The sequence below is a fragment of the Labeo rohita genome, chromosome 25 (genome assembly GCF_022985175.1).
Source record: "Labeo rohita strain BAU-BD-2019 chromosome 25, IGBB_LRoh.1.0, whole genome shotgun sequence".
Taxonomy (NCBI): domain Eukaryota; kingdom Metazoa; phylum Chordata; class Actinopteri; order Cypriniformes; family Cyprinidae; genus Labeo; species Labeo rohita.
The window spans coordinates 9,932,289-10,035,114 of NC_066893.1; the positions used below are offsets into that span (position 1 = coordinate 9,932,289).

Below are 102,826 nucleotides of genomic sequence, written 5' to 3' on the forward strand. Positions count from 1 at the left end.
ATGAAAAAAAAGCAAGTTTTTAAATTTTTTTATTTGTGATGTTATTGATCCATTCACAGCACAGGGAAATGGAGTGTGTGTGTGATTTTCCTAATGTCAGTGTGTTTGCAGTGTCAGTTTTTTTTTTTTTTGTTTTGTTTTGTTTTGTTTTGTTTTTAGTGAGCTAATAATAGTTACTTTCCCCCAACCTTCAAACAGTCTCTGTACATTTTTCAGTTTTCCTTAAGACATTGACTGTGAATTAAGTGTCCCCAGTTAAGCAAGTTTTAGTTTCTATTTGGAGTGTGAGGAATGACAACTTGGCCCTGGAGAATGATAGATCAGAAAGAGGTTCTTAAAATACTCCAATACTACTGTCTGAAGAATCTGTAAAAGAGTCCAGCAGGTCCATCATTGGTCTGGTGTAACAGTTATATGAAAATGAGACTGTGATTAACAGACCTTTCTCTTCTTCCTTCATTTATATTGGCTGGTTGAAATCATGGTTGAGAAACCCTCCAAAAAAAGCTCATTGTCAGAAGTCTGTTGATAATAAAGTCTTTCTTTGTCTTCCTCTAATGAATCTTCATATTGTGCTCAAGCAGAAATGTGTAGAAACATTTGCCAGAAGCCTGGTTTACTTCACTTATAGCAAGGAAGTTATCTCTTCACCTATACTCAGTTGTGTACAACAATTTCAGTGGCCATACTTCATGTTCAGAACAGGGTTGGCACAACTATTCCGGTGATGGTTACCAATAAGAACTCATAATTCAAAATCACCATCCAGTGTAAGAAAATTAAAACCTAAAATAAATCAATGAGAAATTCACAAGATCTTTAATGGAAGCATTCTACAGGAGACTTCTCCTTGACAAATTCATGCTGAAAACTAATTGTTGAGTGCTGGAGAGTTACAACCCCCCAGGACATGCATGGTGGTCCTGAAGGTGAAGCACAGGCTCAGTCAAACACAGTTTCTCACTCAAAGAAATCTTGTGCTGACTGAATCAGTCCGACGTAGGAGAGACACAGTGCTGGATGTATGACAGGACTGACGAGGCACAGTGTTGTCAAGCTCATCAGGTTTCTGCTTTTACACTCCTCCTCTTGGTCACTTGCTTATGCTGTAAAGGCAGGTGAGTGAATGCCCTCAAGATTAGTCCTGCCGCTCCCTATACACAGAGGAAGCAGTTTGTGTAGCACACCAACTACTGTAGCAACAGGGGCACCATCCGACCCTCCCTTGGGTCATCGATGTAACCCTCAGAAGGCGATCATGAATTTGAACTGGAGTGTTCCTGTGGTGCCAGTGGTTGAGTTTTCAGGCTGTTTTCAGGCAGGTCTCTATCAGGAGCCTCTGTTATTCTTTTGCATTTCTGCTGTGATGGCTGTTGATTGAAGGGGTCAAGCTGATGGGAGGATGACTGAAGTGAAGATGCCTGGTGACCTGGAAGTTAAGTCAAGAAGCAGTCCCCTGTCAGAAGCCCTTGTTTCTTTTAGAAGAGCATTCGTCTCACGCGATTCCACAGCCAGAACAAATGCTGAAACCTTTGGTCAAAGACAAGGGTCATCGATACGCTCAACTCATTTGTGGCAGCCAAGGCAGCAGCTCGCCTGCAAACAATGGTTAATACAAAGACAATGCGGTTTCGCTCATCAAACTGCACGTTCACGGCTAAGGTAACCATGGTCTCTGGCTTTGTGTTCCAGCACATCAAATTTAAGTGAGTTTTTGCTTAGAACAAGCAAAATAATCTGCCAATGGGGTAAGCAAAATAATCTTGTTTCAAGCAGAAAACAATATTATTTTGCTTACCCCACTGGCAGATTATTTTGCTTGTTTCAAGCAAAAACTCACTTAATTTTGACTTGTTTTTTCTGAAAACAAGACAATAATTTTTGCTTGTCTAGAAAATCCTTCTTGATTTTTTCATATTTTGGCTGGAAACAAGAAAAAAAATCTAAGTAAGCAAAGCATTTTTTGCAGTGTAAAAACGAAATACCAGCTGAGCTCGATGAGACTGTGCCTTGAAAGCGCTGTCATACATGCAGCACTGAGCATCTTCTACATCGAACTGATTCAGTCAGCACAAGATTTCTTTGAGCTCCAGGAAAAGAGTGACTGTTGATCTGACACAAGTTGTGACTGAATGAGCCTGTGCTTCACCTTTCAGACCAACAGGCATGTCCTGGGGATTTGTGACTGTCCAGCACTAAATGCTAATTGATTTTTCAGTATGAATTTGTCAAAAATCTTTGAATTCTATGAATTCTTATAAATGCTTATAAATGCAGAAAAAGTGTCCATGGTCTTCTCTGCTCTAGTCCCACTTTCACTTTGGTGTTGATTAGTCCTGGTGGTGTATTGTTTCCACAGGTGCTTTAACACAGTATACATTGTAGATACAGCACCGAGCAATGTAATATTATTTTATTGCATGACATTTAACAGACCATTTTATATTTCCTCTTCCTTCATTTACAGTGGCTCTATGTTTGAAGCTTTCTGCTGCATTACACAAATTACAGGTTTGTCCAATGTCAAGAATATTCACGGTGTTACGTTATGTGTTTTGTTGCTGTTGTATTTTGTAATTGTTTTTATGTTTTTCCGTTCTTCCTGTGTTTTGCGTCATTAGATCGCAGCTGATTTGCCAGTTGCGGTGCCGCCTGTCAGCGGTTATTGGACACTCAGCTGGTGGTCTTTTCTTTAAAACGCCTCTTCCGCTATCCAGAAGGCTGCTGATGCGACTTCGGGCCGGTCGCGCTGCTCCAGCCTCCTCGTCAGCCGCCAGACCAAAGACCTTTTTTTTTGTGTTAAAGTCATTGTTTATACTTAGTATGTGATTATTGTAGGAGAGACCTGCTCTTTTGTTTCAATTCGTTCTCTCTGTTTTTCGTTAAGAGTAGTTTAGGTAAGGTTTTTGTATTTAATTTTTCTTTTATTTTGTTAGGTTAATTATGTTGACTTTTTTTTTTTTCTAGTTTGATTTTGTTTGTTGTTTTGGGCCTTGGGTCTCTCTGAAGTCCAGAATCACCATGTGGCTGTTCTTCTTTATATCTTTAATAAATGTCAACCAATAATTTATGGTACTTTCGTTTGTTTTGTTGTTTTTGTGTGTGTTTGGTCTGACGGCGGATCTGTTTTTTTTCTGCTTTTTTTTTATTGCGTCTTACCCCTAGCGGACGTAATAATGGTTAGTCCTCAAATGTTTTTCTGAAACATGCAGGATTTTAATGATCCTCTAGTTAGTGCCTGGAGAATGGTAGAGGTTAAAATACTCCATTTGTAAGAAAGTTCAATGAGCCCGTCTATGAGTTCATTACCTATATTCCGTATCGAAGTTCATGTGTTTTTCTTTCTCTTCCTCAAATGAATCTTTGTGTCATGTAACCCAACAAGACTTGGCAGTCTTGTTGAAACATGTTAAAAGAGAGACAGCACAAGTCCCCTGTCTTACAATGCAAAAGTGAATATCTCAGGACTCCTGCAATAAGCAAGAAAGAATGTTTCAGCAAGTCTGCTAATTCCTGTTGGGGCATATGATACAAAGATTCAAATAAGGAAGAGAAAGAAAGTCTTCACTAACTACAGGCTTCTGAAAGAGAATACATCAGATGGACTCAATGGACAGCACCTCATCCGTCTAACCAAGCTCATCGATAATCATGGGATTCAATTTTCAATTTTTGCACGATGATGTAAAATTTCTAAGATCTCTAGTGAGGGTACCTAGTGTGCACCCCAAGGCCTCAGTACCTCACCCACCCAACACTCACAAGATTTCTGACATTTGGGTCAGAGAGTTCATCGACTGAGTTGATTGTGTGTCAGGTCCACTTTGCAGAATTCAGTGCCTAGTTTAGTGCCCAGAATCAGGGTGGATAACTGGAGGACAATATCTGGGCTGCCACATCTTTAATTCGTCAACCACTCAATGGGCTTATGGTGAAAGAGCTCTCAAATTGTCCTCTGCCAAAAGTGTCAATAGTTAAATGTTGCTCTTCTGTTGTAGCAGGACATCCACCACATCTGCAGCCATTTGTAAACACCCCAAAGCACTGAGAAAACAGCGCTTAGGTTGAACTGAGTTGGAACACAGTTGAAGAGAGGGCGTATGTCGCACTGTACTTGAGCAGGCTTGTCATTCACCACATTCACATATATGTTTACTGTAGTATTGACATTGAATGTTGCCATGATGTAAAATACAATTTCTTCAGGTGCTGGAGCAAAAGTTGACTTTCAATGATCATCTGTTCCCCTCTGAAGGTAATAGGTTTTATGTACATCAGGCTACTACTGACATTAATAGTCTAATTTTTGCCTGATGATGGACCAAAAAAACGTCTCGTCACCCCCCCCCCCCCTCCGCCTCCCGAGACACCAAAACCCCATTTCTACCCACCCCAGTTCCCCAAAAACCCCACTTCGACCCATCCCCCACCGCACCTCAACCGACATCTCTAACAAGGTGACCACCTCACCACCACCACCCCCGTAATCCCGACCCGAAATTGGTAAGGCCCTCCTAACATCCACCACCCACCGCTGCTTAGGGAAATTGCCCCATATCTCAAAAACTCACAATGAATAACACAAGTAATTAATGCATTAAAATTTTTATTGAAGAAAAATAAATCATCTCAATTATTATCAGCAATCGCCAGTAGGAAGAAGCTGTGAAAGGCCGGAAGATCTGCTTTGGGTCAGAGAGTTCATCGACTGAGTTGATTGTCTGTCAGGTCCACTTTGCAGATTTCAATGCCTAGTTCAGTGCCCAGAATCAGGGTGGATATCTGGAGGAAAATATCTGGGTCGCCACATCTTTGATTCGTCAACCACTCAGTGGGCTTATGGTGAAAGAGCTCTCAAATTGTCCTCTGCCAAAAGTCTCAATAGTTAAATGTTGCTCTTCTTTCGTAGCAGGACATCCACCGCATCCGCAGCCATTCGTAAACAGCCCGAAGCACTGAGAAAACAGCGCTTAGGTTGAACTGAGTTGGAACACAGTTGAAGAGAGGGCGTATGTTGCACTGTACTTGAGAACGCTCGTCATTCACCACATTCACATATATGTTTACTGTAGTATTGACATTGAATGTTGCCATGATATAAAATACAATTTCTTCAAGTCCTGGAGCAAAAGTTGACTTTCGATGATCGTCTGTTCCCCTCTGAAGGTAATAGGTTTTATGTACATCAGGGTACTACCGACATTAATAGTCTAATTTTCACACGATGATTGACCGAAAGTCTAAGATCTAAGAGGGTGCTCCCCACACAGTCAAACCAAGATTTCTGAAGCCTCAGTACCACCCTCCTCTTCATGGTACAGAATTTTTTGAAATTCAAACTCCGAAGACAATGCCCCCACCCCCCCCAACCCCCTATCCCCCCCGGCCCCTTAGACCCCCAAAACCCCATTTCTACCGACCCCAGGTTGGAGTTGTGGGACGTGGTTGGAGAGGGTTTTGGGGGTCCTCCCCCACTGAGAACGAAGTGGGGTTTTTGGGGTCCCTTTTTTGGGGCTTCATTTGAAAGGTAACATCTCAGGTTATGCATGACACTGACAAGACACTGCACCTCGTAGTCATGCTTCAGGTATTCCTGTTCACATCTCCTTCAGACAAGAAGTGGATGAGAAATATATAAAACGTAAAATGTTTCATTGAATGTCCTGGACTTACAAAACCTCTTCCTGGACATGTTTCTTCTGTTCATTTTTTTTGTGATTCTCCTAAAACTGTCAATTGTCTTCTATGTGCTTTAATAAAATATTTTGTTCCTGGCTGTTGCCAAATCATCATTAGATATTAGATTACTAAGTAAATTAATTACTTCATTGCTCCCAATGTTATTGAGATAATGAGGCCTCTTATGACAATTGCTCAGCAGAGGTCGCTTTTTAACTGGGAAATATTTTCAGCCGGCTAATAAATGATGGCTGTGGTGATATAATTACATTTGTACTTAACAGCTGATATAATATAAACATATTTAGTTATTTGTTTGCTTGTTTATTTATTTGTTTGTTTTTATGTATTTTAGTACATGTATTAGCAGACAGTTCATAGAAACAAATGTTTGATGTCAGTAAAGGCCATTATTGAAATGAAACATGCACACATAGTGGGGACTTTCCATTCTACATATTTAGTTGTTTTATATATATATATATATATATATATATATATATATATATCTTAATATAATCTGTGTATATTTTTTGCATTTTCTTAAGATTTTAATAAATATGTTTTTTTTAAGTGTTGTTTTTCCTCATGGGAACTGTTATATACTGATATACTGAGGTTGATTTAATTAATTTATTATATTTATTAAATGACCTTAATGTATTAAATATTATTATTAAATTATATTGTTGGGCTACCATAATCTAAAAAGACGTTTATATTTTATATAAAAATAAATCTCTTAGAAATTGAGAAATGCACAGGATTTTAAAGAAGAATAGATTAAGAAGAATACATAGATCTTTTATTAAAGAATAAACAATACATTTGACAGGTGTTTAAAAAAGGTTACAAGGATTTACAGTTAAAAGTTACAAAAGTTACAAGGTTACAAGTCTAACAAATGAATGCTTCACAGAATAGCAGTGTCCAGAGAGAGGTTATGTAAGTCCAGAAGATCTGCCATGGGATCCTCGTGTTGGTCGAATAACAATGGCTAAAGGCCAGGCGTTGATTGTCTATCAGATCCACTTTGCAGATTTCACTGTCTGGTTCCGTCCTCAGAATCAGGGTGGATAGTTGGAGAAGAATACCTGGGCTTCCACATCTTTGTGGATAGGGTGATGGTGAAAAATGAAAGAGCTTCCAGAAGTGTTAATAGGTAAGTGTTGCTTGTCTGTTGCAGCAGGACATCAAGCGCATCCATAGCCATTCGCAAACACGCCGAAGCACGTTGAAGATAGGGCTTAAGCTGAACTGAGTTGGAACACAGTTGAAGAGAGTGCCTATGTTGCACTGAGCTTGAGCACGCCCACCATTATTTATATTTATCATGCAGTTGTTCAGTGTAATATTGCCATTGAAGGTACGTCTGTCCATGGTGTAAAATATAGATTCTTCAGGTATAGGAGAAAAAGCTGACATTTGATGCTCCTCTGTTCTTCTCGAAAGGTTATAGGTTATATAAATCCAGCTGATACCACGTTGGTTACATCTCAACTGTTCATAAGATTTATAGTCTAATTTTCGGGATAAATTTCGGCTACTGAGGGGAATCCCCGATCGAGGTTTCTGAAGTCCCACCCCCTGAATCCCCACCCTCTACAAGGCCGAAATTTCTTAGGCTCCACCCCCCACAACACAGATTTTCCTAAGCCCCACCCCCCAAAGTCCCACCCTCCACAAGGCCGAAATTTCTGAAGCTCCACCCCTGACAAGATGGATTTTCCAAAGACCCACCCCTCTAAGACCCACCCTCCACAAAACCAAATTTTCTGAAGCCCAACCCTCCACAAAGACAGAAATTTCTGAAGCGCCACCTCCATGTTGTGCTGTGCTCAGATATACCAGGTGAGTCAGTGCACAAAATCAAGTGTTTGCGACAGGTCAGTGACAAAGCTGTTGTCCTGAATTCTGACCCCCCTGCTGGTCCCCGCTATGAACATGAGGGAGCTTCAGCATAGAACTCAACCCGATGTTGTAAGCTGACTCACCTGCTACATTTGAATGCAACACAAGCCTTAACCTGCTGGAGTACTTGGCAAAAAGATTCATAAGAGGAAAAGAAAGAAAGACTTCACTCTCAACAGACTTTTGACAGAGAGCTCAATTACCAGCGTTTCTTGGAGGCTCTCCTCCATCGCTTTCTGGTGGTAACGACGCAATGGACCACTGCTTTGATTGTGAGTGTAAAGACAGCTTCAGCACTGAACTGTTGTTGACACTCAATCAAGTTGTAGGACACTGTTTGAACTTACATTTCAGATATCTTGAAAAATATGCAGATGCAGATCTCTAACACAAAGATGCCTTTCCCTCTGCTCCAACTGGACTTTCTCAGACGATCACAGATTTAAGAAAAAAAGCAAACAAAAACACTTGAGGATCAACCATGATCATGCACATGGAAAGATTCAGTACCAGCCATTGTAAATGAAAGTAGAAGAGAAAGAAAGGCCTGTAAACACAGTCTAATTTCTAATAGGTAAGTGACTGAGTTCAAGTTTAAAGTGTAGTTATGTTCAATAAAACATTAATCTAAAATTGAAAATAAATATGTATTTATTTTTGGTTGATGTCTGTGAACAAACAAAACTCTTGTGAGCTTAAATTTTATGTAATACTTGATATGGTATGAAGAGATGAAGTACCTTTAAAAGCAGCTGTCATTGATCCCGAAAAATTGAAACTTCGGAACTGAAATCCCCGAGTCTCATGTCCGAACATGTCAAGTATAAAGAGCCCTGCAGCAGCATGCTAACTCAGTCGTTTGACTCGAAGAACATAAAAAAAAATCTGTTTATCTGGAGTGGAAATGGACAATGAAACTACACCAGCGATCACGTACTCAACTACTACAGTTTATCAAACCTGTGTCATCAACATGCCTGCCACAAAAGAGTGGAGCCTAAGTGCAATCTTTGGGGATTTGCTTCAGTGTTTTTACCAATGGCTACGGAATCGCATGTAATAAAAATTTTGGAGAGAGAAGAGCTTGAGAACTTAATCACCAGCAGCTCATCCTTCTGTGGCTGTTATCTCATGACTACATGTTTTCAAGGCTGGTCATCACCTGTAAATGCTTTCTCACCCACATCTCCGGGCTGACACGCTTACCATACATGATATGCAACAACTAGATGAAACCAGACTTTGAAGCCATCAAACTGCTTGAGCTCATGCATGACTTTCTACATTCATCACATTAACATAAAGATCCACAGGATGTTTTGTTGCATGCCCTTGACTTTCACAAACTTTTTCTGGACACTTTTCTACTGTTACTTTTATTTGTGATTCTCCTGAAACTGTCAAATTTCTTCTACATGTGCTTTAATAAAAGATTTTCAAATTTGAGAATTTTGTTCCTGTATGTTGCCAAACAATTAAGCAAATTATGATCAGATATCAGAAAAATAAGTAAATCAATTATTTCATTATTACTACTATGTGAAGAAGAATTAATCTTCAATGGTTTCAAAAAAAAGAAGATCTCCCAATGTTATTTAGGAAATTAGGCCTTTTCTGACAATCGCTCAGCAGAGTAACAAGGAAAGATTTTCAGCCAGCTAATAAATAAAGGATCTTGTAATATAATCATGTGTGTACTTAACAGTTGTTCTAATATGAGCGTTCATTCATTTATTTAGTATTACATACATACAGTAAGTGCATAAGTATAGGGCAGAAGCTTTGTGATACACTGCATACAGAAAACACAATTAATTCATGCTCTAAAGAACTTTTATTAAAGAATAGTAAATTTTCATCAAGAGATCATCTCAATCTGATCTCTTTATCTCAGACTGATTTTCCTAAGCCCCACTCTTCACAATGCCGAAATTTCTGAAGCTCCACCCCCTGTGCCGGCCCCTCCACAAAGCCGAAATTTCTAAAGCCCCACCCCCAACGCCGGCCCCTCCACAAAGCCGAAGTTTCTGAAGCTCCACCCCCAATGCCGGCCCCTCCACAAAGCCAAAACTTCTGAAGCCCCACCCCCAATGCCAGCACCTCCACAAAGCTGAAATGTCTGAAGCTCCACCCCCACAAGACTGATTTTCCAAGCCACACACCCCAAAGCCCCACCCTTCACAAGCCCGAAATTTCTGAAGCCCAACCCTCCACCAGACCAAAATTTTGGAAGCCCCACCTTATGCTGTGCTCAGATGTAGCAGGTGAGTCAGTGCACAAAATCGTGTGTGTGCGACAGGTCAGTGCCGAAGCTACTGTGCCAAATTCTTACAAAAAACTCCAATGTCAGTACTCTGTAAATCTTTGTGAGAATCCATTTCTATATGGAATATCCATTTTAATTTAATATATAGCCCATAAAGCACAGCCAATTGAAGTCTAAATGTGGTGATCATTTGATGACAAAAACTCACTCGTGATGATTTAAAACCCATGTTCAATATACACAACAAAATGAATATAACACAAATAATTAATGCTTTAAAGACCTTTTATTAAAGAATAATAAAACATCATCAGTAAATCATCTTAATCATCATCAGCACTGGACAGTTAAAAAATTACCAAAGGAATGGTTTTACAGAAAATCAGTTTCCAGGAAGAAGTTCCAGGAAGAGTCCAGAAGATCTGCCGTGGGTTCCTCATCTTGGTCCAAGGTAACAATAACATGAAGGCTACGTAGATTGTGTGTCAGGTCCACTTTGCAGATTTCACTGTCTGGTTCCATCCTCAGAATCAGGGTGGAGAGTTGGAAGAGAATATCTGGGCTGCCACATCTTTGTTCCAATCAGTTGCTGTCTCGACGCTGGACAGGGTGATGGTGAAAGAGCACTCAAATTGTCCTCTGACAAAAGTCTTAATAGTTAAATGTTGCTCTTCTGTCACAGTAGGATATCTAGTACATCCGCAACCTTTCCCAAACACACTGAGACATGTTCAAGATAGCACTTCGCTGAACTGAGTTGGAACACACTTGAAGAGAGTGCCTATGTTGCACTGTGTTTGAGCACGCCCATCATTTATCACAGTCACCACGCAGTTGTTGATCGCAGCATTGTCAAGTACAACCACGATGTGACTCATTTTTTCAGGTAGCAAAGACAAAGCTGATATTTGATGATCCTCTGTTATAGGTTATGTAAGTCCAGCTGCTACCACGTTGGTTAAATCTCAACTATTTTCAGCATTGATAGCCTAATTTTCGGGTTCCGAGGGGAATCCCCCAGACTGAGATTTCTGAAGCCTCACCCTCCGAACCCCAACACCATCAACACAAACTCCCCCCAGGTGAAACCCCAATATCACCCCCCACTGAACTCAACCTGATTTTGTGCACTGACTCACCTGCTACATCTGAACACAACACAAGCTTCAATGTGCCAGAGCACATGACACAAAAGATTCATGTGAGGTAGAGAAAGAAAGACTTCACTCTCAACAGACTTCTGACAGGGAAATCGAATATCAGCATTTCTTGGAAGTCTAATTTCAAAATGGTAACTTAAATAGGTAATAGTCCCAGTTAAATTCAACAAAACATTAAAATTAAATATGCATGCATTTTTGGCTGACCATTTCCATTTCCACTACAACTGTATAGGCTCACTTAGCTGAGTAAAATGGTAAAAACTGTTAACATAACATACATAACAATATTTATTCCCTGTATAATTGTGAGTTCATGCTATAAAATGCTTGTAAAACAAATGGTTTGTTGTTGTTGTTTTGTATAATTTGCTTTAAGATCTTATATGACAGGATTAGGAAATGCCTGAAGTCCGCAAATGAAAACGTGAACAAATAAAACTCTTGTACAGTCAGATTTTATGTAAAACTTGATATTGTGTGATTAAAGTAAACTTGTAGTTAAACACCCTACAAGAGATAAAGTATTTTTTAGGAGGCGGCTCAATCTCAAATGACGTCAGTGATCCCGAAAAACTCAAAAACTTCGGAACTGAAATTCCCGAGTCTCGTGTCCGAACATGTCAAGTATAAGAGCCCTGAAGCACCATGCGAACTCAGTCATTTGACTTGAAGAACATTAAAAAAAAAAAGAAAAATCTGTTTATCGGGAGTGGAAATGGACACTAAAACTACACCAGCGATGGACACTTCTCTGGACACTGTCAAATGTCTTCTACATACGTGTTTTAATTAAAGATTTTCAATTTGAGAATCAATTTGTGATATAAAAGCAACAACAGCACAACTCACAGCTCAACATTTGTACATTAATAATCCAGATGTAACACCCCTTGGACTGTTTGTGTTGGTTTTGCCCATTTTCACACCCCCATTGGACTGTTTATGTTGGTTGTTCCCTGCTGTGCCCATATTTGGTTCTTCCTGCCCTTGTTGTGTCCTAATTAGTTAACTCACTTCACCTGTTTGTGTATCATTAGCCACCCTTTATAAGTTGTATTCAGTTCTGTGTCTGTGTCTGATCTTAAGGTTGCTTTGCTGTGTGTTCACCTGCCTTCTTGGATTTATCTGTTTGAAGTTATTAAGATACCTGTTGTGTTATTCTCGTTTTCATGCGCTTTCTCTATACACACATACGTGACACCAGAGGACATGATAGCACATCAAGGACGTTATAGCAAAATGGACGAGGCTACACAAGCATTACTAACTATTATTAACTTATACTAAAATTAAATAGCATTATGAACAATTACTTAAACTGAGAACAGATAAACATAGGCTGCTTTTTGTTAGGAATGCAAAATAACTTGCAGTAATCACATGATGAGTAATTTAAGCACAGGTGTACTGGAATAAATCATGTAAAGACATCTAGTGGTGAAACATGAAAAGTGGTGTAATAAAAGCACAAAGACCTTCCTACTGTACGTAGTATGAACTAATAATTAATAATACTTAGATGTTTAGATCATTCATTAATCTTAGATAATGCAATTCTATATCTACTAATAGGAGAAGCCACTGCTCTCCAAAAAAAACATTGCTGACCATCTGCAATTTGCTAAAGACCACGTGGACAAGCCAGAGACATGTTTTGTGGACAGATGAGACCAAAATACAACTTTTTGGTTAAATGAGAAGCATTATGCTTGGAAAAAGAAAAACACTGCATTCCAGCATAAGAACCTAATCCCATCTGTGAAATATGGAGGTGGTAGTATTTTGGTTTCAGTCTATTTTGCTGCATCTGGACCAAGATGGCTTGCCATCAATGATGGAACAATGAATTCTGAATTACACCAGCAAATTTGAAAGGAAAATGTCAGGACATCTGTCTGAGAAATAAATCTCAGTGGGTCATGCAGCAAGACAGCAACCCTAAGCACACAAGTCATTCTACCAAAAAATGGTTAAGGGAGAACAAAGTTAATGTTTTGGAATGGTCAAGTCAAAGTCCAGACCTTAATCCAATTGAAAACGCTGCAGAAGGACCTGAAGCTAGGAGGAAGCCCACCAACATCACAGAGTTGAAGTGGTTCTGTACTGAGGAATGGGCCAAAACCCCTACAAGGCATTGTGCAGGACTGATCAGCAGTTACAAGCCTCAGTTGTTGCTGTAAAAGTGGGTCACACCAGATACTGAAATCAAAGATTCACATACTTTTGCCACTCACAGATATGTAACACTGGATCAAAGTAAATTTTTGGTTGTATAGAGTTTGATTCACACCTTAAGGACTGGGATTTTAAAGTGCTTGACTTCATTTGAAAGGGATGACACTGCACTTTGTAGTAATGCTTCAGGTATTCCTGTTCATGTCTCTTTCAGACAAGTGGATGACACTGTCAGGTCCACTCTGTAGATTTCACTGTCTGATTCCGTCCTCAGAATCAGGGCAGATAGTTGGAAGAAAATACATGGGCTGCTACATCTTTGTTCCGCTCAACTGTTACCTCGAACATTGAATGAGGTGATGGTGAAAGATGAAAGAGCTGCCAAAAAATGTTAATAGGTAAGTGTTGCTCTTCTGTTGCAGCAGGACATCCAGCACATCCGCAGCCATTCATAAACACGCCGAAGCACGTTGAAGATAGCGCTAAGTCTGAACTGAGTTGGAACACAGTTGAAGAGAGTGCCTATGTTGCACCGAGCTTGAGCACGCCCATCATTCATGATATTTATCACACAGTTGTTTAATGTAATATTGCCACTGAAGGTATGTCTTTCCATGGTGAAAAATAGAGTTTCTTTAGGTATGGGACAAAAAGCTGACATTTGATGATCCTTTGTTCTTCTCCGAATGTTATAGGTTATATACATTCAGCTGCTACCGACATTAATAGTTTAATTTTCGGCACAATGAGCAGCAGCTTCAGTTCAAAAGGGGCTCAGATTTTACACACTCCTACATTTGGCGGCATGTTCCTGTTTTGATCCTGAACATGAGTCGGTGACTGAAAGATCGAGTTTCAGGGATTTCAGAGTTTTTCAAATCCAGTATCATTTAGTTATTACATAACATGATAAATGAGTCAGACAGAAGATCTGGGACACTGTTCAATAAACAGCAGAAATTGTGTGTGTGTCCAGTCTGGAAAACAGCTTTTCCATGTAGTTATGCAGTCATTAAATAATGTCAGCTCAAGAGCGGTTTATAGGTGGGTCAACAGCTGGTGATTGAGTTCTCCAGCACTTCTCTGTCAGAAATGTCTTTATTGTGACATTTATAAGAACATTTGTATCACACGGTCCATCAGCGATTTACAAGCGTGTAGAAACACCTGCTCAATGATCACTTGCATGTTCCACTGATTTGTGGCAGAAAGCTCAGCATCTCTCCTGTGATCAGGTGTTGATATTATCACAGTGCAGCTTTGTGCAATAAAATTGCCATTCACAGTAATGGTGTTCATGTCTTAGAAAATGTTTCACTCCCAGTGATCAGTGATCCTTTCAGGTTCTTCGAGTCAAATAGACTAAACTCCTAAACTTTCACAGGCCATTGTATGGTGTCTCTTCATGCATTTTTGAGTGTTTTGCACTTGCAGCACCAAGCAAAGTCTTGCAGCATTTACACTGCGGCACCAAGCCACAAAACTTGAAAGTGAATCCATGGAAAAAAATACTCGTGCCTACTTGTTTCTGCCCCCAGACTGAGCTGCCTCAGTGGCCTGTCTGAAGTCATTTTGTCAACTTTCAGGCTGTACATGTGAACACTAAAATGAAACCACACCGATGCTCAGCTCATGGAGTTAGTGTGAAATAAGTTCTCCATCCAGGGAATTTGTCTATGAAACCCATTAATGCTGCTCAAGTACCCATTCACTTTTGGCTTCACTGCTGTAAACGCAACAGGACTTTGAGTAATTTGTTCTGGTCTGAAGTCTTCATGTATACAGACTGCTGAATGACCGACAGTCCAAGTTCCATCTGCATTTCCATACAGAATTGAATTTTCATTGAGCTTAAGTTTTCCAGGTCCTTTTGTTGGCTGTTTGAGTTAGACACAAACAATACTACTCACACAGACTTATTACTATAAATAAAACACAAAACAACAACCACATCAAATCATTTTATTTGAACTCACAGAAGTCTTATACCAGGACTACTTGTAGTTTATATTCTATAGAGGAAGAGACTTCTAAAACCAACTCCAAGCAGCTGTTATAAAAATTAATACATTAAGAACAAACACCAACCAAAATTTATATATGTGGTGCAAACCTTGATGTTAGACAGATCTGATTGTTTGAGGTTTTAGGAGTGTGTACTTTTGGCGTGTGTGCAAAGTTTAATGAGCTGTCATGCATGTTTAGGCGCTCAAAAATGTGATACATTTTGGAGAAGAAGAAGAAGAAGAAGAAACTGAGCCATTCCAGTTACTGTAAAAAATAAAAAACACAATTTGTTGAGTCAGTTTAAAATAATTTGTTACCCTGCTGCCTTAAAATTTTAAGTTCAGTCAACTAAAATAAGTTTAGTCAACTTGAAACGTTAAGTTGTACTAAGTAAAAACTTAGATATTTGTGTTTGCTAAACTTAACAGATGGGTAAGTAACCCAGCTGCCCTAAAATTTTAAGTTGATTCAACTCAAATATCTAAGTTGTCACTTAGTACAATTTAACATTTCAAGTTGAATAAACTTTTTATGAGTTGACTGAACTTAAAATTTTAAGGCAGCCAGGTTACAAATTATTTTAAGTTGACTCAACAAATTGTTTTTTACAGTGTAGGGTAATCAGAATGGAATGAGTCATGTGAAGACATCTAGTGGTGAAACATCAGAATCAGATTTATGGTAACTATTTGTGTAATACAAGGGCAAAGACCTTCCTATAGTACATAATATAAACTCATAATTAATAATATTTAGATCTTTGGATCATTCATTAATTTTAGATAATGCAATTCTACATCTACTAATAGATTTTTAACATTTAAATTGTGTGTGTTAGCATTAGGTCACATATGAACTGACAATGAAGTATCACTAGTACAGTAGGCCAATTGTAAATGAATAAATTATGCATGATGAGTGTTTGTTAAATTACTCAAATTACTGCATTACATCCTAATTCAAAACTGTGGATTAGATTAGATTACACTCACTGAATCATGGTAAAAGTATCTAATCTATTTCAGATCAGTGGACAGACAACAAATTAATTTACTTTAAATCATTTTCATTTATTTCTATTTATTTATCTTCCATTTTTCATGACATAACAAGGGCGTGATTAAAATACAGAGATTACAGATTTTAATTACGAATTTATGTTTTCATTTGTTGTGTTTTCAGATTTGAAACCAGTGGCTGTTCCTCGTTTTGACCACCAGAGGACCACAATCCACCGTTTAAAAATTTAGAGAAAATTAACTCTTACAATAGAAGTGAAAAGTGCTTTTGTGCTTAGCTTAGCAGAGATATCTCTACCTCTAGACAGAAGTACATAGGTAGCCTATTAATATTTTAAAACAGAGTAGTTATTATTTCAAGTGTTCTTCTCCTTAAGTTTTTCTTCTTCTTTTTCTTCTTCCTCTTTCAAACAACAAAATGGCCCGGTGATTTTAAGCCTAAGAAATGTTCGTTTTAATCATAAAATGTGCAAAAGCCAAATAAAAATAATAATAATAAAAAAAAAAAAAATACAAAAAAATAATAATGGTGGGACTGGTTTCTGTCACTGTAAATCGTTTTCTGTCATGGGATATGAATGTGAATGAATTCTGAATGTGAACCTGAATGAATTAGCCTACTCACTCTTTTGAGTCGGTTCTTTTGTATGAAAATGTCAAATGAGTTCGGACAGCTCACTACCCCACTGAATCATTTGTAGCGGTTTCCCACTACTAATAGGTTACTTTAAAACACAGACAACAAACTGTTTGATGACGTGGATGTTTACCTATAACCTAATAAAAACCCCTCAAGAGCGTCCCAGCGCTTGCCAGCGGTGAAGAGGGTCTTCAAGTTTAACACCTGCGCATGCAGCTTGTGAACCACTTACTACAGGTAAGACTTTTTCCTTCTAAGAGAGAAAAGATTACTTTTCTTATGCTCATTGTACACTTTGCATATTTTTTTATAGTACTGACTTAATTGCAGATTCGCTGAGGTTTGGAAAGTTGAGGACTTTTGGTCAGTTAACACGACCTCGGTGTGTCATCATGCATAATGCAACTAAAATTATAATTTAATATTTTGATTGAGATAAAATAAGTTGATTGTTAAGCAGTTTGACATAATCGCATATTGTTTCGCAAAATTATTTTTGATGGTTTATATTGAAGGCTTATATATATATATATATATATATATATATATATATATATATATATATATATATATATGTATATTATGGCATGCCGTTCAGGAAATAATTATATTTATAGTATGAAGTTTGAGTGTATGGAATGAAAGTCTGAATATATGGAATGAAACTCCGAATATATGGAATGAAAGGCTGAAAAAATATATATAGAATCAAAGTCTGAATATATGGAATGAAATTCTGAATATATGGAATAAAATCTGAATATATGGAATGAAAGTCTAAATATATGGAATGAAAGTCTGAATATATAGAATTAAATTCTGAATATATGGAATGAAAGTCTGAATATATATAGAATCAAAGTCTGAATATATGGAATGAAAGTCTGAATATATATATAGAATCTCAAATTCTGAATATATGGAATGAAAGTCTGAATATATATAGAATCAAAGTCTGAATATATGGAATGAAAGTCTGAATATATGGAATGAAAGTCTGAATATATGGAATGAAATTCTGAATATATAGAATCAAAGTTTGAATATATGGAATGAAAATCTGAATATATAGAATGAAATTCTGAATATATGGAATAAAAGTCTGAATGTATGTAAAAGTGTGAATATATGGAAAGAAAGTGCAAATTAAACAATTCTCACTGAATAATGTATAGCTTGCTTTATCATTATCAGAGCAATAGGCTTTTGAATTGTGATTCATTTAAAATGTCATTCCCAGAAATTTTCCAATATTTTGTTGAACTACAAGACTTTTTTTTTTTGCAGCAGCTGGTCATACTCCAAACAACACAAACACACTGAAAAAAAAAAAAAAAAAAAAAAAAAAAAAAAAAAAAAAAAACTAAGTCAACTAAAATATTCCAGTTGTCACTTAAATACTTTTAACATTTTTTTTTTAATTTTTTTTTTTTTTTTTTTTTTACAGTGCAGTTTGGAGTCTATATCACATCATCTTGAGGATCATATTTCCATTATTGCAACATTCTTAATGCATCAGATTTCCTTCAATAGCTACAAATTTTGCTCCATAAATTCAGACATTCATCTTATATATTCAGACATTTATTCCATATATTCAGACTTTTATTCTATATATATTCTGACTTTCATTTTATATATTCAGACTTTCATTCCAAATATTCTGACTTGCATTCTATATATTCTGACTTTTATTCTATATATTCAGTTTCATTCCATATATACAGACTTTGATTCTATATATATATTCTGACTTTTATTCCATATATTCTGACTTTCATTCTATATATTCTGACTTTCATTCCATATATTCAGACATTCATTTTATATATTCATACTTTCCTTCCATATATTCAGACTTTCATTCCATATATTCAGACTTTCATTTCATATACTCATATAGAGATTTTCATTATATATATATATTCAGAGTTTTGTTCCATATACTCAAACTTCATACTATAAATATAATTATTTCCTGAACGGCATGCCATAGTATATGTATGTATGTATATATATATAAATATATATATATATATATATATATATGGTGCACACAACATACCACATAAAATAAAAAACTATTAATTGCAATGTCTTTAAGTCTCTAAAATTATAAAGTTTAGTTCAGACTAATCCTATGATGTCATGTGATGCAATTCTCCAAAACCTGTGGTATTACTATTAGTGTAATGCCATTACCTTGAAAAATTATGAATAAATGAATGAATGAATGCAGGTCATGCTCATCCCTTGATTTTATTATATATTTAACATCATTGTTAAATACAAATGTTTGGAAATGAATTCCAAGAGTACATTTCTGAGAACTTGACATGTACTTTAAGAGTTTTAATTGACTTTTCTTTATCATGGACATTGTGTTTGATCCATAAATTTAGGCTTGTTTGTTCTGTTGCACTGAACAGCAACGACTTGATTTGGTGTAAAAGACTTTGGAGTTTAGAATGCAACAGCACAAAAATGTAGTTTATGTAAAGATGATAAAACTAAAATAGAAAATGCAAAACAAGTAAACAACATCCCATCAAAAATTTCCAAATAACCTCAAACAAATTCAGCTGAGTGGGATGTATTACACAAATTCAAAGGACTGTAACAAATTTGCATATGAAAGCCCACAAACTCATTAATATGCACTATGTGTTTTCACCCTAAAGACATTTCACACAAACTTTTTGTCAACTTAACTGAAGAAAAGAACTTCACTACAAACATTTCACAGAAACTTAACTTAGAGTATCGTAAAAATAAGCTCATACCTAAAGTTTTTTACTTGGACAATTGTGATGGTGCCTCTTGGAACTATTCATTCCTTCAATCTGTCCTCATTATGCCAAGAACCGGACAATCTTTGAGCAGTTCATACCAGTCCTGCAGTCAACATGAGTACCAGCACTCAAATACACCAGCAAACTGATCCAACCAATAACCAGCCTGGGAAAAGGTATGTGGAGATCTTTATCATATATCATCATGTATCATGTTGAATTTCAATTTTATAAATCAAATATCAATGCATTTTTAAAAGCAAAACTGAGGTGACAGTGAGGTATTTACAATATAAGCAAATTGGTTATTTCTTTGAGGTTTTAAAAGCAGAAATGCGAACAATATGATTTTAAAAAGTATAGTTTATAAAGTTTGTTCTGTCATTTTTCCAGTCATTTTAGGGTTTGTGTTATTTTTAGGTGTTTCATGGCAAAAAGTTGAAAAATTGGAATATTCGTTTAATAATGAGACACTTTTGGTTCTTTAAAATATTGTGAGAATTGATGTTGTTATGTTAAGCTACAGGTTACAACAAATAAGAATAAGATGTTAAATGTCCCGTTTTTCTAAAGAGCTTGGCAGCACTACTTGGAAAAAACGTTGACGTTTGTGCTTTTCACCAAACACACTCTGAATCAAAATAAGTAGCGGAAATGAAATCAACTCTGCTGCCAGTTCTGCCACTCTTGTTTACAAAGAGCATCAAGTCTGTCATTTTGTAGGGATGCCAGTTTTAAAGCAACCTAATGTGCCCTCTCCCTTGTGGCTGTTATGTCAAGAACTGAAGTGAAAGAGCGAATAGAAGTTTCCATGACTGATGGGAACTAAATTCACACATTTTGTGAGCTCGCGAATGTCAACAAAGCTGCTGAGGCCTTAGTTCTTAGTAACCCAAACGTGTCATTGTGTGGGCTTACAATGCTGTTAAGCGGTTGCGGCATGTGATTCATGACTACGGCAGCAAGAGCCGGGTCTGACTGTAGGGAGAGCCAGAGTCCACTGCAATCTAACAGTCCAGCACTCTGTGTTTCAGCTTGGATTGTTCACCCATGACAGAAAATTTGCAGCAGGATGCTGGAGATGGATTGTGTAAATTGAGTAACTATTATTTTGTTTATCATATTTAGAGTTTAGAGATCTGGATTATGGTCAGACCATCTAATCCTGTTGTTCGCATCATCAAATTTTTAGTCATTGAACTGTGATTATCTCTTATTCAATGCAGCAGAGAAAAAGAGCATTGAGGAGGTTCTGGCAGTTGCAGAATTGGCCCCAGCCCAATCCCTGTGGACTACAGAGGCCAGCGGATCAGTTCAGCTGAGAATGGATGAACTTTGTCCAGAACAGCCCATCACTGTGCATCAGATGTTTACCAACTCAGTTCAGAAGTACGGCAAGTTGACCGCTTTGGCAAGCAAAAGAGGAAACAAATGGGACAAAGTGACGTTTTCGGAATATTATCACCTCAGTCGAATGGCAGCCAAAAGCTTTCTAAAGGTGATCTTAGAGCACTAATCTATACATAATTTTCATGTTACAAATTTAATTTGCACAGCTCATTATCATGTAATTTATATATTAGATATAATACAATAATATTTTGAAATTCTCCTAGCTTGGCCTGGAGCGATTCCACAGTGTAGCCATCCTGGGATTTAATTCAGCAGAGTGGTTTATTGCTGCTGTTGGAACTGTCTTTGCAGGGTGAGAAATACCCATAGTGTTAAGTTTAAAATTTCACTCTTGTAATTGTCTTTCTAAACTTGAATTGCACTGCATAATTGAGGTGCAGCTGGTTTTTGCATAGTCAAAGTACAATGTTAATTTCTCTATCCAAATATTCATGACAGAATGCTTAAATCAAACATTTAAAGGATTAAATGCATGCTGTGCTTCACTTTTTGTCTTTCGGATCACATGCACAATGCAGAAACCAACTGTGTTCCAATTAACATGCTGTTTAAACCAGGGGTCTTCAACTCTGGACCTCGAGATCCACTTTCCTACAGAGTTTAGCTCCAACCCTAATCAAACACACCTGAATAAGCTAATCAAGGTTTTCAGGACTGATACAATGTTGCAGGTAGGTGTTTAATCCAGGTTGGAGCTAATCTCTGCTGGGAAGTGGATCTTTAGCTCCACAGAGTTTAGCTCCAACTTGCCTCAACACACCTGCCTGGAAGTTTCTAGTATGCCTAGTAAGAGTTTGATTAGCTGGTTTAGGTGTATCTAATTGGGGTTGAAGCTAAACTCTGCAGGACACTGGCCCTGTTCCGGGGGCCTTTAACATCAAGTGCAACCCTAAATGAAGTGGGAAGGGAGTACTAGGTCTAGGATCACTGCCCTCACATCTATATTTTTGTTTGTACTAGGGGTATAATGGCAGGTGTCTATACCACAAACTCGGCAGATGCCTGCCTCTACGTTGCTAAAGACTCAAAAGCCAATGTCATTGTTGTGGAAAATCAAAAGCAGCTGGACAAGATTTTACAAGTAACATTTGATCTACTTTATTTTCTCAACCTGGACCTCATCATACTCAATGAGCAAGCTGATTAATACTCCTGTTTATCTTGTTAGATAAAGGATAGTCTTCCACACTTGAAAGCCATAGTACAGTATTCTGGATCTTTGAAGGAGAAGTTGCCCAATCTCTATTCAGTGAGTGTCCGATATGCAGAGAACTGTTACCTTGTTATCATGTAGGCCAGGGATGGGCACCTTCGGTCCTGGAGGGCCACTGTCCTGCAGAGTTTAGCTCCAACCCTAATCAAGGATTAGGGTTGGAGCTAAACTCTGCAGGACAGTGGCCCTCCAGGACCGAAGATGGCCTCCAGGATTTAAGCTGCACATCCCTGATGTAGGCCAAAATTACTCAAAGAGTTACCATAACTGTTTGTCTTTGAACAGTGGGAAGAGTTCATAGGACTAGGAATGGAAGTCTCTGATCAAGAACTAGATGAAGTCATCAGTAGCCAGAAAGCCAATCAGTGCTGTGTACTTATTTACACCTCTGGGACGACTGGATCACCAAAAGGAGTGATGCTAAGCCATGACAATGTAAGCTGCTATGGAAAATGACATTCACAATCGAACATCAGTGTTGTGTTGCAAATTATTGATAATTCTGAATTCTGGATTTTAATAGATTACATGGACAGCCCACCATGCAAGCAGGGCTGGAGATATGCAGCCAGCTGAAATCAGGCAAGAGTCTCTTGTCAGCTACCTTCCTCTCAGCCATATTGCTGCTCAAATCTATGATCTCTGGACAGGGATCCAGTGGGGGGAGCAAGTTTCCTTCGCTCAGCCAGATGCTCTAAAGGTAAATGTTCAAGAACAGGACTTTTGTTTAGCATTAGGTAAGAAGTCCCAGTCCTGCTCACGGAGGGCCACCTTGCCAGTGATTAGATCCAATACGCCTCCAAATATGTCTCCATTAGTTTCTATCAATCTTATACATTCTGCTCGAAGGTGGAACCCTTGATTCAGATGCTGTAATTCATGTCATTATCAAATATCAGTGTTGTAGTCAGGACCAGGCCAAAAGCCGAGGAGATCAACTCCAAATCAAGTCAGAGACTTGAAGTTGGTTTAGTCCAAAGACCAGAGATCATGAAAGAGATCAGTACAAGACCAAGATCGTGAAAATACACCAATGAGGGATTTAACAATGACCACCCAGAGCCTAGAGAAATGAGCATGCCTGGCAACCAAATGGTGCCGCAGATAGAGTTCACAGAGCAGTATATGTACCACCAGAGAACTGTCTTTTAGTCAGTGGAGCAGGGGTGCCCAAACTCAGTTCTGGAGGCTCGGTGTCCTGCAGAGTTTAGCTCCAACCCCAGTTAAACACACCTGAACCAGCAAATCAAGCTCTTACTAGACATACTAGAAACTTCTTGGAAGGTGTATTGAGGCAAGTTGGAGTTAAACTCTGCAGGACACCAGCCCTCCAGGACCAAGTGTGGGCAACTCTGCCAGAATGAGAAAAGCTGCCGGTTTATTGGAGTTTGAGAATGGTGCGACACCTTAAAACTATGCATGTATGCAACTATGCTATAACAATGCATGAAATAGGCCAAAGATCACTGAGATTGGACGATGGATGATTGGAAGAAACAGGCCTGATCTGACAAATCAAGATTCCCGGTGCATCACATCGACGGTTGAGCATGGATATGCCGATTAACAACAAAGGCTATGGCACCTGGATGCACCGTTGAGTGGACACAGGCTGGTTATGCTGTGGGTGATGCTGTCTTAAGGACACATTAGGCCCCATTATCCCAATATCACAGTTCTTGACAACAGTTAGGTATCTAAACTATAATCTAGACCAAATGCACCCATTCATGGCAACTGTGTTCCCTGCCAGTGATGGCTGTTACCAACAGGATAATTTGCCATACCACACTGCCACAATTGTCAAGAAATATTTCAAGGAAAATTATAGTAAATTACTGTTAATGCCCTGGCTTCCAAATTCACCCAAGCTCTGAAATGTTGTAAAGGATTAATATCTACACTACACTGGTCTGGTGTTTATATGAAATGTTATGCTCCATTTTAGGGGACTTTAGTAGACACTCTTCGCGAGGTAGCCCCTACAGCCCACATGGGCGTTCCTCGTGTTTGGGAGAAAATTATGGAAAAGATCAAAGAAGGTATTTCACGGTGTGGATACATGAAAAGGAAACTGGTGACATGGGCTATGTCTGTTAGTCTGGAGGCTAATCAAAGATTAACCAAGTAGGTCAATAGTTTTACAATATATAATTGTCCATGTTACATTCAGGTTATTTGAACTTTTTTTGTTTTATGATCATTGTCTTCAAATCAGGGATGATGAGAAGTCATTCCTCTTCACTCTTGCGGACAGCTTGGTCTTGCAAAAGCTTCGTGCTGAGCTGGGCTTCTCCAATTGTGTGAAGTTCTTCTCAGGGGCAGCACCTATTGGAAGTGAAACCCTTCAGTTCTTCCTTGGCCTCAACATTCGGCTGTATGAAGCCTACGGGATGAGTGAAAGCTCAGGACCACACTTTATGTCTGGACCAAAAGCATATCGATTTTCCAGGTGAGCCTTCTTATCTTAACTTACAGGTTGAGTATCTTCAATCTCAATCTCAACTATCAAGTTCACTGTGTAACAATTCCTTAAACTCTTGTAGCTGTGGTAAGGTGGTTCCAGGCTGCAGGTACAAACTATTAAACGTAGATTCTGATGGCATTGGAGAGGTGTGTTTTTGGGGCCGCAATGTCTTTATGGGATTCCTCAACCTGGAGGATAAAACAAAGGAGGCTTTGGATGAAGATGGATGGCTTCGGTCTGGAGATTTAGGAAGAGTAGATGAAGATGGCTTTCTTTACATCACCGGAAGAATAAAAGGTAATGGATAATATTTTGAATCCTACACATTTTTACTAGCTTTGATGCTATAATTGGATTTTAAAAATCGCATCTCTTTCTATTCAGAGCTTATCATCACGGCTGGAGGAGAGAATGTTCCCCCACTTCTCATAGAGGATGCTGTGAAACATGAGTTGCCAATCATCAGCAATGCCATGCTGATTGGAGACAAGAGGAAATATCTGTCCATGCTGCTAACGCTAAAGGTAAACTATGCTTTGACAAAGGTTTTGGCTTCAAGACCTTGAAAACCATTTAGGTCAGGGGTATCCAGTCCTGTTTCTGGAGGGCCGCTGTCCTGCAGAGTTCATCTTCAACCTTAATTTAACACATTTGAACCAGCTAATCAAGGTCTTTCTAGGCAAATTTCGAGGCAGGTATGCTGAGGCAAGTTGGCGCTAAACTCTGCAAGACTGTGGCCCTTTAGTTTTCCACCAGCATGAACCAGGTGCTAGTTCAGAGCCAGTGCAATTGCTGGTTCAGAGTTGGTTTGACTGACTGATGTTCATGGCTTTGCGAGCCTACATAAGCATCCAAACATGGCCAATCCAACGTGTTCATGCTTCAAATGTTTCTGTTTGTTTTGTTGGTCACGGTTACCCCACCCTCAGCCCCTGATGCAAGTGGTTCTTCCTTCTAGACCAGCAATGTATTGGTGCTAGTTAAGAACCACTTTTCCTTGGGTGTCGAAAGAACCGATTTGAAACTAGGCTCTGGCTCTGAACCAGCACTCAAACTGCCTAGGTGGAGAAGGGGTACAGGACTGAGTTTGGACACACCTGATTTAGGTTACTCTGTTCTTCCTTTGCTTGGATAGTGCACAATCAATCCAGAGACTACAGAGCCCACTGACATTCTTAGCTTGGAGGCTGTGGAATTCTGTCAGCGGCTTGGTAGCTTATCGACAAAGGTGTCGGACATCATTGGAGGCAAAGACAAGCTAGTGTACCAGTCCATTGAAGAGGGCATTGCGCGGGTCAACTCAAAAGCAACCTCAAACGCCCAACGCATTCAAAAATGGATCATATTAGGGAAAGACTTCTCAATTGTTGGAGGAGAACTAGGTGAGTGCTGTTAAGATAGTGAACTGAACCGAACAAAATGTGCATATTTTGCTGATTATTGCTGCTGAAAGTCAATTATTATCATGTTTTGGGCTGTACCAATCGGTCAGACTGTGAAAAAAACATTTAGAGTAACTATAGACTGTTAAAAGTTATTACAAATCAAGAAAAGTGCAAAAAACTGAGGAACAAAGGGTGTTTGTGGTTGGCCAAACTGAATCCGATGACCCCTTTAATTAATACTGCTTAACTTTAGTTTGTCAAAATACTATGTCCTTCTCTATTTGATTTAGCCACATGTTTTTTCATGGTGTAGACAGCATCAATTAGCAGAACAACGTATTTAGCAGTACATTAACTGTGCAATCCATGCTGTTTACATCAGAGTATTGCCAATATGGCCGTGCATCTGGGTAACTGACCAAATCAGGTGCAAAAGATGTCTAATGCTTGTATTTGTAGTTCTTTTGAACCTGAAACAATAGCTATCTCCAAGTTATAAGAGAATTATGTTATTTTTCAGGTCCTACAATGAAACTACGTCGCCCAGTGGTGTTGCAGATGTACCACAGTGAAATAGAGAGTTTTTACAGGGAATAGACAACCTCCAGACTGGCTGTATCTCTATTGGCCAATCATATTGTAGAAATTTGCCTCTTAATGATTTATTTTTTTAATCTAACACCACAAATTGACCTAATTTTTAAAAATTTGCTATCACTAAACTTATTAATTGTCTTCTATGTAAATTGGATGTTATATGTTTAATATTCCTGTATGTTTTGACCAGATATTAAAAATAAAAAACTAGTTTGTCTATGGATATGCTTCATATGGTAATGCTCTAATCTAGTTAATGCAGTATTATCATGACCACATAAAAAGTGCTCTGTAAAAATAAAGACATGGGTTGTTTTGTCCATAAAAATAGACATATATATTCCATCCACAGTCATGTCTTGATAGTACAATCATTTCACAATTGACACAGCAAAGGTCAGGAGCTGTTTGAATTATATTAATTGTTAACCATAATGCAAAGTTCATAGCTGATGTAAAAGCTTAAGCATAAAAAATGTGAAACATATTCACTTTTTAACGGACTTAGCACACTTTAAAGCAAAAAGACTAAATAATGCAAAATACCCTTTATGTATTTAAGCCTCTTATATTTGGACAAGATTATTCCTGTCACATGGCAGAATGGCAAAACACATCAAACCAGAGAAAAATCCAGTCAATAAATACAGTTGATCTTGGATTATGTAGTTCCTTTTTGACAGATTAAAACAGCTCACAAATACAGTCACCGAAAGACAGGAATTTAAGACAGTGCTTTGCGGTTCTGGAAAAACAAATGCAGACACTTAGTAGAATTGTGCGCAGATATCAGAATGATACGAAGATTAATTTTTTTGACCATTAGTTCTTCAGACATCAGATCCATAGACACTAGAAAAGCCTCAATCCATGTCCTGCACTCTTCGGCAGATGTCAGCTGTGAACTCTGAGCACTTAGAGTTTCCACCAAGGTCTTTGGTTAGAACCTGAAATATAAGATGGGTAGTACACATAAAAATAAGTTCTGTTTTGATGGCAGAAGCTAAATTCATATTCAAATTCAATGACTGATCCTACCTTCTTGTCACGTATCGTGTCGTAGCAGGCGGTCTCAATCTTTTTAGCATGCCCATGCAGTCCCATGTGGCGCAACATCATGACGGCACTCAACAAAAGGGCGGTGGGGTTCGCCATGTCTTTGCCTGCGATATCAGGGGCAGTTCCATGTACCTAACACATGCAAAACAAGAGTTAGGATATGTGATCCTATTTGATCAAGCAAATGCATCAGCCTAGAGTCCAATACATACAGATTCAAATATAGCAACACCATTGGCTCCGATGTTTCCACTGGGAGTGACTCCAAGACCCCCAATCAATCCAGCACATAAATCACTGAAACCCAAACAGAAGTCTGGTAAGACTTGCACTTCATAAATAATCACATATGCTTTTATTTTATGATGTTGTATACAGACTCACCTCAAGATATCACCATAAAGATTAGGCATTACAAGTACATCAAACTGAGAAGGATCTTGCACCATCTAGTGGATAATCACAACACATAGCAAGAACTGAATGAAAATAAAATGATTTCTGGGTCACTACATTGAATATTCTAATCCAGGGGTGCTCAACCCTGGTCCTGGAGATCGACTTTCCTGCAGAGTTCAGCTCCAACCCTGACCAAACACACCTGAACCAGTTAATCAGAATCTCAAAGAGCACTTGATAATTACAGACAGGTGTGTTTGATTAGGATTGGAACTAAACTCTGCAGAAAAGTCAATCTCCAGGAACAGGGTTGGGCACCCCCGTTCTAATAACTCACATAAATTAAAAAAAAAGTTTAACAAAAAAATATTTAACACAGTTAACACAGGGGCAGGGCGGGGCTAGGTTTGGCCACCCCACCCACCAAAACCCACAACTACTAAAAAATGTAGTTTATTTAGACGCAGAATGTAGTAATGAGCACGTCAAACGGTAGACTTTTCAGTCGGGCGCTCCCACATCATCTCAGCAAGAGGCGCGAGTCAAGCGAACGCAGAAACGGTACCGGTGACGAGGAGCTTCAGAAGAACATCAGTGAACTGTGGTCAGATGAGATGTTGTCAGGTCATGTGTCAGTAAAAACGAATCTTCCTGTCCTGTCAGCCGTTATACTGTGCTCGTAGTGCGCTCTGCAAGCGCGCGCACGCACAAATATGCCGAAGCGTGCTCTATTAGGCTATAACTATTAAAGTGCTGTATCATATTCAAACGCAAATGAAACTACGAGTATGTAGTTAGTCGTAGTTATGTCGCTAGTTAAGTCATGAAGTTACAAAAAAGGCGACTAAAGCTGCCTTTAAACTGTGCATGTAAGTGTTTATTATTTAAGAGTCACATTTAAAGCAGTGTCAGATCCGCTTCATGTTCAGCAGCAGAAGCGTTTAAAGTAACAGCAGCCAAAATATCCTAATAACCATCTGCTGTGATGTCTGTTAATCAAAGAACAAAATTTAAAAAATAGGAAATTAATAACTTCTGTAGTTTTAAGCTTTATCTTTTATTTAATTTAGATTTTAGTGTTTGATAACTATTAAATTTGGCTACATGTTCTTGCACAGGTAGCTATGTGACAGTTATTATAATGGGTTTATGTGAAGATTGTTTTAAGTTCACTTAAATTACAAGTCTAATAGATGTTAAATTAAAAGCTCTCAATTTTACTATAATGTTGAATGGGTAGTCGATCGTTAAATATTAGGAAAAAAATCATAGAGACATCAGGTGGTATTCAGGCATAAAAAAAGATGGCATTAAAGAAATATCAAAAATATACTTCCTTTACGTTGTTTCTACATTTATTTGAAGATTGGTTGTGAAATTCTAGCAATATAAAAGTATAATTAAAAATTGTAATGTTAGGTGGGATTAATCGCAATTAATTTCAGAAAAAATGTGTGATAATTAGTTTATATATAATTTTTTTTTTTTTTTAATTGCCATTTTATATGTTTTACAGATGAAAGATGTGTAGAACAGGCCTAATGAATGAAGTGTCGTAAACATACATTGAGACAGACTGTATCCAGATACATCTCTGTGAATTTCACATCCTTGAAATTCTCAGCAACCTCTCTGCACTTCCGCAGGAACAGACCATCAGACATTCGCCTAGAAGACATCACTGAATTTAGCATCTTTGTATAGTACAATCATTTCGTAATTTGACCTAACAAGACATTCCTTACCAGTAAAACTTCTATAGAAATTCTTAATAACTACAAAGTTGTGATTCGTGACTCTTACATGATGTTGGCTTTGTGAACGGCGGTGACACTGGTTCTTTGGTTATTCCTGGCGTACTCAAATGCATACTCAGCGATGCGTCTGCTGGCCTCCTCTGTGATCAGTTTAATACTCTGCACAACTCCATCTACGATCTGATTAAGAGTGAAAATAGAGCAAATATTAATACTAAAATAAACAGCCAATTTTGTTCAAATCACTTTATCTTGACAAAAACATTTTTAGGTTTTAAAAAACAGGGTCAGGTTAGTTCAAACAAAGGGGCAAGATATGATGACTGCTGGACAAACTCAAATTTAAGTTTTGTATAGGAAGTTTCATATGGTAGACTTGATCTGTAAGCTTATGGTTTTATGTACACAACCACATCATGTACCATTTACTGTTTGGGGTCTGTAAGATTTTTTTGTAACGTCCATGGAAAAATTGAGAAAAGTAAAATTATTTTTGAATTTACAATACAGTTCAAATGTTTAGGGTCAGTATGATTTTTAAAGGGACCCCAAGGTATTAAGACTGTATGGCTTAATGTAAAATAAATGATGTCTCTTATTGAAATATGTAGTAGAAAACCCATGAAAGATTTAAGTTATTTAGAAAAAACACATTGTTTTATACATATTTTGGACTATGGGGGGTGCCCTCATTGCAATGACATCAAATAGTTGCTCTTGGTGAGCTACTGGCGCTACCTGTTGCTATTTTTACAACAACACAACTTGGAAAATAAAATACAGATACGATGACCGCAGCTACTAAAGGAGCTTACAGGTGGCGATGGCTATAAGCATAGGCTCAAACCAAATGCTTGTACCATTGATTTTTCCCCACAAGGAGTCTAAACGGCCCGGATAGAGTGAAATCCATGCTGAGAAACTTCTTCAGTGGCAAGCGTTTACATCCTGTTTACATCCTGCCAGGATGGCATTTCTTGTCTCTGCCATTAGTAAGCTCTTTCAGTAACTGTGGTCGACTAAAAGCCTCAAAAGCATCAGGGCTGAAGTGCAGAGAACAAAGACCACAAGCACCTTCCCATTCTTTTCTCCTCTTCTTATCGCTAGAAAAGCAATGAAGCCTTTCATCACTTCTCTTGTTGCCCTTCAACTAAAAATTACAACCAAAAGCCGCACAAAATGGCAATGTATCAGTATTTTTTTTTTTTCTGAGTTCTGTTTATTTTTGAGAGTTGTATTTTTCTAAGGTAGTGCCGGTAGCTCACCTAGTGCAACCATGACATCACTGAAATAATGGCGCCCCCATAGTCCAAAATATGTATAAAACAATGTGGATTTTTTAAATAATGGGTTTTCTAAGACATATTGTCACATCAATTCCCTTTGATGTTTTTGTCTCTCACAAAGGCTTTTATTTTTGTCAAAAATCACAGTAAATACTGTAATATTTAAAACAACTGTTTTCTATTTTAATATGTAATTTATTCCTGTGATGCAAAGCTGAATTTCATTAATAGCATCGTTACTCCAGTCTTCAGTGTCACATGATCCATCAGAAATCATTCTGATATGCTGATTTGCTACTTATTATCAGTGTTGAAAACAGTTGTGCTCCATGTTTTTGTGGAAACCACAACACATTTTTTCAGCATTCTTTGATGAACAGAAGGTACAAAAAACAATTTATTTGCAACATGTATCTGTTATATTCTAAATGTTTTTACTGTCACTTTTGATCATCTTAATGCATCCTTGCTGAAAAAAAGTATTAATTTAAAAAAAATAATAAAATAAATAAATCTCACTGACCCCAAACTTTTGAACGGTAGAGAACAAGTTCACAACGTGAACAGACAGAACAGGGAAGACTGCATGAATGGACTGTGACGACCCGAAGGTCATTTCACATAATGCTACGACACACTATGGACTGGGACCAGAGACAACTGATTTATAGCAGCCATGTGGCACCTACCTAAAGAATAAACAGCACTGAAATATGAGCTGTGCCACTGAATTCCCGCTAGCGCTGCATGAGAAACTGGTTAAGACAGCATTAGATGACAATAGCACGACCTTTGACATTTATGAAGGGAGCCAATCAGCTGCGGAGGGCTCCAAAAGTCAAACGTCATCCTATTGTGCTACACTGCACCTGAAGGTCTAAATGCAGACACCGTTGCAGGAAAAAGTATGTGAACACCATAATCCGGACGTCAGGATGAAATGCTTTGGCATGAAAACAACGATTCATGTGAATCTGAATCAAAAGAGTTCAAATACCTTTTCCTGCAAATGCAGATCTCTAAAGTATAAATTAAAAGAATAAGAATGACCATCCCTAGTTTGGTTGAGTTAATGGGTAAATAGTTTAAAATGCAGGTAGCCACTCATACTTACCACATGTTCAATCCCACTGTACTCTCCTTCTGTGTTTTCTCTGATGGTGACCAGATCCACATCGGTGTAAGGTGTCTTATAGCCTTCGATTGACACGCAGGGACGCACATTGGCATACAGGTCGAAGGTCTTTCTCAGCAGCAGGTTCATGGATGGGTGTCCAGCAGCAATTGGCGTTTTCAGGGGTCCTGGCATATATGATGACGATATTAGTTTTATATTTAGGGGTTCAAGCACGTAGTGCTGAAACCCTATTATAATTGTTAGAGTGGCCAAGGATCAGCAATCTCCACATAAAACTGCAGACCAAACTGTAAATTGTAGAGACTTTTTGTGAACTAGGTCTAGGTTTTTCGCTTGATCAGAACCAAACCAGTACAGAAAGACACTCAGGATAGTGAATATTAACAGTTATCGAAAAAGTTAAACTTTTGACTCACCATAGAAAAGGGGAGCCAAAACGTTCGAACGTTTTACTTTTAGTAAAATGCCTATAACTCCTGAACAGAATGAGATATCTCCGCCAAACTCAAAACACTTGTTTGTTGTTGTAAGAGCTCAATCTGAGGTCAGTGGTGCAGGCCACTTGGTGGCGCTATAGAAAAACGGCTATACCTACACAACCATTTGTCCTATGGACATGAAAATCACTGTGCATGGTCTTGGTCCAAAGTGCCACAAGAGACTATAAGGACATTTGCGTATCTCAAAAAACATGGCCGCCTTTGGCCGATGAACTCTGAGCACCAATTAGGGGGGCCTGTTTGACTCACGGGCCCAAAGGTCTGTTACAAATTTATAAGAAATCGGCCAATGTAGGGTGATATCGCATTTTTCAAGGGCATAAACGATTTTATATGCATGATATCCCTATAATACGATAGACCTCCTCGTTCTGAACAACTTTGCCTCTTGAACCACTGCTGTCAATCAAACCGTTTGTTAAATGATTGAGAAGATGTGAAAAAACCTACTTTTGCAAACTAGTCCTACATTTTTCACTCAGTCTTGAAAAATGCGGCACAATTCTCTGGACTCTCTTAGGTCAATAATTAACAACAAAAATGTTGAATTTTGTCCTTTGTTTAGCTATATCGGGGTCATTTAGAAAAGGGGAGTGTACAAATATATCTAAAAGCCTATAAATCTTAAACAAAAACTCAAAACTTCACAAAACTAGGTGAGCTCATGTGTCAGATAATTCTAAACATGCATGCAAAGTTTCATGAAGATCGGACCATAGATGGTGCTATAACAATTAAAAATCATCACATTTTTATGGTAAATTACCTGGATTATGGTTTTTGAGGAAAGCATTTCAGGATTTTTCTTCATATAATGGACTTGATTGGTGCCCCGGTTTTGAACTTCCAAAATGTAGTTTGACACCCCTGCTCTAAACGATCCCAGCCGAGGAAGAAGGGTCTTATCTTATCTAGCGAAACGATCAATCTTTATTTTTTTGAAAAATAAAAATTTGTATGCTCAAGCAATACAAATTGCTTGAGCATACAGGCTCTGGGATGTGTAGCACAGGCTCTGGGATGTGCGTCCACAATGCTACGAATTAGTGATGGGTCGTTCTTGAACGATTCGTTCATTTTGAACAAATCTTTAATGTGACTCAGGAAGAATGAGTCATCTCGGGGAATGATTCATTCAGTTGTGGATGCACAACATCCTATTAGGTTCTGTACTGGAATTAGTTCACCTGTTTCGAGTCTTCGGGTTTTTTTGAATCGTTCGTTCATCTTATGGGGCTGTCATGTGATGCTGATTTTGGTAAAATGAACAAAATGAACGGAATGACTCAAAAAGATTTGTTCATTTTGCTGAACGAGATTTAAAGGTCCAAGTCGGTAAAATGATCCGAACTTCCCATCACTACTACGAATCACGTCTAAGTTCATCGTCTGTGTACTCCGGCTCAAAAAGGTAGAGTATGGCGACAAACTCCATCTTATTTTCTCTTACAACTTCAGAATTGTCCTTCATCATTGTAACAGCATTTGACTTACTTGCACTTAGTTTTTGTGCGTTCGCTTTGTAAACACTGGGTCTAGTTTCGCCTACGTTCCGCATGACCTTTCGGTGTTATTCAATAGTACGTAGCAAATTGTTGTTCTGGAAGTGGACTTCTCCTTTAAGCACTTGAACTTTGCAGCTATATTCACTATTAAAATCTGACCCAAGTAAAATGTACCTTTTAGCCCGATTTTGTGTTTGTCCATTGACTCTTTGGCCTCAGGAGGGATCATCCACTTGCCACCGGGTCCTTTGATGGCAGTGACATTTCTCTCTTCCCACTGAATAGGGGCCTGGGTGAAGAAAAAAAAATTCACAACTAGGACTTAAAGCAGGGTACAAAAGGGTTAAAAACACAGCAGCTCAATTTTAAACCTGATGCATGCGGAAAACCTGCATAATGCACTTGTTGCAACTTGCAACCTAGGCTGCATTCCCAAAAAGTAAAACAAAAGATATTACCTTAGCTGCTTCAAATATCTTCATTACTGCAGTGGAGATCTCTGGACCGATTCCATCTCCAGGAATTAACGTTACAGTTTGAATCTGTCAAAATAAAGCACAGAAAACAAGACTTAATCAGAACATTAACCACAAGTATCACAATCTGGCAATATTTTTGCTGTACATAAAACTGTTCAGACAAGCATTTTGAAGGATTCACTACTACAGTACAAAAAGTCATCAAGTTTGAACTGCTAGTTCCTATAACTAATGCTTCCAGAATAGCAAGGACAACTAAAGGCATCCAGTTCAAGTTTTGCTGTTTGTTTTGAGTAGCCCTGACTCGCTGCCAAAAAACCAGCGCCTTCAAATGAACAGTCTTGACTAAAGTAACTATTCAACTGGCACATCTACATAGTTTCTTCAGGCTGCAAAATGAACATTTAAGACTTGTTTTGTGACTGAAGCTTTATACTCAAGGCTGGGTTATTTATACTTTATAATCAAGTCCAAGTAAACACATAAAACTTCTATAAAAAGGATTTGACAGGGGTATCATCTTCCAAAAATACTTTGGTAATACCATCGTTACCTTTTTGTTAGCGTCATCCAAAAAGTTAGTTGAGTAAAGTCCGTTTGTAACTTTGTAGCATCACAAATCATGGTACATGGGTGAGTGTTGATTTGAACTTACCCCTCTGGAGAAGGTTCTGGGCTGTGGGCTTTGAGTCTTTATGGCTCCCATTACACGGGACACCTACAGAGACAATTTCAAAGGTACAAACAGATCAATACCACTGGAAGATGGCCAAACCATCTATTGAAAAGCAAGCAAATTACCCATGTGTTTTTAAAAAGAGTTGCGTTTGATGCAACTGCTACTACGGCTGATCTAAACTGTGGCTCTTTGCAAACAAGCACACAGTAGCTACAGCATTTAATTAGAGTGAGCCAGACTTAAAAGAGCCTGTTCCCATTAACTCTGCATGCAAACTTTAAGTGTTTTTGTACACACAATGCAGAAAGTGCAATTAAAGCATTAAGCATGTAAAAGGTGAATTACACCAGGGATTAAGGATTAAATAAATGCAGACATTTGCCAATTAGTTAGGTGATTAAATGCAAGTACAGTGTGTTGTCCCTGGTGTAAAACGAGAGGTGTAGCTTCACAAACCTGCATGGTCAAGTATATGAACATTCAATTTGATTAAGCCTAAGAAAAGGCTACGGGTCACTGATGATCAAACAGAAATTAAAACAAACCCCTCAAAGAAGACAGCAGATCTGATGGGGACATTACTTGTTTTTTGAGAAAAAGCAATGTGTATTGTGAGAAATGGTCCCATAAAACTGTGACGCAAGATATGCAGCCTCAAAAGAATTTGGACTCTTTGCCAAAAAAAAAAATCTAAATTAATTTCTGTTCAGAGTCACACTTATTGCATATCCAATATGCATATATATATGCAAATTATCCAGCACCCTTTTCTTGTTTTTTTTAAAACAAAAAAGGAGCTTTAATAGGTTTTAAATTCAAAAACAAAAGATACACTACTAGTCAAAAGTTTTTGAACAATAAGATTTTAATGTTTTTTAAAGTCTCTTCTGCTCACCAAGCCTGCATTTATTTGATCCAGAGTACAACAAAAGCAGTAATATTGTGAAATATTTTTACTATTTAAAATAACTGCTTTCTGTTTGAATGCATTTAAAAAATGTAATTTATTCCTGTGATCAAAGCTAAATTTCCCACATCATTACTCCAGTCATCAGTGTGACATGATCCTTCAGAAATCATTCTAAAATGCTGAAATGCTGTTCAAGAAACATTTATTATAATTATTGTAATTATTATTACCATCAATATTTAAAACAGTTGAGTACATTTTTTCCAGGATTCGTTGATGAATAGAAAGATCTAAAAATCAGCATTTATCTGAAATAAAAGGCTTTTATATACACCATTCAAAAGCTTGGAGTCAGTATTTTTTTTTATTATTAATTTTAAAGAAATTAATAATTTTATTTAACAAGGATGCTTTAAACTGGCCAAAAGTGACGATAAAGACATTTATTATGTTACAAAAGATTTCTTTTTCAGATGATTAGATATTTTCAGATATACTGTTCTTCTGAATTTTCTATTCATCAAAGAAAACTGAAAAAAATTACTCAGATGTTTTCAACATATTAATAATAATAATAGTTTTTAAGCAGCAAATTAGAATATTAGAATGATTTCTGAAGGATCATGGAGTAATTCTGCTAAAAGTTCTTCTTTGAAATCAAAGGGATAAATCACATTTTAAAGTATAATAAAATAGTATTTTGGATCAAATAAATACAGGCTTGGTGAGCAGAAGAGACTTATTTAAAAAAAAAAAAAAAAAACGTGAAAAATCTTACAGTTCAAAAACTTTTGATTGGCAGTGTACAATCAAAATGTAGACAATTGTAAGTATCAAAACACTTTTTGGTTGTGACCTCAGGTACTTTCTTTGTTAAGAAAACTTAAGTTAGCTTTAAGGAAAGGTCTAGTATTTTGACTAGTAACTGTCATGCATTTTAAGTGTGGCATTAAGTGTCCAAACACATTTTGGGCCATTGTATATTCGTGAAAATTATTCATTCTCTGATATTATGGTTTGCAGAGCTAAGACCCCCCCATCATTCACAACTATTTTTAGATTGTATTCCTCTATAAAATGACTAAACTCCATCATAACCCATAGGTTATACTTAAAACACCAGTCTGAAGGACAGCAAAGATTCTCCTGCATCTTCTCAGGTCAGGACTCATCACTTATATATTCAAGATTATTCAAGATTGTATGTTCTAGAAGAACATTTAGTTCATAGACTAAAGCTGGTCTAGTTTAGTCTTGACACCAGTCAACTCTAGTTCAGTCAGCCAAGGTTTCGAGGTGACCTTCATCCACCAGATTTTTTGGTTGGTTGGGTGGTTTGTCCTTAATGGTTCTCCTAGCACATTTAAATCGACTGAACTCATTTTAAAACTTAATTTCACCCTGTCTATTTTAATGTCCATGTCAGATTTGCCATCTATAATGACTATAAGCCACAGTGCGCTAATGCGTACAGCTAACTGACTGAATTGAGATGCGCGTCTTACTTCCGGAGTCCTGCTCGCGTCATTTATCCGCACGCCACATCTCTCGAGTAGTTTTATGAGCTGAAAAAGCAAGAATGTCGTTTGAAATTTCACAACCTAATCTTACTGTCCTCGTAGTTTGAGTCTACACACTTTTGGGGGTGTTAAACACAATAATGTGTGGATGGTGATGATGAATGCAGAGGTTGAACATCTGCTGGCGTGATTTAGCCACGCGTTCAACCGAGATCAGTACGCATCCTGCCATTCTCCCAATTTCATTTATATTTGTTAAAAGACTAGTAGATGAGTTCACTGACAGTTGTGAAGTGTGTTAAACATGTAAGTGCTGGTGTGAAGGGCATGCAGTACAGGGCCGCTGTGGCATCTCTTTTGCAACGCAACGTTTTCAGCGCAAGCTAAGTATATATTTGCATTTATACTATACAGTCATATTTGGCATAACAGAGCACGGACTGTTATAATCTGAAGTTTGCCATTTAATATAGTACTTACCGTTGACCTCCACGCGTTTCCAGCCATCCTGTGCTAATCGTGCTCTGGCGACTACTAACTCAATGCAGCTATCCGGTGTCTCATCCTCTAGTATGAGTATCAAAGGTTGCCAGATTGCAACCATTCTACTAGGAAACAATGCGTTACCTTATGGCAGTGGTTTTCAGTCGTTTTGATGTCACCGACCCTCAAATTTGATAATATTGGTGCGAGGGCTCTCCATCGTAAAGGCAAATATTTTTTCATGTATATAATAATAATATAATATATATTTTTTCAGGTATTATCATGTGATAAATTACCATGTATGTATTTTTTTTTAAAAATTATTATTATTTATATATATATATTCTTTTTGTGTGAATGCTGTTGAATGTTGTGAATGTTAGATTATTATTGTTACATTATTACATTTTCCCAATTACCATGTATTTATTTTTTTTAAATAAATGCATTTATTTTGAACCTTTAAAAAATAAATAAATAAAATAAAAAATTGTATTTACATTTTTACAACGTTTTTCTCCAATATATATAATTGCGTGAAAATTGTGTGATTACATTTTCCTAATCATGTATTTTTTTTTTTTAATAATTTATTTAAGTTTTTTTATTTTTTAATTGCATTATTTAGTTATTTTATTATTATTATTATTATTATTAGTATTATTATTATTATTTATTTTTTTTTTTACATTATTACTTTTTTTTTTTTAAATGGCCACTTTTTTCCTCAGAATTATGAGTTTGTCTCACAGTTGTGACTTTTTTAAATTGCATTATTTAGTTAGTTTAATATTATTATTCACGCAATATATATATATATATATATATATTTATTTATTATTATTATTATTATTATTGTTGTTGTTATTATTTACGTTATTATGTTTTACTAAAAAAAGGCCACTTTTTTCCTCAGAATTGTGAGTTTGTGTCTCACAGTTGTGACTTTTTTTAATTGGATTATTTAGTTAGTTTATTATTATTATTATTAGTATTATTGTTATTATTATTATTATTACATTAAGTTTTTCTAAAAAAAAATGGCCACTTTTTTCCTCAGAAAAGTGAGTTTGTCTCACAGTTTTGACTTTTACATTTTTACAACGTTTTTCACACAAAAAAATACTTGTAATTGCATTATTTTGTTTGTTATATATATATATATATATATATATATATATATATATATATATATATATGTATGTATGTATGTATATATATATATATATATATATATATATATAGTTTTTGTTTTGCATAAATGTTTAGATTATTATTACATTTTCCCAATCATTATGTATTATTTTTTTTTTTTTTTTTTTTTTTTTCATTAATATATATCACAGAAACCCTGGCACTGCATTCTGGCCCCTGCTTATATATTTTTAGCAATATTAGTTGAACAGACCTGCATAGAATTTCTTTTTTGTAATAAATTTTGTTAATATTTCACAACTGTTCACAAGTTATAACTGAGATATGTTTTTTATCAGCATGTTTGACTCCAAAAAGGGGGTTTCAATAAATCTGGCAACCCCTGCAACTAGTCCAGTTCTCTGCATTCGGTTGTGAAGTCGAGACATGCTGAACGCTGAGCTCCCCCTACTCCCCCTACTGCACTGGAAGCCACAGTACATTTTCGACGAAAAAAAAACGTCCAAAATGTGTTTTTACCTTCTGGTTTGCAATTTGACTTACCCTCTCATATCCAAAGCGAAGTCAGTTTTGTCCTAGTGAGTTCACTTCAGGAAAGCGTAGAATTCATGAGGTGGTTACGTTTTATATTCGCTGCCTGTATTGACTAGACCAGTTCATAAAAAGGCCACAAGATGGAGATGTTTTCTTAAATATGTTCAGAACAGTATTGTGCAACATTAAAATGTAGTTAACTCAAAACTGAAAATTCTGACACTCATTCTGCCTTTTGTATTCAGTGGAAGAAGGAACGTCTTTGTTTGGAGCAACATATGGGTAAGTAAAAGAGGACAGAATGTTTATTTTAGGGAAAATTAGTACTTTAACCATTTAATCACTCTGAAATGTGTTAATAGTTTGCTTTTTACATTATGTAAGATTAATAAGGACAGACACAAGGGCATTTTCTGGCATGAATGTACTTTATCCAACAAAATGTAAATACAAAGATGCAAAGCTGATCATATATCATACAATTTAGATGTATCCTAAAACAAAAAGCTGCTTGAGCGAATAAAAAGAAACAATATAGTATGAAACAACTGTTTTAGAAAAAAAAAATACAATAAAAAGGCCAAAAGCATTCACTAAAAATTGTAAATAAGAAGAGCAACATGGGAAATTTACAATAAATAATATATGTATAAACAATACAAGTGCTTAACCATTATGAAATATACAAATAGCAGCATTTTAAGCATAATTTAAAGCATAATGTTAAATACAGCATTGTGTTAGGAGTGCAAAGAGGAATTATCTTGATTCTGAACATCCTGAGACAGTGATGAAATCGGATTAGGGGTAACTACAGTATCGGTCTCTCTAAACGGTGGAAAATCAGAAAGAACTCAAGTTGTAGTTACAAAAACTAAACCCTCACACTGCAGGCAACACGGAGCATTTTGGGTTTCTGGCACCGGTGATGCATCAAGCTTATGGACTTTTAAAAAGACATAGAAAAAGCTGTGGAAAAAACATATGCACTCTTATGGAAACGTAATGAGATCGAAAGATTCCCAGATTTAAACGGCATACTGCTTTGGTTGGTTCTTGAGGCTGATGGTCCGTTCATTTTGCGAGATCACGTGGGCTGCTCGACTGTTAAGCAGCCTGCATTCATGAAGAACATCTGTTGAGATGATTACAAAAATACATTAAATCAAGGCTTTTGAAAGTGTGACTGTGTTTAGAGAATGGTTTTGATTCATGAAAAGGATTTTAGTGCATACCACTGAATTGCTTATAGGCCTCATCAACTATGGCATTGTTTGATCTCTTTATCTCCCAAAAACCATCATCCACCCAAGGTTTGGTGTCTGGCACCTCTGGCAGTTGGCCATTTTTATACATGCCTGCTAAAAAAGATAAATAATATACAACAAAAAATAATAAAATATTATTAATAAGAATATATGAATTAATATCTTATATTATTTAAAAGAAAATGTTCTAATATATTTTAAAATATAATTTATATAATGTTGTTTTTTGTTTTTTTAAATTGTACTAACCCCAACATTTTGAACAGAACTTTACTTTTAGGTCTGTCAAAGTATGCATGCGCTGTCACATACATTACCAGTCAAAAGTTTTTGAACAGTAAGATTTTTAATGTTTTTTTTTTTAAGTCTCATTTGCTTATCAAGCCTGCATTTATTTGATCCAAAATATAGCAAAAGCAGTAATATTGTGAAATATTTTAGTAGTTAAAATAATTGCTTTTCTATTTGAATATATTTTAAAATGTGTTTTATTCCTGTGATCAACGCTAAATTTTCAGCATCATCCCCTCAAAGAAAACTGCAAAAAAAAAAAAAAAACTACTCAGTTGTTTTCAACATAATAATAATAATAATAATAATAATAATAATAATAACAATAATAGTAATGATAAAAATTAAAAAATCAGAATATTTGAAAATCACAGGATCAATCACAAATAGAAAAAAGTTATTTTAAATAGTACAAATGTTTGTAAAAATAGTTTAAATATTTTTTGCTGTACTTTGGATCAAATAAATGTAGGCTTGGATTAGATTTTAAGATTAGAACTCAATGCACTTGTATATTATATTATACCATGTAATTTTGTGTATAATATTGTATGATAATATCTTGCTTAACACTAAAACAGCTGTAATTATATAAACAGTTTTTTTTTTTTTAATCAAAGATACACTACCAGTAAAAAGTTTTTGAATAGTAAGATTTTTAATGTTTATTTAAATAACAGGGTTAAAATTCCAGCAAATACCTTTAATAGTATCATCAATGTCTTTGCATAGTTGGTATAAGTCACTTCCACGTCCCACCACCCTTTCACCTGAAATGACACAATTAAAGAGAATATTATAAGTTACTTGACTTCGTATAACATTTAATAGCAATTGCATGTGAAATAACAAAAAATGTGTTTAGCAAAATACAGTTAAAACCTCACCATCCAACACTTTCATGTTTGGGAAAATTTCAAGAATAAGAGTCCGGTATGTTGAATTCTTGCAGACTGTAGCAAAATAGATTAGTGAGAATGAAGGGACCAATCAAATAAATCAACTAAAGCCAGAATCAAATATTTCAAAGAAAGACAGAAAACTGCTAACCTGGATTGGAGTAATTATAGGTGTTGTCCTTCAGTCTGATGCTCTCCAGCTTCTTCAAAGACTTTAGTGCATGAAGATTATCAACACTGTGGGTGCAATGCATCATGTGTGACATAATAAGGTGGATGGGAAATCAGATCAATATGAGTAGCTAAAAAGGCCACTTACCTCGGTATCACATTGCCAGCAACATTCAAACTCTGTAAACTTTCACAACTGGAAAGCGGTTCTGGGAAGAAACATGTTCAACTCCAAAAATCAGATATAATAGCTGTGGTTCTTACATAAATATATACAGTTATGGCCAAAAATATCAGCACCCCCACCCCTTTTTTCAAGCATGTGATGCTCCTGTAATTTGTATTTAGACACACCTGTGGGGCAAGTAACAGGTGTGGCCAATATAGTGATTGTGTTGTGTATCACACTTTGCATGGAGAAAAGAAAGAAGTGTAAAAAGTTGTCTGTGGATTTTAGAGAAAAAATTGTGGAAAAACATGGACAATCTCAAGGCTACAAGTCCATCTCCAGAGATCTTAATGTTCCTGTGTCCACTGTGCGCAATATCATCAAGAGGTTTACAGCCCATGGCACTGTAGCTAACCTCCCTGGATGTAGACAGAAGTGCAAAAAGAATGAAAAATTACAATGAAGGATTGTTCGAATGGTGGATAAAGAACCACGATTAACTTCCAAACAAATTCAAGCTGATCTGCAGTCACAGGGTACAACAGTGTCAGCTCACACCGTCAGCCGTCGCCATCTGAATGAAAAGGGACACCACTGCTGACACAAAGGCATAAAAAAGCAACACTGGAGTGTGCCAAAACTTATGTGACAACCATAATCCTTCTGGGAGAACATACTGTGGACAGATGAGACAAAAGTAGAGCTTTTGGTAAAGGACATCATGGCACTGTTCACAGAAAAAAATGAGGCCTTCATTGAAAAGAACACAGTCCCTACAGTCAAACTACAGAGTCTCTATATTCATGGTGGAGGTTCAAAGATGTTTTGGGGTTGCTTTGCTGCTTCTGGCACTGGATGCCTTGGCTGTGTGAACAGTATCATGAAATCTAATGATTACCAAAGAATTTTGGGCGCAACGTAGTGGCCAGTGTCAGAAAGCTGTTTCTCCACCAGAGGTCATGGGTCTTCCAGCAGGACAATGACTCGAAACACAAAGCACTCAGAAATGGTCACAAACAAAGTGCTGGAGAGTTCTGAAATGGCCAGCAATGAGTCCAGATCTGAATCCCACAGAACGCCTGTGGAGAGATCTCAAAACAGCGGTTAAGAGAAGGCATCCTCCAAATCTGAATGACCTGGAGCAGTCTACAAAAGAAGAGTGGTCCAAAATTCCAGTAGAGCGGTGTAAGAAACTCATTCATGGTTACAGGAAGCGATTTCAGTTATTTTTTCCAAAAGGGGGTGCTACCAAATATTAACTTAAGGGTGCCAATAATTTTGTCCAGTAAATTTTTCGGGTTCTGTGTGGAATTGTATCAGATTTTACTTTTCTGGGGGGTTTTTTTGTGTTGTTCCAAAAAATAAACAATGCGAGTACCAAAACATTTGCAACTGCAACATTTTTCTGAGACAAGGGTTGCATTTTCTGACAGAATTGCAAGGGTGTCGATGTTTTTGATGACTGTAGGCCTCAGGCCATCCAAGATGTAGATGAGTTTATTTCTCCCTGGTAACAGATTTGGAGAAATTTAGCATTACATCATCAATGGATCCTTTGCAGTGACTGTGTGCTGTTAAAACATCACAATAATCCACAAGATGTTAACTGATGGACTGGAGTGGTGTGTGATAACTTGTGGATTACAGTGATGATTTTATCAGCTGTTTGGACTCTCAATCTGATGGCACCCATTCACTATATAGGATCCATTGGTGAGCAAGTAATGTAATGCTGAATTTCTCCAAATCTGTTCTGATAAAGAAACAAACTCATCCACATCTTGGATGACCTGAGGGTGAATACATTCTCAGCAAATGTAATTTTATGGGTGAACTATTCCATTAGGATTGAAATAACCATTACCTAAATTAGAGATTCTATTAGCTGACAAGTTAAGAACAAGAAGTCTTCGTAGAGGTGAAAGAGGCCCCAGATTTGTGATGTTATTTCCAGAGAGGTCCAGCCTCTCTAGGTTTATACACTCTCCTATACACCCAAGATCATAAATTCCTGCAAAAAAAAACATGATTGTGTTTACGTGTATTTTGAGAACGAATCTGCAGACGCTGAAATCAATATTGTTTTACCTAAATTCCTTAGTTTAAGAAACAGAATGGACTCCAAATCAAACTCCCCGGTGCGGGACTTCAGAAGCACAGTGGTGATCTTTGCACATTCTGTTTCTGGAATATGAGGAGAAAGAGTGTGATTATACTTTACGCAGCAGTTTCATGATAGTCCGTAGAGTATTAAAGCTCTTTCTGGTCTGTTCAGTATTTTCCGTGGGGACATTATAAAAGTGGCTCTACATGATTCAAAAGGTTCATGGTGATTACAGTTTTAATCTTGCTTTATGTGCCGCTTTTTTGAACTTTCAAAGGCTGGATTACAGCTTTATATCCCCTCTGGGTTTAATTTAATGCCCAGAAAATATTCTCTTCTTTTTCTCCCAAACATTTTTAACACTATATTATAACAACATTTTTGTGTCTTTCCATAATATGCAGTTTCTTCTACTCTAAATTTACTACTTAATGCAGATTGTAACACTGACACCAATTTAATTTTATTTAAAGTGTAATAAGAGCTAATAATGTCAATTTTACTTCAGAGTGTTGATTTTTATTTTGTTTTTTATTTTTTAATGCATAAGTCATATCATTTTTTTTTTAAATACAGATCATTATAATTACTACTATGGAAGCCCGTTTCTGCCACTGAATAATAATGTTGTGTTATCTCACAATTTTTTTTTCTTCTCAGAACTGTGAGATATAAATTCACAGCTGCTAGTTATAAAGTCAGAATTGCAATATAAAGTTATAAAGTCACAATTCTGAGAAATAAAGTCAGAATTGTGTGATATAAACTCGCAATTCTGTGAACATATCAGTCTTTTTTTCTCCTCAGGACTGGAATTTATAACTCGCAATTGCGAGTTTGTATCTCATAATTCAGAGAAAAAAAGTCAGAATTGTGTGATACTTTTTTCTTTCTTTTGCATCTCGCAATTCTGACTTTTTTTCTCACAACTGCGAGATGCAAAAGAAAGAAAAAGTTTATATCTCGCAACTGTGAGTTTATATCCCGCAATTCTGGCTTTATATCTAGCAATTCAGACTTCATAACTCGCAATTGTGCGTTTATATCTCACAGTTCTTAGAAAAAAAGTCAGACTTGCGAGATGTAAACTCGAAATTGCAAGAAAAAAGTCAGAATTGTGAGATATAAAGTCGCAAATTACCTTTTTTATTTTTTATTCAGTGGGCTTCCATATACTGCAGACCATTACTAATGCAAAAAAAAAGATAATTTTTAAATTAAGAACATTTAAATAATATTATTAAACATTATATACTTTATTTATGAATGATTTGTCAGATTTACATAACCTTTGATAAACATTTTGTCTTTAAACTATCTGAAAACATGCCAGTGATATTATTTTTATATTGTCACAAAATGTTTTTTAATAGAAGTAAAACTGTTTAAAACATTTTTTTTTAATTGAAATAAAGCTGAAAAATAATAACAACAACAACAACAATAATAATAATAATAAATAGATAAAAACACTGAACAATGTTGCTCTGGCAACTAATTTAAAATAAGTTTAAGCACTAAAATAACTAACTAAAATAAATAGAAACTAGAAGCTAAAAACTAATAAAAACAATTATATGTATATATGAAGAGTTTAGGTGCAAAAGCCTCTAAATCCATCTGACGTATTTCTTTAAAATTAGCATTTCTTTCTGGCAACTTTGCATAGGTTTCTCTGTAAGTATTGGTACTTCTGATCAGGCTGAGGTTGGAATTTAGCTGGAATTAAAATTATTTGATGAACGTGTACTTTATGTCAGGAGCACTCACTCAGTATCATTATCTCATTTTTGACCGAGATGGCTTTTAGCTGGTTTTGCATCTGAACTCTTCATATATATCAAAAAATGAAAACTCAAGCTCCATTCTTAAAAATAAAGCTGCTTTAAAAGGCTCTTCATGGTGATGCCACAGAAGAACCATTTTGGTTCCACAAAGAACCATTTAAAGAACTAATCTCTAAAGAACCAACTGTTTCTTACCTTTTTATAATCTGAAGAACCTTCTTTTGGCACAAAGAACCATTTGTGAAACATAAAGGTTTTTCAGATGTTGAATGTTCTTTATGGAACCATTTAGACAAAAAAGGTTCTTCTATGGCATCGTGAAGCACCTTCATTTTTAAGCAGTGTAATTAATTAAAAACTATAATAGTATACAGATTATAATAAAACACCAGTGTTACGGGTTGGTTTCTTATAATCTGCTCTTCCAAAAAGGTTCAGAAATCATATAAAAATAACAGCAGTCTTACTTACTGAATACGTAATGAATTAAAAATCTTTTCTAGTCCATTTTAAGACAACAATGAAAACACGCACAGCTCCCACTTGAAAGAGTTTGGCAAACTAAGTTAAAATATCTGAAATTATGCGTGTACACTAAAAGTTGTCGCAAACCAACAGTTGGTTTAATCAGCGGAACCAAAGCATGTGTTTAATGAACCAAATTCACACATACGGAGCAACAAGCGAGTGATGTACTAAAAAGGAGACGCCATGCTGTTTTACCGGTATAATAAGGCAAGACTACATTTATTAGGCTGCCAAAACAAACGAAATATTCTTTAGAATAAAAATACATGTGATTTGAATCACTGAAGTGTGTTTGTGAATCAGCACCACAGTGTGTGGACAGCTACCACTGCTAGCAAGCGCTAACATTAAAACACTGCTTTGTCAACTAACTCACCCATGTCCTTTTCCCTCTTCGAGTCCATTGTCCCTCAGATTTACGCAGTCATTCGCAGATTACAGTATGGGATGGATGTTTTGAATATAAATGCTGGTGGGCATGTACAGTACGCGGTACACACGGCAGATTTGAGCAGGTGTGACTGTTAGCTCTGCGGCTAGCCTCACTGTAGCGTCTGCCCTAGATACTCATGGTTTTAATGCGGACATTATTTGTCCCCCTGGTGTTTCACTGCGCCGATGTTTTTATTCACTTCAACCGTTCTCTTGGTTTAATTAACGCCTGGATAAATTAATTATTTAAAGTTCAGCCCAGCCGGAAGTTGCCCTTTCTGTGTTTTTGTGTGCTTACGGTGGTTACTAGGATATATTGTCATGGAAACAAGGACAAGAATGCAGAACCTTTTTTTTTACTCAAACGTTCTATTATATTATACGTTATATTATAACGTTCTATCTTTATATTGTAACAACATGTTTACATAAACTTTGACAAACATTTTGTCCTTAAACTATGAAAACATATCAGTGATATTATTTTTAGATTTATATTCTCACAAACTGGTTATTTTTGTTAAATAAAAGTAAAACTGTTTAAAAGTATAACTGAAATAAAACTGAAATAATGTTAATAAGTAAATGAAAAACACTGAACAAAAATTAAAAATGTTGTTCTGGTGAGAAATTGTATTTATTTAAAAAAAAACTAATAATAATAATAATAATAATAATAATAATAAAATGATTAAAAACATAAAATAATTAAATGTAAATGGTAATACAAAAAACTATTTTTTTTACAGACTAAGTGTGAGTACAGTAAAATTTACTAAAACGGGAAACATTATATTTATAAATTAAATAACTTTTTATTTTGAGCCACGAGTGACTTGGTGCTCTTTGTTTAAAAAAAAAAAACTTTAATGGGCTGATTTTTTTACAAAATTTTTACGTCAGTGGGGTGATTTTTTTATTATTATTATTATTTTTTTTTCTTTGTAGAAGACATACCATTTTTTAAGCTTTATTGTCAGATTTACATAACCTTTGACAAACATTTTGTTGTTAAACTATGTGAAAACATGCCAGTGATATTATTTTTATATTCTCACAAACTGGTTATTTTTGTTCAATAAAAATAAAACTGTTTACAATTTTTTTTTTTAATTGAAATAAATCTAAAATAATAATAATAATAATAATAATAACAAATAGATGAAAACCCCTGAACAACTAATTTAAAACTAATTTAAAAGATGTTTAAGCACTAAAATTACTAACTAAAAAAACTGTACTAAAAAAATAAAAATAATTAAATGCAAATAGTAATAGAAAAAAATACAGTAAAATAAAAAGGAAAAACATTACTTTTTATAAATTAAACAGCTTGTTTTAGGGGTCTTTATTTGCATCTGTAATTCCATGAAGAACATAACGTTCATGAAATCTTCATGTTTTTTTATTTCTGTTTCATTAATAATTTCACTGTGTGTGTTTGTGTGTATAAACAAATAATTTAAAAAGTGAAAAATTAAATAATTTTAATGATACATACATTAATAAGTAATAATTAGTAGTAAATAATTAAAGAATTTAGAATTTAGAAGTTAGAATTTTATTATGAAAATGACGGTAAATAACTGGTGTTTTAGACTATATTTACAGTAATAAAACACTTTGTATTAAAATTTTGGTTTTCATTATCACTGTACGAATAATGAAAATGAAAATGATAATGATGCAGTTCTTAATAGCTGTGATATGCACTTCTTAATAAAAAGTATTTAAAGTATAGTATTAGTTTACTTTAGATATCATAAATATAATCCAGTCTATCCAATGTTCTCTGTGTTTAGTGCTGCACCCTGGTGGTGTGAAGTGTTGGTTCAAGAATCATTTTCATTGAGAATTCCGTCATAGTAAGAGCGAACAGCGAACAACGGGAAGAGTAGCCTACATGCTGCACGTCAGAAACGCTACGCGTCAAACAAGTGTAACGTTTCTTGAGCTGCTAAAGTATTTATGGAGAGTGTCGCCTTTACCACCAACAGGCATAGGTTACTTCAGGAAGGACTGAAATTTCATGCTGCCTCCCAATTTTCTCGGCTGGCCAAACCGTGGACATAAATGCCTAGAACAGAGAAGACCAATGTGATGCATCTGCACGAGAGGAAAATCACTCGACTAAGATGGGTAATAAGCAAACGATATTTACTGATGAACAGCTAGACGCCTATCAGGTAAGACACTTAAGTGTCACTTACAGACGAAAATTAAGCAGCAACAAAATCAAGTTTTAGATTAAATAATGAACACATCTGTGGGTTTGACTCTTTCTTTAACTATTTACTGCTTAAAACTTAAAGATTACATTTCATGAAGAATCAATCAGTTAATCTATCTATCTATCTATCTATCTATCTATCTATCTATCTATCTCTCTCTCTCTCTATATATATAGTATCAGCTAAAGCTGACAGATAAGTGAAGTATTTTTCCCAGAGATGTTCTGTATGATTTTATATGAGGCTCACCTTGTTCTTAGTTTATTGTCTGCGGCATACAAGCAACTTTATTGTCTTTCACTGTGCGCTGGTTGTAGGATTTTGCAAGGAAATGAGTATAAGACAAATTAATATTGATCCTAGATCTTGTGCTGGAGCTTTTTAAACTCTACAGTATTTCAAATGTCGGTATTTATTTCTATAAATCATCAGGCTGTTCTTAAAACCAATAATAACCATAATGGCTGGCACACAGAGGTAAGGCACTTTTATGTATCATATCTGCTCTTTGTGTGAAACCTAAGGTCTGGGCATTGAGGCATATCTGAGGACATCTGATCATATTGTTCTTTATCCTCCTCGTGCGCGAACATGTGAGAAGATCTTGCTTTTGTCTTCCATAACAGTCATGCTTTTGCGAAACATCATCTCAGTCTGCTAAGTCTAGAAGGACCCAGAGAGACTTAAATATTAATACCTAAGAAGATATGCAGAAAACTCATTCTGATTAGTCAGCTTTTTTGACTTTATGATTTCTGCTACCAGATGCTTTACAGACCTGTTTTAATACATATGGGAATACATATGTGATATAACTGGTTTATCGAGTCAGATATTAAGGAAATTTGAACAGTTGCCATCTGGGTTGTCTGTTTGCCAATCAGCAAAGTGCATTATGGAGATCAATGGCTGTTAGCAACAATGGCCGCCGCTCCTTGTGCTCTTTAATCACTGGGTTGTAGTACCTGGATCAGTGGAGCTTGGCCATTTGGCTGATAGACTCATTCCTTACAGCAGCCAAGTCTTAACAAGTCATTCATTGTGCTGTAAAAGAGAATCAGGCTATTGGAGTAGAATATTGTTGAAAATTTAGTGGCTAGTAATCCTAAGAAATACCTTTTTTGAGGTACAGTTTGTTTGCCCTTAAAAACTTACTCATATAGCTCCTGCAGAAATTAGGATTTAGTCATCATTTCTTTTTGATTCCAAATCTGTATGACTTTTATGTAAAACACAAACGGAGATCTTTTGCATAATCAGCTCGATTCCAATTTAGATTTGATTCAGTGTATACTCATTTGCTTACATATAAAAGAAGTTCTCTCAGCTTCTGTAATCATACAGGACAGTGTTTCAAATGAATTCAGTCTAATCTTTTTTGTGAAATAATCATTAAAGATTTCAGAAATGGGTTACACTGGTCATGCTGTAGCTACAGTTTTAAAATAAGTTGGTTAATTAGAGCAGTTTGTTCATGAATTAGAGTACAATGGTCATGCTGGATGTTCTTGATTCACTAAAAAAGACCTGGTTCATGAGAGTTGTTTGTTCAAGGAATCAGAATATACTGGTTGCATTGCATGTTTCTGCTCAAATGTGTCATTTGTTCATGAATCAGGATACACTGGCCATGCTCTATATTACTGATTCACTAAAAAGTGTCATTTGTGAATCGGAATACACTGGTAGTCACACAAGTTTTTGATTCACTAAAAAGAACTGGTTCATTAGAGTCATTTGTTTGTGAATCAGACTACACTGGTCACGTTGTAGGTTTTTGATTCATTAAAAAGATCTGGTTCATTAGAGTTGTTTTTTTGTGAATCAGGATACACTGGCCATGCTTTAATTGTATCATTTGTTTGTGAATTGGAATGCACTAGTCGCACAATAAAAAGTTTTTGATTCACTAAAAAGAATTGGTTCATTAGAGCAATTTGTTTGCAGTTGTCACATTTTATGTTTTTGATTCACCAAAAAGAACTGGTTCATTAGAGTAATTTGTTTGTGAATCCGACTACACCAGTTGCATTGTATGTTTCTGATTCAGGAAAAAAGAGCACTGGCTATGCTGCATGTTACTGATTCACTAAAAAAAGTGTCTGCTTTAATTGTCATTTGTTTGTGAATTGGAATGCTCTAGTCTCACACTGTAAGTTTTTGATTCACTGTAAAGATCTGGTTCATTAGAGTCATTTGTTTGTGAATCAGACTACACTGGTTGCGTTGTACGTTTCTAATTCACTAAAGAGAACTGGCTCAGAAGTGCCATTTGTTTGTGAATCAGAATACACTAGATGTGCTGTATGTTTCTGATTCACTAAAAGTGTCTGCTTTAATTGTGTCATTTGTTCGTGAATTAGCATGCACTATAGTTGGACTGTAAGTTTTTGATTCGCTAAAAAGAAGTGGTTCATAAGAGCCATTTGTTTTTTTATTCAGACTACACTGGTCGTGTTGTATGTTTCTAATTCACTAAAAAGAACTGGCTCAAAAGTGCCATTTGTTCGTGATTCCGAATTTACTGGCAATGCTGCATGTTACTGATTCACTAAAGTGTCTGTCTTAATTGTGTCATTTGTTTGTGAATTAGAATGCACTAGTTGGACTGTAAATTTTTGATTCACTAAAAAGAAGTGGTTCATTAGAGTCATTTGTTTGTGAATCAAACTGAACTGGTTGCATTGTATGTTTTTGATTCACTAAAAAGAACTGGTTCATAAGAGCCATTTGTTTTTTATTCAGACTACACTGGTTGTGATGTATGTTTCTGATTTACTAAAGAGAACTGGCTCAAAAGTGCCATTTGTTCGTGATTCAGAATTTACTGGCCATGCTGCTTGTTACTGATTCACTAAAAAGTGTTGCGTATTGTAATGCACTAGTCACACTGTAAATTTTTGATTCACTAAAAAGAAGTGGTTCATTAGAGCCATTTGTTTGTGAATCAAACTGAACTGGTTGTATTGTATGTTTTTGATTCACTAAAAAGAACTGGTTCATTAGAGCCATTTGTTTTTTATTCAGACTACACTGGTTGTGATGTATGTTTCTGATTTACTAAAGAGAACTGGCTCAAAAGTGCCATTTGTTCGTGATTCAGAATTTACTGGCCATGCTGCTTGTTACTGATTCACTAAAAAATGTTGCGAATTGTAATGCACTAGTCACACTGTAAGTTTTTGATTCACTTAAAAAAACTGGTTCATAAGAGTCATTTGTTTTCTTTTTAATCAGACTACACTGGTAGCGTTGTATGTTCCTGATTCACTAAAAAAGAACAGGTTCATAAGAGTCATTTGTTTGTGAATCAGACTACACTGGTTGTGTTGTATGTCTCTGATTCACTAAAAAGCACTGCCTTAAAAGTGACATTTGTTTGTAAATTAGAACAAACTAGTCGTGTTGTATGTTTGTTTTTGCATGCAGCCCGCCAGGACAACTCTTAATACAAGGATGTTTCTTGTCGCTATTTCACTGTACAATCTTTTTATTCCATCACATTCAATCCAGACTGCAAATTCACATTCATAACTCAAGCAAAATTTTACTTCTTTTACCATGTGGCTGAAGATTCAATCATCACAGTGGCGACATGCTGTAGTTTCTTTCAGCCCTAGCAAAAATTAAACCATAAAAGTGCCATGAAATATTCCTGAATGTCTTTTATCTGATCATGACAAAGTCAATTTTTTGATGATACATTTTTACATATATAAACATTTCTAGAGTGCAGGAATATTAAGTACAATCAATTTGCAACAACGCAAGGAAGCAGAGAAGAAATTTAGTAATCGCCAGCTGCTTTCATACCTTTACATTATGTCTCTATGACGTGATTATAAGAAGTTATGAAGAAGCCATTTCTTTCTCCGAGCATGTAGTGTCATTATTAGATATGTGGGCTTACATTTCTGGTAATAATTTAACTCCGGGTCATCTATCCTCTGCGCTAATAACTCGCAGCTGTGGCCTTACCTCACATCTCACAGATTCAAGCCTCAATATTTCAAATTAATGAGCAATTAACAGTACTCAAAGGCTAATGCGCGTAAATCACAGGACAGTCTCCTGAGCTGCTCCGCTGATTTGGGGGATGGTTATTTTTTTAGCATAAAGCTGGCTGGGTGTTCGGGTAAACATCATAAAAGAGAGCTTAATCATTAGCTAATAAATCTGTCGGCTCAGGTCGGCATCGCTACAGTGAGTGCGGTGAGGTAAGAAGGAGCCACAGATCTGGGAACAGTCCTGTTCCCTGCGCTCATATTGCCAGGCCTCATTTGGTGTGTTGTTTTTTGTGACAGGTAACACTTATCAAACACAGTGAAACCTAAGAGGCATTGTGTGCTAATACAAAAAGGTGTTGAAAAAGCCGTCAAGGAGCTCAGGTGTTGATCCACGTGCAGTCATGCAGTGTGAATGCAAAACCGCTGATTAACGTGTCAGAGATGTGGCTTTACAGTAAGAGAACATGATTTGGCTCACCGACACATTACTTCCTGTGCTTACTAATATTTAAAATAGAGTAACTCGAAGGTGCTTTACACTATCTTTCACAAGTTTGGGGTAAGTAAGATTTTAATTGATCTAATTCTTAATTTATTAAAAATTTAGTAGTAATAAATTAATATTCGTATCCAACAAGGACACTTTAAATTAATCAAAAGTGACAATAAAGATTACTGTATTTCAAATAAATGCTTTTCTATTCAAAGAATCCAAAAAAATATAGCTGTGTTTTCAACTTAATAATAAGAAATGTTTCTTGACCAGCAAATCAGCATATTAGAATGATTCCTGAATAATTATGTGACACTAAAGACTAGAGTAATGACTTCTGAATACATTTTATTATTTTTATATTAAGATAGAAAACAGTTCATTTAAATTGTAATATTTCATGGTATTATTGCTTTTACTGTATTTTTGATTAGATAAATACAGCGTTGGTGAACATAAGAGACTCAAAAAATAAAAAAATAAAATAATAATAATAATAATAACCTTACCTACCTACCCTCAACTTTTAAATGGCAGTGCAAATTTAAAAATCATTTTACTTTTTAAAAAATTTTCTGTGGATATTAAAAAAATCTGACTGACCCCAAACTTCTAAATGGTTATAAGTGATGTTTTTCCTGATTTTCCAAAATTAAGCCAAAAATTGTCCTTCTAACTATTAGATACCACTAAATTAGGTTGATAAAAAATGTGTTAGAAATTATGGTTGTTTAAGCCGGATGTTTTTACAGTTATTTTCTTAAGCACTGTATTATGAAATGGCAAGTACGCTTTATATGTGTGTTCGAAAAAGTAATTTTCTTTTCTTTTTCATCTTAGGACTGCACCTTCTTCACCCGCAAGGAAATTCTTCGGTGAGTACAGACTTTTTTGGCATTTTCTGAGCTTATTTTGGTAAATAATTTAGTAGAATCCAATGGAATGGATTTAAACATGGTGTTATTTGTTAAACAAAAGTCCAATATGAATATGAAAACTCTTTCATGATCAGTATGGGCATAGTTTTTAAAGAGATAGTTCACCCAAAAATGAAATTTCTGTCATTAATTACTCACCCTCATGTCGTTCCAAACCCGTAAGATCTTCAGAACACAAATTAACATATATTTTTGATGTTCTTACTGCCTTTCTGAGCCTTGAATGTAGTAGTTGCATTGCTGTCTGTGCAGGGACAGAAAGCTCTGGGATTTCATCAATAATATCTTAATTTGTGTTCTGAAGATGAATGACGGGATTGGAACGACATGAATTTTAATTTTTTGGTAAACTATACCTTTATCACAGCTATCGCTTTTGCAGCTATTGTGTAAGGTATTGTGCATTCTACCAGTTCATTCAACTCTACTGCACTCCACTGGCTCTTACTAACCATGCCTAAGATCTATAAATCTCTCCGGCGCCATTCATACAACTCATTTTTCCCCTGTCAGCAGTTCAGCTCCAGTGATATTCATCCATGCTCATTCATACAGATCAGTCTGCGTTTCACTACAGTCCACTGGCTTCATTAGTATTCCATTCACAGGCTTTGCGCCATTTGTTTGAGTGAAATTCATACGGCTGCTCTGATGAGACCTGAGATCTAATAAAGAGAACCTGACCATTATAAAGGTTCTTTTTATGAGAGTTGTACTTTATGTGAGCCACCATTTATGCAAATTTAGGACCCACCGAGTCTTAAACTAAAAAGTAAAGCTTTGTTCCAAAACCTGCCTTGCTGTCTACATAGGCAGCTGCCTTTTAAGGAACCTCATGAGTGACAGATTTGGAAAGCTTTATATCAGCACCAAAACAAATATTGGGTAAAACTTAGTTGTAGTAGGGTACACTGTAAAAAACAACTTGTTGACTTAACTTATATAATATTTTGTAACCTGGCTGCCTTAAAATTTTAAGTTCAGTCTACTCAAAAAAAAGTTTATTCAACTTGAAATGTTAAATTGTACTAAGTGACAACTTAGATATTTGCGTTGAATCAACTTCAGTTTTTAAGGCAGCTTGGTTTCTTACCCATCTGTTAAGTTTAGCAAACACAAATATCTAAGTTGTTACTTAGTACAACTTAACATTTCAAGTTGAATAAACTTATTTTGACTGAACTTAAAATTTTAAGGCAGCAGGGTAACAAATTATTTTAAGCTGATTCAGCAAATTGTGTTTTGTATTTTTTACAGTGTAGTCCACTTTTTTTCATGAGTGTCATTTGGAACGCACAGAGCCCCGCACAAAAAGTAAATCGGTGCACAATTTACTAAATCATTTCCTCTGTTTACTAAATCGTGCATTCTATTAACTAATTCATTCTCTCATTTTACTAAATCATGCGCACAATTTACTAATTCGTTCCCCGGTTTTACTAAATGGTGCACGCAATTTACTAATTAATTTCCTTGGTTTACTAATTTGTACACATTATTTAATAATCCGTTCCCTTGATTTACTAAATCACGCACACTATTAACTAATCCGTTCCCTCGATTTACTAAATCAGGCACACTATTAACTAATTTGTTCCCTCGTTTTACTAAATGATGCAGGCTATTGACTAATATTTTCCCTTGTTTTACTAAATTATGCACGCTATTTACTAATTCGTTCTCTCGTTTTACTTAATCATTTTCATTATTTAATTCAGTCCCTTGTTTTTCCTTCCGTTTACTAAATACTATGCATTATTTACGAATTAATTTCCTCATTTTACTAAATCGTGTGCACAATTTACTGATTCGTTCTCTTGTTTTACTAAATGATGCACACTATTTACTAATTTGTTCCCTCGTTTTACTAAATGGTGCACACTATTTACTAATTCTTTCCCAGGTTTACTGATTTGTACGCACAATTTACTGATTTGTTAATTGTTGTAATTCATTCCCTCATTTTACTAAATGGTGCACACAAATTTTACTATTTTTTCCTTCCTTTTACTAAATTGTGCGCATTATTTACTAATTTATTCCCTCGTTTTACTAAATTGTGTGCACGGTTTACTGATTCGTTCCCTCGTTTTACTAAATCGTGTGCACTATTTACCAGTTTGTTTCCTCGATTTACCACATTGTGTGCAGTATTTACTAATTTGTTCCCTCGGTTTACTAAATCATGCCCGTTATTTACTAATTCGTTCCCTCATTTTACTAAATCGTGTGCACTATTTACTGATTTCTTTCCTCGGTTTACTAAATTGTGTTCACTATTTACTAATTCGTTCCCTCATTTTACAAAATTGAGTACACAAATTACTGATTCGTTCACTTGGTTTACTAAATCATGTGCACTATTTACCAGTTTGTTCCCTCGTTTTAATAAATTGTCCACATGATTTACTAATTAGTTCCCTCTGTATTCTAAATTGTGTAAACCTCTCATTTTAGAAAATTGTGTGCACTTTTTACTAATTAGTTTCCTTGGTTTGCTAATTTGTAAGCATTATTTACTAATTCATTCCCTCATTTTACTAAATTGTATGCACTATTTACTGATTCATTCTCTCAGTTTACTAAATGGTGCGTGCTATTTACTAATTTGTTCCCTCATTTTAAGTGAATCGTGCACTGGATAAAATAATTTGTGCCCCGTAAATCTTGTAAATAATAATAACAAAATAATAATCTGTTGTACTTCCTGTCTGCATTCTCATAAACCAATGTTGATGCCACTTAAAAAGATTACAATGCGACGCTACAAGGCTTTTGAAAATGTCTTTTTAAATAATTTCCTACTTAATAAAACTCAATTTAAGTGTCTCTGTCCAAATCATAACAAAAAAGCAGCAACAGGTTTGTGAGAATGCTGACTGGAAGTAGAAAAAATTATTATTTTGTGCACACAATTTACTTAAAACATTGAATTATTATATCGAGTACACGATTCATGTAAAACACAAGAATCCCTAACCTAACAGTGTGTTACCTGCAAATACTAATACTCATTTAATCAGACTGAACATTTTTGTCGCTCCTTTTCAGTGTTGAATAAAAATACAAACAAATATATGTAATTAGATTTTAGTCCAAATAGCTTTCAGCTTTTGTAAACTGTAATGCTATACATAGGCAGCAACTCACAATCAATTTCAATTATTTGAATTACCATGTAGCTAAGATTTGAATGACTTAAATTGTTATTGCTAATTATTAGTATTTACGTATTTTCAGTATTTTCATGACTGATTTTAGCTGTTTTACATTAGAATATAGCTGAGCTAACAACGTGATCTAATAGTTTCTATTTGAAATAACATTAAAAACATTACAAACCATCAACTTTTAACAATTAAAACCATTAAAAAATGGTTTTCTGTAGTGTGATTTGGGGCATATTCCTTTAGGATTTATTAGTTTTAACAAATCACCAATAGAAGGCAACCAATTACCAGTAGACACCAACAGTGTCCATTACAGTTTCCATTCAAATCAATACAAGTCCCATTATAACCAGTAAAACCATTAGAAATTCTGTGATGGTTTCTATTGTTTTTTTCAGCAGAGAACAACCTAACCCACATGAACCATTTAGAATCCAAAGCCAGTGTTCTTAGAAGAGAAACATTTGTCCTGCTAAACAAGGAAGGGAGAGAGATTACATCCCATCCAGCTGAGATTTACAGCCTCGCTCTGTCTGCAAGAATGTGATTTCTTTCTAGCTTTTTTGTGGCTCTATCAGAATCTCTCCCTGACAGGCCATGCAGCAAGCAGCAAAGCGTGTAATTGTCTTTAGCCACCAACACCACATCGCTTCAGTTGTAAGCTGTTGCCATATACATATATAATGCTGTTCTGTTGGCCCAATGCAGCAGCGCTCGGTGTAGCTGTACTAATCGGCTTTCAATCAGAAAGGTTTGTTCGTACAATTAATCAGCATGAGCTTCAGGCTAAAACTAGAGTCCATCATTCAATTTCTCTGCCAGCCTCAATTAGACAACATGGCTGCCATCCAAAACCACAATTTTCTGTACGTAGCTTGTAAGTTCTGCTAAAATAATATAAAGCATATAATAATCTTTGTTTATATTGGTAAATATTATGTAATTAGAATTATTTAGCCTATAAACAAAGTAAGCAATGGCAAGTGGATAGTTAAATAGTAGAGTAAAATGCTTCACCGCTAGGGTTGGGTATCGAAAATCGATTTCGATTCCAGAATCGGATACTTAAGGTCAGGAATCGGATACTTCTTGTAATATTAAAATGTCGATTCCGCTGCCAGGACCTTGCTCACAAATTTAGGCGCATAGCGCTCCAAAGTAGGGCTACACTTGTGATCGGAAGTCGAGAAAGCAAAGTAGCCTGTAATATTTGTGATAAATATAAGTAGAGGTGTCACCACCAATATGACAAAGCAGTTTAATTTAACAGATCGTTAAAGGTCACAAAGACAATTTAAATACCAACGTGATTCTGTTCGTAAATTTTAGGGCTGGGCGATATGGGCAAAAAAATGATCATGATAAAAAAAAAAAAAAAATTATCATGATAATTTTTTTCATATTAGTCGATATCGATAATTATCACGATAAATGTCAAATCTTTATTTCTTTCAAGTTTAAAGTCAGATTAACCAGACCATTAATTTTATTTAACAAAATAAATATCTAAATAGAAAAAATAATTTCTGCATCTTCTAATGAGTTACATTGCTTCAAATCAAGAAACAGGTTTGGGTTGTCTGATAATAATAATAATAATAATAATAATAATAATAATAATAATAATAATAATATAACTTTTTTTGATAGTAGCTTGAGGATGCAGAGGTAAATTTTTGTTTATTATCAATCAGTAACATCTGTAAAAATTGTAGCAACTTCAGATTTATATGGTTAAATTTATTCTGACATTTTTTTTTTTTTTTTTTTTTTTTTTTTTTTTTTTAGCATTGGTCCTATAGTAGCAAGCATACATTTTAAATCATGATAAACAGTTAAAACCACACATAATGGTACCTCAATACCATGGTAAAAATATAACTACATGGTTTTATAGGTAGCCTATTTGTATGAAAAATGGTAGTCTAAAAACATAAATGCACACAGGCTATAGCTTAATCACAAATACATACATACTATAATTATATACCATTACTCCTGTAATAAAATTCAGTGTGAATATCCCACATTGCTGCCACAATACCATGGTGCAGTGAGTGTTACTACAGTAAATCCATGGTAAATGATGGTGATGTGTACATTGAAAAGCCTTCTGACTGTCTCGTTGCACACAGCTTTAAACTAGTTTGAATCACAGAGTAATTGTGTTCATCGTTGAATTCAAGTGTTTCACACTGGATCTCACAGCGCTGTTTAGTGCTCGCGTGTCAGAGCTGTTTACATATTGCGCCTTTTGCGCCCTCAAGTTTGTTATTTAAAATGTAGGTGTGCGGTAGGGCTGGGAGTCGATTCCAAAAAGAATCGATTCCTCGATTCTGAAGCGTTGGGAATCGAGAGTCGATTCCGAGAGCGCATCTGATTGACAGAAACAACGAACTTGTTCTGGCTATTTTGTTTCAGTGTACAGTTTGTTAATTTTGCACAAAGCATACCGTTGAAGTACACATCATTCAGCTGAACTGCGCTGTGGTCTATGACTAATTTCATGTGCAATGAATTACAATTTAAATACAGAAATGTATCATAATTTAAAAAAAATAAAGTTTCATATTATGATATTGATGTTCTACAGTCATGGCGAAATTAGGTTCCTCCATTCTAGAAAAAAACAAGAATCTAAAAAGAATTGAAAACAACAGTGAGGAATCGATTCTTTGAATCGAATCTCATCGATTCCAGAACCAGGAATCGGAATCGGACTCGATTTTTCCAGGCGCATCCGTGCCACATGCATCTTGAAGTCGCACAGCGCGGCAGTTTAAACTTTAGTCTGAGCGGATCAACGGTCGGTGTGGCGCAATTCAAACAAGTCGCGTTATTGTTCAGCATTTGGCGCATAAAAATGATATCGAACATTTATCGAGCTCTTCATATTGTTTTATCGAGAACAATTATATCACGATAATTATCGTTTTAGAATTATCGCCCAGCCCTACTAAATTACAACGTTTCATCTGTTTGATTCCTCAACCTTTCTTCTGTGCATTGTACGATACTAGTGTGATTTGAACATTCAAATCTGCGTTTGTGCTGCCGCTGACCTAAAGAGAACCACTGTCATGTATATGAATGAAACAGTTTTACGGTCTTTTCAACCACACAGTTCATTATTTCTGTGTTACAAACATTCAAATAATCACAGAAGTACTGGGATAAAAGTTCATAGTCAGTATATAAACTCTGATATGTACGGTAGAGATCAAAATAGAGTAAATTATCCTTTAAAAATGTTTGTCTAAAAATTTGTCTTTGATCATTCATTCAAAAACACTGATTCATCCAGTAATGAACCAAGTAAATCTTGAGTGAATCACTGAATCATTTATTTATAAATTAGGATTTTGTTTAGTTGTCTAATGTGTTTTTTCTTCAGAATCGTAAGAGAACCACAACTTCCATTTAAAAAAACAACAACAACCCAATTTATCCAGAATCATTCAACTCTATTATGCAAACAGCTCTTAAGTAAATCTTGTTATTATGTAGCCTGTTGATTTTTGTTCATGGTATTCAGCTGCAACTAAATGTTTAGCAAAAAAAGAAACAGAATAAATATGCTTGATATCATCTTTTATTCACATTGGAATCAAAACTGGGAATCGAAAAGAATCGGAATCGATAAGCAGAATCGGAACTGATAATATTCTAATGATACCCAACCCTATTTACCGCACAGCGACTGAAGTGAGCACGCACAAATTTGGATCAATCAAATGTGAGATTTTTTAACTTTACTATTAAATAGTCATAATCATATTGAGACTGATTTTATGTCACCATGGCCTCTGAAGTTGTATCTAATGGGGTTATTGGTCATAAATTGCAGGAACTGCAGCTTGATCTGAATTACAATTAGAGGCCGTTCACACAAACCATGTTTTCGTCTTTTCAGAGGTTTTTCAAGTAAACAGACTAGATGGACTTGTTCGCCATTGTGCTTGCATATCACATCCTTTGCAGCATCTTGCAAGAAACAGCATTCTTAAAATGTGGTAATCAAATTTTGATTTTTATTCCACATCCCTGCGCCTTGCCCCCTCAGGAGGTTTATTTGAGGTAGATTATCTGTTATGATTTTGTCAGTATTTCTATTGGGAGTTTTAACAGATTTTAAGTTGTAAATATTTCTAAACCACAAAATAATTTAACTTTTTTTTGTTTTTCCACAGCAATCTGATTTTTTCTTTCTCTGTACACCATGATGATTTCTTTTTTGCATTACTAAGTCTGTAAACACAAATAGGCTCAGTCACAGTTATTGACTCAGCCATATTTTACAGCGCAGTTTAAGCAGGCCAGACATTATTTACAGCTGGTAAGAATCATTACAATGTTGCTTTTATCTTGCATCCAGTGCTGCTATGGTGCATTATGTACACATATCCACAGAGATATTGATTTTTATGCACTGCTGTTCAGATGTTTGCGATCAGTAAGATTTTTAATGTTTTTTAAAAGACTTTTCTGCTCATCAAGGCTGTTTATTTGATTAAAAATACAGAAAAAAACTGTAATATTGTGAAATATTACTACAGTTTAAAATAGTGTGTTTCTGTTTTAATATACTTTAAAATGTAATTTATTCCTGTGATGCAAAGCTAAATTTTCAGCATCATTACTCACTGTCACATGATACTTCAGAAATCATACTAATAATATGCTGATTTATTATCAATGTTGGAAAATGTTTTGCTGCTTTTTTTGGGACAATAGAAATGGAAATCTTTTGTAACAATATACACTAAGTTCAAAGTTAGGTGTTAGGAGTAAATTCTTTCTTTCTTTCTTTGAAAGAAATGAATACTTTTATTTAGCAAGGATGTGTTAAATTGTTAAAAATTAATAGTAAAGACATATATTGTTTGAAAAGATTTCTATTGTGAATAAATGCTGTTCTTTTTAACTTTTATTTAGAATCCTGAAAAAAATGTTTCCAACATTGATACTAAATCAGCATATTAGAATGATTTCTGAAGGATCATGTTACACTGAAGACTGGAGTAATGGCTGATGAAAATTCAGCTTTGCATTACAGAAATAAATTATATTTTAAAGTATATTAAAATAGAAAACTGTTATTTTAAATTGCAATAATATTTCATAATATTACCTTTTTTCTGTATGTTTGATCAAATAAATGGAACTTCGGTTAGCATAAGAGACTTATCAGAAAAACAAAAACAAAACAAAAAATCTTTATTTATTTTTTTTATCAAATATAAATTCATGTCCCGGTCACATGTTCTTGGTTAAATAGACATTACTTACACTATCAGAAAAAAATCTATTTTATATTTTTACACTAACAATGTAATCAGTAAATCTCATCAAGTTTGCATTTTTAAACATTTTAAATTTATTCCAAAATAATAACACAAGTCAGTAACAATTTAAATAGTATATTTAATTTGTAAATTTTAAATTTTTTTAATAGTTAATTTTTAATCATTGTTGAATTTTTCAGGTCATCAGTCATCAAAGCTTGGTAAATATCAGTCACAGACATGGAGATTTACTTTAAATTTCATCAAGGCGATTACTCACTAAAAAAACTCCCACAGATCATGTTTTCAGGCTATTTTAAGTCTTCTTTTGAGGTGAGTGGTTATATCTAAGTATGTGAGTTGTTTACTTACTTTTTTAAAATTAGACTTCCCATAAACACCATTATATTGTTTATTCTGACTGATTCGCAAACATGGAACATGCACAAGAGGCGAGATTGACGCATGAACCAATCACAACCGAACATAAGCAGTCATATCCAATCATATTGCGATGGAAGAATTTGCCTCATCTCATGTGACATTCCCCCATTCATTCTCCGTTCTGAATTCCAGGATCTGCGTGGCATTACTGTAAATGGGTCTTACTGTTTTGCGAATGATGAATCCTTTACACAAGCTTTGTGTTTCTTCAAGAATGTTCTTTGATTGGTTAAAACCGAGACTTTCTCTGTAAACACTGTTACCTGCGTTTCACGGCGTAGGATCGCTTTTCAAACGTTACGAAAGGCCTGGAACCCAATCTCTTGATTAGGCACAGTCTTGCAAAGTGTCACATCAGGTCTGTTTCATTCCTGTCCACGATAACCTAAAGAAATAAAGCCTTGTGTTTGTTATTCGACCTGGCTGTTGTCCATTCCCTACGTGCATTAGGTATAAATAAAACAAATTGCCTGCTTTCTGTTCTAATAGGATTGACATATTGCTCTCAGGTTTCAGGATATGCTGTTAATCGCTGTCGTTTGAAGATCAAGTGTCTACTTTAAGAAATTAAAAGCAGATACAGGAGAAAGGGGTACAGTGTCAGTTTACAGTCAAACGACCCAATTACGGTAATACAGGAGCCCGACAACAGGCTCTGATTGGCTGAGCTGTAAAGTGTACTTCCCCCAGTCTGACTCACAGCCAGGACATTTCCAGCGCTGTATATGCGACTTACATTTTCTGTCTGTCATAATACTGTGTAGGAAATTTAGCAGGTATCTTCCTACTTTGCTGTGTTTTTCTCTCAGAGCTAGTATGGAGGTATCAGTTTTTTGACGTACTGGCTATGACATTGATTATGAGAAATATGAGTTGTCTTTAATCATCAGCGAGTCTTTCTCTTGATGTTTCTTGCATGTTTAAAGCTTTCATTCTCCAACTTCTATTCCAGTATCATCACCATCTTTCACCAGACTATCAGGGTACGCTATTATATTCAATCCAGTGGCCGTTTTTGGGCGTTATGTGTGATGTGAGATTGATAGATCGGCCGATGACCCCTCATGATGATTGCTCTGGTGTGTAAAGCTTGAAAGGATAATAAGATATGATTCAGGATGCTGCGCTGCATCATGTACAAATGATTTACTGCTGTTTTCTTGGCCATGTCTGTCCGAGTCCCTGGTCGTGGACGTAGTGACAGTTAAATGAGATTTTATGACCATTCTGATAGACATTTATGGGATAATGCAGTCTTTAAAAACATGCGCATTGCAGGCTTTAAAAAACCTACAGAAAAAGATGAATATGGATTAGAAGAATAAGGTGGATTATTACAAATAGGACACATTTGGTGACTTCTTGCTTTTTTAAAGATATTTTATGTTATACATGCTATTAACAAGATTAACACTTAAGATGTCTCAATCTTCTGAACTGTATCCAACGTTTAAAGGGATAGTTCACACAAAAATGAAAATTCTGTTAAATTAAAGGATAAGTCCACTTCCAGAACAACAATTCACAAATAATTTACTCACCCCCTTGTCATCCAAGATGTTCATGTCTTTCTGTCTTCAGTCGTAAATAAATTATGTCTTTTGAGGAAAACGTTTCAGAATTTTTCTTCATATAATGGGCTTCGTTGGTGCCCTGATTTTGAACTTCCAAAATGCAGTTTAAATGCAGCTTCAAAAGGCTCTAAATGATCCCAGCTGAGGAAGAAGGGTCTTATCTAGCGAAACGATCGGTCATTTTTTTCAAAAAAAATAAAATTTTGTATACTTTTTAACCACAAAAGATCATGTAGCACAGGCTCTGGGATGCACGTCCACGATGCTACGAATTAGTGATGGGTCATTCTTGAACGATTTGTTCATTTTGAACAAATCTTTCATCTGACTCGGGAAGAACGCGTCGTCTCGGGGAGTGACTCGTTCAGTCGTGCATTCGCTACATCCTATTAGGTTCTGTACTGGAATTAGTTCGCCTGTTTCGAGTATTCGAGTTTTTTGTTCATTCATCTTATGGGGCCGTCACGTGATGAACGATTCAAACTCGAAAACTTGCTAATCATACACTAAAGAAAAAAACAATGAATTAATCTTTTTTCTGTTTCTTATAGCGTTATAGTTTTGTCTTGTGTGTGATCAATGTTTGTGTAAGCAGTAGATGTGTTAGGGAAGTAACGTAACAATCTAATTATATTTTGCTAAAATGAACGAAATGAATGAAATGACTCGAAAAAAGATTAGTTCATTTTGCTGAAGGAGATCACTACTACGAATCACATCTAAGTTCATCGTCTGTGTACTCAAAAAGGTAGAGAATTGCGGAAAAACTCCATCTTATTTTCTCCTACAACTTCAGAATCATCCGACATCGTTTTGTTTTGTAAACAGCGTTTGACTCACTTGCACTTTCTTAGTCTTTGCGCGTTCACTTTGTAAACACTAGGTCTGTAGTTCAACCATTTCTTCTTTTCCGTGTCAGTCTTCGACACACATTTTTGAGAGTACCACACCACGAACGTAGTATTTCAGTTGCAGTCTATACAGTGTCAGAAAGCTCTGTTTTGTTCCCTGTCAAAGGAGAAGTCCACTCCCAGAACAACAATTTACAGATAATGTACTCACCCCCTTGTCATCCAAGATGTTCATGTCTTTCTCTCTTCAGTTGTAAAGAAATTATGTTTTTTGAGAAAAACATTTCAGGATTTTTCTCCATATAATGGACTGATATGGTGCCCCGAGTTTGAACTTCCAAAATACAGTTTAAATGGGGCTTCAAACGATCCCAAATGCGGTTGTAAACGATCCCAGCTGGGGAAGAAGTGTCTTATCTAGCGAAACGATCATGAACATCTTGGATGACAAGGGGGTGAGTACATTATCTGTACATTGTTGTTCTGAAAGAGGACTTCTCCTTTAAATGGAAAATGCCTTATCATATTACCCAGAATTCCTAAGGTGTATTTTGCTGTGATCACATGAGCAGCTGGTGAAAATCTTCCTGTTGGTTGGTACTGGTTGGTATTGCTTTTTTGTGGCTGTGATACTTATCTAATGATGAAAGGCCTCATCATATTGAAACCCATCCTACGGTCTCCTGGTGACTCACGATGGGTCATGGACTTTCCTTTGACAGTGAATTAGCCTCAACGTGATGTGTAGGTGCCCTTAGGTGAAGAAACATCCTCTTGTCATATCAAGTGACCTGATCACTATCACACATAGCCAAGGTGCTGACAAGTTGTTGCCCTTCTAATCTGCAGTCAGAGAAACTACAATGAATTCTCTTGAAGCTCCACATCTATGGAGACCTTTCATGTACAGTATGTGTTGCATGTGATGGATTGAAAAAAAAAAAATCTATGGGTTTAATAACTGGGCCGAAGCATAACATAGAGGCTTCGTCCATGAAAGGGGTTAATGAGATGTTTAATGCATTACTTTCTAATGGCCATTATAGGCTCCGCTTATTCTTCAGCAATGAACCATTACTGGCTTTTATCTCATGTCCCCAGAGAGCTTTGTAACCCTCTGCTTCCATTACCCATTCATTGGGTGCTTTAATGCACCGGGATGCTTTGAATAAATTGCAACATACTCAACATAAAAATTTGCTTGATGGCATTAAACACATGGGTTTGTGGATACCATATGGGTTTGTGGAGACCAGCTACTGCTGGTCAAGTCAAATAAATATTATACTTGTCTTTCTCTGACACTGCATCATTTATCTAAATGAGATTGTTGCTTATAATGCTTGTGCAACAGCTGGGGTTCTGTGAGTGGTTGCTGCTAGGGCATTGCCATGTGGTCACTAAAGTGTTTTGAATGGTTTAGCATGTTGCTGTGTGGTTGCTAAGATTGTTTTGAATGGTTTGAGTGTTGTGTGGTCACTAAGGCGTTCTAGATGTTTTATCGTGTCCATATGTGGTATCTAAGGTGTTCTGGGTGTTTTAGTTTGTCTGTATGTGGTTGCTAAATGGTTTAGATGGTTGTTATGAAGTATTTAATGTGTATTTGAATGGTTTAGATTGTTGCTGTGTGGTTGCTAAGGTGTTCTGATTGGTTTAGAGTGTTGCTGTGCAGTATCCAATGTGTTCTGAATTATTTGAACTGTTGCTGTGTGGTTGCTAAGGTGTTCTAAGTGTTTTAGTATGTTGCTATGCAGTATCTAATATGTTCAGAATGGTTTAGAGTGTTGCTGTGTGGTTGCTAAGGTGTCCTGTGTGTTTTAGTGTGTTGCTATGCAGTATGTAATGTGTTCCAAATGGTTTCATCTTGCTTTGTGGTTGCTAAGGTGTTCTAAGTGTTTGAGTGTGTTGCTATGCAGTATGTAAAATGTGTTCTAAATAGTTTGGGTGTTGCTGTGTGGTTGCTAAGGTGTCTAAAGTGTGTTGCTATGCAGTATCTAATGTATTCCAAATGCTTAAGAGTGTTGCTGTATGGTTGCTAAAGTGTTCTGATTGGTTTAGTGTGTTGCTATGCAGTGTCTAATGTATTCTGAATGATTTAGAGAGTGTTTGTCTGGTTGCTAAAGTATCCTAAGTGTTTTAGTGTGTTGCTATGCAGTATCTAATGTATTCTGAATGGTTTAGAGTGTTGCTGTATGGTTGCTAAGGTGTTCTGATTGGTTTAGTGTGTTGCTATGCAGTGTCTAATGTATTCTGAATGGTTTCATCTTGCTTTGTGGTTGCTAAGGTGTTCTAAGTGTTTGAGTGTGTTGCTATGCAGTATCCAATGTATTCCAAATGGTTTGGAGTGTTGCTGTATGGTTGCTAAGGTGTTCTGATTGGTTTAGTGTTGCTATGCAGTGTCTAATGTATTCCAAATGGTTTCATCTTGCTTTGTGGTTGCTAAGGTGTTCTAACTGTTTGAGTCTTTTGCTATGCAGAATCCATTGTATTCCAAATGGTTTAGATTGTTGCTGTGTGGTTGCTAAGGTGTCCGAAGTGTTTAGTGTGTTGCTATGCAGTATCTAATGTATTCTGAATGGTTTCATCTTGCTTTGTGGTTGCTAAGGTGTCCTAAGTGTTTGAGTGTGTTGCTATGCAGTATCTAATGTATTCTGAATGGTTTCGTCTTGCTTTGTGGTTGCTAAGGTGTCCTAAGTGTTTGAGTGTGTTGGTATGCAGTATCGAATGTGTTCTGAATGGTTTGGAGTGTTGCTGTATGGTTGCTAAGGTGTTCTGATTGGTTTTGTGTGTTGCTATGCAGCATTCAATATATTCCAAAAGGTTTAGAGTGTTGCTGTGTGGTTGCTGAGGTGTTTTGAGTGTTTAGGTGTGTTGCTATGTCATTGCTGTGGTAATTTTAGTGTTTAGTTGTGGTGCTATGTGGTTGCTAAGGTGTTTTGAGTGTTCAGGTGTGTTGCTATGTGGTTACTAAGGTGTTTCGAGTGTTCAGTGTGTTATGGGGTTGGTAAGGTGTTCTGAATATTTCAGTGTGTATTTCTGTGTAGTTGCTGAGGTATTTTGAGCATTTAAGTGTGTTGCTATGCGGTTACTAAGATGTTTTGAGTGTTTAGGTGTGTTGCTATATGGTTACTAAGGTATTTTGAGTGTTTAGGTGTGTTGCTATATCATTGCTGTGGTAATTTTAGTGTTTAGGTGTGGTGCTGTGTGGTTGTGAAGGTGTTTTGAGTGTTTAGGTGTGTTGCTATGTGGTTACTAAGGTGTTTCGAGTGTTTAGGTTTGTTTCTATGTAGTAGCTGAGGTATTTTGATCATTTACGTGTGTTGTTATGCGATTAGTAAGATGTTTTAAGTGTTTAGGTGTGTTGCTATGTCGTTGCTGTGGTAATTTTAGTGTTTAGGTGTGGTGCTATGTGGTTGCTAAGGTGTTTTGAGTGTTTAGGTGTGTTGTTATGTGGTTACTAAGGTATTTTGAGTGTTTAGATGTGTCGCTATGTGGTTACTAAGGTTTTTAAGCATTTACGTGTGTTGCTATGGGGTTGCTAAGGTTTTTTGAGTGTTTAGTATGTTGCTATGTGGTTGCTAAGGTGTTTTGTGTGTTTAGGTGTGTTGTTATGTGGTTATTAAGGTGTTTTGAGTGTTTAGGTGTGTTATAGGGTTGGTAAAGTGTTCTGAGTATTTCAGTGTGTTTCTATGTAGTTGCTGAGGTATTTTGAGCATTTAAGTGTGTTGCTATGTGGTTACTAAGGTATTTTGAGTGTTTAGGTGTGTTGTTATGTGGTTGCTAAGGTGTTTTGAGTGTTTAGATGTGTTTCTATATGGTTACTAAGGTAATTTGAGTGTTTAGGTGTGGTGCTATGTGGTTGCTAAGGTGTTTTGAATGTTTAGGTGTGTTGCTATGTGGTTACTAAGATCATTTGAGTGTTCAGATGTGTTGCTATGGGGTTGCTAGGGTGTTCTGGGTGTTTCAGTGTGTTGCTATGTGGTTGCTAAGGTGTTTTGAGCATTTAGGTGTGTTGCTATGTGGTTACTAAGGTAATTTGAGTGTTCAGATGTGTTACTATGGGGTTGCTAGGGTGTTCTGGGTGTTTTAGTGTCTTGTTATGTATGTTTTGAATAGTTAGAGTGTTATTATATGGTTGCACTCTATTATAGGGATTCTTCCTTCAGTGTAAGTTTATGGGAATTTTTGGCTGTTTTACATCTGATGGATTAGAAATGTAATAGTACACATCTCTCCTCAACAAGCCACATTATTTGAGGTATCAGTCATTCACTTTCTTTATGACACACTCACATATATAATGCACAACTTATCTGAATTATGTCTACCACTTTAGTTGTGTTTTGTCAAACAGCTTGCAAACCTGATTTGCATAAGAACTCTTACTTCCGACAGCTCTTTCAAGGATGTTGTTTTTCATTTCTATAGTGCTGAGCTGTCATCCGGTGTTTCATAAGTACTTCCAGCTCTTACATAAGACGCGTCAGCCAGCGTTTTGATTCATGTGGATGGATTGTCCCTCTGCAATGACACCGAGATTGGTTTTGATAACAGGGCCAGTGGAGCACGAGAAACAAAATGGACAATCACTGGCAAACCTAATGGAGTCTTGTACTTTATCACCTTCATAAAACACTCCGTTTCTCCTGTTCCCCACACGCACCCGCACAATCCGCCAGGCTGTTATGCAAGGTTAGCATTGGGTTATCGGCAATCGTTATGAATTGGCTTGTATTTCCTTGCATCCTGATTGGACGCCTGTGGTGCAACATGAGATTTGTCTTTTTTCTTGTAACACCGGCAGGTACAAGATACAGTATGTACTGTACAATCATTAATACTAGTTATATTTCCACAGCCTCTGCTCATAACATGTCTAGTAAAGCTTTTTGTCTGAAAACATATTATCACGCGTCATAATATAATATAATAGGCTGCAGTTATTGTAATGCATGTGTTTGTTATTGACTTCTGTGAGCTTAAGCAATCACTTATTGTGTTTAATCATTCAGTGTAGTTTACTTCAAAACAAAGTAGTGTTTCATATTAAGTATAAAGAAGTGTCACATTGGTGAGTTATGGTACATTTATTTTAGTCACAAATGGAGTTGTGCTTCTTTCTGTCTTGCAATAGGTCACTTTAGCAGTCTGTGTTTACTTAAAAATTACGCCAGAGAGCTTTTATCTCTTTAGACATTTTGTTTCTTGTAGCAGTATGTTGTGATATTGGCTTCCTTTTATCCTGTGTAGTTTCCTTTTTTGTTTGTTTATTCATTATTTGCATTTTGTGTTTTATGCTTCTGTTTTTTTTTTTTTTAATTATTATACTTGTTTTTTGTTTAATGTTGTTTCTAGTTTGTTTTTGTTTCCCTTTGTCTTTAGCCAGCAAATAAGATTAGAAATGTGTTGTTGTTTTTTTGTATATGACTATTGCAAATTATGCAAATTATTGTTTTCTTTTTTCCACAAAACTTTATCAGCTTTCTATATCATCCTGTGTCCCCGCGGTTCTGTTTTTTTATTATTTTTTTTTTTTATTTATTTAATTTTTTTTTTTACTGAACATCTGCTATCATCTCTGTACGAGTTTTTTTTTTTTTTTTTTTTTTTACTGCTGCAAAGGCCTATTACAGTGTCCGCTTCCCTATGTCTTGTTGCCATGCTCAGAATGAGTCATCAGTTCACCATTGGTTGGCAAGTCTCCAAATCTCTCTGTGCAGAACAAATAGACAAAGCAGCCTTGTGAAATCTGCATTACCAATTCCTCTTATACTGAGCGCTTAATTATGATGGGTTAGTGTGATTAACAATTGAGCTTCACAAGTATTTGTGAAATGCATTTAGTTTTATCCAGTGTGGTGATTTAGGGATTAAATATAAACCAGTGCTGGTAAAAACTAAATGTTGTTTCTTGTCAGTAAACTTGTCAGTTTGCTTTTTGCATGTTGTTTTTTTTTTGTTTGTTTGTTTGTTTGTTTGCTTGTTACCTTTATTTATTTATTTATGTATTATATTTTGCTGTCATTGCATCAACAAAGAAACAAACCTGGTGTTGTTTTGTGCTGTTTTTTTTGTTTGTTTGTTTTGTTTTGTTTTGCTTTGTTTTTTCATTGTATAAACATTTTCTATTGTTGTTTATTTGTTTCTATTTTTCTTTTCTTGTTGTTTTTGTTTTGGGTTTTGTTTCATCTTGTTTTGTTTTTCTTTTGTGTTAATAGGTTATAAATCCTCCCCATATATTTTATCTTAATTTGATGTTTAACCAGGGTTATAATAGTTCACAAAAACTAAAAACGTAAAAACGTCTATTACTTAAAATAGAATTTACATTAAGTGAGATAAAAAAGATAATATTACCAAAAACTATAAAATTATACTAAAATGCTGTCATTGCATCAACAAAGAAACAAAACAACAAATGGCTGTTTTTTTATTTGTTTTGTTTTTTGTTTTGTCATTGCATCACCAAACAAAATATAAACATTTTCTGTTGTTGTTTATTTGTTTTTTCTTTTCTTTTCATATTGTTTTTGTTTTGGGTTTTGTATCATTTCATTTTGTTTTTTTGTTTTAGGTTGTTGTAGGTTATAATTCTTCCCCAAATATTTAATATTAATTTGATATTTAACCAGGGTTGTAATAGTTAACCAAAACTAAGACTGTAAAAAAGAAAAAAAGGTCTGTTACATAAAACAAAATAAACATTAAGTGAAATTAGATCAACAAAGAATTAGATCAACAAGGAATCAAAACAATAAATGGGCTGTTGTTGTTTTGTTCAAGTTTTTTTTTTTTTGCCGTTGCAGCAAACAAAATATAAACATTTTCTATTGTTGTTTATGTGTTTTTCCTTTTCATGTTGTTTTAGTTTTGTTTAGTTTTGTTTTGGACTTTGTTTCTTTCATTTCGTTTTTGCTTTTTTTGTTTCTCTTTTGTGTTAATTATAATTCCTCCCCAAATTTTTCATCTTAACTTGATATTTAACCAGGGCTATAATAGTTAACTAAAATACAACTGTAAAAAAAAAGGTATGTTACTTAAAAAAAAACGTTAAGTGAAATGAAATTGTTTTTGAAATTGTTTTGCCATCGCATCGATAAAAGAAAATCTAAACATTTTCTATTGTTGTTTATTTGTTTTCCCTTTTCTTTTCATGCTGTTTTTTGTTTTGGGTTTTGTTTTGTTGTGTTTTGCTTTTTGTTTTGTTTTTTCTTTTGTGTTAATAGGTTAGAATTCCTCCCTAAGTATCATTAACCAGGGTTATAATAGTTAACTAAAACTAAAACCATAAAAAAGTCAAAAGTAAACATTAAGTGAAATAAAAAAATGAATGTAAAAAATAGAATCTAATTCAAAATATTGCTAAAAACTATAAAATTCTACAAAAATGACTCTGTATTTGACTCATGCTCTCTTTGATTTGCTTTTTCAGTAAATCAGTAGATTTAAAATACCATCACACAGTACTGTGGTCTTCTCTACTACGTTTCAAACGAGCCATTTTGTTTTATTCACATTTTGTGAATAAAACTAATGCAGTCTGATTGAAAAGATGATCTAAGTCTGTGTCAGAGGAACAGCGATGAACTGCAGTAACCAGTTTTCACTTTTTTTCTGCATTGCAGCTTGCATGGACGATACCACGAGCTGGCTCCACATTTGGTTCCAATGGACTACACCAACGACCCTGATGTTAAAATCCCTTTAGCTCTCATAGTCAACATGCCAGAACTAAAGGTAATTCTAACTATTCACTGTAGAATTCTACTTCTAGTTCGCATACAACAGCTAAGGGGGGGAAGAATTATTCCCGTTCTCTTGTTTAAGCAACATGATGCTTGTGCAATGACCCTCTCTGCACTTTTAGTTTATATCAAATATAATAGACACTAGTTTTTATAGGGCAAAATTGGTTTTTAATGACCACGCTGGCTGGGCTGTTTATATGACAAAGCACAAGCGGTGGGAGCAAGGGATATTACACCACTATGCTTGTGAAAGTTAACGCTCCATGAGATGGTGCCGTTTCAGCAAATTATGTTAGCGCTTTAGATTTTCCATGGTTGTAAAGACGCATACGTTTAATCGGACTACAGCGTCAAGAGATCATTTATAGGATTAGCCAATAAGAGCATTAGCATTATGCTAGCATTAAAGTAATAATTATGCTACTTTATTGAGGTAGTGCTTTATTAGCACCATTCCTGAGCTGATTATAGTAAAACTCTTTCAGATTATCTCCTTTCAAAGATGAGCTTGTGCGTTTTTTTTAACTCTGTAAAGCTTACGGTATCATATTTGATATGCAAATTACTATGGCCTCTAAATTATCAGTATGATCAGCTTTGCTGAAAAACCTGTTTTTCACTCTACTGCATTTATAGGTTATGCTTTTTTAACTAGTAAAGAAACTAGAGGATTCAAGCTGAGGATTTATTATTACGGTCATATCGCTGATCCAATCTCACCTTTCCTTAATAATTTAGACCCAACTCTCAGTCAGTCAAAATTTGTCAGATGTTACAGTTCCAGAATGAGCCCCATTATGTCCCTCTTGCTGGAGACATATTTTTACCGCCCTCTAAAGCCGTCAGATGGACGAAGGAGCTAATAAACCTGACCCTAGGAGGTGGGTGATACTGATGGAGACCACTCAAGCTTGGATTGATGAGGCGACGACAGCTTCCAGTTTCCACAGATCCTCTCACCCTTCATAAACATAAATCTCTACCCCCTTCAGTCTGATAATTAGCCTTTTCGTGCAAAAGTGGGGTGATTTAACACATCACAGCATTAGAGAGCTGTCTACTTGACATCTGCCAATACAAATGCCTCTGAGTTTTTTGACATGCATTCCAGGTATTTTAAACAATGCATTCAGAAAGCTAGTGCAAATACTTGATTTATCGTTCAGAATTTGAAGGAGTATTAGGTATACCACTGTTCCATATCCAAGGAATTTCAACAAAAAACTTAATTTTGTGTAAAACGCAGTTAGAGAACAGTAACCACTGTAGCATGAAAGAAGATTAAAACAAAAATTTTGGAGGGTTACAGCTTTCAGAAATTAGTAGGAAGTGTATAGGCCCTTGCTTTGAGTGACTTTAGCATATCTGTGGCCGCAGGACATCACTAGTTTCGTGTGACATCACTGCGCTGGTGTGATTTTGGTCCACTCTTCTTTCACTCTCTTTCACAGTTTGGTAACTATAGTGGGTTTCTTAGACACAATTTTGTCAGCAAAAGATTTTCAATCTAGTTTAGATCAGAACTCTGGCCCGGCCATTTTGTTATTTTTATGTTCTTATCTTTAAGGAACTGCTTTACCTTGCGTGAAAATTGCAGGTTGATTGGGAGATACTTGCAAAGAAGATACCACATGTTGCTGAAGGACATTCTGATAAACATTTGCATTCATTCCCTGCCATGTATCTGTATAAGAAAACAGCCCCCAAACCATGATCCTTGCTTCTCCACCTTTCACTGACTTCTTTACGCACTTGGTCTTCAGTCTTTCGTCAGTCTGATGCCGAACAAAAAGATTTCCATCAGACCCAAATAAATTAATCTTGCTCTCATCACTAAAGTGAACTTTGGAGCAGTTCTCCTCCCTTCACGCATAGTGCTCCTCAGCCTTTTGATTCTCTCTGCTGATCAGAGGTTTGGTCACTGCAGAGTGCACATTCAGTTAGGCTTCTCTTGGCAAGCAATTCCAGCTGCAGTGCTGAACCCACTCCCTATTGAGAGTCTCTGGGTTGTCCTGTCTTCTTGTGCATTTGTCTTACGTGCATGACCAGCCTTTTTTTTTGGGCAGTTAACTGAATTAGTGTCATTGTAAACTTACAATATTTGAGAAATCGTAGATTTGGATTGACCAGCTTCTCTCGCAATGGCTGAAAGGTTCCTGTTCCAGGGTTTCAGTCACCTTAGAGTGGCCTGCCATCTTGCAATCTCAGTGAAAACTGGAGGAATGCTGGCAGTTAAATAGAGATTGTCATATAATTAAGGAAATTAGCACCATGTGCCATATTAACACCAATAACTTGATGGTATGTGTAAGTGTGTAATTTAAGAAAAATGTGTAATTTAAGAAATGGTAGGTTGTTCACAAATTTTCTGTATTCTTCACAATATAGTAGATATTCAGTCTCCTCAACTGACCAGGGGTGCGTTTCCCAAAAGCATCGTTAGCCAACTATGGTCGCAAATTCTGTCATTACCAACATAATTCAACGATTCAGAGTTTCCCGGAACCATAGTTCAAACGAACAATCGCAAACAGTGTCACAAACTTGCGTGGTTGGAACTACAGCTCTCAACCTGTGGTTAGAAGCATAGTTCCTTGTTAGTAAGACATATGGGCTCAATAAATTATGCTTTTGGGCACAATAAGCAAGCTAACATACAGTACAATCTATATCTTTCACTCGATTTAAATATAAATGCATTTTAATCTATGTATTTTTAAGCTTTCTCTGTAAGCATCATTTTTGAATAGTGTGCATGCGCATAAATGCCAAAGTAAACGCCGGAGTATGATGTAAGAGGGAACCCGCGATGAATCAAACATCAAATAGAGCGAAATGACATGGAACAAAAAATAGTAAATTAGTCATCAGGTGCCATGTTCAATATAGCCACATTTTAGAGATCTCTAATCAGTTAAATAGCAGAACTTATTACTCGGTGACAGTGGCCCTACATTGTTGAACTAATGTGGTTCAAACGATGGAGATGCGACCGTGTTCGGAAAAACAGTCGTGACTAGCTAGTTCGTGTCCACAAGTAAATATAATCACCGCATGAAGCACTGCACATATGTGACACTGGACCAAAAAACAATTAATAACGGTAAATTTTGAAATTCATACATCATCTAAAAGCTGACTAAATAAGTTTTCCGTTTATGTATGGTTTGTTAGGACAATATTTGGCTGAGATACAACTATTTGAAAATCTGTAATCTAATTCAGAACTCTGTGTGCTAACAGAACTTATACCTAAAATCCTATGTGTAAAATGTGCTATTTTGACCTTGCGGATAGTAAAATATCACTGGGGATAGTTGTATTTATAACTATGCGCAGGATGTTGAGTGTTTCAAGCAGAGCTGAAACATCAGGGTTGATCTGGCTCTGCTGTGTTCATGCTACTGTTCCCAGAGCTGTTGAGTCAGCTAGTAGCACAGGGCATAAAAATTCCTTTAGGCCAATAGCCAGTAAGAAATATATGGGCGCCAGTTTGGGGAGTCAGCCTTTCTACATTTTATACATGACTCACTCAGCAAAACACCCTCTGCTGCACACATGCCACACATTTGCACTCTACAGCCAGGCCTAGATACAATTTGCAGATGTTTTCTGCATCTACATTGCAATGAAAAATATATTAACTTATATTAATAGTTAGGTATTTTTATGGTGATGGCATTGTACCTTTTTCTAGTTCTATACAAGTAATCTAATATAATCACATTGTTACTCACATGGCGCAGCTGATTGGTTCTTTTCACATCACCAGCCAATGAGATTAATGCTCAACATTCAAATACTTGGCTAGTGCTTGTTGTAGCAGTTGCAGTGTGCTTCAGAAACCCTCCACCTCCCCAGTTCCACCTTTATAGATCTGCTACATGTATCTTATATATGGGGGTTATTTCATATATGTTATATGTGTAGTAGCAGTGTTTCTTACATCTGTGGATGTATTTGGAGTAGCAAGCCTCGGTACTTGCTCTGCCGCAGCAGCGTAACAGATCTATTCCACCAAGACCAAACACATTAACATTGCCATGTATATTACCATGCTAAACTCTCTGAGAGTTGTCGTGACAGAAATACTATAATAGAAAATGGATTATACTAATATTAAACTAATATTGCAACCTTTTTAGTTTTTTTAAAGTACAATCCTAATAAAAGATTCCATTTCTGTTTTCTAGGAGAATCCATTCAGGAATCGGATTGTGGAATCGTTCTCTGAAGACGGCCAGGGGAACCTCAGCTTCAACGATTTTGTAGACATGTTTTCAGTTCTCAGCGAAATGGCTCCTAGAGAACTGAAAGCCATTTACGCTTTTAAAATATACGGTAAAAGTCATATTTTATTACCTCATGTACAGTCCACAAGAACAAAAAAATAAAATGTTTTACAATGTGATTGTTGCAATGCACAGTTTTAGAGGTTGTAATAAACATTTATATTGCAACTTTCATAACGGTGCAGCAACTTTATAACTTAAAGACCTTTTGTGGTTAATTCTCATCTTCTTATTTTGTTCTTAGACTTCAATGTGGATAATTACATCTGCAAGGAGGACTTAGAAAAGACTCTAAACAAGTTAACAAAGGAGGAGCTAACACCAGAGGAGGTTAATCTGGTGTGCGAGAAGGCCATTGAAGAGGCAGACCTGGATGGAGACAACAAGCTCTCCTTTGCCGACTTTGAGAACATGATCTCCAGGGCTCCTGACTTTTTAAGGTAAGAACAATGGATGGAATAAAGTGACTTATTTTCACAAATGTATTCTAATTAGAGTTCAGTTTTGCTGTTATTACTTATTACAAATTATAATAAAGTTAGGATTTTGGTAGTTCAGTCTATTTCAGGTGGTGGAGAATGCGGGCACAATTCTCATTGTATAATTTCATGCATTACTAACATAGATACAATTGAATAAAATTGTCAGATCTAACTCAAAAATGATAATTTAATATTCTCTAGAATTCTGTAGTGCTAGCTTAGCAACATGCCATCATCAAACCTGTTGAAATCTATTGAGTCTACACTATTTGTATCCTGTACACTGGTGTACAAATTACTGTATAAATTTGCTACCTATGTAGAATTTCCCAAATCAGTTGCTTATTAGCTTCTTTTTTAATAGCATGCTGCCTTAGAAAGCTGCTGCTTATGTACTAGTAACTATTTTGTACTTCACTGTAATGATACTTATGATTTATTGGAAGTTAATGTGCTCATATCGGACATAATGGATAAGTCCAGTAAAGCCAGTTATGCTAGTTGCTAATGTTCTGGTTAGCTCTTTAATCTGGAGGCTTCTGATAGAATTTGGCTGCAGTGTGCTTAAATATACTTTATGGGGCAAGAGTTCTTCTGCTTGGCTTTTACAGGCCTTTTTGGACTCACTGTGCCTCAATGACCACATGATTGAGAGTGACAGGACGGTTTTGTACTGTCATTTAGAGACCTGGATGCCAAACAAATCTAGAATTGCTTCCAGCAGCTGTCAGTCAAAGAGAGAATTACTTTCTTGAACAGTCAAAGAAAGATAACGTCAAAGGAATTTATGCCCTTAGCATTCTGCTGACTGACTACTTTTTTGTTAAAGGTAAAGTGTGATATTTCTGCACTAACAAATTACAAAATCAACAAATAAACAACAGTGTTTTGTGTGACTCAGCATTTTAACACTTTAGCGGGAACATGTACCCCTAAATCATATCTCATAGACACATTTATTATAGGGTTTGAGGATAAAGAGTGCTACAAGAGACACTTTTAATCTTATTTCAATTTGTTTTAAAGGTATAGTTCAGTCAAAAATAAAAATTCTGTCATTATGTACTCATCCTTATGTTGTTCTGAACCCGTAAGACCTTCGTTCATCTTCGGAAGATGAGTTAAGATATTTTTGATGAAATCCAAGAGCTTCCTGACCCTGTATAGTAGGGGTGTAATGGTACACAGATGTCACAGTTCGGTACGTACCTCGGTTCGGGGGGTCACGGTTCAATACAATTTAGGTACAACAGAAAAAAAAAAATCTACTGTGCTAGATTTTCTGGATTGAAGGTGAATTGCCTGTATTCATTGTAAGGCCTCACGCACCGAACCGAGATGCCCGTACCGTGACGGTTCAGTACAAATACATGTAACATTACCCCCCCTACTGTATAGACACCAACAAAATTTTAAAAAACCTAAAAAACATATAGAAACCAATAGGCACAATTCAGTCTTTGTAAATTCCTCCAGGGTTCGTACAAGATGCTCAAAGTGAATTTGACTTTCTGAAATTTAAGGCCTGGAAAACCCTTGAAAATAGCAATTTTCCAGAAGAGGTACTTGAAATATGCTTGAATTGTTGAAAGACAATATATTTATGAAATAAGTGTTTAATTTTGTCAACAAGCACATATCTTTTCACACAAAATTCACGCAATTCAAAAAACATCATACCTTTTTTGCTTATTTCAGTTAATGTCAGAAAACAATCAAGCTAAGCAAGTAGTAGTACTGACATTGTCGTGTAAACATAACTGAAGATGTGAAAAGAGGAACAGATGAACCAAGTCAATTGAGTCATTTACGCTGGAACCACTCTGATTTATTTAAATTTGTGACTTCGATTCACTAGCAAAAACCAGATAAAAGAGCCATTCATTGTCGAATTTCAATGATTTTAAAAAGCATTTAGTGATTGGTGAAACTGAGTTTTTCGAAACTCTGAATCAGTTAAAACCATTGCGTCACAAAATGATTCACTATTTCGAAGCGCTCAAATTGGGTTGTGTATCGCAAATCATTTGATTGAAGTTCACTTCCAGACTGAAAATTTACAGATAATTTACCCACCCCCTTGTCATCCAAGGTGTTCATGTCTTTCTAGCACTTACAGGCACTATAGAAATTCACTGTATGGAGAAAAATCCTGAAATGTTTTTTCTTAAAAAAACATAATTTCTTTACGACTGAAGAAAGAAATACATGAATATCTTGGATGACTAGGGGGTGAGTGAATTATCTGTAAATGTTTGTTCTGGAAGTGAACTCCTTTAATGCAGTACTGTTATAAAATCAAAAAGAAAAGAGAAAAGACAGTATACACAAATGCAAATCCCTTAAGCAAATGAACAGCCCTGGAATTTCATTTTACACTATCTGTATGAACCCTGTTTCTCCCTCGCTGTTTTAAACATTCATTCAAATGACAGTAAAGTGTGACATGTGGTTAAAACTGTCCTTTCACGAGAATGACACAGCGCTTCCCACAAGTGACGCATACACAGGTGGTTAATGTCTATTGTTGAAGATCTATGACAAAGGTTTGGAAGTCAATTCTTTCTGCTATTTGATCTGGTGGAATTCCAAATTCATTTCAGAATCAATTTAATTATCAAAATGCCATCAGAAGCCATCTGCTCCTCATCCCGGTTCTTCTCGAATACTTTTTAATATCGCAAAGCTCAATTTTCATCAGTTACCAGTGAGACAGCAAAAATCGACTTGTGTGGTGGTTAAGACTATAAAACGCAAATCCTAAAATATATATCCTGGGTTTGTCACTTTTTTGGACAATGATGCTATCGCTTTAGGGACATGAAAGGACATAATTCGATTTTGACCGGCCCTTAGTTTTTATCTCTAATCTAATATGCTCTCTTTGTCATCTTTCTGTACTGCAGCACCTTCCATATACGAATCTAATATGGCTTCAGCGGAAGACGCCAATGGTGATGTTCCTTGAACAGACAAGTCCACAATGGAGGATAATTGTCTACTGTTGTTTTCCTTTCACTTTCGGAAGCACACTTGACAGGATTACTGACAAATGCATGGCTGTTTCTTCACCATTGGAAAGTTTGGATCAGAAATCCCTAGTGTTTTCAGAGAAAGGAAATGGAAAATTTGAGGCCTTTGTGGGTTTGACCCACACAGCTCGTCCTGGAGTAAAACTGGCGTGGATGTAAACCACTTTTATGGGCTTCTACCAATGTCCGTGGCACATTGGACACAAATTTAACTCACTCTCCCACTTCTAAGACTCTTATTTGGGATCAAATAAATCATGGGACATTCCATTCAGGAAGGGACAAACGAACTGGACAAGAGAGTGAGAGAGAGGGCTACAAGCACATTATTGGCATCAGCGCCACCGAGACAGTGTTTTCTACAGCTATGCAATCTTTCTCCATAAAATGCATGAATTAGATTACGTTCCCCACCTTTTCCCGTTCCCTAATGTCCCTACAGCTTTGCCATTTCACAATCTAATTGCTTATAGAACTGGAGCATGATGACAATCATATCTAAATGTTCTCCAGTTGAATGAAGGGCTCTATCATCATATATTCTCTAATTGTCTTCTCTGTCGTTCGCTCTCCATGTATTTGTTCCGCCCGCAGATCCCTCTGTCCCTTCTGTCCTAACTTGAGGTGTTAGCGTCAAACTGTCTCTTACCTTTTTTCAGTATTTGATGTGATAGAGGGCATTTGACTTAACTTTTAATAAAGTTTTTCTGTTGATTGTTGACTGAGTGCATCTGTTGATGTTTACGGGTTAATGCTTGGTTTTGGTGAAATTACGAAGAATGTTCACGCCAAAATCACCACAAACAGTAGTCAATCAATATACACTTACTTATGGTGGTGGAGTTTTCTGATTACCACCCTATCCCTAATTACTTATATTTTTTATTATAAATATTTGAACTGTACATTGCATATTTGAATATAATTTTAGCCAGGCCCCAGTTATGGCCCTGGTTGTTTCTTTGTCCTCTTCTTGTTCTAGTTCTAGCCTCATGCAGCTGCGAGCCAACCAGCCTTTACATTAAAGATGGGCCAACAATGATTCTTCAGCCTATCCTGTCGTATTCCACTTTAATGACTTTTTAAGCTGAATGAGATCGTTAGGAGCAACGCTGCCTCAGCACTCGTATGATTATACACAGCGCGCTTTGAGCCCAGTAAATCTCCACCCAGAGCTGTCCTTGGCCATATTAGTTCAGCTGATGATTTACTGGGTCAGACGCTTCCTGTCCTTTTAAGTGGGTCCAACATTGATTCAAGTGTGTTAGATGATGTTAGGTGATGTTTTTTTAAAGATGTAAACGTATATGTTATGCTTTGTTTTGGGGGAGTTTTTTGCCAGGGGATTGCTATGTGTTTGCCAGAATATTTTGGGAGTTTGCTATGGTATTGCTATTTGGATGCTAGGCTGTTTTGGATGATTGGTAGGTTAGAGTCCCACCTGAGGTCTATATATATATATATATATATATATATATATATATATATATATATATATATGTATGTATGTATATAGTTCATATTTCTATATCTAGAGAATACAGTCATGGCCAAAAATTTTGACACCCTTGCAGTTCTCTCAGAAAATTGTTCCAGTCGCAAATGTTTTGGTATTCACATGCTTATTGTTTTTGTTTGCACTGCAACAACACAAAAAAACAGAGAAGAAAAGTCAAACTTGATAAAATTTTACACAGAACTCAAAAATGGGCTGGACAAAATTATTGGCACCTTGTCAAAATTGTAAGAAATAATTGCTTTTCAAGCATGTAATGCTCCTGTAATTTGTATTTAGACACACCTGTGGCAAATAACAGGTGTGGGCAATATAGTGATCACACTTGCAACCAGTTAAAATTGAGAAAAGTTGACTCAACTTTTGTGTTGTGTGTCACACTGATCATGGAGAAAAGAAAGAAGTGAAAAGAGTTGTCTATGGATTTGAGAGAAAAAAATGTGGAAAAACATGGATAATCTCAAGGCTACAAGTCCATCTCCAGAGATCTTAAAGTTCCTGTGTCCACTGTGCGCAATATCATCAAGAGGTTTACAGCCCATGGCACTTAGCTAACCTTCCTGGACGTGGATGGAAGAGCAAAATTAATGAAAGGTTTTGAGGTTCAAAGATGTTTTGGGGTTGCTTTGTTGCTTCTGGCACTGGATGCCTTAACTGTGTGAAGAGTATCATGAAATCTGATGATTACCAAAGAATTTTGGGGCACAACGTAGTGCCAGTGCCAGAAAGCTGCGTCTCCACCAAAGGTCATGGGTCTTCCAGCAGGACAATGACCCAAAACACACATCAAAAAGCATTTAGAAATGGTTTCAAAGAAAGCGCTGGAGAGTTCTGAAATGGCCAGTCCAGATCTGAATCCCATAGAACACCTGTGGAGAGATCTCAAAACTAATGAAAAATTCATTGTCTTTTAGTTTAAATCTTTTTGAAAATTCTGTGTCAAATTGTGTCACTCCGGTTACTGGTTACAAGGGAACGAGCGTTGCGTTGCTGACACTATGGGTACTTGTAAATGAATCCACAGTAAAATTAAGTGAACAAAAGACAGAGTTCTTACTGACGTGCTCTGGAACTTCATTAAAAATAAAATTGATCTACTCTTTCCTAGCGTTGGGATCAGAAGGAAAGAATGTTTTTTTTCCATGAACTGTATTGTATTCAGAGTGATCGTTTAGTACCTGTGTAGACATGCATGTCGTCTCTCTGGTAAACACCATGTGTGAATTGGTGGGCGGGGCTAAACAGGCAGTGATGTTGATTTTCTTCTGCGGAGGCGGTGCTTATCCACACTATTACATCATAGTGTAGAACATTCCAAAAACTGTCGTTTTGGCAGACTGCCTTCAATAAAAGCTGTTTTTAGACTAATGACAAAGTTTTGAGTTCTAAAGCTTACAGGATGTTTTTATAGTACAATGACGTGTTATGTCTAAAGGTCAAGGGAATTTTGGTTTCTCAGTTCATGACCCCTTTTAATTGGTCACCACTGACTTGTCATCTTGATAGTCTTGACAATTGTTGTAATTGACTTATCTAAAATAAATAAGCATACGCACACCATATGAGGTGCAGGTCAGAAAACACTAAAATTTAGTAGAGAAACTCACTTGCATAGAATATTCTTTATTTTACCAACGTTTCAGCCGAACTGTCTTCTCGATGTAATTGACTTATCTATCTCATAATTTCTTTGTCATAATTTCAACTGTCATCACTGACTTATCTTGATTGTCTTGACAACTGTTGTAATTATGACTTATCTATTTCATAATTGTTCCAGTCATAATGTCAGCTTTGTCATCATTGCCTTATCTTAATCGTCTTGACATTTTTTTGTAATCAAGACTTATCTATTATTTGTTTTTGTCATAATTTCAACTTTTTTTGTTATAATTATGACTTTATCTCATAATTGTTTTGTCATAATTTCAAGTTTTTTATTTCAGAATTTCAACTTTGTCATCGACTTGTCATCTTGATCATCTTGACATTTGTCATAATTATGACTTATCTATCTCATAGTTGTTCTGACATAAATTCAGCCTTTTGTCATGTCTGTATCTCATAATTTCAACTTTGTCATCAGTGACTTGTCCTCTTTATTGTCTTGACATTTGTCATAAATATGACTTATCTATCTTATAATTGGTTATGTAATAATTACAACTTTTTGTCATGATTATGACTGTTTATCTCATAATTTCACCTTTGTCATCAGTGACTTGCCATCTTCACCATCTTGACATTTGTCAAAATTATGACTTATCTATTTCATAATTGTTTTTGTCATAATTTCAGCTTTTTTGTCATGATCATGATTTGTCAGTTCATAATTTTTAACTTTGTCATCACTGACTTGTCACCTTGCTCGTCTTGACATTTCTCGTAATTATGACTTTTTATCTCATAATTTCAACTTTGTCATCATAGACTTTATCTCATAATTATGACTAGTCAGTTTACTATGACTTCACTGTCATCACTGACTTTTTATCTCATAATTTCAACTCTGTCATCTTGACATTTGTCGTAATTATGACTTATCTCATAATTGTTTTTGTCCTAATTTTAACTTTTCTGTCATGAATATGTGTCATGAATTGTTTTTCTCATAATTTTAACTTTGTTGTAATTGATTTGTTGTCTTTATCTCATAATTATGACTTTATCTCAGAATTGTTTTAATAAAAATATCTCATAATGTAAGTCTAGTGAATTAAACCCATTTTATCATCTGCTGGGGGAAATCACTGCTTATGTTATAGATCTTTTTTTTTTAATCGAAAAACTGCGTATTTCAGAGGTAATTTATGTCTGTAGCACAAAGTTTAATATGAGCACCATATAGCAACAAAATTATCTTAAAGGGATAATCAACTTAATAATAAACTTAAAATCATTTACCCACCCTTATGTTTTTCCAAACCTGTATGACATTCTCCCTTTTGTGGAACACAAAAGAAGATTGTTTGAAAAATGTCTGTGCTTTGTTTTTTTGTTTGTTTGTTTGTTTGTTTTTTGTCCATACAATCGAAGTCAAAGGGGTCAGTGTGAATAAATGATGACAGAATTTTTATTTTGAAATATCCTGGCCCTTTAAATGCTAAAAAAAAAAAAAAAAAAGCATCCATTATCTGAATTGGTTTGATATACACATACTGGAAACAGCTAAAATGGACTTTAAAATAAATACAAATGCACTTAGACCTTTGTTAATGGTCAAAAGATCCCATTTGCAGGGCTTACGTAACCCATGAAAATGCTTCTCAGACATAAAACAAGACATGCCTGGATGAATTGGTGAGGGACCGTTTTGGCGATATCACAGCGGTGTGCAGTCATTAGGGATAACGCCGCCTGCGCTAATATGCAGTTAATTCCTCATCCCTTTACCTCCAACTCCCTTTATGAGGACTGTATTAAAAACTCCAGTGGGATGTAAGTGCTGATGATGCGCCTCCGTTAATTACGCCTCTCACCCTGAGCATCTGCTGATTTAGATGTGCTTCTGTTCCAGTCAGATACAGCCACTCAGGCTGCTGACAGTAATATAGGCATTAGAGCATTGATTCTTTCGGACGCGGGGCATAAAATGGGACGTCAGTGACTCACACATGCGCGGCGGCTCGCGCACACACTCACTGTACTGGCCTTGGCTGCCCTCTAATCTTATTAGCCCAGTGATGTTTGCCAATATGGCATCCAAAGAGTTTCAAAACGATCCATTTTGGTGTTTTTTAGGAGCCAGTTCGATAATAAAGGCAGGGTATATATCAGTATTACTGGATGTGTTCAAGTAATGGCTTTTTCGTCAGGCAAACGCGGTACACTAATCTCCTGATCAATAATGATAAACAAGGAAACACAATACGTTCTTTTGAGTCTGCAAACACAACATCCTACGTTTACACAATGCTTTTACATCCAATTTTGGAGCTTTACCATTAGCATTAGCATTCCAAATGTCTATTTTGCCACTGGGGCTATAAGCTAACATGATTTAGCATGGCAACGTGTGTTTCTAAGTGGGTTTATCTGAAATCAGAATCCACCTTACTTTAAAAAGCTTAAGTATTTAAAGTGGCAGATGCCAAAACTGCAGCCCACGTTTAATAAGCAGGACATGTTAATGTTCATGGAGTTTGTTAATGTTACCATTATAGTTATCGTTATCTTATTATCACTTTTTATTATCGCTTTTGTGTAAACAGGCCTTTACTGTATATCTGTATGATTTCACTAAGGACGTCATCTACTGCTGTCAAATTATTAATCACGATCAATGGCATCCAAAATAAAAGTTTTTGTTTACTAGTCTGATGTCATAATCAGCTCCGGCTCTGCGGTGATCTTCAGCACTGTCGCACAGCGGGGAGACGCTGGGCTGGGCTCTGGATCAGGGATAGACACTCTCCAGACACCAGATGATAGCTTCCCTCCAGCTCAGTCCGGTGATGTCTGGGAGGTCGACGGGGCGGTGGTAATTTGAACCATGGATCCATGGGGAAAACACGGGAAATGGAAAAAAAAAAAACACTGTACAAAACATGGAAACAAAAACGGAGGGGAAACATGTAGCTAACATTCAAAATGCCATCAGTAAAACACACCTGTGTTCATTGTCCATAACATACTCCTGCCTATATCATAACTCACCCACACGACGCCATACACGCTGTCTGCCATCTGCCCTGTACAGTGAAAACCTGGATTCATCCGTGAAGAGAACACCTCTCCAAAGTGCCAGACGCCATCGAATGTGAACATTTGCCCACTCAAGTCGGTTACAACGACGAAGTACAGTCAGTTCGAGACCCTGATTAGGTCGACAAGCATGCAGATGAGCTTCCCTGAGACGGTTTCTGACAGTTTGTGCAGAAATTCTTTGGTTATGCAAACTGACTGTTGCAGCAGCTATCTGGTTGACTGGTCTCAGACGATCTTGGAGGTGTAGATGCTGGATGTGGAGGTCCTGGGCTGGTGTGGTTACACGTGGTCTGTGGTTGTAAGGCCGGTTGGATGTACTGCCAAATTCTCTTAAAAACACCTTTGGAGGCTTATAGTAGAGAATTGAACATTCAATTCATGGGCAACAGCTCTGGTGGACAGTCCTGCAGTCAGCATGCCAATTGCACGCTCCCTCAAAACTTGCGACATCTGTGGCATTGTGCTGTGTGATAAAATTACACATTTTAGAGTGGCCTTTTATTGTGGCCAGCCTAAGGCACACCTGTGCAATAATCATGCTCTCTAATCAGCATCTTGATATGCCACACCTATGAGGTGGATGGATTATCTCGGCAAAGGAGAAGTGCTCACTAACACAGATTTAGACAGATTTGTGAACGATATGTGAGAGAAATAGGCCTTTTGTGTGCATAGAAACATCTTAGATCTTTGAGTTCAGCTCATTGAAAAATGGGGGCAAACTGTTTATATACAACAATTTCTGACATACTAACATTTCACATATTGCTTTTCTCCAAGGAAGTGTGCATATTTGGCTACAAGGTCTAACTGGTTAGCTTAGCCATATTAGCTCTTCTGGTAGATGTCATTCATCATACACACAGTGTCGTACAGAGAAGGACACATTTTGTAGACCATCTTTGCTTAAATCTGCCTGAAGTTTTGCTATCTGTGGGATGACTCTCTTATTTATGATTCTTGCTGCCCACAAAACCCAGATCAGTCACTGCTGGCAGCTTTATTGTCCCCTTTTACATGAAGATCTTGTCCGACACCATTTGGTCCCTTGAGTTTGTGCATAAGCGTGCAAATCACAGTCTTGCTTCTTCAAGGAGTCAGAAAGGCAGCTATAAATTTCTTCCAGATATAAATCACATGTGAGGACATCACCTCTACTCCCTGTAGGGAGAGAGAAAGTTTCTTTGTGGTGTGAGTAAGTTTCTAGGAAACAATAATTAATGTGTAGTTGCTAGTTAATTACTATGATCAGTAGTTGTATAATATAAATCCATATATGGTTATACAGTTATCCATATACATTGTTCAGCTTTTTTTGATAAATCATCTGAGCCAGCTGAAGCAGAACATTAATGTTCTTTGTTTGTCCTTAGTTGACCAGTCATAGTTGTTTTATGTTGCCTAACCTTATTCTTCTAGGATGTAGCATACAGCTAGCAGTGTTTTTAAGACCAGCTCATTTGAGTCTGAAAACAAGGTAGCTGTAGTTTCTAGCTGGTCTTAGCTGATCACTTGCTTAAAAACTTAGCAAGCACCACCCTGTTAAAAAAAACAGCTAAAACCAGCCTAGTTAGCTGGTTTAACCTGGAAGAGGCTGGTTAAAGCTGAAGAAGTGGCTAAAACCCCTCTAAAACCATCCTACTTACCAGCAAAGACCAGACTGACCAGCTAAAACCAGCCAACTAGCTTAGGCTGGTTTTACCATTTTTTTTTTCAGCAGGGCCATGAATAAATAGAAAGCTTAAGCTGTTTCCGGAAAAAAAAATGAGTCACCTAATTATGTCATAAGTATTAGCTAATAGCTTAGCAGACACTAATAATAAATAAACAAAGAGCTAAAGTTTACAGATGTGACTCGCCTGTCATGTAATGGGTATTATCTGGCTACAAATAGCTTAACAAACATCATTAATGAATAAACAGAAAGCGTGATATGACATACCAATCATATTGTGAGTAGCTGATTGCTAATAGCTTAGTAAACAAAATAAATAAAAAATAAGGTAGTTTACAGATAATGTGACACCCTCAACCATGTTATGAGTATTAGCTGGTTGTCAATAGCTTAGCAAGCATCATTACTGAATAAACAGAAAGCGTGATGTGACATACTGTACCAGTCATATTGGGAGTATTAGCTGATTGAAAACAGCTCCTATTTCCTGTGTGGTCCCTCATGGTTCTGTTATTGGCCCCTCTCTTTGCACATGCTGCCTCTAGTTTTGATTTTAAGAAAATATGGCATGTCTTACTATTTGATGATACACAAATTTATTTCCCTTTAAAATCTGGAGAGAACTGTGGTTTAAATTTACTTATGGCATGAAGACCCTTATTTTGTCTTTTCTGGACTATTGTAATGTTTTGTATGTAGGGTCCGGTCAGACCATTATTTCACGCTTACAATTAGTTAAGAATGCGGCAGCTAGGCTGCTTGTGACTGCTAAGAAAAGTCAACATATCTCCCCTATTTTGGCCTCTCTTACCAGTGGGCTGTTGTATGTGTTCAAGGCAGTGCATGGAATGAGTCCTAAGCTTATTACTCTTTGTTAGACAGTCTTTAAGATCAACTAGTAAGTTGTTTCTTACTATCCCTCAAACTCATTTAAAGCTGAAAGGAAATCAGGCCTTTGCTGTTGCGGGTCTGAGGCTTTGAAATAGTTTGCCATCTGAGATCAGAGCGATTACATCCATAAATGCCTTTAAGGCTGATTTTACAGCACTTTGGTTTGCAGTTGCAGTTGTAAAGAGCTTTATAAATAAAAGGAATGAATGAATGATGAAAGCATCATGATTATTCCAAAGCTGGTTATATTTTGAATTTGCTTGATTTTAATCTTGAATTCTGTTTTAAATAGTATTTATTTACATGTGTGAAATCTCGACACTATTAATATTCAGTGAAAGACCATAAAAGCAGGACACACAATGACATAATTTGTTTTAATGGTTTTAAAAGATGTACTGAGTCTTGTAAAGACAGACGTGCACCTTCACAGATGGTCTCTGTTACTGGCAGGTAAGGTAATTTTGAAGACTGTAAAGTTTAACAGCTTAATCCCCACTCTGTGTATTATTAATTATATTCACAGTCAATAGAGTTGAGATAAAACAAGAGTTGTTGTGCAGTAGGCCTACTGGTGCTTTGTATCAAGAAAACATGATTTTTTTAACCCCCAAAAACCCTAAAAGCACACTATTCAAAAATAGCATAATTTTATTACATATCATATACATAAAATACCTTTTCTCAAGAAAAGTTATAAAAAACTACTGTGATTCTAGCATGAAGAAAAAGACACTATATATATTTATTATTAAGTTAATAAATATTCTTTGAATAAAAAATGAAAAATAAAGCTGTACTATTCTAGTATTCAATAATCAGACGTAGCTTCAGTGGATGGATGTTAACAACTGTTCTTCATTAGTGTAATGTCATGATTCACATTAGTGACGATGTTCATCTGAAGACGTTATTTTTTCCAGTATTCAGGGGACAGCCATTTCCATTTCTCAGTCTACAGGAAACAACAGGTACGTTATTATCAGAAACCTGTCATGATCATCTCAGTGTTTCTTTATATTAAATATTATGTTCCACAAAGCATTAAAAAAAAACGTAATAATGGAAACACTAACTTTCAATTTTCCATACATCACATTAACACTCACCTTAAGAGCCCGAGCAGATAAAATCTGCTTTGGTTTCAAGTCTGTTAGCGTTTCGTAGGTATTAGTGTGCGACATCTCGTCTGCTCTCGCCGTAGGCCGTGAATCAGGAATCTGCTCGTACGTGTCGTCAACCAGGAAGTGATTTGGAACGGGTTCACAAGGCACCTCGGCATACGTATCATCGTTTTCCTGCACGTTGATGCTTGACATTCTCCTCCCTCCCATGTGTTGGTTGCCATGCGTTCCGGCTAATTGATAAACCGATGAATTACATAGTACTTCCAGGCTGTTGCTAAAACCTGGATTGCTGAGTTGTTCTCTCTGCATGTGGGAAGCGTGTTGCGGTTGGCTTTTTCTATTAAAGTGTCCTTCTGCTTCACTGTTGTCATCCAGGAATGGCAGGGATTGGCTTCTGCAGTTCGGCACTAAGATCTCAGAGTAAATGGTTCCTTGGTGACTACCTTTCTGTAGTCGCGGGGCTCTGGGTTCCCCTCGGGAAGCTGTAATTGAAATGTCTTTGCTCTCTGTGGGCGTTCTGACTCGCTCTCTGGGCTTCTGCAGGTCGATCGGTGTGTACAACACGTTTTCTGGGGTGGGCTTTCCTTCTAGGGAGGCGGCTTTCATAGGAGGGACTTTTCTTGGCACCGGCGGCACTGCCTGAGGAACGCAATCATAATTAGATCATCTAGATGTGAAGGTGGAGTCAGATGTTTAAGCACTTTAATTTACTAAGTACACTACCAGTCAAAAGTTTTTGAACTGTAAGATTTTTGATGTTTTTTAAAAAGTCTCTTCCTGCATTTATTTGATTCAAAGTACAGCAAAAACAGTAAAAGTGAAATATTTTTCTATTTAAAATGTCATTTATTCCTGTGATTTTAAAGCTAAATTTTTAGCATAATTACTCCAGTCACATGATCCATCAGAAATCATTTTAATATTCTGATTTGCTGTTCAAAAAAACATTTATTATGTTGAAAACAGTTGAGTAGATTTTTTTCAGGTTTCTTTGATAAATAGAAAGTTCAAAAGAATAGCAATTATCTGAAATAGAAATCTTCTGTAACATTATAAATGCCTTTATCATCAGTTTTGATCAATTTAAAGCATCCTTGCTAAATAAAGTTCATTTAAAAATCATTTCCTTCCCCAAAAAATTAAATATTATACTGACTCCAAGCTTTTGAATGGTATATTGTATAAAAGCTTTTTTTTTCAGATAATGCTGATCTTTGGATCTTTCTATTCATCAACGAATCCTGAAAAAAGTACCGTAATACACATAATAAAAAATGTTTCTTGAACAGCAAATCAGCAGATTAGAATGATTTCTGAAGGATCATGTGACACTGAAGACTGGAGTAATGATGCTGAAAATTCAGCTTTGATCACAGGAATAAATTACATTTTCGAATATATTCAAATAGAAAGCAGTTATTTTAAATAGAAAAATATTTCAAAATTTTACAGCTTTTGCTTTACTTTGGATCAAATAAATGCAGGCTTTTAAAACATTAAAAATCTTACTTTTCAAAAACTTTTGACTGATAGTGTATGCATAGAAAAAAAGTAAATAAATAAATGATTAAATTAAATCAAACAAATTGATAATATACTGAATTCATTTATACAAATAATTAACATGTAACAAAATAAAGAATTACAAAAATCACAAATTGAATTTAAATTAAATGTCAAATGTGACTTACAGGTGTGTTTCTGAGTCCCTTGGGTGGCAGGGCAGGAGGTTGCAGCGGGTCGTGGGTTTTTTTGCACTGATCGTCCCAAATATCCTTCATAGCTTTAACACTCACTCCTGGCTTCTCCCTCAGGTCAAAATTAATCACATCATAGAGCTCGCTCGTGGATGACTGCAACACAACAGCACATTCAAGATTAGATATGGACTGACAAAAAATGATTTATATATTTAAAAAATAATGTGTTTGCCTTAGCAATTATTTAAACAGAGACATTTACTACCATTTAAAAGTTTTGAAACAAATCTCTTATTTTTACACATTAAAAAACTGTTTTCCATTTCAATCTATTTTAAAATGTAATTTATTCCTGTGATGCAAAACTGAATTATCTTCAGTGTGAAATCTTCAAGATTTTTTAAAGTTTTTTTTTTTTTTCTTCTGCTCATCAAGGCTGCATTTGCTTCATCAAAAATACAGAAAAAACTGTAATATTGTGAAATATTAATAATAACCATATCTTAGTCTTTATTATCACTTTTTATCAATTTAACACATCTTTGGTGAATAAAAGTATTAATTTCTTAAAAATATTGTTATTATATTGTAACAAAAGTGCTGTTCATTTTAATTGTTTAATTAAAGAATCCTAAACAAAAGTATCACAGGTTCCAACAAAAAATAAAGCAGTGAAACCTTTGATAATAAATCAGCATGTTAGAATGATTTCTGAAGGATCGTGTGACAGATGAATGATGCTAAAAATTCAGCTTTGCATCACAGGAATAAACTATATTTTAAAATATGTTCATATAGAAAACAGTTATTTTACATTGAAATAATATTTCACAATATTACTGTTTTCTTCTGGATTTTTTATCAAAAAGCCTTGATCCCTACAATCCCAAACTTTTGAACAGCAGTGTCCAGTCAAACCAAATGTATTCAGACACCTTTAACATTTCTCACATTATCACAGTTTATTCACTATAGACTAGAAAATGGTAACACAATATGAGAAGACCTCAAAAGTTAAACTGTCAAAACAAATTCATCTTGATATTGTCAGATAACTTTGATAGAAATGTATGTAACAAAACATGGTCAGGTCAAAGTGTCAAATCAAATTTTTGGTCCCAAATGTTTATCAACTGTACTGGTAGTCCACTGTATGAAGCATATTTGGGTATAATATGTCACAATTTACTTCATTTTATCTATATTTATTTATTTATTCTATCCTCACTTAGATAAATATCTGATGTCTGAATAATTTGGTTTGACTATATATATATATATATATATATATATATATATATATATATTTAAATATGTAGAAAATATGTAGTATTATAAATTCACCTCAAAACATGAGAGTGTCAGATATTCTCCAAAGGGCTCAATGGGCCTGGACTTGTAATATTCGATGAGGCTGGTGAGACTATCATGCATCTCTGTGTCGCCCGTCACAATGAAACGTCCATCTTTATTCTGGTTGATGACAAAGTGCCGACATCGATCACGACCTCTGAAAAACAATGATTTAGACTGTTAAAATGAATGAAAAAAACATGAAACAATTTTTTAAACATTCTTAATCATTTCAAAAATGATTAACATCACAGGCTAAATGTTAAACCCCAGAAAATACAGGTATTCAACCAAAATTTTGCATTTTAAAAGTTTCCTCCTGTGCTTAAAGGAAATGCAAATATCTGGGTCATTTGTGAGGAATAAAAGAAAACAATGCAAAATAGTACATCAGTGACCTCTATAGCCCATATTTTGTTTCTAAGCGTGAAGACGCACTCACTTATATGACAGAATGTATCCAGTGGCTTTATCACTGAGGCGAATGAGGAAACAGCCCAGTTCCTTGTCTTTCAGATGCTCCTCTGCATCCCTGTGAAACACAAAACCACCAGGAATAATGAAAGCGGTCCAACTTTGAATATTGCTTATGTAACTGGATTAGGAAACTAAAAAGTACAAATGTAAAACTGCAAAAGATGCAACTGACTCTTAAAAGTTTTCACAGCAAGGCCATGGAAAAACCACTTTTGGTTCCTCAAGGAACGTTTTTGTTGAAAAGTTCTAAAAAGAACCATTTTAAAAGTCTAAAGAACCTTCTTATAACTTCCATGGATGTTAAAAGTTCGTAACGGAACCAGCTCCCAAAAACGAACCTTTTGTTTATAAGAGGCTATAGATTCAAATAACCCTGTGTTTTTATTCTACAAGACACTTTTTTAAATTAACAAGCACATATATGAGTTTTCCTCAGAAGAGATAGCGTTTTATGCTTTAAAACGTTACATAAACCTGTCGTAGCATCACACAGCAGATAGTATCGCTTAAAAAACGTCTATTGCCTTTTCCAAATGTTAATTTTCTCAGAAACGCTTCTTACTTTCTGCTGATAAATCCTTGAAACCATTCCGGGAAGTTGCCGTTGTGCAGAATTAGTGGTGCCTGGGTCTCTGTAAACCATTTGAGCGCCAATTCCCTCAGTCTGCTCTCAGTGCTTTCCTGGACGTCTCCTCCAGGCTGGATGTGGTCCATCCTCACACGCTCCTGTGTCAATACAGAAAGGCAGATGAGACAACGCTCCGGACGGCCGATGCAGCCAGCTTTGACGCCGCAACAGTCTCATTTGCCTATTTTCCCGGCGACGTCATAAAACGCCCGCAGCTGTTTCAACAGAGCCATTGTTCTTGTTTATCATGCCAGAGCCGAGTCAGTTCGGCATGGTTACATTTTACCGTGCCAGGTACCGTTCTCATGATGAACGAAACGGCCTGAGGTCATGTGAATTTCCTGTGAATTTTGTGTATCACTAGATCTGTGCTCGTCAACCCACTTTTATAATTTTAGATCATCTGGGAAGTTTTAATTAGATGAGGTTACATGACATACAGCTAGATGACTTCACACATCCAGTAATAGTAACCTTGACTGCTGGATTCCATTACAATATAGACATAATTTAAGTGTCCAAATTCCATGTACCTTTAAGCGAAACATCAGACAGGAGTGGAACCTGTGAGGTTTAGGCCTCCTCTGCTCCATCGGATGTGTTCTTGTGAGGTAGTTGTGCTGCAATTTAGAGCTGTACTGTCTTTTGCAGTGTCCGCTGGTCCATAGAGATCCTGCAAATGCACAGAAACCGTCAGTTGACTGTATTTGTTTTATTCATAGTTCATGTTTCGTAGAAAATGACTCATATCGTAACAGCAAATAATAGCAGGTTTATTTATTAATTTAGTGAGTTTCTCTTCTGTGGAAGATACAAAATATATTGTTAACAGTAGAGGTTCCTTTTTTCTTTTCTTTCTTTTTATTTTCTTCCTATTGATTGATTTGATTGAGTTATTGATTTTTGCTTTTTTATCAATTTAATTAAATTTTGTAATTTTTTCCAGAGAAAAAAGACTTCAAACCTCAGTTATAGAATATTAAGTTCTTTTTTTCTTTTTCTTGTTTATGTATTTGTATTTATATTATTAACTTTATATTTTAACTATACTAAGTTAAAATAATTGTGTGTATATACATTAAATTGTTTAACACTTAGTTGTGTGCAGTGTTTTTGTTTATTAATTTATTTAATAGTTAAATTATATTTTTATGTACTTAGATATGTGGAGCATTTTTACTAATGTTTATTGTTTTAACTGTATTCATTCATTCATTCATTGCTTAAATTAAAATGTTTTTTTGTACTTTATTATGTGAACCATTTTTCACCAATTTTAACAGCTTTAATTTGTCTTATTTGTGTAATTATTTGTATTTATACGTAATTATAAATAATTTAATTGTTAAAATTATTAAATTAAAATAAATTAAATGTAACTTTTTGTGACCCATTTTTCTTCTTTTTCTTATTTATGTAATTATTTATATTTATACATTACTTCATTTAATTCAAAGAAATGTGTGTATGTACATTAAATTGCTTATGTGCTTAAAGTTATGTGGAATTTTTGTTTTGTTGTTCGGTATTTTGGTGTTTTTGTTTATTAATTTATCTTATGCTTAAATAATTTTTATGTACTTAGATATGTAAAGCATTTTTTTAGTAACTTTTAGTATCTTTAACTTTTATTTGTTTATGTATTTATTTAATTATTGATTAACATTTGTCTGTGTGTAGTTATGTGAACGATTTTTAGTATATTTGGCATCTTTATGTATTTATTTATTTATTTGTTTAATGCCTAAAATAAATTAAATAATACATTTTTATGTAGTTACGTGGATTATTTTAGCAATTTTTAGCCCCTTTAAATTTTCATTTAAATTTAATTAAAATTAAATTATGTAAACCATTTTAGTATTTATAGTATCTTTAATTAATTTAATGCTTAAAATTAATCAAATAATACATTTTATGTGAAGTTAGCAATTTGTAGCGATTTTAAAATTTGTTTAAATTAAAAAAAAAAAAGTAATTAAATTCAGCTTTGAATTAAAATGTAAATTTACATCAAATACATGTTTTAGTATTTTAAATAAATTTTTTAGTGTCTTTAATTCCACACAAGCAAACGATTTATTGCAATATTCAAAAGCAAATTGTGAAAAAATATTACACGTAGTACCATACCTAAATAATTTGTTAAAAAATGGAGACCATTTTCAAATGATCATACAATCTGTGATATAGAAAGCCATACGTACCTGTTGGTGTGCACTGATGCGTGCAGTGTGATTTGAGTGTCATGTTGCTCAAGATTAAAAGTGTCCTCTGCCTCTCACGCGCCTGATATAGTTCTGAAGAGCAGAAGGCCGTTCTGAAGGTGTGTTGACTGTTATACGTCGCTGACGTTCACCTCACACTTTGTTCCACGCAGGGTTTGGAAAAACAGAGTGTTGTACAGAGGGTAAGAGTCTCAGCTCACGTATGAATGACAGCGCGAGGGAGGGAAGGAAAAAAACACAAACATTCTCACACAGATCACAGCTTACAGTTTCCTGAAGAGAAATGGAACACACAGAGGAAAGAAATGTGGTCTCATTGCACACACACACACACACACACACATGCGAACACACACACTTTCTGTTTGTATGGTGGGTTTTGTGCTTGCAGGAAGTCATGTAAACTTCAAGAAGCTGCACAGTGGCAAATGTAACTTGAATAATACAGTGGGCATAAAACGTATTTGGATACTTGAGCCATACTTAATGTATGAATGTCATTGCATTACATACAAAATGTTAAACCAAGTAGCATTTAAAGAAAATATATTTTTAGACAAATAATTTTGCAAAAGGACATTTGTCAGGTTTTACGTATATATTCAAATACATTAAATAAATATTAATAAATTTGGACACTTACTACAAACCTGTAAAATGTTCTAATTTAAAATTTAATTAAATTTAATTGATACGTTTGTATGTGTTATAATAAAATTCAAATAAAACGCAAAATAGTTTGCTTATTTATCTATATTTACTTTATTTTAGACATTTTTTAAATACATAATATAAATATTTATGTAATATTTTGATAACTCAGCCACACTTGAAAATTTGCTAAATAAGTAATAATATAATATAATATAATTAATATAAGAAAAAAAAAAAACATTATATGGTGGAAAAATATAATAAAAATTATATAGTATAACAGGCTGTAAAAGGCTGTAATATAATATAATATAATATAATAATAATTTATAAATTATTAAATAATTAAAATAAAAATATAGTTCATTTATCTTTTTATCTATAGTCTGTATATTTATTTGTTTTTTAATATAAATACATTAGGAAATTTAAACCACATTTAAATTGTACAAAATATAATATAATATAATATAATATAATATAATATAATATAATATAATATAATATAATATAATATAATATAAGTAATAAAATACAAATGAAATATTTACTTTTTAATCTATAATCTATGAACTAAATATTAATATAAATACATTTAAAGCCATTATTAGCCACATTTAAAATGTATATAATATAATATAATATAATAATATATTTTATGTACTCGTTTTATATATTTTTGATATTTTATTTACTTATAATATATTTTATTTACTGATTTCGTAACATTTATTAATTTTAAACATTAAAGAAAATATACTGTAAATAAATATTTATCTAAATACTTACGTTCTAAAATTATATAAATATAATGTAAATAATTTTGTTATTACAATAAAATAAAATGTACAAATTATTTTTATCATTATTTATATTATATATATAATAGTTATTTTAGACATTTTTGTAGTTTAAGTATACAACAAAAACGTTTTTCTGCCTTGTAAATCTCATTGTTCTGTAACACATTTAGAAGACTCTATTATAACAGTTTAAACAATATTTACACTATTTGTTTACACTATAGATTACATTACTTGTTACTAAAAATGCTACATTAAATCTTTAAATCAGTTTCACGGAAATCAGTGTCACAGGTGTCATTGTGCTGGTCCAGAGGTCGTGAGTGTGGCAGCACACGATCAATGAGTCATCGGGGTTAAAGTGTGTGTAGTACTGTAGTGCTGTGGTTTTTGCCCAGGCTGGTCTGATCTGTTCTCCCCACCTCGCACACGTGGGACAACAGCCTCCTCAGAAACTGAGTGCGTGTCACGCCAGCGGACAGGGTTTTCCTCAGACCTTCCTTCCAGTGTTTCTGTGACAGCTTCATCATTACAGAATGAGATCACTGTACTCGACTGTATTTGATCCGTCATAGCTTAGGGACTGTACTCAATTTCCATATTCGGTGTTGGTGAATCACTTTAACATATTAACAACAATATGGTATGGGATAGATTACAAAGAAATGAAAATTCTGTCATTTACTCACCCTTGTATCATTTCAACCCTTAGTTTTCTTTCTTCCATGAGGCACAGGAGAAAAATGCCTTTCGTTTTTAACTTTAAAACTCTAGTTTGTCACAGTAGACACCTACATTTGTCCTAACTTCCTGTAATCTTGAAAACGTGGAATTGTTCTTGTGACTAATGCGCTTTGAAAAACAGTTGTGCTGTGGAGAAGTTGAGTCAAAATCATTTCTGCATATAATTTAACTTCAGCCAAATCAGTTCAGTGAATCATCACGGCTTTGAACTTTAAATAAATTATGTGGTTGATATTTTAATAAATGATTAATGCTGTTCGGGGTTGGTAAGATTTTTTTTAAGTCTCTTATTAAAAAAATACAATAAAAACAGTAATGTTGTTAAAAATTATTGCAATTCTAAATAGCTGTGTTCTATTTGAATACGTTTTAAAATTCGATTTATTCCTGTCATGCAATGCTGAATTTTCAGCATCATTACTCCAGTCTTCAGCGTCACATGATCCTTCAGAAATAATTCTAATATGCTGATTTGCTGCTCATTGACATCTATTATTATCTTATTAACCATAATATAGTTTTCAGTGTTCTTTGCTAAACAGAAAGTTCAAAAGAACAGCATTTATTTGTAACTAAATTAATTTTACGATGATCCTATTATGACAAAGTTTATGAATTAGTACATTAGTTCATTATTTTAAATACCTTTTAGTCAGAATTTGTCAAATTTACTATTCTACCCAATTTTTTTTTTTTTTTAGTAGTATCCACCTTATTCTTTACCGTGGGTGAGACTTGGTTTGGTCAGTTACCCAGAAGCGCGGCCATATTGGCAATACTTGGATGTAAACAACAGGATGGATTGCATGGTTAATGTACTGAACATGTTGTTCTGCTAATTTATGCTGTCTCAACAATTGAAAAAACGTGTGGAAGCTGCTAAATCATATGGAGACGGACTTAGTAATCAGGAAAGGGTGCAATATTTTGACAAACTAAACTTAATACATGGATCCGTACAAGCAGTATTAATTAAGATTTTCCAGTAATATTTCACGTACCTGACTGGAAATGATAAGAACAAACACAAATGTTGTCAAAATTCTTGCTTTGGAAATGCTTGGCCAACCACAAATGCCTTTTGTTCCTCAGACAGTTTTTTTGCACTCTTCTCCTTGATTTGCTAACATTTGTCAGTCTTCAAAATTTTCTCCCAGTCTGAGCGATTAATACAGCCCAAAACATGACAATAACTGACGCAATAATTAGCTAAATATACAAGTTTCGTTCGGTTCAATGGCATTGTTTACATTCTGTGCTGCCAATATGACATGCTGTAAAAACACTCTATAGAGAAATGATGAGAAGAATAACGTGCAAAATAAACTGCAAAACTGTGTGAAAACCAGTGTTCATATTTAAGATAATATATTAAAATAACATTAGACGCACCAATTTGCAGTATTAAGCAGGAAAACAAGCTGTACAGCTAAAAATATCTGGACGCTGATAAGACCGGAAGCCGCGCACATAAAATTTGCAAATGGCCGCGCCCACACTTATGGAAAAATAAAACGGATACTCACGACCAAAAAAAACAGAAAACAAAAAAACCCTAGACTATTTAGCTCTTTAATGTTAAAGTCATCAAAGTCACGAACACCTTATGAGGCACACAAATGACACGCTTATTGTTGAATGACCCACTTGAAACCTCATCATATAGATGTCAGAAGTTTAAACATTAAGGTAAAAGGAAAAAGACATTATCTGCGAGACACTGTGGAGGAATATAAGTCAGACAGAGTGGCATTTCAGAAAGGTCAGACAGACGTCTGTTTACATCGGAGAATGTCAGAGTGACGGTTACGTCTGTTTGCTGCAGTTTTGCTGCCAACTTTAAAGATCTGAATCTGTTAAGACAACCACGACAAGAATAAAAGGAAAAAGAAGATAAAAATAAATTGGGCATTAGACGTTAGCATTTAAATTAGGCCTATGCGTTTTTAACATCAAGTAAAAAAAAATTATAATTACGCTAGGTTATATTTTG

At 35.5% G+C, this 102,826-nt stretch overlaps 5 protein-coding genes across 11 annotated transcripts; 2 read left to right on the forward strand and 3 right to left on the reverse strand.

Moving 5' to 3' along the window:
* Positions 1 to 16,936: 16,936 nt before the first annotated feature.
* On the forward strand, positions 16,937 to 26,937 carry acsbg1 (acyl-CoA synthetase bubblegum family member 1). 3 transcript variants are annotated; one of them, XM_051099692.1, is made up of 15 exons: positions 16,937 to 17,097; positions 19,723 to 19,828; positions 20,687 to 20,751; positions 20,879 to 21,150; positions 21,269 to 21,357; positions 22,026 to 22,146; positions 22,234 to 22,314; positions 22,564 to 22,713; positions 22,802 to 22,978; positions 24,227 to 24,405; positions 24,497 to 24,730; positions 24,825 to 25,042; positions 25,130 to 25,269; positions 25,881 to 26,127; positions 26,651 to 26,937. In XM_051099692.1, the coding sequence occupies exons 2-15, from the start codon at positions 19,767 to 19,769 to the stop codon at positions 26,725 to 26,727; spliced, it is 2,112 nt and encodes a 703-aa protein (XP_050955649.1). In that variant the 5' UTR covers positions 16,937 to 17,097; positions 19,723 to 19,766; the 3' UTR covers positions 26,728 to 26,937. The 3 variants fall into 3 exon arrangements, with proteins under 3 accessions (XP_050955649.1, XP_050955650.1, XP_050955651.1); XM_051099693.1 differs by having other exon boundaries at positions 20,687 to 20,742; XM_051099694.1 differs by lacking the exons at positions 16,937 to 17,097; positions 20,687 to 20,751.
* Positions 26,938 to 27,124: 187 nt separating this feature from the next.
* idh3a (isocitrate dehydrogenase (NAD(+)) 3 catalytic subunit alpha) lies at positions 27,125 to 38,559 on the reverse strand. Of its 2 annotated transcripts, XM_051099695.1 has the most exons (12): positions 38,440 to 38,522; positions 37,945 to 38,004; positions 35,506 to 35,568; positions 34,830 to 34,913; positions 34,546 to 34,660; positions 32,343 to 32,530; positions 29,989 to 30,122; positions 29,751 to 29,853; positions 28,171 to 28,235; positions 27,999 to 28,083; positions 27,766 to 27,918; positions 27,125 to 27,674 (listed from the first exon to the last, which is right to left on the reverse strand). In XM_051099695.1, the coding sequence occupies exons 1-12, from the start codon at positions 38,464 to 38,466 to the stop codon at positions 27,591 to 27,593; spliced, it is 1,161 nt and encodes a 386-aa protein (XP_050955652.1). In that variant the 5' UTR covers positions 38,467 to 38,522; the 3' UTR covers positions 27,125 to 27,590. The 2 variants fall into 2 exon arrangements, with proteins under 2 accessions (XP_050955652.1, XP_050955653.1); XM_051099696.1 differs by lacking the exon at positions 37,945 to 38,004 and having other exon boundaries at positions 38,440 to 38,559.
* Positions 38,560 to 40,356: 1,797 nt separating this feature from the next.
* cib2 (calcium and integrin binding family member 2) lies at positions 40,357 to 83,051 on the forward strand. Of its 3 annotated transcripts, XM_051100349.1 has the most exons (7): positions 40,357 to 40,416; positions 49,781 to 49,969; positions 55,355 to 55,389; positions 74,402 to 74,513; positions 78,718 to 78,865; positions 79,061 to 79,256; positions 82,205 to 83,051. In XM_051100349.1, exons 2-7 carry the CDS (start codon positions 49,919 to 49,921, stop codon positions 82,224 to 82,226), a joined length of 564 nt encoding a protein of 187 aa, XP_050956306.1. In that variant the 5' UTR covers positions 40,357 to 40,416; positions 49,781 to 49,918; the 3' UTR covers positions 82,227 to 83,051. The 3 variants fall into 3 exon arrangements, with proteins under 3 accessions (XP_050956306.1, XP_050956305.1, XP_050956307.1); XM_051100348.1 differs by lacking the exon at positions 40,357 to 40,416 and having other exon boundaries at positions 49,649 to 49,969; XM_051100350.1 differs by lacking the exons at positions 40,357 to 40,416; positions 49,781 to 49,969; positions 55,355 to 55,389 and adding an exon at positions 71,249 to 71,468.
* Positions 40,474 to 48,077, reverse strand: lrrc61 (leucine rich repeat containing 61). Of its 2 annotated transcripts, none has more exons than XM_051100347.1 (9): positions 47,728 to 48,077; positions 45,021 to 45,116; positions 44,797 to 44,943; positions 42,912 to 42,972; positions 42,744 to 42,829; positions 42,581 to 42,646; positions 42,395 to 42,463; positions 41,370 to 41,492; positions 40,474 to 41,269 (listed from the first exon to the last, which is right to left on the reverse strand). In XM_051100347.1, exons 1-9 carry the CDS (start codon positions 47,753 to 47,755, stop codon positions 41,163 to 41,165), a joined length of 783 nt encoding a protein of 260 aa, XP_050956304.1. In that variant the 5' UTR covers positions 47,756 to 48,077; the 3' UTR covers positions 40,474 to 41,162. The 2 variants fall into 2 exon arrangements, with proteins under 2 accessions (XP_050956304.1, XP_050956303.1); XM_051100346.1 differs by having other exon boundaries at positions 40,475 to 41,269; positions 41,370 to 41,495.
* An 8,444-nt stretch (positions 83,052 to 91,495) lies between the features above and the next one.
* LOC127156312 (uncharacterized) lies at positions 91,496 to 98,927 on the reverse strand. The gene is made up of 8 exons (XM_051099076.1): positions 98,612 to 98,927; positions 96,938 to 97,077; positions 96,339 to 96,502; positions 95,742 to 95,831; positions 95,291 to 95,456; positions 93,938 to 94,099; positions 92,229 to 92,885; positions 91,496 to 92,074 (listed from the first exon to the last, which is right to left on the reverse strand). The coding sequence occupies exons 1-8, from the start codon at positions 98,652 to 98,654 to the stop codon at positions 92,030 to 92,032; spliced, it is 1,467 nt and encodes a 488-aa protein (XP_050955033.1). The 5' UTR covers positions 98,655 to 98,927; the 3' UTR covers positions 91,496 to 92,029.
* Between the last annotated feature and the right edge of the window lie 3,899 nt (positions 98,928 to 102,826).

Bases quoted from the DNA above. Each gene is read 5' to 3' on its own strand.
- acsbg1 (XM_051099692.1), top strand. From the start codon at position 19,767: ATGAGTACCAGCACTCAAATACACCAGCAAACTGATCCAACCAATAAC. The intron at 19,829-20,686 runs GTATGTGGAGAT...TCTGTGTTTCAG, and splicing joins AATAACCAGCCTGGGAAAAG to CTTGGATTGTTCACCCATGA. The intron at 22,979-24,226 runs GTAAATGTTCAA...GCTCCATTTTAG, and splicing joins CTCAGCCAGATGCTCTAAAG to GGGACTTTAGTAGACACTCT.
- idh3a (XM_051099695.1), bottom strand. From the start codon at position 38,466: ATGGCTGGAAACGCGTGGAGGTCAACG. The intron at 32,531-34,545 runs GTACATTTTACT...CATATATGCCAG, and splicing joins ACACAAAATCGGGCTAAAAG to GACCCCTGAAAACGCCAATT. The intron at 28,084-28,170 runs GTGAGTCTGTAT...TTTGGGTTTCAG, and splicing joins CTTTATGGTGATATCTTGAG to TGATTTATGTGCTGGATTGA.
- lrrc61 (XM_051100346.1), bottom strand. From the start codon at position 47,755: ATGGACTCGAAGAGGGAAAAGGACATGG. The intron at 42,973-44,796 runs GTAATGGTTATT...GTTTCTTCCCAG, and splicing joins TAATAGAATCTCTAATTTAG to AACCGCTTTCCAGTTGTGAA. The intron at 42,647-42,743 runs GTTAGCAGTTTT...ATTTTGCTACAG, and splicing joins CTATAATTACTCCAATCCAG to TCTGCAAGAATTCAACATAC.
- cib2 (XM_051100349.1), top strand. From the start codon at position 49,919: ATGGGTAATAAGCAAACGATATTTACTGATGAACAGCTAGACGCCTAT. The intron at 49,970-55,354 runs GTAAGACACTTA...TTTTCATCTTAG, and splicing joins AACAGCTAGACGCCTATCAG to GACTGCACCTTCTTCACCCG. The intron at 74,514-78,717 runs GTAATTCTAACT...TCTGTTTTCTAG, and splicing joins TCAACATGCCAGAACTAAAG to GAGAATCCATTCAGGAATCG.
- LOC127156312 (XM_051099076.1), bottom strand. From the start codon at position 98,654: ATGACACTCAAATCACACTGCACGCATCAGTGCACACCAACAG. The intron at 97,078-98,611 runs GTACGTATGGCT...GTGCATTTGCAG, and splicing joins GCATCAGTGCACACCAACAG to GATCTCTATGGACCAGCGGA. The intron at 94,100-95,290 runs GTGAATTTATAA...GTTGTGTTGCAG, and splicing joins TGACACTCTCATGTTTTGAG to TCATCCACGAGCGAGCTCTA.